The following is a 144179-nucleotide window of genomic DNA, read 5'->3' as shown; positions in this document are numbered from 1 at the left end:
TAGAGACCTCAATAGAAGCACATTATCGAAACATGAAATCGAAAAATAAAATCGATAACAAAAACGATAATTTAAAATCGATAGCCTCTTGTGTTTGGTTTTTCAAGATCTATATAAAGAACATGAACTAGTTATGATGCGGAAACAAATAACTAGTTATACCTTTCTTTGTAGCTAAAGACCTCTTGATCTTCTGTTGTATTCCTCTCCTCCTCTTGGACGTTGTGTGGGCAACGATCTACCAAGATGGAAGCCACTCGAACCACTTCTTTTCCTCCAAGACTCTCGAGCCACCAAGGGATGCCAAAATAGGAAATTACCTTCTCTTCTTCTCCTCCTCCAAGCAACCGAACACAAGCTTTCTTCCTCTCTTTGTTCCGTTGGCCTTAGCAAAGTAAGGATGAAATTGCCTCCAGCCAAAGGTGAGGAAGAGAGGTCCCTTGTATGTCCTCGGATCTAGATGAAGATGAACCTCTCTTGTGCCGCTGGCCCTTGATGGATGAGGGGATGAGAGGGTCGGCCACAAGTAAGGATAAGAAGAAAGGGAGCCGACCACTCCAAGGAAAAGAGAGGAGAGAATAGGGTTGTGTATCTCATGAGGCACCCCCTCCTTCTCTTTTATAATCCTTGGTCAAGGCAAAAGAGGAAAGTTTTAAACATAATTAAAACTTCCTTATTTGTGGTCTCCCATTTAAAAAAGGAAATTTTAACAACAATTAAAATCTCTCTTTTCTAAATTTCCTATTGTACATGATAATAAAGGAAAGTTTTAAAATTAATCTCTCTATTTTAAAACATGTAGACAACTACAAAAAAGGAAAGATTAATTAAAACTTCTCCTTTTAAATCATGATTACAAAAAGAGAATGTTTTATCAAAAATTAAAATTTCTCTTTTAAACATTATAGATAACTACAAATAAGGAAAGATTTTAACAAAATTAAAATATCTCTTTAATCTTTTGTAGATAGCTATAAAAGGAAAGATTTTAAAATTTTAAAACTCTCTTTTATAACCATGAGGATGACTATAAAAGGAAATTAAAATCTTTCTTTTAATCATTGTAGATAACTACAAAAAAGAAAGAATCTAACAAAATAAAATCTCTCTTTTAACCATTGTAGATAACTACAAATAAAGAAAGATTTAAACAAAATTTTGTTTTAAACAAAACTTCCTTTTTCCTTTACCTATGGTCAGCCCTATGCTTGGTCACCAAGCATGGCTTGGCCGACCACTATATGAGCTCCAAAATAATGCTTGGTCGGCCCTCTTGCTCTAAGCAAGGATGTGTCCGACCTATTACTTGAGTAAGAAGTGGACTTTGTGGATACAAGGCATTATAGAGGCTATAACAGGGACTGAGAGGAGAAATTAGTTTTGGTCTCCCGATGAGCTTGAGCTTCCTGTGTTCGTCCCGAACATCTAACTCAAGTTCATCAATAATAACTCATACCACTAAAGAGTTATTATTGAACTACCATACCAATCTCAAATTACATTATGGGCTCCTTCTTATCATGAGTGCATTAATCTCCTTGTGTTTAAGATATCGAATGCCCATTAATTAAATGAGTTACTGACAACTCACTTAATTAATATCTAGCTCCAAGAGTAGTACCACTCAACTTTATTGTCATGTCGGACTATGCCCACCTGCAGGGTTTACATGACAATCTTTATGAGCTCCTCAAGGGGACATTATCAACCTAGATTACTAGGATACAGTTTCCTTCTATAATCAACAACACACCATATAAATAATATTATTTCTCAACTTATCGGGCTTATTGATTTATCGAACTAAATCTCACCCATTGATAAATTAAAGAAATAAATACTAAGTATACGTGCTTGTTATTATATCGGGATTACGAGCATATACTTCCATAATAATAGAGGTCTTGTTTCTTTATTAAGTCAGTATAAAAAGAACTACCTCAAATGGTCCTGCTCAATACACACCTAGTGTACTAGTATAATTTTATAGTTAAGATAAACTAATATCAAATTACACTACAACCACTCCAATGGTTTGTCACATTCTATCTTGGTTGTGAGCTACTATTTATAATTTATAAGGAACTGATAACATGATCTTCTGTGTGGCACCTCACATCATGTTATCTACAATATAAATTAAATGGATAACTACATTTAACATAAATGCAGATATTTGACCAATGTGATTTCAAACTAAGTGTTTATACAAAAAGCTAGACTTTTAGTATATATTCTAACACTTAGGTGGATAATCAAATTAAGAATGACTAGATAGATTTGCATGATCACACAACACAAGGACAATTATTTTATATCTCACAAGAATTAATGATCAACTTGTATTGTGTAATGAGACACGTAAATATTTGTGAGATGTTAGATTGATGAGTTGAGTTCAAAATGTTGATATAGTGCATCTAGATTAACTAAGTATCATTGAATCACATAGATATAGTATATACCAATCATAAAAAAAATAATGTCTATAGAACATGCTTGAAAATTATTTTAAAAAATATTCTTAAAATTAGTTTTGAAAACCTTGGTGTATTGTATTTGCTACTAGAAGTCACTATTGATAGTATTGATATAAAGATAAGATAAAACATTGAACTTTTAACGATTTCCAACTTTATTTTAATTTTTAAAAATAATTAGTATTTTATTCGGAAAATATTTTTATGATAATATTTAACATGAATAATGCATATATTTATTATTATTATTTTAAAAATTATAAAATTACTTGTATATTTTTGAATTTTGAACTATTGCATTATTTAGACTATAGTTGACTAATCTAAAAATATTAGTGACTAACACAATATCATTCAATAATGGCCCATTAAGAGTATCAGTTGATTGCTTAGAAACATCAATTGACAGACACTTAGGATTTTAACTAAAACTTATCTTTTCAACTCTCTATGCTTACCCCTAGATAAGCATTCGATGGAGAATTTCTTGATGAAAATAAAAATGAAGTGTTAAAAAAAGAGAGGATGAGGAATTGTGGGTGGGTGGGTGGCCTAAACATTTATGGTTCGATTCCCAATTACGATGCACTGTAGGATATTTTCCTCCCGTTAGATGACAAACTCAGGATGTCGGGTTACTGAGCTGCTCATTGCGAGTATTTTCATATTTACTCTGATAGTTGATGAAAAATTTTAATGAGGCCAGATTAGATTAATCTGACTTGAGGGGCCAGATATTTGGTGCTAGCTAAAAAAAGGTCGAACTTTTAATCTCACAACATTGGAGTTAGAAATTCCTAAAGGTTTAGGAACTTCAAGATGTAGTAACTAAGGGGGAGGTCCCTAGTTCTTATATAAGTAGAAGATTTTCAAGACCAACAAATGAGAAGTATGCTTTAGGGAGGTTCGCCTTATGATATGTGTAATGACCCACAAAGAAAAGATGTATTTCCTTAAGGTGAGAGGGACATCCTAAATTAAGCAAAGAAGTTAAGAAGAGAAGGTTGGAACAAGGGGGAGGCATCCACCTTGTTGAAGTGTTAAGTTCTAGGTTTGAATGAATTGCCATAAAAGGGAGAATGGAAGGTAGAGAATCTCCACTTAGGTTTCACCATGGAATTCAGAGAGCCTTTTTTGATATATGCCTAAGGAGGAGAATAAAAGGTTTAAGTTAAAAAAAATCGTCATTTTTTTTTGGTATAAAATGTGGAAAGTTGGGCTAATAACATAAACATATTGTCAAATATCAAAAAGAAAAAAATATTGGTGCAATCTAGTTAAGGTTAACCAAGTTTAAATTAGATTTAATTTGATATTTGATAAATATTTTTAATGGTTGAGCGAGAGATCAAATAGTTCAAAGTTCGCTAAATACTTGACAAGACAAAGTCATAGTTGATTGGACACTTATAGTTGACATCCAAGATATTGGTGATGGAAGTCCTAACAGGTAAAGAGTTAGTAAATGTTAGACACATGAAGGAAAGTCCTGGCAAGTCTTGGAAGAGCAGATGTCGAGCATATGACAGAAGTATAATTAGGTTATGGATGACTAAATATTGGGCATGTGAGTGGATGTCTTAATAAGTCATGCATGACTGAATGTTAGACATGTAAAGGGAAGTCATGATAGGTCAAGAAGGACTAGATGTTGAGCATGTGAAGGGAAGTTCTGACAAGTCATAGAGAATCAAATTTTGGACATGTAACAGAAGTCCAAGTAAACTATGGAGGACTAGATGTTTGGCAAGAGATAAAGTTCTGAAAGATTAAGAGCGACAGAATGCTAGCAAAGGTTGAAAATTCTAGAGGCGTGGATTCTACATTATGGAAGTCTTGGCAGATTAAGGATAACTTAAGACTAGGTAATGGGTACAGTCCTAGAGATGAGGAGTTTCTGAGTGAGAGAAGTCCTAATAAAATGAGGTTAACTTAATAATAGGCAAAGCTAAAATCCTAATAAATCAAGGTCGACCTATACTAAACAAATGAAAAAGTTCTAAAGACAAAAATCTCTTAGCATGAGAGAATTTAGTGTAAATAATATTTTCAATAGCGTGAACAATATTTTTAACACTGTGAATAATACCAATTGATTGAACACTATAAGTCAACGAAATGAATAATATTAATCGACTAAATAAACAATATTAGTCAATTAAATAAATAGTATCAATCAACTAAATGAATAATATTTTTGATATGAATAGTATTTTTTTAAACTGAATAAAAAATTATTTAATCGATTAAGACAATCAACTGATGATTTTTTTTACTCAAACAAAAAGTTTAGAAGTTGAGTAAAACAATTAAGGATTGAATAGAAAAATTTTCAATCAACTGATGGAGTTGATTGATGTTTTATTAGAATGAACAAAAGGGTCAAAAATTGATTTAGAAAATTAACTTTATAAAGAATAGTTGATTGATGGTTAATTCATAAGTGATTAATGAAGATCCTGAATATGCAAACTTGTCATTTCTATGATATCGATCATATCAAGCACAATAGTCAATTGCAAACAATCGACTGATGATGAATGTAAAGGTTTGTGAGCTATCATCATAAAATAAAGAGATCTTTAGGAGATTCATTCAAGATGATTTCAGAGTGAGTGCTATTACATAGAGTTGCTAGAAAGCATTCCAAAGCAATTCTACAATGATTAGGCAATCAAGTTCTTATAATCTTTATTTACTACATCATTATTATTATATTTACTTGTATTTTTTTGTATTCTATTGACATGGAAAAAAATAGTGATGCTTATAGTAGGACTCCAAGCTGTTGAGTAGAAATTTTGAGGTTTCAAATCATGTAAAATTCAAGTGGTGTGTGTTTGTCTCTATTTGTATTTATTTCTATTTTCTATTTTTCGGGGTTCAACAAATGAAACTCAAGAGTGTAACAATATTATTAATTCGGAGAAAAATTTACAATCCAAAGTACAACAATACTTATTTAACATGAATCCAATACCTTTAAAATCAAACAATATTTTTGAGCAAAAGTGTTTAATGACTTAAAGCATATAAAATTGTGTTTAATATCTATATATCTATATTTATCTTTTTCTATTTCTATGGAGTCAACATATGCTGTTAAAATAACGCATTTATTTAGTTTTTAAAACACATAAAATTTAAAAGGAAAACAAATTAGAAAAGTCCAGTGTAACGATCCCATTCAACACGAATTCAAGGCCTCTAATGTTTGATTGTAAGTAATCGACTAAAATTATATCCAATCGACGGACTAATATCACCTTTAATTAGACAACGATTAATGACTTAACAGTTAGAAATCTAGATGGAAGGTCTTTAATAAATTTTAAAGTGTAGTGTGATATTTGAGTGTTTTAGAAATTTTAATGCGTCCTTTAATATCTTTTAAAATACATTAAAAAAATAAAAGAAAATACAATTTTAAAATATGTAGTATAAAATAAAATGGCAAGTAGATGGGCAAAATAAAATATTATCGGAAACGAGCAAGAAAATAAAGGCGGAACCGACTCGTATCGAGAAGACTAGAAAAGGGGAATGGGTATTCTCAGGGTCTTTGCCCTCCCTGCAGCGATTGCAGCGACAGCTATTATTTCTTCTTCTTCTTCTTCTTCTTCTCCGTTTCCCTTTCCAACCAAGTTGCCCTGCTCCGTCCCTTCTGCATTAGCGACCCGCTCCCTCCGCTTTGCTGCCCTCAGTATGGATTCTTCAGCCGTCCAGACTAAGACTAACTTCATCCAGGTGAGTTTCTTGCACCATCTCCTGCGGTTCTCGGTCTCCCCGTCTCTTCTCATGCTCTCTTGTGTTATTTGTTCTAATCCTTGGGATTTTGTTTTGCAGAAAGATACGATTTTGCCGGAACTCCTGGTAAGATGCACTTTTGCGCTATTGATTACAGTTATTTTTTCTCTTATCTTTTGTACTTTACCATGTATATGATCTTATCTTTTGGGATGCTATTTTTTTTTAAAATTTTTTTGTCGAGGACATTCTTGCAAATGGTTTTATTGACAAAAAAATACTAATGCTTGTGTTGCATATATAAAGACTTCATACTTGAATGTTTTCCCTGCGGGAGGTAATTGTTTAGGGTTCATATTCTTTTCTCGTGATCACATTAATTTACTTTTGGAAGATTTAAATGCTTGTTTCCAAGATTGAGGTCTGCTACAGTTAAGAAGGTAAGATGAAAAAACAAAGTAAGATGGAATTTTTTATTTTTTAGTAGTATAAGTTGATCAAACAACATGTGAAAGAAACGCATGCTTTCATTTTCTACAGAAGTAAAAGTAAAACCTTAAGATCCCTTTGTTCAGGTAACTAATTTACCATTATCTCTTGTCTAATTGCATCACAGCTAGATTTTTTTCTTATAGTTTGAAAGGTATAGATCAAATTTATTGAGATGCGAACTTTCAGCTAACTTTTTGTTTCACTTTTCTGGTCTAGTTATTCAGACCCGTTTCTTGTAACATGTAGTTTATTTCAAAAACTAAAACCAAAACCATCAACTTTTATCAAATTATTATCACTGCTGCAACAAGAAATTGAGTACTAAATAATTTGCATTTTCTTTTTCAGCTACTTACAACTTTTAATCAAGTAGAAAAAAGATATCCGTTTGTTTAATCATAAAAACAACACTGAATAAGTTATTTTTTACCCAACTATTTAGTTGATGTGCTCCATTTTCTCAATTGGGTGCAATCTACTTTGTAGTAGATAGGTGATCCTCGATTTGTTTTCCTGTACCATATTCCACAACTTGTTTCAGCTTGCATGGTTTCTCAGATTACACCTCTTCCATATTGTTTTATGTGATTTCAGACAGAGTTCATGGTGGATATGAAATGTGATGCATGTGTTTCAGCAGTGAGGAATAATCTTTTAAAACTTGATGGTAAGGCTCAATGACCCCTTGTCTAAACAATTATGTAGAGAAAATTTCATCTTATTTGTTATCAGGTTTTTGCTAGTTCACTGCTGGTGTGTTTCAGTTAATCACCCATTTTTTGTTTTTCTTTGTCAAACAAGGAATAAAAAATGTTGATGTAGATTTGAGCAATCAAGTAGTAAGGATTCTTGGCTCAGTTTCTGTGAAGTCAATGGAAGAGGCTCTTGCTCAGACAGGTCGCTCTGCTCGATTAATTGGACAAGGCAATCCTAATGGTTGGTTATTTTCTTTCCTTGCTGTAATCAAGACTTGAGTAAATCAAAGGAAAAACTTTGCCTTTTTGTTCTATTGGCAGCTTCATAATATAATTGATATATGTTCTCATATAGTCATATTTACAGGAGTGTATCAAGCAACTAATTTCCCTTTTTTGTTCTTGTAGCATGTATATCCTGTACAAATTAACAGCAACCATGTGTTGATTCTAGAAACAGGTCTAAATTATTCTACCAGCTGCTAAATTCTCTGTAGCTTTTTATAAATTATTTGATGAGCATGTCAAGTTTTTGCTGCATATTTTCCTGTTAAAATTGTGATTCACCTATATTAGAGTGAAAATATTTACACTGGTTTGGTATCATGTAAATGAGTCTTTGCTACCAAATGATTTAATTTTTTTTTTGTATACCTTTTAAAACATGAACTGCAGAATGCTGGTATGTCTTGGTAAGCATCCACACATGACACATCTAGGGGTGTCAAGTCGGGTGGGTTCGGGTTGGGTTGAAGCAAGGATTTTACAAAAAAAAAAAAATCTCGACCTGAACCTAGAAACCCTAAACCCGAACCTGGATAACCCAACCAACCCGATTAAAATAGACTTTTTTTTGTTAATCAATATAACTCTTCATTTTTATCTTTCATCATTATGATATTAACCTTGGTATTGATTAACATAAAATCATCTTAATTTTTAAAATAAAATTTGATTTAATGCCAAAAAATCTGTTAAACCCTAAATTTAAGTCAACCCGGGTTAACCGAACCCAACCTGACCCTAACACAACCCTAAAACCCCAACCTCAACCTGATCCGAACCCAAAAATCTCCAACCTGAACCCGATATTTTTTGGGTCGACTCGGGTTGGCGGGTCAGGTTCTTTTCTGACATCCCTACACATTCTCTAGTATGATCATCATGATATTTTGTTAATTTTATACCAAAATTATAATTGCGAACTTGAATATGGTTTTACAGTTATTGGAAGGCTAAAGATGGGAAACTGTCAATTTCTGGAATACTAATAGTCAAAATAACTTGCATTTTTCCAGATTTTTTAATTTCTGCTTCTGTTGCCGAGTTCAAAGGTCCAGTTATATATGGAGTTGTACGTTTGGCTCAAGTGAGCATGGAATTGGCAAAAATTGATGCTAGCTTTAGCGGGTTATCTCCTGGGAAGCATGCATGGACCATAAATGAGTTTGGAGATTTGACCGAGGAAGCAGCAAGTACTGGGAAAGTCTTTAACCCTCCGTATAATATTTCTGAAATGGTAATGAATCATACTTTTTTTTTTCATACCTTTTATAGATAAAAAACTAGTTCTCTCAAACTTTGCATGCCAATTTTTTTATTTCTTATGGTTGTTGCTCTTGTAGCCTTGAAACTACATGCCTTTATATACAATAATTTTTTCAAATATAACAAATTTGTTTCAATTGATTATTTAATTGTTATTGCCTTATTGTTACAAGTAAATAAAATATGTGAAGAGTATCCAAGGAATATAATACATCTATATTCATCTCGACATTGCTTTGATGCATGGCAAGGCCATGCTAATTGTGAGCACAAGACAATATAGTGCCAAAATCATACCATTCCAACTGGATACCGAAACTCTAACTTGGAAAAATCCTTTAAACTCAAGCATGTAGTTTTCTTTTATCTTCTTTTTCATTTCCTTTCTCCCTTCATTTTAATTGGCCATTTGTATTTAACATTGACACTTTGGCATGGTGCTAAAATTGTACTATTCTAGTCAAATATTGAAATGATAACATGCTCTGAGATTTAAAACCCTGGAGTGGTTGGCCTGATGAATAGTGTCATGTCGCCACAATTTTTTTTTCCATTAAGAACTCTTCCAATGAGCATAGAAATTTAAATAGGTCAAATGAGCATAGAAATTTTAATTTTTATCGTAGAATTCAAACTTCAGAAGTAAAACAAACTTTAAATGAGATGCACAATGAAAAAATCGTTGGACCAGATGATATTCTGATAGAGGTATGGAAATGTCTAGGGAAATAAGGTATTGAATGACTTATAAAAATTATTTAACATGATATTGAAAACGAAAAAATGTCTGATCAATGGATGATAAGTACTCTAGTTCCCTTATATAATAACAAGGGAGACGTACAAAATTATGTAAATTATAGGGGTATTAAACTAATAAGTCATATTATGAAACTTTGGGAAAACTAATAGAAAAAAGATTAAGGAAGGAGACCATAGTGACAGAAAATCAATTTGGGTTTATGCCTGGAAGGTCGACAATAGAAGCTGTACATCTTCTTAGACAATTAATTGAAAAATATCGGGAGCAAAAACAAGATCTACATATGATATTCATTGACTTAGAAAAAGGTTATGATAGAGTCCCAAGAGAAATTATATGGAGAATTCTAGAAAAAAGAGGTGTTAGCATGACATATATTGAACTAATTAAAGATATGTATGAGGATGTAACGACCAGAGTAAAGACTTCAGGCGGAGTAACTGAAGCATTTCCGATAAAGATAGGGTTACATCAAGATCGGCTCTAAGTCCCTATCTTTTTACACTAATTATGGACAAACTCACTGCGCACATTCAAGACACAGTACCGTGATACATGTTGTTTGCAGATGATATTATTTTGGTAGATGAAACACGTGAAGGAGTAAATGCTAAACTAAAATCTTGGCGGGAAACACTAGAAGGGAAAAGTTTTAAGCTTAGTAGATTAAAGACAGAATATATGGAATTTAAGTTTAGCAATATTAGAAGTAATGAGACAATTGTTAAGATAGGAGAGGACGAGTTGCCTGGAATCGAGAGATTTAAATATTTAGGATCATTTTTGCAAAATGATGGAGTGATTGAGAGAGATGTCTTACATAGAATACAAGTAGGATGGTTGAAATAGAAGAGAGCGTCGAGTGTTTTATGTGTCCGTAAAGTACCTCTTAAACTTAAAGGTAAGTTCTATAAAATCGTAGTTAGACCTGCTATGTTATATGGAGCTGAATGTTGGGCTATAGCTCGAGCACATGAGCAGAAGATAAGAGTTGCAGAGATGAGGATGGTAAGGTGGATGTGTGGACATACGAGATGGACAAAATAAGAAATGAGAGCGTTAGAGAGAAAGTCGGAGTTGCATCTATTGAGGAAAAACTCCGAGAGACACGTTTAAGATGGTACTGACATGTACTTAGACGACCAATAAATGCTCCGGTTAGGTAATGTGAAACTATGATAAACATGCATATCAAACGAGGAAGAGGAAGACAAAAAAGACTTGGTTAGCAACCATAAAACAAGATAAAATTTATTTAAATATAGATGATGATATAGTAGGAGATAGAGCTCAATGGTGTAAAAGGATTCATACAGCCGACCCTACCTAGTGGGAAAATGTTTGGTTGTTGTTGTATTAAGAACTCTTCCATCAATTACTAATTCATATTTTGTATAAACTATAAACAAATAAACAACATAAAACTTATGGCATATATAATAATAGGATACTTACTATCGGTGTCAGCAAGTTTCCATGATTTATTGTGTCTGATTTGGACTTGTGTGATAATTCCATTAGAAACCTTTTTAGGAGCTTGTTTAGGTATAATCATGACAAAGTTTGAAATCTCGTATCGTGTCGAGCAAAATGGCAATGTATTGTTTTGGTACTGAAATTTGATACCACTCGGCACCGAGATTTAAAACCTTGAATCGTATTGTAATTTTGATCTTTGACCAAAAAGGTACTATTCATGTCGACACTCTTATGTTTGGTGTTGGTGATAGTTTGGAGGTTGATGGAAGAAGGAGATGAAGCAAAGGATGTGTTGAGTGGTATCGAGTTTTGGTAATTTACCGAAATGAAATGCTTCCGTTGTTTCGCCTGACACGGTACAAGATTTAGAATCTGCGCTTAGTAGAAACTCCTTCCTATACTTCATCTTCTTTCTTCTTCAACTCTGATCCATTACTAGCACCATGCATCGAAACATCGTCATAATATCAAAATAGTATCGTTCCAATCAAAGACCGAAATGTTGATACGGCTCGAGATTTTGAATCTTGATCATAACCACTTAATACTTGAGATTGCCTTCATAAATTTTCAAATTGTTATGTAATTGTTTTAGTCTGCATAGTAACTTTGTTAGTGAGAAACCTCTGCTGTAGTCAGATAAACTAATTTCTTCATTGAGATTGATATTTGATAAAATTCTTCTAATTCTTCTACATGATTTATGATGGGCTCTAAAATTGAGTATCAACAAACAGGAGGTGGCTCATCTCTGTGGATTTCTACTGTTGAATGACAAGTATAAATTTTCTCAATTCTGGATGGTTTTATGTTGTTTGATGGAAAGTAGAGTTCCTCTCAATTTTTTTTTAGTTTTAAGGTGTTCGAATGACAAATAGAATTCCTCTCTATTGCATCACATGCATGGATGATAATATATGCTATCTACGAAGATGGGCTCCAGTGCCTTTAAACCCTTGCAAATTGTGATGATCTTTCATTACAACATGTAATGCCTATAGTAAAAACACTTGCCATTATATGTAAATGATTCTGAATATTTCATGCAATATTGCACCTCAGAAATTGCATACCATGTGTCGAATGCAATTTTACTAGGCCAATTTAATCATGATGTTAAGTTCTTACCTTATCATGAATGTTTTTGCCCATTATATATGCACATTGTTTCTTAGCCACTAGTTAACCTAATAGAGGCTTTAGCGTACTTTCTAGGGTGTTTGTCTATTTTGCTAGAATTTTTTTACACGTATAATCTTTAACTTCTTGAAGTTATATCTGAGAAATGAATATCAAATGAGTTCTGGCCTAAATTTCTGCATTATAGTGAATATAGTCCATGACACTCGTGAAAAAAGGAAGCATTATGGTCCAAAAAATTTACTACATTTTGCATGAATGGGTCCATATTGAGACTTTTTTAATTGCTACTCTAATTTCATTTCTATTCAAAAGGTTTACTAAAGAGCTATATAACTTTTTAAAAAGTTCCAATAAATTATAAAACTAATGAGTTAGACAACTTTTAGTAGGATTAAATTCTTGGCTGTGTTATTCTTCTCAATTGAAAAATAACTTAAATTCATCAAGTAAGAAGGTGGAATAGTTATGAAGTAGAGACGTCTTTTTAGCCAAATTGGGTAGTTGTTAGTTTATTTCTTCAATCATTTGCTTTTTTTTTATGTCAATGTGTTTTTTTACACATTATTCTGCCTTATTGAAGGGGAGCTTTGGCGCAATAGTAAGTGCACCGAGCTGTCCTTATTATTATTATTATTATTATTATTATTCTCCCCTATTAATCCCCCATCGAGGAGAACTCAATTCATGGTGAGTTGTCATCTTTTCTTCTTGGATCGTGTTTCCAAGCGTAATGAAAATTTGCTTAGTAACTCTGGCTAGTAGGTTGAGGAGCTTGTGTGCAAATTAACAACATATTCTTATATGCACTAGTATTATTTTTTTTTTATAATTTAAAAAGGGCTTGAAGAGGGGGCTTGAAATTTTTTAGAGGAGTTTTTAGAAAAATACTTAGGATGAATGTAGACAACTACATAGTCCCCTATTATATTCCTTAATCTACGATGTGTATTACTCTAAAATTTATAAACCTCATTACTCGGTGCAACTTTCCTCCTCACATCAATGTAGATCTCTCTATTGTGCTTAGTAACTCTTTTCTATTTAGATAAATAAGAAGTGGTAGGCAAGGATAGGAGGTTGACAATAATGGGCTTTCGACCCATATACAATTTTGGATGTACTATATCGCAGATTAGTTTATCTAGTTGTTGTGAGCGAATTCGCAAGTAGTAGGTTCAAGATTTAAAATCTCAACCCGTGTTGAGGTTTCGATCCCAGACTGGAACAATATGATTTTAATATCGTATCATGCCATACTGATAGATTTTCAATATTTTTTTATTTATATATAATAATTATTAGATAAATATGTTTATTGTGTATAATTTAAAAATAAGTTGTATATTGATTTTATATAATTTCTCAATTATTGAACAACTTAATATTGTTAGAAAAAATAATTAAATATAGTTTTATTTATAAACAATTTATATATCAATAATTCAAATTAAAATTGATACATCATAATTATATAAATAAATAAATTAATTATTTAATTAATTATTAATTTAAATAATATATATTTAAAATAGTAAAAATATATCAGAATATCAATTAAATGGTAAAAAAATACAAAATAATAAAAAATATTAGAATATAAATATGATTTTTGAATTTTTTAAGATTTTTTTTTAAGAATTTTTAAATAAAATTTAAAACAGTAAAAAAAAGAATTTTCATAATATCAATTAATAAAATTTATTATTTTTTTAATTTTAAATATATTTTATTGAGATAATTTAATTAGGGTTTATGAAAGTCTATTCTAGTTAGGAGTTGTTTGAATTAATTAAATCTTTTTTGGTAACAAGAACACAACATCACTCACGTCGGTCCCGCGAGGTGACTCTAGAAGTGCCCCGCGACGACAGAGGCATCCTGTGATGCTTTTGGCAGCACGGAGGCCTCTCGCGATTGACTCTCGCGCACGATTCTGTCGCGGTGATGCACGAATGATGCACATGCTGTGCTGGTTTCGCTCCCGTACCGGAACGGTAAATACCATTCGTTTCAAGCGGCACAGCATGGCACAACATTTCAAACACTGAATAGGTTAGACAATTGTGATCTTAGAGTCAATTCCTTATTATAATTGGTCATACACATGTAGGGGTCTATTAGGGGTGGCAATTCGATTCGGATTCGGGTTGATAGGTTCGGGTTGGCAGGTTGGCGGGTTGGCAAATGACAACCTGAACCCGACCTGATTATTAATTCGGGTCAAAATATTCAACCTGAACCTGATCTGTTTATTTGCACTTGACCCGAACCCGAACCCGACCCGAACCCGACCCGTTTGACCCGTTTAACCCGTTTGACCCATTTAACCCGTTTAACTCGTTCGACCCGTTTGACCCGTTTAACCTGTTTGACCCGTTTGACCCGAATATGACCTGAATTCATTAAATAAAATTTGTATATTTAATTAAAAATTAAAAATAACATTTATCTACACAAATTGAAAATTCATATCATAAATGATAAGGCATAACAACATTACAATCAATAGCATAACATATATCTATGTTTAGGGTTTTTAACTTTTTTAAATTTGTAATTTTAGTTTAAATTTATAATTATTTATAAACGGGTTCGCGGGTTGTAATTGGGTCATTTCAGGTTGACCCGAACCCGACCTGTTTATTAATTGGGTCAAATGGGTCGACCCGATTTCGACCCGAACCCGAAACTACCCAACCCTAACCTGATTTTTTCGTGTTCGGTTCGGGTCGTGTTTTCGTGTCGGGTCAAAAATTGCCACCCCTAGGGTCTATGTAGTAACTCTGTGCATTTAACATTCTCAACCTCCTTAAGGCCTGATTTTATATCACGGTCACTAATGGTACCATTTTTTTTTTTTCCAAATGTGCTTTGTGTGAGAAGATGGTGGGCTTGTCTTAAGAGTTGGGATCCTTTAGCGAGTTAGGTTTGGACTTTGGTTTGTTGGACTTGGCTAGATACATATTAAATGTTTTGCCATTGTGTTTGAAAGAGTAGGTATTTTTTTGTCTGTCATGAGTAATAGAGAGATTTTATAGCCAAAGTTGACTAAGGATGACATGGGCCACATTCATAGGAAGAATATCACACTATATATTATCATTATATAGGTCAATCTTTACTAGAGACAGATACTTTTGTGTGACACGAAGGGAGGTTTGATTTATCCATGCCACTTATAGGGGCTTAGATGTGGTTTCAAGTTGACTTCAACCATAGAGAGGGCCTGTGGAAACTATGCTCATGTATCTCCCTCTGTCGATTACAATTTTGCATGTGTGAGACATACTAGTCTGTTTCCACGTGCCATCTGATAGATATTGAAAGGATACAATAGACTACATTAGTTCCTTTGATTTGTTCCTTTAGTTTTCTCATTTTCATGGTGCTTGTCAAGAGGGTCAACTTCTTTGTTGTGTTCCCTAAGATTGTCGAGACATGTGGATGTTATATGACCTTTATCATGACAATTAAAACATTAAATATTAATTCAATATTAGAGTTTTTTTGTGCTTTTCTAATGACTTGTGTATTCATCTCTATTCGCTTTTTGACAAATTTAGGAGTGAGTCAGGCTAAGGGGCTTGCTAATTGCGGTGATGGTGTATAAGTAATATTGTTGTTTGTTAGGGGGCCTAATGGATGCATGTAAAGAGGTTTTATAAAGTGCTCAATATCTTCAGCTTTTGACAGAACTGTTCAATCAAGATTAGGACAAATAATTCTAGTTATCTTTTAATTTTAGGTTTTAATCCATAATAAAATTGATTAGATTTCACTAGGGTCTAATTTGGGCTTACAAGGCATTCATAAGTTTCAAATTTGCTTAGATATTTGTTTACTCTCATGTTTGATCGTTTAGATTGATCCACATATATTGCTATTGTCAAAGTATGTTGAAATACAATTTTTTACTTCGAATTTACTTCATGTGTACCCATTTTATGATTGGTTCATCCCCATTTGTGAATGTATTGATCTTGGATACTCTGCATGGATTTCTTTACAGACCTACAAGTTTGAATTTTGTAAATCGTACTCGTTTGATTTGGGTCTTACTATTAAAGTAATCCTTAATCTTGACAATCTAGTCAAGGAATGCATTTAGATTTAGTCAATCATCGAATTTAGGGATATCTAGTTTGACATGGTGGGTAGTATTTTTTGGGGTCTAATTCAAATTTAGGTCTACACCTAGGCCCTTCGCTAATGATTGATTAATAGTTTCAACATGAATGATGCTTAGGTGATTGTTGAACTGTGTGATATGTAGGCTTAGCACTTGTGTTCTTTACCAGCTTGTCAGTTACACCAACAAGATAAATTTTGAATCATCGAAGGCTTCCACTAGCTTGTTAGTTACACCAACAAGATAAATTTTGAATCATCTAAGGCTTCCACTCTAGATCAGAATCGTTTTCCATAAGTTTATACCTAGTATCTACCTCTCTGATAGTGAGATTTTTCATTATAACAATATGGAGGTTTGACAAGTAATGAGTATTATAAATTTAAGATACACAATAATTTAAGGAAAAAAGTAGGAAATGGAATGAATAATAATGAAACAAGTAGAAATTAAATGATCAAGAATTAATGTCAAAATAGATAGGTAATAAGAGAATGATAAAAAAAGGCAGACATGATGAGAAAAAATAGTTAATGCATAGGAAATAATTAACCTAGTCAATTAAAGAACAATAATTTTTAAAGAAGTAACAATATGACTATGTTGATGCAAGCCTTTTTGTTGAGAATTTGCACTTTGATGTTCACGGGCAAAAGCTTGATCTTGTAACACCCCACCCTCCTCTCTACTAGTCTGTGAAGGTGGGACGTTACTGTACTACTAGACTATTAACTTTACTTAACTAATGTTGCTCACATGTAATTATCAGTACTTAAAACTCTCAAAAATGAGAAATATGCAATTAGTAACAACTGAAACATAATTAACTCATCTTGTCATTCTACTCAAGCATATGTTCACAACTAAAATATATCAATCAGTATATGCATGCAACAGTGATAAAACTCAGATAGCGGAACTAATGTGCATAGCAAATAAAAGGAAGAATTCTAAAACATAAAATATTCAATAAGAAAATCCAACAACATGAAAGAATAGTTCCAACATTCTGAATACAAAATCTTAATGAATTTTTAAACTAAATCCCAAGGCTTCCATAGTCCAGACATCACACATCCATCTACACCTCCTTGTCGCCTTCCTTCGCTATAACTTTTCCTTTCCTTTATCTGCAGTAAGAGGAAAATGCAACTATAAGCAGAATGCTTAGTAAGCGTTATCTAACTCACAAAACTCGAATATGCATGTGAACAAGAAGGAATCTAAAAACTGAATGCTTAAAAGAAAATACTAATCATGCTCAACTAATAGCAAAAGAAACAAAACATACTAAAATGCTAAACATGTAAAACTGCTCATCTAATAGCAAATAACAATAAGAAAAATCTAAACAACATGCTAGCATAAAAGAAAACTAAACTTGCTGATTTCTAAACTTATGTGAAGCTTATTTCACTTGTTCAAAAACTTATACTTTTATACTTCAAAATAATAATAATCTCTTGGGCCCAGGCTTAGTACCATTTGCGCGCTCCCTAATAGAGACTGAGGTAGCGAGCCACCAGTTCTACAAGGGTAAAGACCTTGGTCTTACCAGGGCCAAGACCTCGGAATTGGTCACCTGGATTTGTTTAACGGTAACCTCGGAAGTCAGCTACTAGCCTCATACATTAAAGAACACAAGTAAAATACTTGTTCTTGTTAATACTTCTAATAAAAGAATGCCTCATACATTAAACAGTGAGCTAAAAAAAAAAAATAACTGTTCATATTCATTGCACAGCACAAACCGAAAACTGTACAGCAAGGATAAAGAAGGTTGTTCACTGCATATATATAGAAGAATCAAAACTAAATACTTGATCACATGCTGTTTGTGCTAATTGTAAAACATAAAGGGTCTAAACGGCACAAAACACTCTACTGCATACTCATTTAAAGGCTGTATCTACACATGGCAGCAAGGAAAACCCCACATTGCGATGTACATTCATTCAGGCCATTACTGTTAATAGCAGATATCACAAAACCAACCCCACATACTTGAAGTCCAACTCATTTCCTACTCGTTGCCTGCCAACATATAAAACCCGAATTGCTCAGCAAACCTAAAGGAAACTACTTGTGCCCCTTTCACAACACAAACCGAGTTGCACAGAATACTCCAAAGGAAATCAAAACTCTGCAATACCAAATAATAAGACCCTTTCCACTCAAACAACACCAGCCAAGAGAACAACCCCACACGGCTACATAAGGATATTCACATCTATTGACCGGAATTAAACAATTTGGGGCTGCAAACTAAAAGAGAAGAAAAACCATTCATACTAAGCAAATCAACAACAAGATTTAAAGCTGATGTAAAATTCATGGTTGTTCTTGTTCGGGTTTAACAGAAAACTTACGGCAGAAATGCTATACCCCATACTGAATTCCAAAACCGCATGTATAAGGAAACTAATAGCAAAAGATAACCACATGTCAAACCTAAACAATTCCCTTTTTCGTTTCCTTTATAAAACTCACGGCAGCAAGCTTCAAAACAATAATCTTTATAGCATGATTCAGAATCAAGAAGAAACAAGGTCCGAAAACTACTCCTACTGCAGGTGAGAAGCACTTACCTTCGTTCTTGGACTCACAACCGAGCAAAAAGACTTCTAGGGTTTCGGAGAAGCTTGAGATTTCGGCTCTTCTTCGTGCCCACGGGCTTTCCTCGACGAGAAGGTCTCAAATCATTGAAGAACCCACGAAAACTCCCCTTGACCGGCCGCCGGAGACGAAGCCCTAGCCTGGGCTTCGTTTCCGCCCGAACAGTGCCGTCGCACGCGAGAGGGAGAAGAGAAAGGGTTTAGGTCACGGAAAAATAATACCTAAGTTCCTCTCTTATCTCCCTTTAATACCTAAATATTTCTGTTATCAACTACTACTTAAATTATTTCCGCTCCTTCTTTGATCAGCACGACCCTGCTGGGTTCCTGGTCAGCCGAGACAACTTAAGGCTTTGCTTAACCGGAGGTCTCGGGTTTGAACCTCGGCTCAACCTCTTTATTTTTGCAACTTGTTTTCTTTTGGTAAAAATACCAAACGAACTCCGAAAATTGCATAAAAATATTCTAAAAATTTCTAAAATTCTATAGAATATTTCTAAAGCATTTCCAAATATTTTCAAGCACTATTAGAACTTGAAATAAGGAAATTTGGGTTGTTACAGATCTCTTCTACTTGTGACCTTTTATATCATAGGTGGTTGTTGTGAGCAAACAAAGATGGTAGTGGTGGTGATTGGGAGGTGATGATGTGCGATGATTGTGAGAGAAGGAAATCAATATAAAAAGCGGCGGTAGAGAGGATGGAGCAACTTTGCTTGATGATGAAGCTGTGGTGGGTAGATTAGTAGCAAAAACAAAGAATACTTATTTTGTGGAGAGGGAGTAAAACGTGGTGAACAAAAACAATGAATGAAAAATGATAGATGGGATGATCATAGTGGAGGGGAAAAATGGTGAGGAAAAACAATAACAAAAAAAGGATAGTTGTGAGGATCAATTTTTTTTTAAAAAAAAACTATATCTCTTTTAAAAGTTCCAACAAATTATAAAAATTAACGACTTAGATAATTTTAATAGGAATAAATTCTTAACTGTGTTGAATAACATTGATGTAAATCAATGTGATAGAAATATCTTTTTTGTATGCTTCTATAAACAATGTTATGTCTATAGCTCCTATTTTAAAACAACAGGAATCAAATATGAAAAAGTTACTCATACCAAGCTCTTAGGGCTTTAGACCATATAAAACATTTTTTAATTGGAAAATATGATTCGGATATTCTAGGTTTTCAATAGCAGGTGGTTTTGTTTTTATACAATTGACTCATTTAAAAATTCAGATTTGATATTCATTTGATATAATTTAAAATAGTGAAAATTTGACTCTTCATTTGATATAATTTAAAATAGTGAAAACTTGCAAAAGCAAGTAAAATCCAATGGACTTGACGTGTTATGGCTTCATACTTCATCATAGTTCAACTCTTAAACCTCTTTGTGCAAAGTAAGCCAACTTCTCTTACATAACCAACATCTAATTTGAATTGCCTAATGCTTTCTTAGTGTTGTTTGCCTTAGTTTAATTTGTGACATTACTACTATATTGTTATCAAAATGTTTAAAGAATGAGTCCTTGCATCTTGTGATGGATGTTCTACAATTGGATGATTGGAATCATATTTATATGTTGGAAGAAGGCTTCTTGGAGGATCATCTTGATCTTTTTATAATGTTTTTCCCTTGATGTGTGTCTTCTATCTCACTTGAGCTTTTCTCCATGCTTAGTTTGTTGGCATCTTTCTCTTCCAAGTCATCATCTATAAGTGAAGGACTAGGGTACGCATAAGTAGGTTCAATAACTTCTTAATTTTAACCAACCGCTTATTGTAAATACGATAAAGTTTGCTTGTAATGCCCCCACGGGCGGGATCAACTGGTTATGACATGGATTCTTGCAGCATGAGTCGAGAGGTCGAGGGTCTGCGGCAGCAAATGCGATAACATCAATATCTGTCCGTGCTAAACACCTGAGACCGCCATGTCATAGCTGGGCCCGTATTCACCGTGATTTACTCCCTCTCATACTTGTGGGGCCGGGTTGAGGGGGCCGCTGGGTTGGCGGTTCCAACCTTGCAGCAGGATAAAGTTTGCTTGTAAGGAGTACCCTACAAAAATACCCTCATCATCTATTATAAAAAAATTGCCAAAATAATCCTTGCTAAATATACACCTCACAACTAAATAATATTTCCATTGTAACTTTCTTCCCATACCAAAGCTCGTAGGACATCTTAAATGTTGATGGATGTAATAAACTTGATTTGAATGTAACACACTATGCTTATAGTTTTTGCTCAAAAGTATTTTGGCAATGAACACTCATTTACCATAACATGGGTGGCTTCTTGTAATGTATGTTTTTTTTTTCCATTCCACAATGTCATTTTGTTGAGGCATTCTTGCTGCAGAAAAATCATGAGAGGGTATTAATTGACTTTGTAAAAAAATTAAAGCAATCAAGAACCCCACTATGGATTCCAATATTTTTGACATTCTTTTCACTTTTAACTTTCGTACAGAAGTCAGTGAGTATCGCAAGCTTGTTGTGTTTTAAAAACAAGTTCAACAGAAGTGACTAAAACTAAAATCAATAGTGATGATTAGGATATATTTACTATCCCCCATGGAAATAATCCTATGAGAATCAAGTGAATGCAGATGCATTAGTTTTAAAGGTATAGAGGTATGTATATGCTTAACTTCTAGGCATGCATTGCACATTGTGTATGCCTGGAGAAACATCGTATCAATTGTCCTTAGGATAACCTCTCGAGTGAGATAGGCAAGCTTTTTCTTCCTTGTTCATGAAACACTTAATAGATAAGGTATACGTAAAGCAAGTTAATTGTGTATGCATCTTCATTTGGATGTCTTAACTATATGGTCTCGTTAGAATGGAATGTTTAATTAGGTACTTGATTGAGTAAAACTAACTTTGTAGCCTAAATCACACAATCAACTAATACTTAGCAAATTTAAGTGTATATCATCTCTTAAGAAAACAATTTTATTACAAAATTATTATGAATTCTAATGGTATCGTATCCAAGTATTTTACACTCATTGATGTGTCTAAACAAGACATACCCATGAGTATATGCTTGAGAGTTGAGAAGTTGCTAGAATGTATAGTTATATATTTCGGTCATTTGCTATTGAGATATTATTCATCACTAGCAAGCTCACTCTTCATACATATCTAATAAATATAAGAAACCAAAGATTTTGGTATTTGAAACTAATTGGGTCTGATAGGATTAAGCAAATATTGAACAAGAATAATAATTTTTAACTACTTTCTATGTTTAATGCCTTTAGTTGCATTTTGTGCATGAATGAACCATATGATCTATATTTATCATTTATAGGTACGAATGTAAATGGTGTATAGACCTCATCCTTTTGTTCAAATTACACTTTAAATTGACATTCCTATATGTCCCCCATTGACTTCCAAGCAATATTTCTAAATTCTTGGGTTCAATGGTGAATTTTTCTAATTTTATAGTTAATTTGTTATCTGTGATTTAACTCTTCATTGTCCTTAAATATTTTACATAGATTTGTAATTTTTTACCATAAAATTTAACTTTTAATTTTACTTTAGCTAAGAATCTAATAAGCTTGACTGTATACTTCAAATAACTCAACTAGATTAGTTACCTTTGTTTTATGTTTCTTCCCTTCGCTTTTAGAGCCTCTTAGTTCTTTTTGTTCCTCATTTATGATGACCATCAATGCTCTATTTTTGGAGAATTTTGGTGAAGCTGCTTCTTTTGACAAACTTGTATTGTCTAAGGTTGTAGTGTGAGTTTTCTTCTTTATTTACCTTCTTTGCTTTCTTGTGCTTTGCATACTTGTTTTGTTCTTATAGTGATCTTTTTCGTGATTTTGTAACCAATGATGTGAACCTTTGATTGCTCTTCTTGATTCTTCTTTTCTCTTAATTGTTCTCTTTTTCTATTACTTCTTTGATTTGGGAATCTCTTTTATTTGTTTTTCCTTATCATTCACTTCATTCACTAAGTGGGACATTTCTCGCCATCTATATCATCATCAAATGAATAATTGGAGTTGTTACACTAACATGGCTTATTGAGTTGTTGAGATGGTTTCTTCTTTGATGCTCTTAGTTTTTCTTGCTTCATTATGAATGTTAGCTTTCTTTGTCTTTTGTTAATCAGCATACTTAAGCTCGTGTAGGTTTATGGTAGTTAATCTCTTTGGTTCCTTTGATCTAAAGTAGACAATCACTATTGAAGACCATTTGGGTGGCCCTTGGAAAGTTCTTAGAACACAACGAACTTAATCACTATTATGATTCCCCAATAGCTACTATTCCATTTACGATCTCTGTGTTGTTCATGCATTTGCACCATTGTTTTATTGTCCATCTTGAATGTAGTCATGCGTTCTTAATAGGGCTTGCTTTATAAGTTTACATTTTGAAGACCCTTCATGCAATTCAACAAGATTAGTCTACAATCTTTTTAACACAACACTATTGTCATTACTTTGTTAAGTTCTTTGATGGGTAATCTGCATTAGAAGGTATACATACTTCCACATGTCTATTACTTTTTCCTTTGATCATGAAACCATTTGCCCTTGCCCATCTTGTTTTCAATTGCATTCTAGGGTTTGTTGGAGTCTTGCACGAGTGCAATCATTATCTCAAAATCGTGTTGGAAGGCATGCATTGACCGAAGCCAACTCTATCAAAGAAGGGTGGTCATGAGATAGAGATATTGTTGTAGTTGCCAACCATTCTTTTCAAGAATGTTAATACGAGTGTTAATGCCTTGCTTTGATAAAGATTGAAAGAGCAACGAGAGAGGGGGTGGCGGAGGGGGGAAAGGGGGTTGGGGATAAATAGGAGTATGTTAAATACTTATAGAGCTCCCAACTTAATCAAAAGTTAAATAGATTGTGTTTAATGTAATATAAACAAATTATAAATAAATTGCAGCATTAAAAAATAAAACCTTGTAATGATAAGATTGTAATTAATTTGTAATAATTAATTTGGACTTAAAATGCAATGACTAAAATATTGCATAATAAAATTGAATCTAATTGCATGAGAAACTATAATTTAAATTGTATAAAAAATACTTTAGATTTTAACGAGAAAACTATAATTCAAATTGAAAATCAAAATTTAAATTACAAATAAAATATTTAATTTTATAGTAAAGAAAATTACAATTTAATTGCAATGAAAGACCTATAATTTAATTGCGATGAGATAATTAGAGTATTTGCAATAAGAAAAACGCAATAAAATTTGCAATGCTAAAAACAGAATAAAAAATTTAATGTGGTTAATACAACAATTTCACGCCTCAGATCCAATCTAAATAGATAACGACCTCTAGATCAAAACTTCAATTCTGTTTCTATCTTTACAATGATATGAAATTTTGAGTATAGACGAGAGGAGATAACATGTAGAATATTTTATTTTATCTTCCTATTTTATCCCTAGCTTATCTTTCTATTTTATCTCCTATTTTATCTCTAGTTTATCTTCCTATTTTTTATCTCCTATTTTATCTCTAGCTTATCTTTATCTCTTATAAACATATAACTATAAATATATGTTCATGTAATTCATTAGATAATAGGATATATAGTTTAGTTCTGAGTTTCTTCCTTTTTTTTAGTGCTTTTATGGTATCAGACCAATAAAGTATTTTTTTGATGAAACTCATTTTTTAGGAGTGAGCAGGATAAACGATTTTGATGTGTCTGTCTTCAGACGTTGGTCAATCAAATCCCATAATTACTCCCACTACTTTTGATAATTCTTTACCCTTCCAAATCATCAACTTTAAGCTCTTTGGTCGGAATTATCTTCAATGGTCCAGATCCGTCCAACTTATCATTCGAGGGAAGGGCCATTTCAGCTATCTTGATGGTTCTATTCCCAAGCCATATTCAACCAACCCTTCCTTTGCTAATTGGGACATCCAGAACTCCATGGTAATGGCACGACTCCTACCCTCGATGGATGACACCATTGCTGAGATTTATCTCCTCTATCTGACGGCGAAAGCAATACGGAACGCAATCAATTTGGCCTATTCAGATTTGGAGGACTCTTCACAAATGTTCGATCTGCTATATCATTCCAAAATCTTCATCAAGATAATTGTACAGTCACTTAATATTTCAATTCTCTAACTAAACTCTACATGAACTTGATCTCTTTACTCAGCCGGCCTGAACTGACACTGCCAACAACGAGATCTATCACAAATTACTTGCAAAAGAACGGGTCTACGATTTTTTGACCGGACTCAATCCTATTCTCGATGATGTTCGTGGTCGCATCCTAAGCATTAAACCGTGCCCGAGTCTTGATGTTACTTTTTCAAAGGTCCGTCGTGAAGAACGATGCCGCCGCATTATGCTTGGTGGCTCCTCCATGCCCTCTACTTTGTCCATTAATTCTGATGCATCTGCCATGGCTCCTCAATATCCCAACTCTCGTGGCACTCGCAAACCTCTTTGGTGTGATCATTATAACCGCCCCCATCACACCAAAGAAACCTGCTGGAAGCTTCACAGTAGACCCACAGATTGGGTCCCACGCAACCAACACAAGAGTGACGGATCCAAGCTTTCGATTGAAGCCAAATCCGATGCAACATCCTCATCATCTTTGACCTTCACCCAGGCCCAACTTGATCAGATTGGTTAAATGTTCTCATCTTCTACATCCTTGATGACTCATGGTATTTCCTCTATTGTGAATGAGTCAGCCACATCGGGCGAGTCTTGGATTATTGATTCAGGTGCTTCTTAGCATATGTCGGGTACTGGTACTATTTTTCCTTCATGCAGTCGATATTCTGGTACTCGTACTATTACTTTGGAGGATGGATCTGTTTCACCAGTAGTGGGAATTGGAACTGTGACTCTTGGGAACAAATAAAACTTTATGCTGTCATATAACTTACTCTCAATTAGCAAACTAATTCGGGATTCAGATTGCGTGACTAATTTTTCCCAAAACTCGTATGTTTTTTTAGGATAGGAACTTGAGGACGACGATTGGGTGTGGTGCTGAGGTGACTGGATTAAACTACTTTCTATGTGTTAACTCTCAGGCTTGCTATTGTTAAGTTGTTCGTAGTTCAATCTCTTCTCACCGCCACCACCAAATAAAGCTACTCCATCATCGCCTTGGCCATCCTAGCTTCTCTTATATGTGTCGCTTATTTTCATTGTTGTTTCTTCCTTCAGATTACTTTGGGTGTGAAATCTGTCAATTAGCTAAAACACACTAAGGTTCCTTTTCCCTTGTTTATAGTGACCTATGGGGTCCTTCACGAATTTCTTCCATTTCAAATAAAAGATGGTTTATTTCCTTTATTGATGGTCATTCTCGGGTTTGTTGGATATTTCTTTTACGTGAAAAATTTGAAGTTGCGCATATATTTGAGCAATTTTATAATATAATTCTCACGCAATTTAACTCTCGTATCCAAGTTCTTCGAACTGATAATGGAACCGAATTTTTTAATTCCTCACTAAATGATTTTTCTTCAAAAAAGGGTATTTTTCATCAAAGCTCGTGTCGATACATCGTAATAAAATGGTGTATTTGAAAGGCAAAATCATCATCTTCTAGAAGTTGCTCACATACTACTTTTTACTAGCAATCTACATAAACATTTTTTAGGATGTTATTTTAACTGCTTGCTATTTGATAAATCGGTTACCATTTCAGGTGTTAAAATTTAAAATCCCAATTTTAACTCTTCAAGAATGTTTTCCAAAATCTCATCTTTTTTGATCTTCCTTTATGCATATTTGGATTCTTAGTTTTCGTTCATATTTATAATCATCTTAGATCTATATAGATCCTAGAAGTCACAAGTGCATTTTTGTTGGGTACTTTTCCACCAAAAAAAGGTTATAGATGTTATTCTCTTTCCAGGAGAAAATATTTTATCTCTAGTGACGTCACCTTTTTTGAACATCAATCCTTTTGTTTAAAGCCTTCTACCCAAGGGGGAGTCTCTGATTAAAAATTTGGCCCTACCGCATATTTCTCTAATTAATCGGGAATATTTTTGGGAAATAAATCCACCTCTTAATCGAGCAGGGGAGATCTAACTCCACGAAATCAGGAACCTATCTTACTTCCACAGGACCCAATAATTCAAAATTCAGAAATTCAAGATTACCCTCTTTTTGCAGATCCAATTTCAAGTCAGGAAAATCCACAATCAACTCAAATATCTTCCCGTATCACTCCAGTACCCAAAATTTGCAAACTCGTTGAATTTTTTCCATTGACTTACAATAGAAGAAAGCACGTAGAAACCAAGTCTAATCTAATATCTCTCGCACCTCACTCGTTTGGCTCAAGTTCTGGTTCTGATGATACTAAGTTGTCACAATTGGATATACCAATCGCACTTTGTAAAGGTACTCGACTGTGTACTCAACAGCCTATCTCAGATTTTTTAGGATACTCTCATCTATCTAGATATATGTATGCTTTGGTAACAAATCTCTTAGAAACAACAGTACCGGCCAATATTGACGAGGCTCTTAAACACAAACATTGGCATATAGTGGTCTATGAAGAGATCAAAGCCTTGGAAAACAACGAGCATGTAAGAACCCGGTTGGCTACATGTGGGTTTTCACGATTAAGTGCAAAAGCGATGGTTCGGTTGAAAGATATAAAGCCTGTCTCGTGGCCAAGGGGTACACTCAAACTTGCGGAATAGACTACCATACAATCTCAAACAATAATGCTGCTCAACTTTTGTAGCAACACATACGTATAAATGTACTTGTCATCATCTAGCACGTATGCTAGAGGAAACTCGCTGGTGATAGTGAATCATGCTTGCTCATAGTTGTGATCAACAACAATTGATGCATGGCTTAGGAAAGCATCATTGAAGATGGGAAGGACTTACATGACACTTAAATGATGGTTGACCAACATGACACTGGGGGACTGCTCGCACCAGGTGAGGTGAGGAAGGGTAAAGGAAGAGGGAAGAAATTGGCTAGGAGAGGGGGACAGCTTGCATCTCGTGAGGTGAGGAAGTTGCATGTGTTCGTCAAAGGTGTGATCTACTTGCATGTAGAGGGAGGTGTCTTCTGAAGGAACTAATCAATAAAACCTAGGGTTACCAAAGGAACTGAGATTGGGTCAGAGATGGAGCTTCACTCAAGTAAAAGCAAGTTCAGCCCTAATTTGGAGATTGGGCCCCAAGCTTAAATCACTATTAAGGTACTGAATTAGCTACCTATTAGACCTAAATAAGCTCACATTATCCTCAAATTAACCCCATATTAGACCACTTGACATTTTTCTCAAGCCTATTTAAATCCATTAAATAACAAAAGGATAGTCCATTTGTGATTTAGGTAATTACTTTTCTTATGGTATGTTTGTAATTGGTTCATATAAGGGTGAAAGTTTGGTTACAGGTGCTAGAAAGAAATTGCCATGGGTATACCACAATTAATGCAAGAAGATGATGCATGCTGGGTAGCATACACGTGCATTTGATTCTGGTCCTATTCTCAGCAAGCTTGGCCACAATGCTGAACAATGATAGTGTTCCATAAGCTGTACCGTCTAGCAGGGACACATCCTGTTTGTAGATTCTTTTGTTTCTTGGATCATTCCATATCAGATTGTCTTGCATTACTGTTAGAGCGAGTCCTTGGGCAACTCAATACAAACATCATATGGTCAACTATGGTTCTTCGTGGTCTTTTTGAAAGTTCATCCACTAACTTGATTGTTTTTTTTTTCATATCATGATTTCTAGAGATTTGAAAAGGTAACATGGCTATGATTTTTTATCTTTCGCAGCCCCTTGGTGACCTGGGAACACTAGAAGGTCTTGATACAGGCATATCTCATTTCTCAGGTTTTAAAGAAAGAATTAGAGTCTCCGACCTCATTGGTCGTTCAATTGTAGTTTATGCAACTGAAGATAAATCAGTCCCAGGCATTGCAGCTGCAGTTATAGCGAGAAGTGCAGGAGTTGGTGAAAATTATAAGAAGCTATGCACATGTGATGGTGTGACCATATGGGAGTCGAGCTAGATCTTGTGTTCTTTGCTTTTGGGTCTTGTTGTGTTTCTGTTGTAAAACTTCTGTACATCTTTAATACTCTGGAAGATTCGCTTGAGAGTGAGCAAGCCATGAGTAAAATCTGTGTATTTTATTGAATCTAAGCCTTCACTTGGGATCAAAATTTCATTGATATACAATGAAAGGTTTCTAGCCATTGTCAAAATTGAATTGCGACAAAGACATCCGACAGTCTTGGAGGATTCTTGGTTCATTCACAGTAGGTTTTTGTATTGAATTGTTGGGATAGATCTTTTTAATTAGAAAATTTTGATATTTAATATGTTCATCTTATTTTATTGCTGGCAAATTTATTGAAAAGATTGTTAGAATAGGTTGAGTACTCATTTGCAAATGGATCTGGATATGATTTTGCAGTATCTCATTTGCTATAGTAGTAGATTTGCTTTGAGGGGTGGTGAACAAGGGTGGTACACTTTTTTAAACATATATAATACTATTTACTGTATCAAAATTTTAGCATAAGAAAAATATATATTGATACTATACTAAAAATTTGGTTTATTGAATTTTTAGTATACCATTAATATCAGTATGTTCAGTATAGGTAGATATAGTATATATAATATATTAAAATTTTAGTATTTTTCCATCTGTGAAGCTAGATTACTAACTCCATCCTTTCTTTAAATGTTACTTGAAATGCAATATATACATGGTTATTTCATTATTATCATATATCATGTTTATTGAGTATAAGAACAACTCTCCAAAGGAAGTGGCAACCACAGCGACCTCAGCATGGCAAGTTCAGCGCACACACATTACTTGTCTTCCAACACCGGCTACACATTCTCCAACTCCAAGCGCTTGCTTAATGTGGGCATCTTGCTCGAAGGTGTACCGAGCAATCAGTGCCGGCTTAAGGCACAAGCTTTTAATGCCTGTGCCTAGGCTCCAATAAAATTGGGGTCCATTAATATTAATTTTTTAAAAATATATTTAATAATTAAAATTTAATTTTGTCAAATGGCAAAATCGTTACTTTTCAAATGTAACCATTCGATTTCCACAAATAAGTTCAGTTATCAATTCCAATGAAAACTTTAATTAATGATATCTTAATTATAATTATTATATTCATATACAATTCTATTAAATCTATCAGCCTTCCACATCCTAATTTCATTTTCTTTTCTTCACATAATCACATTCTTCTCGTATTCTCACTACTAATTCTCTCAAATTTCATTCTTTGAATTTTTTTCTCCCTCGTCGCTGCATCAGTGATTCTCTCAACTCTCAATCTCAAAAGACATCATTCGTTGCGTTTGATTAAATGATGGGAATGACTATGGGTATGAGTTTGATAGTAGGGTGGAATGGGAATAGGAATAAAAATGAAATCGATCAAGTTATATGAGTTTGGTTGATTCCCATAAATCTAGTAATCATTCCCAAAATATCATTCCCAAATCCATAATCCAAACACTATCTTTTACTATCATTTCATTCTCTCATTCCCAAACTCATCAACCAAACACCCCCTCTATCATCCGGTAATACTTTTTCCAATCTTTTCTTCTTTATCGAAATATTCTTTATTGTTTTACATAAATAATAAATTATAGATAGAATGAATCCAAATATCATTAGAAAAATAGATCATTAGCAATTAACCAATTGTATGAATTTTTTTCTCCATATTTTATTTTTCAATGCAAGCAAATTACTAGCATTACTATTTACTAACATGATTTATGCAATTAAAAAATCATAAAATATGATTCATAGATTTTTAATACTTTTTAACTACAATAATCTGATTTATTATATACTTGTTAGTTATTAAGTATAGTTTATTATATACTATTTAAATTGATTAATGCAAATTAAATTTAATATTTTTTATTTTCTTATTATATTTGTGCATGTAATAGTCGAAGTTTGAAATATCATTAAATTAAAACTACATTGCGTAAATAAGGTTTTATTATTAATTTAATTTTATGTAATTTTATTTTGATAAAATAGTAGAGACTTATATTTTATTTGTTATTATTATTTTAATATAAATATGTCTGTAAAAAAATATGATTCTGATATATGAAACGTATGAAAAAAAAAGAAAAATAGAATAATTTATCCAATCTCAAAAAAGTTCACTTGATAGATTTATTATTAATAATAAAAATCAAAATTCAGAAAATAATACAATTGAAAATTTAAATGAAAAATTAATTGAATTTTCACCGGAGGATAATACTTTAGACAAACAGAAATCTATTAAGAACTTTCTAATGATCATAAATCGAATTCATCAAATATTAATATAACGAAGAAAATAATTGTAATTCAGGAGAAGAAAAAGATGACTTAGAGGGTGTTTGACTGAGCTTATAAGTTTTTTAAAACAGCTTATAAGCTATTTTGGAGCTTATAAGCTCTTCAAATTTGTTTGGTAAAATTTTTTTCAAACAGCTTATAAGCTGTCAAAATAAGCTGTTTTTGAGCTTATAAGCTGTTTTTAAAAAAGTATGGAAGACCCTACTTTTTTAAAAAAGATCTTATTTTAATAATTTTTTTCTCTAAAATATCCTTATATAATTTCATAAATCCTCATCTTATCCTCCATAAATTTTTATAAGCCTAATATCTTTTTATCTCGGCCGACTTTTTCTTCCAACGCTGTGTCATCTTCTCGGCCAATGCCTCTTTCCAATTTTCTCTCCTTCGGTGCAAAAATTCACTCAAAACCCTCTATTAATAAAAATCTCAAAATTTTCTATTAATAGTATTATACCCTTTTTGGTAATTTTATTAATAAAAAGATCTTATAATACCAAACACATCAATACCTTTAAGTTGATTGTAATAAGTTCACCCAAACACTTTAACAACTTATTTTTAAAATAATATCTAACAACTTATAAGCTCCTAAAACAACTTATAAGTTGTACGAGCTTATAAGCTATTTTTAATAAGTTTAGCCAAACACTCTCTTAATAGACCATGAAGATAATTTTTTAAATAATATTGATGAAACTATTATTCAAAATATATATGATCCAGCACAATGGAAAAATATAAATACCAATTTAATACACTTATTAGTTGAAAGAGGTTCAATTAGAGAAATCAATATTTATTTTCCAAATGATGAAAATTCTAGACATTTTTCTATAATTCATTATATTCGAAAATTGCCAAATGGAGAAAAACATGATAGAAAATGGTTAATATATTCAAAAGAATTAGATAAAGTATTTTATTTTTGTTGTAAATTATTTAGTCAAAAATCAATTACAATTCAATTAGCAAATGAAGGATGTCGAGATTGGAAAAATCTTAGTGTCAAACTTAAAAGTCACGAAACAAGCAGTGAACATATTATAAATATGAATATTTGGTTTGATATTGAAATGAGATTTGTTAAAAATAAAATAATTATCAAAATTTACAAGAAAAAATAAATAAGAAAAAAGAACATTGGAATAATGTATTAATAAGAATTATTGCTATAGTTAAAAATCTTGCAAAAAATAATTTGGCATTTCGTGGTACAAATGAGAAAATTTATCAAGGTAACAATGGAAATTTTTTAGGTTTAATTGAAATGATTGCAGAATTTGATCCGATAATGCAAGAGCACCTTAAACGTATTCAAAATGGTAAAATTCATAATCATTATCTAGGGCATAATATACAAAATGAGTTAATAAATATATTAGGAAAAGAAGTAAACAATATTATAATTAAAAAATAAAAGAACCAAAATATTTTTCAGTTATACTTGATTGTACTCCTGATGTAAGTCATCAAGAACAAATGTCTCTTATATTAAGATGTGTAGATATTTCAACAAGTCCAATCAAAATAGAAGAATATTTTATAGAATTTTTAAAAGTAGATGATACATTAGGAAAAGGTCTTTTTGATACACTTATTAATATAATAAAGAAAATTGAACTAGATGTAAATGACATAAGAGGACAAGGATATGATAATGGGGCTAATATGAAAGGTAAACAACAAGACATACAAAAGAGATTGTTAGATATAAATTCTAGAGCTTTTTATACACCATGTGGTTGTCATAGTTTTAATTTAGTACTATGTGATATGACTAATTCTTGTCCTAGTGCTATAACATTTTTTGGTGTGATACAACGTATTTACTCATTATTTTCTTCTTCTACAAAAAGATGAAAAATTTTACAAGACCATGTTTCTAATTTAACTCTTTAACCATTATCACAAACACGTTGGGAAAGTCATTTTGAAAGTGTTAAAGCAATAAAATATCAAGCTCCACAAATAAGAGAAGCTTTATATAAACTTACAGAAACTAGTGATGATCCTAAAACAAAAAGTGAAGCAAATTCTTTAGCAACATATGAGTTTGAAAATTTTGAATTTTTATTAGGTATGGTTATTTGGTATGATATATTATTTGCAGTTAATACTATCAGTAAATCTTTACAGTATAAAGATATGAATATTGTTATTGCATTAGATCAGTTAAAATGTCTTGTTTCTTTTTTTAATGATTATAGAGAAAATGGATTCATATATGCTGATCCGGCGGTAAGGATGGGGGACCCATTTCCTGAAGGGTCTCAGCTTGAGGACCGATGAAGGGCTGACTAAGCGGTTAATGGCCACGCCGAGCAGCTGAGTAAGTCCGAGCGGAGCTAGACATAACCCATCCAAGGGTTTGGGTTTCCGACGCCAAGGCAGGAGGATCGAAGGGCCGAGCGGGATGCCGCTCGGCTGGAACCGAAGGGCCGAGCGGGTCGTCCATTCGGCCAAGATAAGGGCGAGGGTACAAAGGGGGCCGAGCGGCCTATGCGCTCGGCTCGGGATATGGGATATCAGCTAAAGCATGTCTGATGATTAGGCCGTACACAAGATCGCACGATGGAGGACCTTGCCGTCACATCATGGAAAGGTTGATACAGTAGCAGTATGGCCTCATGGACATCTTCCTGACATATCCATATCTGGGCATGGCCCTTCTGACAGACCCATACCTGGGCATGGTCAAAGGCAGGTGGTTACTTTGATTGGTGCGCCCAGGCTTCTTCGGGAGGTCTATATAAGGCCTCCATTTCTTCACCGGAGGTATGAGAAATCTTGATCTGGAGACCACCTTCTTGTTATTCCTCGCCTGACTTGAGCGTCGGAGGGCCGTCGCCGGGACCCCCTCCCGGCTCGGTTTTGCTGCAGGTTCACCGGAGCACTCGAGGACCCAGCAAGGAGCGCCTCATCCCCAGCGTTCGTTGACCCTTGGTTCGAACAGGATCAAATTGGCGCCGTCTGTGGGAACGCACCTGCATTCGAACAGGAACAATGGATGAGGCTGGACGACAACACACCGTGACGCTTTCAACAGAAGAATTCGATGCTCTAGTCGAGATGAGGGCCACCAAACTTATGGAGCAAAAACAAAAAGCATCAGCCGAACGGCCGGAGCAACAAGCAACATCTGCGTTTGGTGGCCGAGCGGAAGCACCTCAAGCCACCGTCGCATTCCATCGGGCCTTATTTCGCACCCCTGAAGCCGCACCAGCTCGAAGAGATAGAGGCTCTTCTTCAGACGAAATGCCAAGGCGGGATGACAGGAAGGGGAAAGCTCCCCGAGCGGACTCATCTCCCGAGCGGATCAATCGTCAATTCTCGGAGGTTATTCTACGAGACCCTCTACCCAAGCACTACGTGCCTCCGACGATCGGCGAGTACAACGGAACAACGGACCCGGATGATCATCTGGGTAAGTTTGATAACACGGCTACGCTCCATCAATATACAGATGGAGTAAAGTGCCGCGTCTTCCTTACAACTCTCTCGGGATCGGCTCAACGGTGGTTTCGGAGGCTGCTGGACGGATCCATCACTAGCTTCAAGGACTTCCGAACGGCCTTCCTCCACCACTTCGCTAGCAGTCGGCGTTATCAGAAGACAAGTGTCAGCTTGTTTGCCATCAAGCAAGAGTCGAGAGAATCGCTTCGAGCCTACATCCAGCGATTCAACCAAGTGGTGATGGATATCCCAACGGCCACATCGGAGACGATGATGAATGCCTTCACTCAGGGCCTTGTGGATGGGGACTTCTTCCGGTCGCTCATCCGAAAGCCGCCCCGAGATTATGATCATATGCTACATCGGGCCAACAAATACATAAACGTGGAAGAAGCACAAGCCGCCCGGAAAAAGGAAACTCCCACCGAGCGGGCACCTATTCATGCCGAGCGGAAACAACACGCCGCTCAGCAGCCACCTAGATGACCGAAAGCTGAAGCAATCCGATCCCCCCACGCCAGGTCGCACGTACAAGAAGTGGCTGCCGCTCGGCCCAAGCCAAAAAAGAGGTGGACCCCTATGTTCTGCTCCTTCCACCAGACGAATACGCACAACACGAAGGATTGTCGAAGTCTTCCCTTCGTGGCCAATCCTGTTCCCAGGAATGCCGAACGACAGTCTCCTCCCATCGACAGGAGACAAAGGACCCATGAAGCTGACCGGACCCGCACTGAAAGGCGACATCAACAGACACCCGATCAACACCGATCTCCGAGACAGGAGAATCGCCGGGCGTCCAGAGAACGGTCACGACCGTCCGCTCGGGAAGAGGAAAACAGAAGCAATACTTCCCGGGGCGAGATTAACGTTATTGCTGGCGGGCCGACCGGGGGAGACTCCAACCGAGCCAGAAAGGCGGGCGTCCGGCAGCTACAGATCCACGCAGTTGGTTGTAGCCAAGAGCGGGCAAGTGGACCGGAAATCACTTTCGGGCCCGGAGACTTAGAAGGAATAGACGTGCCCCACGACGACGCTCTGCTCATCAAAGCGGTAATAACAAATTATACTATTCATCGCGTATTTGTTGACACAGGGAGCTCGGTCAACATTATATTCAAGAAGGTGTTCGATCAGCTGCAAATTGATCGAGCCGAGTTGCTGCCCATGATAACGCCGCTCTACGGGTTCACGGGTAACGAAGTGCAGCCGGTCGGACAAATACGGCTGGCTATCTCATTGGGGGAAGAGCCGCTCAGGAGGACGCGAACAGCAAATTTCGTGGTGGTGGACTCTCCCTCATCATACAACGTCATTTTGGGACGACCGGCGCTCAGTGAGTTTCGGGCGGTCGTCTCCACCTTCCATTAGAAGATGAAGTTCCCCGTCGAAGACCAAGTGGGAGAAGTACGGGGTGATCAGTTAGCAGCTCGGCGATGCTATATCGAGATGGTCCGAGCAGAATCCAACTCTGCTCGGAAGGCACCCCGAATCGAGGTAAATGCCATCACTGAAAAGTCGCCCTCTTTAATTTATGAAGAAAAAGAGGAAGTACAGATTCACCCGACCCGATCGGAGGCTACAACTTTTATCGCCTCTGATCTGGAGGAGGAACAGAAGAAGGAACTGATCCAATGTCTCCAACGAAATCATGATATCTTCGTCTGGTCGACAGATGAGTTGCCCGGGGTTTCACCAAGCCTAGCGCAGCATGAATTGCATGTCCGACCGGATGCTCGGCCAGTGAAGCAGAGAAAAAGGGATTTCAGTGCCGAGCAGAATGCTATAATCCGGGCGGAAGTAGAAAAACTTCTGGAGGCCGGCCACATACGCGAGGTGCAGTTCCCGAGCTGGCTGGCCAACGTGGTATTGGTCTCCAAGCCGGGCGGCAAGTGGAGAGTCTGCATTGACTTTCGGGATTTGAACAAAGCATGCCCCAAGGACTTCTATCCTCTGCCCCGGATAGATCAGCTGGTGGACTCTACGGCCGGCTGCGAATTAATTTGCATGCTTGACGCCTATCAAGGATATCATCAAGTGCCGCTCGCCCGGGAAGATCAAGAAAAAGTAAGCTTCGTAACGGCCGACGGCACATATTGCTATAATGTGATGCCGTTCGGATTGAAAAATGCCGGGGCCACCTATCAACGCTTGATGAACAAGGTGTTCAAGGAGCAGATCGGGCGTAATCTGGAAGTCTATGTGGACGACATTCTTATCAAATCCGTCCGAGCGGCCGATCTCTTCGAGGACATGGAAGAAACCTTCCGAACGCTTCGCAAATATGGAGTCAAGCTAAATCCCCAAAAGTGCCTCTTCGGAGCAAAAGGAGGGCGTTTCTTGGGATATATAGTTACCGAGCGGGGAATTGAAGCCAACCCCAGCAAGGTGAAAGCTCTGCAAGACATGCTTCCTCCTAGAAACACAAGGGAAGTGCAGCGGTTGACCGGCCGGATAACTCTTTGTCCAGATTCATCTCCAAAACCACCGACCGGAGCCTTCCATTCTTCAAGATCCTGCGCAAGGCTACTAAATTCCAGTGGGATGAAGAATGTGACCGAGCTTTCGGAGAATTGAAGACATATCTTAATTCTCTGCCAGTGCTAGCCAAGCCGATCGGGGGTGAGTCACTGTATATTTATTTGTCGTCAACTGAGCATGCTGTAGGCTCAGCACTTGTGAGGGCAAGCGGCGAAGAGCAGCCGGTGTATTTTCTAAGCCACATTTTAAAAGATGCTGAATCTCGTTACACCGGGCTCGAGAAGTTGGCCTTTGCTTTAGTTCTAGCCGCTCGGCGCCTTCGACCGTATTTCTTGGCTCACACCATCATTGTCCGGACGAACAGTCCACTCGGAAGAGTACTGTTAAATCCAGAAGCGTCCGGACGGCTCATCAAGTGGACGACAGAATTAAGTGAATTTGACATCCAATATCAACCCCGCTCGGCGATCAAAGCCCAATCCCTGGCTGATTTTGTGACCGAAGTGCAAAGGCCAGAGCCGGAAGCTATGTGGAGAATATATGTGGATGGGTCCTCTACTCGGCTCGGAAGCGGGATTGGAATATTGCTGCTCTCACCTCAAGAAGAGAAGATGCACCTATCCGTCCGGCTGGATTACAAAGCTACCAACAACGAAGCAGAGTATGAGGCCCTCATAACCGGATTGCAGGCAGCCCGGCATGTGGGTGCCGGTCGGGTGACTCTCTATTCGGACTCACAGTTGGCCGCTCAACAACTTTCTGGCACCTTTGAAATCAACAGTGTTCGGCTTAAACTCTACGTTGAGGCCTTTGAAAAACTCAAAGCTACTTTCCGAGAGGTTCTTATACAGAAGATCCCCCGAACGGAGAACCAGGCAGCAGACGAGTTAGCCAAACTCGCAAGTTCAATAACACCAGTTGCCATTCAGCAACCAATTGAAAAAGTACTGCTGGTGGCACACGTCGATCGGATGCAAGGCCTCACGTTTCCAAGCGACTGGAGGACACCTATTATAGAATTCCTCCGTTCGGGCACCACACCCTCCGATGAATATGCAGCCCGACTCCTCAGGAGAAGAGCCGGTCGGTTTACACTCATTGGAGATCAGCTTTACAAGAAAGCTTTCTCGCGCCCATTGCTGAAATGTGTAAGCTCGGAGGACTCAGCTTACATCCTCCAGGAAGTACATCAAGGATCATGCGGGGGTCATCCGGGCGGGCGCTCATTGGTCAAGAAGATCCTCTTGGCCGGATACTTTTGGCCAACTTTACAAACAGACGCCGGACAGTATCTACCTGCCTTTCATGCCAGAAGTATCACAACTTCTCCCACCGACCGGCCGAAGAAATGAAGGCGTCAAGCGTTTCATGCCCGTTCGACCAATGGGGAATGGATATTGTCGGTCCATTTCCGATGGCGTCCGGACAAAGGAAATTTTTACTAGTGGCGGTCGACTATTTCTCCAAATGGGTGGAAGCCGAGCCGCTGGCAAAGATCACTGAACAAATGGTTAAAAAATTCATCTGGCAACACATCATTTGTCGTTTCGGCATCCCTCGTCGACTAGTGTCCGACAACGGGCGGCAGTTCACAGGGAAGATGTTAGAGGATTGGTGCAAGAGCTACGGCATTGAGCAACATTTCACATCCGTGGCCTATCCTCAGAGCAACGGTCAAGCTGAAGTGGCCAACCGGGAAATTCTCCGTATCCTGCGCGCTCGGCTCAACCACTTGGGAGGAAGTTGGCCAGATGAAGTGCCGAGCGTTTTATGGGCCATCCGAACAACTCCTAAGGAAGGAACGGGCGTTACACCTTTTCATCTGGTGTACGGAGGTGAAGCGGTCATTCCGGTTGAGGTCGGCGTTGAGTCCATCCGGGTCCAGTGTTATGATGAAGGCAACGCCGAGCGGAGGAATATGGAGCTGGATTTGGTCGACGAAGAGCGTGCCAAGGCATCCGTTCGGCTGATGGCGTACCGTCAACGGATGAAGCAAAACTACAACCGGCGCGTCATCCCCAGATCATTCCAGGTCGGCGACCTTGTCTGGAAGAAAGTCAAGCCGGTCGGCGACGTCGGCAAGCTTGAAGCTCCGTGGGCAGGTCCCTTCAAAATCATCGAAAAGCTCCGCTCGGGCGCGTATTATTTGGAGGATGAGGACGGTCGGCAGTTAGATAGGCCGTGGAGCGCGAACCACCTCCAGCCTTACCGGGCGGGGTGAAAGGTGTGCCAATGTAAATCATCCTATGTACTTTTTTCAACTAATACTGGAAATGCAGAAATGAAGAATCAAGAGAACAAATATAAGGCATTGGCAAGAAACGAAGGCCACGAGCCGCTTAGCCGGAGGTAAATGGGTCGAGCCAAGCGCTCGAGGATCAAAGACCCAGTACCTTCCGGATGGAGATAAATTATCCGAGCCAAAATGCTCGAAGCAGACCCTGAGCCGTTCGGCCAGGAGTACGTTCTCCAAGCTGGGTAAAAGGGGCATATGGATTATCCGAGCCAAGCACCCGAATAAGTGAAGGCCTCCCAGCCGATTAGGTTCGCAAGCAAATGACCCATGTCGTTCGGCCGAGCACAAAGACTGTTCAAGCGCGAGATAAGTTATGAAGGCCAAGGTCGCTCGACCTGGTAAGGAGTTAGCCTTGAAGGCCGTCTAGCCAAGACGTTAAACCGTAGAGCCGCGCCGACCGGCTATAAATAACCGCGCCGTCTAGCCCAGACGTTAAACCGTAGAGCCGCGCCGACCGGCTATAAATAACCGCGCCGACGAGCACCGTCGTTAAAAATCGAGAGCCGCGCCGACCGGCTATAAATAACCGCGCCGACGAGCACCGTCGTTAAAGATCGAGAGCCGCGCCGATCGGCTATAAACATCCGCGCCGACGAGCACCGTCGTTAAAAATCGAGAGCCGCGCCGACCGGCTATAAACATCCGCGCCGACGAGCACCGTCGTTAAAAATCGAGAGCCGCGCCGACGAGCACCGTCGTTAAAGATCGAGAGTCGCGCCGATCGGCTATAAACATCCGCGCCGACGAGCACCGTCGTTAAAAATCGAGAGCCGCGCCGATTATCCGAGCGAAAATCGGCGAGCACCATCGTTAAAATCGAGAGCCGCTCCGGCGACTATAAATAGTCGTCTAGCCCAGACGTTAAACCGCCGACCGGCTATAAATAACCGCGACGAGCACCGTCGTTAAAATCGAGAGCCGCCGACCGGCTATAAATAACCGCTCCGTCGAGAGCCGAGCCGACCGGCTATAAATAACCGACGAGCACCGCCGTTAAAAATCGAATCGGGTATAAACATCCGCGCCGACGAGCACCGTCGTTAAAAACGAGCCGACCGGCTATAAATTTCCGCGCCGACGAGCACCGTCGTTAAAAATCGAGAGCCGCGTCGACCGGCTATAAATAACCGCGCCGACGAGCACCGTCGTTAAAGATCGAGAGCCGCGATAGTAAACATCCCGCCGACGGACTCGCAAGCAAATAACCCGTGCCGCTCGGCCGGGCACAAAGACTGTCCAAACGCGAGATAAGTTATGAAGGCCAAGGTCGCTCGACCTGGTAAGGAGTTAGCCTTGAAGGCCGTCTAGCCCAGACGTTAAACCGTAGAGCCGCGCCGACCGGCTATAAACATCCGCGCCGACGAGCACCGTCGTTAAAAATCGAGAGCCGCGCCGACCGGCTATAAATAACCGCGCCGACGAGCACCGTCGTTAAAGATCGAGAGCCGCCGGCTATAAATCTCCGCGTTAAAAATCGAGAGCCGCGCGACCGGCTATAATAACCGCGCCGACGAGCACGTAAAGCCGCGCCGCCCGGCTATAAACATCCGCGCCGACGGCACCGCCGTTAAAAATCGAGCCGCGCCGACCGGCTATAAACATCCGCGCCGACGAGCACCGTCGTTAAAATCGAGAGCCGCTATAAATAACCGCGCCGACGAGCACCGCCGTTAAAATCGAGAGCCGCGCCGACCGCTATAAATACCCCTACGAGCACCGTCGTTAAAGATCGAGCCGCGCCGATCGGCTATAAACATCCGCGACGACGAGCACGAGCCGCGCCGACCGCCTATAAACATCCGCGCCGACCAAAAATCGAGAGCCGCACCGACCGGCTATAAATAACCGCCCGCCGACGAGCACCGTCGTTAAAATCGAGAGCCGCACCGACCGGCTATAAATAACCGCTACCGACGAGCACCGTCGTTAAAATCGAGGCGCGACCGGCTATAAATAACCGCGCCGACGAGCACCGTCGTTAAAAATCGAGAGCCGCACCGACCGGCTATAAATAACCGCGCCGACGAGCACCGTCGTTAAAAATCGAGAGCCGCGCCGACCGGCTATAAACATCCGCGCCGACGAGCACCGTCGTTAAAAATCGAGAGCCGCGCCGATCGGCTATAAACATCCGCGCCGACGAGCACCGTCGTTAAAGATCGAGAGCCGCGCCGATCGACTATAAACATCCACGCCGACGAGCTCATGATCGTTCACAAGTACCAGATTGATTAATGCCGGTCAGCCGTCGATTTGCCAATACTTCGCGTGCACTGAATGCAAGCAGTATGGTTAAGTGCTAAGTGCAAACAATATGGTTAAGCGCTAAGTGATTTTGAGGAAGCGAGTCAATTGATTAACCCGATCGGTCATTTAGTAGGAAACCCGGGGAGCCCAACAGATTATACGAATGAGCAGCAACGCATTAAAAAGGGGCAATGAAAGGCAAACAAAAAATACAAGGCGCATAAGGGAGCCGAACGGCACGTACAATAAAGTTTTTGCATCCGCCGAGCGGATGAAATACAAAAAGCACTTGAAAGAACTCACCTCACTCCGGGTCTTCAAAATTAAAAAAGGCGTCCGGGATGTCATCAATCATGGCCGCTAGGTCGGAGGCGGGAATATGCATTCCCTCGGGAAGGTGGCCACCCTTCTTCAGGTACGCCAGGGTGACCTTGACCGCTTCGGCGAATGTAGAAGAGACATTGTCGCCGAATTTCGCGCCGAACCGCTCCGAGTGGAGATATTCTTGGCGCGCCGCTGCTAAGCGACTCGGCTCTCCCTCCTTATACCTTTTAAGCACCGCCCGGGAGGCAATTAGGGAATCTTGGACTGCCTTCAAGTCCATCGCAGCTTTTGTGTGTTCGGCCGAACGGATCTCCCGCTCGGCATTCAGCTCGGCCTCTAGCTTTTTAGATTGCTCATCTAAGGACCGGACTTCAACTTTCATTTTATCCAGATCAGCAATCGCCCGCCTCTTCCGGCCACTGGCGCGTTTCACGTCCCCGTCCCGCTTCTTCACCAAGTCTTCGAGTCGGGCCACCTCTGCAGCCAGATCAGCAGTCTTCTTCTGTTCGGCCTCGAGAGTTTGTTTCTCCCGCTCGGCCGATGGACCCCCTGATACTTGGAGTTTTTCCAGGAGATCCTCCAGCTCGCCCAGCCGGTGGCTGGTGGCGATTTGCTTAGCCCAACGCTACAAGGAAATAATAAAATCAGGAGTCAAACAATAGCATGGCACATGAAGAAAGATGAATTTACCTGTGTGACCTGCTGCATATTGTTATCGCCGAGCTGCTTGGGCGTTATGAGGGCAACCTGAATCTGGGCGTCCTCAAAAAGCTTGGCGAGCAGACCCGTCAAGGTTATTTCGTGAACAGGGCTCGATGGTCGATCGGCAGACAGTAAATATTCCTCCAATGGGAATCGGAGGGTGGTCTTGATGGTCGGATGGCCGGACGGCGCTTCTTCAGTTGCAGCCGCTTGTTGCGAAGACTCCCCTATGGTGGAAGTTTCGCCCAACCGACGTAAACGGCGACGAGTCCGGGGAGGAGAGCCGGAAGGCTGTGCGGTAGGCGAGGCCCCTGGAGTCCCGATCTGTGATGGCGTGCGAGCAGGCGAAGTTACGCCGATCGGCACCTGTGGTGCTCCCTCTTGTGGTGGCGGAAGGCTGGAGTCCCTTCGACGCTTTCGCCGAACTTCCAGCGGTGGATCCCCGACTTGAGGGACCCCCAGCTCGGCGGGGGCTGAGGAAACAGGATCCGCCTCAACCTCCGTTGAAGCGGATGTGGCAGCATCTGTTTCAGGGGCGGACTGCGCCCCCCCCTCTCCCGCATCTGCCGGGCGGCTGGGGATGAGACCCCGCTCAGCGAGCTCCTTTTTGGTGGCCGCCTCAATTTCCACGGCCTTCAGTTTCAGATGAGCGGTAGCCTTGGAACGCCACATGACTTCAGCTGCAATAGAAGAAATTAAAATCAGTTAGATAAAAAAGGTGAAGGGAGTAAAGAGTCTCTTACCCATACGGTAGGGAAGATTGGCCCGAACGGGAGATAACCCAAAAATATACAACACCCCCTTGAGAAGCAACTGGTCTATCTTGTACCGCTGACCGGACAACCAGTTCGCCGCATGAAGATATGCCGGGTTGCTTCTGAATTTGCCGAGCTCCGGCTGAGTCGGCACGGCGGTTTGCCATTTGGTTCGAAAGGCTGGCCGCTCGGGAAGTCGGATTTAGAAGAAAAATTCTTTCCAATGCTTGTTGGAGGTCGACATATTATCAAAAAATTTAAAGCCTATTCTACTCTGGAAAATGAAAGTGCCCAACTCGGATTGTTTAGGGTAGAAAAAGAAGTGGAATATTTTAGGGTCAAGAGGGATACTGTGCAGTTTAAAGAGGACGACCACCCCGCTCAGCAATCTAAAGGAATTCGGCACAAGTTGGCCAAGCGGGATGCGAAAATAGTTGCAAACCTCTAAAATAAAGGGATGGGTAGGAAATCTAAGGCCGCCCTGGAATTGGTCTAGAAAAAAACAAATGGTGCCGATCGGGGGGTCATGGGGCCGATCAGTCGGGTTGGCTACAACTATTTCATAGTTATCGGGAATCCCATATGTCCGAACAAGGCACCGAGCACCCTCCTCATCAAACCGACTCTCCATGGTCAGGTACCAAGGGCCGTGAACACCAACAGCGGGTTCGGAGGAGCTTGCCATCTCGAAGGAGCAAAAAGACAGCGAGAAATCGAAGGAATGTGAACAAAGGAGGCAGAACAAGTTGGGAAGGCCTTGTAAGGGAAGGGAGAAGCTTACTGAGGGAAGGTAGACAGAAAGGATCACCAAAGAGCCGAAGACCACCAAGAGGCGAGAGCTGGGACGGCCGGAATGATGCAGCAGCAGCGGGCACCTTCGACGGAGAATACGCGATGAAACAGAAAATGCGGCGTAAAAGGCGAAGACGAGGGCTTTATACGAACGAGGCTGGTCAGCCTCGTCCGTCGGATGCAGGTCACGGAAGACGAAGTCATCATCTAGCCGTCCGTTTCAAAATGACCAGCGTCCCATCGTACGGATCATCACCGCCACGCGAGAAGAGCCACGTGGCGCTCTGTCGCCAGGCACAATTAATGCGCCCATACCGCGCATGCTTCGACTTAATGGAGAAGATTTGCGTGATTTTCGAGAAGATCTAGACAAGCAAACATCCATGTTGAGCGACAAGACAACCGGAATGAAGAGCCGAACGGCTGAATTTGACAGAAGGGCCGAACGGCCCCAGGGATATTATAAGCTACGGAAAGGCGGCGACCGCCCGCTCGGACACATATAGTCCAGTCAGTCGGACTCACTGCCTCCTTCGACTAGACTTGAAGGGAAGGCAAGTGATCCGGCGGTAAGAATGGGGGACCCATTTCCTGAAGGGTCTCAGCTTGAGGACCGATGAAGGGCTGACTAAGCGGTTAATGGCCACGCCGAGCAGCTGAGTAAGTCCGAGCGGAGCTAGACATAACCCATCCAAGGGTTTGGGTTTCCGACGCCAAGGCAGGAGGATCGAAGGGCCGAGCGGGATGCCGCTCGGCTGGAAACGAAGGGCCGAGCGGGTTGTCCGTTTGGCCAAGATAAGGGCGAGGGTACAAAGGGGCCGAGCGGCCTATGCGCTCGGCTCGGGATATGGGATATCAGCTAAAGCATGTCTGATGATTAGGCCGTACACAAGATCGCACGATGGAGGACCTTGCCGTCACATCATGGAAAGGTTGATACAGTAGCAGTATGGCCTCATGGACATCTTCCTGACATATCCATATCTGGGCATGGCCCTTCTGACAGACCCATACCTGGGCATGGTCAAAGGCAGGTGGTTACTTTGATTGGTGCGCCCAGGCTTCTTCGGGAGGTCTATATAAGGCCTCCATTTCTTCACCGGAGGTATGAGAAATCTTGATCTGGAGACCACCTTCTTGTTATTCCTCGCCTGACTTGAGCGTCGGAGGGCCGTCGCCGGGACCCCCTCTCGGCTCGGTTTTGCTGCAGGTTCACCGGAGCACTCGAGGACCCAGCAAGGAGCGCCTCATCCCCAGCGTTCGTTGACCCTTGGTTCGAACAGGATCATATGCTGTGATTTCTGCTAAAGAGATTGCGAATGAAATAAATATAGAACCAAAATTTCATTAAAAACGTGTAATTAGAAGAAATAAACGATTTGATGAGAATAAAATTAATGAGGTGAAGCTTTCACCTGAAGAATCTTTTAAAATTAATTATTTTAATTATATTATCGACCATGCTATTTCTTCACTTTAGATTTGAATAATTTAAAATATACGAAGATAATTTTATTTTTTTATATGACATAGAAAATTTAAAATTGCTCAATGATAATTTTTTAAAAATAAAATGTTTAAATCTTGAATTTTTTTTAACACATGACATGTTATCTGATATTGATGGTTTAGATTTATTTTTAGAATTAAAAGTTTTAAAAGAAATAATAAATCCAGAATTAAAAACCGCATTTGAGGTATTGAACCTTCTAAAAAAATTAAATTCTTTTCCTAATGTATGGATAGCTTATAGAATATTATTAACTATACCTGTTAGTGTAGCTTCGGCAGGAAGAAGTTTTTCAAAATTAAAATTAATAAAATCTTATTTACGTTCAACAATGTCTCAAGAAAGATTAAATAATCTAGCAATTTTATCAATTGAAAAAAATTTATTATCAAAACTTGAATATAAAATTTTAATTAATAATTTTGCATCTCAAAAAGCTAGAAAACTAAATTTTACATAAAAATTTACTTTTAAATTAATATTTATTTTTTTAAAAAAAAAATTAAACCCACCATTGTCGGTCCCAAGTCCGAATGAAAAAGGATGAGGGGGAATTTTTTTTTTTTTAAAATAAAATTATTTAAGACCTAAGTTTTTTGGCCTAGGGTCTCATGAAACCTTGAGACGACCCGGCGAGCAATACCCTACATATGCTTAAGAAAGGGTTACACTATTCCCACGGTGTTGCCGAGTTAATACTGGGATAGTAGAGCTATTTTATTAGGTAAGAACAGATTTCTGTGTAGTGTTTATTCTCCTAAGGGTTAAATATCCTCCCACCTAGGAGGCTATTGGTATGTGATTTATTTCCTTTTATCTCACTATGGGATTGGCGATGAAGAGTCATTGGATGAGCGAAATCACCTTTGCTTCGTTAAGAGAGGGTCACACTAATTAATGTAAAGCCTTGATAAAATTCTTCACAAGTTGAGAACATATAATCAAATGCTTCTTTCAATGCCAAAAGAGATGGATGATTCCATTGAAAGCCTCATTGGTACATGTATTATGAAATTTGGTAGTAACATCAGAAGGCATAGGCATGATCTTCTTTGTTATTAGATTCTCATATGTATCTAAATTTTCGGCAAAACTTTATCATAGGTTTCTTTTAATTAATGAATATCAAGAGTAAGTTTTTTTTTAATGTTTTTTAATTAGTTGTTAAGAAGATGTATAATTTTTATTATTGACCTTTCATACATAAATCTAAATTAATTTTTAGTCATTTTAATTTTTTTACCATTCTTTAACAAAGTTTATGACTTGTTAATTTAATACTTTTATAATTCACATAATTTTATATATCATTTTTATTTTTATACCAGCTTCTAAAATACTTACCTCCATTAATTATAATTTTTTTCTTTTTCAATACTAAATTTAATAACTAAGTCATTTAATACTATACTTTTCTAACACTATGCTTTTCTGAGCATTTCTATATTTCTATTAGATTATCATTTGATTCAATTATTTTTTTAATTTTTTATTTCATTTAATGTCTATTTTACTTTCAAAATTTAAATTGTCCAATATTAATTTAAATTTTTATACTACTTTGACTTATTTAATTTTCTAAGTTAAATTGGTCATTTAAATTTTTATTTCACTTTTTTATTTTTTTATTCTTCACTATAATATTATATTGGAATCATTTTTAATGTATTTTATTGGGTAAGATTTTTTTTTTTTTTTTCTCTCTCCCGCTTTAACTATTTTATAGATGTATCTTACTTCTTTTGTATCATATTATGGATAAAGCATTTGAAAATTTGAAAGCTTCATTCTTAATCTCACTCACTGTTTTCTTGCTTTTACTTCTAATTTCTCCTATATTTTTTCATTTCACCATCAAAATTTTTTATTTAATAGTGGTCATTCTCTTGACTCGCCAATTATGTTCTTGGCTACTATTTTTAACTTTGATGTTATCTTATCTCGTATATTCAATTTACCATATATTTCTTTTAATATTTGTACTTTTACATCTCCTTAAATAAAATTTATTTTTTATTCTTTAATTTTTACCACTTGATCCCAAGAGTTATATATATATATATATATATATATATATATTATATTTGAGGCGTGTATCTAACACTATTAATTTATATTGATTAGTTAAATTTTATTTAAGGACGACTTTACAATTCTGGTAAATTTCTCCCTCTCTATCTAATAATAAGAAAATTAATTTATAATTTATTATTCATACTTTTAAAAATAACTAAGTATTTTTTTATTCTTAAAAAAATATATTAACCATTATAAATTTATATACTATTACGATATCCAACATATTTCAAAATCATAGTCCATATTACTGATTTTGTACTTGGTTATATTCGATATACATAGTATGCCAAGTGGGTCCCTTGAGGTAATGCATAACTATGAGTTAAAATTTTTTAATGTAACATGAATCATACCTGCTTCATTGTTTGTTTTTTTTTTAAAATTTAAAAATATTTTAAAATTTTATTATTATCGCAAATTTATTTTTCTTAAAATTTTTTATAAATATTTTTTCACCTTTTGCTCTTGTGAAACAAAATAATTAGCTAAAGATATTTTATAATTATTTTTTTTTCTTTTTGAATATTTTATAATTAATTACATACATGATTTATTATTTTTTTTTGAAACAAGAATGATAACTTAGAAGGTGCTCGCTCAATAGTATAACTAGCAATAAGATATTTCAACGACAATTAATAGATTTTTTTTAGCATGTTATCAAATCTAAGAATATTTAATCGTTCCTAATGGATAAAGTGAACACTTTTTCATTTATGTCCTCTAGGGATGATCTACTAGTTAGCATATGAGATATTATTTTTATGAGATTTGGAATTCGAATATCGATAAAATCGAAGTAAATATTTTCCTTATATGTTGGTCACTATTCCAAAGATTAATAGCCCGTAATTTATCTTTTCCGTGTTGATCCTAAAATAGTCATTATTTTAAAAACTAGTGGTATGTGATTTATTGTTTCTATATTAATCCTAAGATGAATTGACGAAGACGTTAGGACGAATGTATTTATCTTTTGTCATTTTGAACCTTTTTTAATTTACCGGTTGGAACATAATCTATGAATTATGAATATAAATAATAAATAATGAATAGAGATGATAATATCGAATATGTAGATGCAAAATGGAATAATATTTCAGGGCTAGCGCAGTTCGCATCGTCATCATCCTTTTCTTTGACAATTGTGGCGGCAATGGCATCGGCCACGACAATACTTTCTCCTCGCCCCCTCTCTCTCGCCCTGCCGCCGTACTTTCACAACAAGACTCGTGGTTGCTGCAGCCATGCCTCCCGAACGATGCCGCACGATTCGGGCGCCAGAATGCGCTTCTCGCCACACTATCTTTCTTGCAATCAACGTCGGTCATCCGCCCGTGCAAAGAAGAATCCTGGTTCGTCGCCAGCAGCGACGGTGGAGCCACCCTTCAATGTTCTGGTGGCCATGAAGTCCTTGCACAATGACATCATGATCGTGGACTCCTCGACTACGAGGTTTTTGACCCTCGATTCCACCAGTAGGTGCTTCTGTATGTTACTTATGTTTCATGATCTATTGTTTGCTTGCAGAAGTATGCGTTTTGATGAAAAGCGTCAACGTATTTTCTACTAGTTAGGAAAAATCTCTCATTTGGTTTCCTCATGTGGAAGCTCACCGCAACCCTTACCTCCAAAATTCCCCACTAGAATATGATAACTTGCTGCCTAACAGACACGAGAAATCTCTGTAGTTGCTTCCTCTTGCCAAATGATACGCCATGGTCGCTGTGTACGCACGACTTGCAACGGGGGGCTGCTAAGAGGTGCCTCTCGTTGCTAGAAAGGTTGAAAGATGCTGTGGCCGTGTTGATCACTACTTCAGCGGCGAAGGGCACAGATTGTCCCAGCACGAGATATATATTGTTGCTCGTTTTAAAATGGAGGAGGAAGATTGCTCGTTTTAAAATCACAAGAAGATCCTGCGCCAGCAGAATAAGAAAAAGATATAGAGGGAGAGGGAGGCTCACCATGGACACCATCTTCTCTATGACTTCTGAAACACAGCCGACGGTATGTAAAAAGGATTCCAAATTGAATGAAGATTTCCAAATCAAGAGCTCACTCAAAATCTCCCAATTGAGGAGGAGATCTATCACTTGAGCTTTTTTGAATCTAGGAGATCTCTGAATCAGTAAACTTGATTCATGCTCCTAAATTCCAAATTTGTGACCATGTGGGAGGAGAATGGTGCTTGTTTGAGCGAGTGAAGGGGAGACTGCAGTCTTGTGCAAGAAAGGGAAGGTGAGGAATTAGAATAATATAGTCTAATTAATCCCAGTTATAATCTCACTGGTCCTGTTCACCATAACCAACAATTGATACAAATTTAATTGCGTCAATCCCAACTCAAACTTGTCAAGGCCAAAACACACCAAAGTCAGATTCTCTCCATGTTACATTCTAAATTGTGAAATTTATTGTATATTTTGATCAAAATTTAGATACAATATCAATTGATAATAAAATGAGTAAAAACCGTTTTGATAAATTTGAATATTAATAGTGATATTGTCTAGAGCTTCATGGAGGCACGCAGTGTAACACGATTTTGATGATGTTGATGATTCATTTGAATATTGTTGTTCTCGAGGAATGACAATGAATACTAAATTCCTACTACACCTTAATGAAATTCTTGTAGTTAATGCTATAAACCGGTCAATTTATTAATCTCCAACACAAAACTTTGATATTGCTTTTCCTTATTATCACTGTGACATATGCAATCTATCTATTGTTTTATAGATAACATTCATAGTATGCTAAACAAGGAGCAACCTTGGACTGGATCATATTGGGTATGTAGTGAATCAATTTTGTTATTTCATGACTACTTATTCTTTGAATTTTGATGTATGATTGACTTTCAGTATGTTTCTTAAGGCTAGTCAACTTGAATTTTGAATGCTTATAGAATCAAACAATAGTTTGAATAAGTAACAATACCATTCCTTGAAGTCATCATTCTACTCTGTTCACAGTTTCATCTATTATTTGAATATCCAAATCTTAGATAAGAATAAAACAGTGTGTCTCTAATATTGGGATTACTAGATTTTTGCCCCTCATCATTGTCCAAATTTTACTTGATTTTTTTAATTCCTATTCAATTTGAACTACATGAATTTGAAGGTTGTGTAAATGGAGATTTTTTTTTTCTTTTGATGAATGAGAGATTATCCAATCATAAAACAAAAGATAGGAAAAATGATTTGAAAGAGAATGAGTGAAAATGTTGCATTTAATCTGATGAAGGAGATGCCAAAAGAGAGAGAGATAAGTTCTAACACCTTGAAAGATACATCATTGGAAGTGAGAGACATTGGAAGTGAGAGAGAAACTATTCGATCTCTAATCTTGCTGTCCTTGGAGAGAGAATTGATGGTGTATAGAAGATGAGTTCTAAAACAAAATGTTTGTAAAATCTAGGTAAAGTGGGTGAAAAAGATGATGCTTATTAGTAGATCATGCCCAGGTTTTTGATTGTGTTTATTTTGGGATGAGAATCACATTTTAGGTAATTGGTTGGTTGCTGCAGCGTGGTTTTTTAAGGCATTCTTTAAACTTTAAATGATGCTCAGATGCACCTAAAGTTTATTTCTTAAAATTTTCTCAAGTGCAAATGATATGAAACCAAAATTTTCAGTCTTTGTTTCATCATAATATATGGATGGATTATTTCTTATTAACTCTTTTCTAGAATGAAAGAGATTTAACTCTCTCTCAGTGAGCCCAAACTAATTGTGCTTTTAGATGACACTGTACTTTAGCTGCTATTCTGGAAATCTTTGGGTAACATACTTTGCGTTTAGCCTCCGACTAGAGTTAGTTTATTATTATTAAAGTTAATTTATAATTGACTATCATCTCAACTATTTTTAGTTTTTTTTTTCACTTAAACACCATGTTTTTTGAATTAAATTCCACAAAAAGTATTTACTTAAACAAATAGATTCTTTTTGTTACATTAATATTCCCTCACAATAAGAATTGTATTGTGTATAAAATATCCATAAAAAATGTAAATAAAGCATATACTTTTTGCGATCAATTGGAATAATATAGGTCAATTATTAATTTAGAATCTTATACAATTTTTTTCATTACACTTGCTGAAACTATCTGAACATAAATCTCTCCATACAATTCCAATTGAAACATTAAAAAACATTGTGACATATTAACAATATGCTAAGTAGCAACATCCTAGCTAGGGCCATTGTAGAAACTATGTTTATGCTACTACCATTGTTTATATTGATTTTGTACTATTGGTACCTCATATTGCCAAAGCATTGAAGATACTGATGTGGTTCTATGTGATAATGGATGCGGATAATTGGAAATGCACCAAGTAAAGCTCCTTAGTTCTTTCCTCACCTTTATCAACTATGGGTTCATATAGGGTTTCAAACTTATCATTAATTCCCTAAGTTAGAAAATATAAAACACTTCGTAGGCTCCTGCTCAAGTTTTATCACTAAGACTGGATGTGAAAATTTTGATACGAAGTGTTCCTTACTATAAAAATTATAACATTGTACATTAGGGTCAGAATTGTGATTAGGTCTCTAGTATCATAAAGGTTTATACAACAACAATTAAGCATTATCCCACTAGGTACGGCTATATGGATCATTCTATTCCATTGGACTCTATTCCCTACTATATCATTATTTATATTTAAATAAATTTTAGCTTATTTTATTGCTGCTAACCAAACCTTTTTTGGTCTTCCTCTTTCTTATTTGATGTTCACATTTGTCATAGTTTCATATCGCCTAACCGAAACATTTATTGGTTGTTTAAGTATATGCTCGTACTATCTTAAAGTCTCTGGAGTTTTCCCTTAATAGGTGTAACCCGACTTTTTCTCTAGTATTTTTATTTCTTATCTTGTTCATCCTTGTATGTCCACATATCCATCTTAATATTCTTATCTCGACAACTCTCATCTACTATTCATGTGTTCAAGTCATAATAGTCAAACCGTCGTCTTGTAAAACTTTCCTTTAAGTCTCGGAGGTACTTTATGATCACAAAAACATTATCATAAAGGTTTATGAATTAACTTTTTCTTGTTGGATGAGATCTAGGATGAGTTGAGCTAGTGATTTTCCTTGATGGTGATGCCTTATTAGGTGGTGCACTTTCAGTTAAAGGGGTTTGCCTGGATGTAACTACCATTAGGATCATCAAAATTTTTGTAGCCTTGTGGTAGGCCTCTTATGAGTTAGGAGAAAACTTCACTTCTTCTTGAATTTCTCACCTAAGTTGATTAAGGAAAAAGATAAGGATCACTAGGTTCTTTTCTAGCTTTATAGTGTATATGGAGTTTTTTAAACTTTGTTTTTTGTCACACTTAAGGATCGCTACCTTAGATTCCATTTACTATATGGTTGAATCTTAAATCATTTTTAAATGTACTTTTTGGTCTGTCAATCTTTCATTTTATTTAATTTTGTGATTGATGCTTGTCTTATGTCATGATATACTAATCAAAATAGTATTAAATTTTTGCTGACCTATCATGAGATACATACAAATCTAACTAACCATCAAAACTAAGGCGTCTTCCTTAATGTGCCTACTGATACTTCCTAACTCTGCTATGCTTATGCCTATTGCTATTATTGTATTCAAGAAAGTACTTTACGTAAAATATGCAATATAATATTTTTTTAGATGATCTAATATTTATATTTTCTAGTTGTTTAGTAACATGTTTTTTTATATCCCTTTAAGTTGTCTACTCTTACTCTTACAATTTGAGATTGACTTCCATAGTATCATATCTTGAATCAAAATCATCAAACCTTGGATATGCGCCTTCTATAGTAGTATTTTCACTTATTATGCCAGCATAAGAGTCGACAAGTAATGAAAATTACAAAATAGGTGAATGCTTAAGATTGAGAAACTAGTAAGAAAGTCTGTAAATGATGATGGTAAATGATTTGTGAGAAAATTGAATAAATGCAAACAATTGACTAAGTTAAAAAAAAAATCTTAAAATGAGGGTGAGTTTATTGGATTGTTGCAAGTTTAATTTTGTCATTGTGTTTGTCTCAAAGAACTTGACCAAGTGGGCTCAACTTTATCTTGTTGCATACCTTAAATCAATTCAATTCACGAGAAAAATTTAAGAGGGGATGGGGCTCTAGTGTTGCTATAGCAACTTTATTTTTGGGGTACTGTAGGTCTGTAGCTACAATAACTTTTTAACTGTGATTGAGTTTGGATTGTGCGGTGCCACAGTTGCAACGTTTGTCAATAAGGTCCATCAAAGTTTAAAGTTGGTTACAATCGAGATTTAGTTTGGATTGTGTGGGGCCACATTGTATAATTGGTTAGGAAGCTCAGTTGGTTGGGTGAGGTGGTTCTCACATGAGCTTGCAGAGCACCAATCATCAGAGAGGAAGGCGATACCAATGAGAACTTTTAGAGCAAGAAGAATTCACAAGAAGGTGATGTGACTACCTTTGCTGCATTTTCGAAGGGTCAAATAACCACCATGCATGGAAACTTGGTAATGTTGAGGAAGAAAAGTCTCCTATTGCAAGTTGGAAGAGTATGCGATAGCTTGGTCAATGGCAGAGGTCAGCGATGAAATGAAGACATGAGTTGCAATAGAAAAGCTAGCTAAGGTGTTACGGTTGGAGTGATTGGATGGTGGGGAGGGGTCTTGGCAAGTGAAGTCGATCTTGTGTAGTAAGGTAGAGAGATGGAGAAATGGTGAGGTTTGGTAACTGATGGGAGACACAATAGGTAGGGAGGTATGAGTGTTGTAAGTGATGAGAGATTTAGAGGAGTGGCAATGCTAAGAGGATTGCATGGAAGTGTGTGGTGGTAACAAAGTTCTTGTATTGAAGAGGGGTCATGAAAGTTGGAACAAAAGTATCTAAATATATTGGCTTTTAAAGCATTTGATGCAATGTTAATGTGACCAAATCTTACATAGAGTAGAAAACTATGAACAAAAGTTTATCAAACCGAAAGATAATTTGCACTAGGGAGGAGGGGCGACATAGGGCCCTTTTTATGAAATATTCAAAGAGCCTAGCCTTCATAGTTAATTCTCTTAAAGCTAGATCTAATTTACCTAGCGAAGATACAATCTTTTTTAACATGAACAACTTTTAAAAATTTAAAACATGGAATTAAAACTTGTCCTAACTAAATCCTAAATTCATTTGCTGGATTATTTAAGCAATTAATTAGGTCACATAGGAAAGAAATTTAAATAATTAACTTGAATTATTCAATGCAAATATTAATTACTTTGATCATAGAAGTTACTCATAATTTATTTGCCATTTTACCCATAGGCCCAACTAAAGTATGACATTTACCAATAGACACATTTTATTTTGTAGTTTACAAAAGAGTGCACCTTCCCTTTTGGATATTCTAAAAATACCTTAGCTCTCACCTGAATGAAAACAATAATCAATGATGTTTTAGTGGTGAAAATTAAAAAGTAGATGAATTCTTTCTTCGGAACTACATGAATATAATGGGGGTCTTATGTTGCTATTTTGATCACGTCATTAAGATGTCTAAAAACACCTTAATGGCCAATTGTGCCAAGATTAATAAGAGCATAAATGCATTTTCAGGATCACTCTATTAAAGATCCTCTAATGGTTAAAATAAAAAAAATAAGAGTATAAATAAATTTCCAAGAGCACTAAATGCAATGATGGTTCCATATTGCCATTTTAACCGCTAAAAGGACATTAAAATTTCTAGGAGCACATTGAATGCAATGGTGGATTTTTAGTTGTCAATGGATTCCTAAAGAATACCATCAATGTAATAGTGGTTTATATATATATATATATATATGGAAGACCATCATTGTGTAATGCATGAATGTATTATTCTTGTATGAGAAGAGGGTTTTCTTATACTATTTTGGTAGTCTTCCATGCCCTTTTTGATTTTTGACCACTTAAAGATTATATATGTTTTTTTTCCTTGAAAACGTTAAGGTGTTTTCTTATAAGACCACTGTATTTGTGATGCTTCTAAAAATCAAGGTTTTAAAATTCGCTAGGCGTTAGTCGGGTGCCAGATCAGCGCCTAGCACCAAGGCCGCTTTGGCGGAGACTAGGCGCCGTTAGGCGAATTCTACGGTATCAATATAAATTACATAATAAATCACATTCTATAACTCCAACACAATACCATCAAATTTAAAATGAGTTTAAAATTACACAACTAATAAAATATCACAAATTTATTCTACTTATTCTCCATAATTTTCAATAACTTGTTCTTCATCGGACACAAACTCAATATCATCATTGTGATCCTGCTCTTCTTCTTTGGATGCAAAAATGTTCCTCGTGAAGTCCTCTTATTCTAGAGCTTCTTCAGAGTTGTCTGATGGCATGACGTTTCCAAAGGATGATGCTTTAGCCAACCTTCAATTCAATCGCTTCCAAATCGCTCAATTGTAAAAAGAACAGACAACAAATTTTTCTTCAAATCGATTTCTCCAGCCTTTAACTCTTTGATTTCTCATATATGTGAGCTTCTTCATTTGTTCTGATTTCTCCAGCTCTGGTTACTCAGTACGATAAAGATGAAGTTTGGTGCTAATCGCTAGGATAAGCCAACAAATCGATTTTCTTGTTGGACCAAAGGTTAGGGCTTATAAAACTTAAGGCCAATAATAAAAAAAAATGTTACATTTTTGTTTCTTTTTTAATTGGGCTTTAAATTAAAAAGTCCAAACTAAAAAAAAAATCATGAAAATAGTGCACTATTTTCACAGTGCCTAGATGATTTGACCGATTAGTCGGTGCTATGGACCGCCTAATCCCGCCTAGGCGGCAAGGCCGTCCAGTCGCCAAGGCCGCCCAGTTGCCAAGGCCGCCTAGGCTGGCCGACTAGTATATTTTCGGTGTAGCTGCTGGTGCCTAATGCCTAGACGGTTGCCTAGGCCAATTTTTAGAACATGGCTAAAAATCCATTCATACCTTTTTATTTTAATCATTGAATGACGATGTCTTGTAAAGATATGTTGATGATCTTCTAGTGGTCAAAATGATGATATATGACCACCATTTCATTTGTAATGCTTAAGAATTGATTTGCGCTCTTATTTTTTTCCCTTAATTTTGTCCATTAGAAGTTTTTCAATGTGTACTTAAATGTTTTAGGGATCGTTTGAGTGAGTGTCTGCGTTTTTTAGAATCTTTATTGTGGAAACTATGTCCTTTGCTAAATTTAATATCATGGTATGCTCTTTGATAAGTGCTAAACTTAATGTATGTTATTTGGTAAAATACCATAATTTATTCCTAAATAAATAAGGGAAACTTAGACAATCAACTTATCTATTATCTTAAATCTTTTAATATCCTCCTAAAATTAGGTTATATTACTTACATGATCATTGAATTGTGTCCTAATTGTTTTAGATTGATTACATAAATCCCATACCTTTATTAAGCTTCATGAAGGGACATATTATTAAAACCATTCAAATAATTTATATTACATTAATTTTCTTTGAATTTTCTCAAAGCCTTAAATCTTCTCCTCTATTTGATTCAACTCTTCTACCTCGAACCTAATCATTGCCTTTAAATCCTTCATTGCCATCTCTAGTTTTTTTTTCAATAATAATTATTTTTATTAATAGACAACAATTCATTTATCCTAGCTCCATATATATGTTTTTAGGGAATATATCTTCAATTAATCCTTATAAAGTGAAAGGTAGCTCTCTATCGTTGTAACTATAAGATATTAAAATTCTGATTAATATGATAATTAATTGAAATATATTGTTATAATCTTACTGGGTGGCACGCTAGGTTGCCAGCTAGTGTTGACTTTCAAGCAAATATTCAATAAATGAATCCATTAAACTATTGTACTAATGCTAGATTATTTCTCGGAAGGAACACATTGCAGACCCGACTATAGTCTCGGTAAGGACGACTACATCTCTATAGAATTTGGGTGTAGTGTTAAATATACAAAGGTTTTCATACTATAGATTGGATAAAAAAGGGCATCTCGGTGCACGAAACTCTTGCCAATGTGGGGTCAATGATCTATTGTACGTAGCCTTACCTTGCTTTGCAAGAGGCTGCTTTGAAGTTGGATAAAAATAAATATTATAGTAAAATTAATTGGCTAAGATTTGGAATATGGAATCTAGGAACGCACACAAGTAAAGTAATAAAGGTAGTAAATAAGATGATTAGGAGAAAAATTAATATTTTATGTGTATAACAAACAAAATGGGTAGGAGAGAAAACAAAGATGATAGAGAGTATGAGTTTTAAGTTATGGTACGCAGAAGGAATAAAACAAAAAATGGAGTAGGTATTGTTGTAGATAGTTCACTAAAAATTGAAGTAGTAGAGATACTTAAAAAGGAGATAGGATTATAGCTCTTAACATAGCGGCGGCGAAAGAAACCATGGTTGGACCCCGTGATAGTTTTGATGTGATCAACCAAGTTTAGGTTAGGTCCTGTTTGTCTGATCCCTGTGTCTAAGTGTGCAAGAACTTAGGAGCGTAGGAAGTCGAGCGGAAGACGCAGCTAGCGAGAAGGACGGCACGGGAAGGGAGCCGACGGGCTCGGTGCGTCCGAAGGACGAGAGAGCTGCGGAAGAGTACACCGGTGGGCGTGAAGAACGTGCGTGGTGTTCGAGGGACGTAAAGCCGGGACGGAAGACTGCTCGAGGAGAAGGCCAGGAACTGGATTCGAGTGAGCCCTATTCCGGTTAGCCGAAATCACCCAAAGAAGCCGAACTAGAGCAAGTCAACAGGAAGTTGACTTGTCAACGGTTCGGTCGACTGAACCCCATGATCGGTCGACCGAACCCCTTTTCATCAGAACCGTTGGTGACACATTAGAAGACACGTCAGCAGTCCGCTGGACTGATCGGTCGACCGAACACTCTGATCGGTCGACCGAATCGAAGATAATCCACAGACTCAGTCGAGCATTTTGATCGGGCCAACTCAATTGAAGACCGTTGGCCGATCGGTCGACTGAACGCAAGGATCGGTCGACCGAACCTAAGCTCGATCCAGCGAGACTGCACCTGGATGGAAAGACTGGGCAGGTTTAGCAGGTTCGGTCGACCGAACCTGGGGATCGGTCGACCGATCCCTCTCGAGTCAAAACCTGATCCCGAAGATCAGGTTAGTTGATAAGCTTTAGAACCCCTATATAAAGGGGGTCTCGGGTAGCTATTGAATACAACGAAATCAAACTACAACTCCTGTACTTACATTCTAGCAATAGTTCTGTGCTACCAAGTGTGTAAAAGGCTTCTTCGCCTTCAGAGAAGGAGATTGTTCATAGCGCTTTATTACTGCCTTGGATTAACAACCTTGTTGGTTGTAACCAAGTAAATAGCTGAGTCTTCTTTTTCTGTTCATAGTTTAGTTTTGTTTAAATTTATAATTATTGCATTTATTTGAGTTTAAAATTGGTTGAGGAGGGTATAGTTCTTATTTGTAGGCAATTCAGCCCCCTCTTGCCGGTCCCGCTGCACCAACAAATGGTATCAGAGCCCAATAGCCTCAGAAGGACTAACCGCCGTCTGAAGCACAAAGATCAGAACAATGACCGGCGCGGACATTCATCCCCCGAAGTTCGACGTAGATTTCGCTACATGGAAGCGAAAAATGGAGGTATTCTTTAAAACGGATTTTGACATTCTTATTACAATGAAATATGGTTTTGCAGCTCCAAAAGACAAAGAAGAAAACCAATGGACGAAGGAGCAGGCTGATTTCATCGCTAACGGAAAGGCTGAGTTTCACTTGCTCAGCGTTCTTCCGCCCAGGAGGTAAATCAGATCGGAAGCTACAACTCCGCAGAAGACCTCTGGGAAAAATTCCTGGAGCTCCACGAGGGTACCTCGGAAGCAAAGCTAGCGAGGCGCGACATCCTTCGGACATAACTAACGAACCTCCGGATGAACAATGGCGAGAAAGTAGCGCAACTCCAAGCAAGGATTAAGGAGCTAATAACTTAACTAATCAATCTTGGAGAAGAAGTAACGAACCGGGATTCCATTCGATACGCGCTCAATGCCTTCCCCAGAACTCCAGCCTGGGCGTCCTTAGTAGATGCATATTACATTTCTAAGGACTTTGAGGTAAGTAGTTTAGAAAACTTATTTTCTACTTTCGAACTTCACGAGTCTCGACTTTCAGAGAAACCAGAAGAGAAGTCGAACCTCAACATTGTCCTACAAGCCGAAAAGGACGATCTCGACTCCGAAGCATCGATCGACGAAACCGAAGCGGCACTATTGGTAAGACGTTTTAGTAAATTTCTTAAAACTAATAAATTTAAATCGCAGTTGAGGAAGCATCAATACAACAGAAGGACAGTCCGATGCTATAATTGCAATGAGGAAGGGCACATCAAGGATGACTGCCCCAAACTGAAGAAAAAGAACAAGGAGAAGTCTCAAAAACCGAAGTCCTCTACACGCCAGAGCCTGAAGGCTACATGGGACGATTCTTCATCCTCCGAATCAGAAGCCGAAGCTTTCTCGGGACTAGCACTGGTGGCCAACCATCTCCTTGAAGATGACTCAGACTCAGAGATGAGCATAGATGAAGGGGGAGGATCATCAGAAGAGGAAAGCTACGATGAAGGGGGAGCCTCACCAAGTAAGGTAAGTGAGGTACGTGCACTAAAACCTAAACAGTCATTTCAATTTATTATAGCTCTCTCTAAAGACTTAGCTAAATTAGAAAAAGAAAATACTGAATTGAAATTGAACTTAGCAAAAGCATGACCACTAGAAATGTATGATAGTTTAAAATTAGAACATGAAAAATTAAAAGTTGAAATTGAGAAATTGATAAATCATGATGCATGCTTAAATAAATTTCCAAAATCAAAATTAAGAATTTATGGAAAATTAAACTGGTATATTAGAAAACATCAGGGACAACTTAGGAAAGTTCCCAGAAATTATGTTCCCCCTAAATTTTTGAGTAATCCAGTAGGAAGGAATCTATACTGGATTCCAAAATCTTTACTAAATTAAAACTATATAAGTTAGAGCTTAACAGCGAGTAAATTAAACAATGAATTTCTTTATGAAGCTTTGTCTAAGGAAGTGGTTGTTGCTCCAATAACCAAGAAGGCCTAGTGTCTCGCCACGACCTGGAAGCCGAAATATCGAAATAAAATGTTTAATTAACTTTCTGATAAAATCATTAAAATTAGAATTAAATAATGCTTTGAAAAGTTTTTTAACATTTCGTTAGAAATTCTCCAAAAATTATTTTTTTTCTTAGAAAAATTCTCAGTCTTTGCTAAGTTAAAATCTCTTTTTAAACTTAGAAATTTTCAAAAGACTTTGACAATATTTTTGTACCCTGTTTTTGCTGTGATCAAAGGGGGAGGATAAGTGTAAGTTCAGTTAAGGGGGAGTTTAAAATTTTTTTTCAAACAATTAACTAACTAAATTTTGATGTTGCAATTACTTTAAATTGCAAATTTATTTCTAAAATGTTAGTTTAGTAATTTCTTTAAATTACTATGTGTTTGTTTTTACCCTAACCTGAACTTGGGTTGATGCACATCAAAAAGGAGGAGATTGTTGGACCCCGTGGTAGGTTAGGTCCTGTTTATCTGATCCCTGTGTCTAAGTGTGCAGGAACTTAGGAGCGCAGGAAGTCGAGCGGAAGACGCAGCTAGCGAGAAGGACGACACGGGAAGGGAGCCGACGGGCTCGGTGCGTCCGAAGGACGAGAGAGCTGCGGAAGAGTACACCGGTGGGCGTGAAGAACGTGCGCGGCGTTCGAGGGACGTAAAGCCGGGACGGAAGATTGCTCGAGGAGAAGGCCGGGAACTGGGTTCGGGTGAGCTCTATTCCGGTTGGCCGAAATCACCAAAAGAAGCCGAACCAGAGCAAGTCAACAGGAAGTTGACTTGTCAACGGTTCGGTCGACCGAACCCCATGATCGGTCGACCGAACCCCTTTTCATCAGAACCGTTGGTGACACATCAGAAGACACGTCAGCAGCCAGCCGGACTGATCGGTCGACCGAATCGAAGATAATCCACAGACTCAGTCGAGCATTTTGATCGGGCCAACTTAGCTTGAGACCGTTGGCCGATCGGTCGACTGAACGCAAGGATCGGTCGACCGAACCTAAGCTCGATCCAGCGAGACTGCACCTGGATGGAAAGACTGGGCAGGTTTAGCAGGTTCGGTCGACCGAACCTGGGGATCGGTCGACCGATCCCTCTCGAGTCAAAACCTGATCCCGAAGATCAGGTTAGCTGATAAGCTTTAGAATCCCTATATAAAGGGGGTCTCGGGTAGCTATTGAATACAACGAAATCAAACTACAACTCCTGTACTTACATTCTAGCAATAGTTCTGTGCTACCAAGTGTGTAAAAGGCTTCTCCGCCTTCAGAGAAGGAGATTGTTCATAGCGCTTTATTACTGCCTTGGATTAACAACCTTCTTGGTTGTAACCAAGTAAATAGCTGAGTCTTCCTTTTCTGTTCATAGTTTAGTTTTGTTTAAATTTATAACTATTGCATTTATTTGAGTTTAAAATTGGTTGAGGAGGGTATAGTTCTTATTTGCAGGCAATTCACCCTCCTCTTGTCGGTCCCGCTACACCAACAACCATTAATGTAATTAGCTTATATGCATTCCAAATAGGATTAGATGAAAACACCAAATATAGATTTTGGGATGATTGAGGTATTACATAACATTTTGTCAGCCGAAATGATTTTAAGAGCAGAAGATCTAAATTGGTATGTAAGAGTGAAAAATGAGGAATATGATAGGCTACATCGGCTTATGAGTTTGGAACAAGAAATAAAGAAGGAAAAACTATATTGAATTTTATGATAGCATATGATTTTATACTAGCTAATACATTTTTCAAGAAAAGAGAAATATACTTGATCATGTTCAAAAGTGAAAATAATAAGTCGCAAATTGACTTTCTTATAGTTAAAAAGAAGGAAAGAAAGATTTGTAAAGATTGTAAGGTCATCTCTAAAGAAAACTTAAATGCTAATATAAGTTATTACTGTTGGATATACACCTTAAGCATAATATCAATAGAAGGAAAATGTGTATGACTCTTAGGAATGGAAGTTAAAGGCATGGAAATAAAACTTATTTAAGGAGAGGATAAGAGTACAAGTATTAGGAGAAATATATGATGAATCGAATACAACATGAGATAAGATGATATTAAAGTTGAAAATAGTAATTAATAATGTACCACCAAATAAAAAATCATAGCGTTGGAATGAGAAGATACAGGTGAAATTAAAGAAAAATGAACAATCTATAAGGTATTATATATTTCTAAGAACAAAGAAAACTTAAAAAAATATCCAATGGCCAAGAAATAGGTCCAGAAAGCAATCAATGAAGCCAAGAATGAAACTTTTAAACACTTAGATCGATAATTGGATAAAAAAAATCGGAAAGAGACATTTACAGAATAGCTAAAGCGAGAGGGAGGAAGACAAAAGATCTTATTCAAATAAGATATATTAAAGATGAATGTAAATTAAATGATGAGGAAATAAAAGAGTAATGAAAGAAGTATTTTTATCAATTTTTTAATAAAGGTTTACATATCAACTTAACTTAGGTAATTTAAGTTGGTCAAATGAGGACATAAATTTAAATTTTTACCATAGGATTTAAACTTTAGAAGTAGAACAAACTTTAAATGAGATGTAAAATGAAAAAATAGTTAGACTATATGATATTCCGATAGAGATATGGAAGTGTTTAAGGAAGACAAAAGATCTTATTCAAATAAGATATATTAAAGATGAATGTAAATTAAATGATGAGGAAATAAAAGAGTAATGAAAGAAGTATTTTTATCAATTTTTTAATAAAGGTTTACATATCAACTTAGGTAATTTAAGTTGGTCAAATGAGGATAGAAATTTAAATTTTTACCATAGGATTTAAACTTCAGAAGTAGAACAAATTTTAAATGAGATGTAAAATGAAAAAATAGTTAGACTATATGATATTCCGATAGAGGTATGGAAGTGTTTAAGGAAATAAAGTATTGAATAACTTATAAAGTTATTCAACCTATATTGAAAACGAAAAAAATGCATATTCAGTGATGAGTTAGTATTTTAGTTCCCTTATATAAGAACAAAGAAGACATCCAAATTTATGCAAATTATATTGGTATTAACTTAATAAGTCATACTATGAAATTTTAGGAAAGAGTAATAAAAAAAAGACTAAGGAAAGAGACAACTATGATTGAAAATAAATTTGGATTTATGCCTAAGCTATACATCTTCTTAAGTAACTAATTGAAAAGTATCGGGAACAAAAGCAAGACTTACACATGATATTCGTTAACCTGGTAAAAACTTATGATGGACTCCCAAAGGAAATTATACGGAGGTGTTATCATAACGTATATTGAAATAACCTAGTAAAAGCTTATGATGTAATGATAAGAGTGATGACTTCAAGTGGATTAATCCAAGCGATTCCCATAAAGATAGGGTTATATCAAAAATCAGCTCTAAGTCCCTATCTTTTTACACTAATTATGGACGAACTCAATTGACACATATGAGATACGGTACCTTGTTGCATGTTGTTTGCAGATGATATTGATTTGTTAGATGATACACGTGAAGGGGAAATATGGGAAGTGAAAGGTTTTAGGCTTAGTAGAGTAAAAACAAAATATATACAATTTAAGTTTAGTAATATTAGATTTAATGAGACAATTGTTAAGATAGAAGATGACGAGTTATCTAGAAAAGAGAGCTTTAAGTATTTAAGATCTTTTTTGCAAAAGGATAAAAGGATTGAGAGAGATGTGTTATATCGAATACAAGCAGGATGGTTGAAATGAAGGAGAAAGTTAGATGTTCGTTGTGATCGTAAAATATCTATAAGACTTAAAGGAAAGTTTTACAAAACGGCGATGAGACCCACTATGTTATATGAGGTTGAATGTTGAAACTCGAGTACATGAGCAGAAGATGAGAGTTGCAAAAATGAAGATATTAAGGTGAATGTGTGGATATATGAGGATGGATAGAATAAGAAATGAAAATATTAGAGAGAAAGTCGAGTTGCATTTATTGAGGGAAAAGTTCGAGAGACACGTTAAGATAGTACAGATATGTACTTGGACGACCAATAAATGCTCTAGTTAGGCTATGTGAAAGCATGACAAATATGTACATCAAACGAGAAATAGGAAGATAAAAAAAAAGACTTGGTTAGTAACAATAAAACAAGATAAAGTTTATTTAAATATAGATGATATAATAGGGGATAAAATCTAATGACATAGAATGATTCATATAGCCAACCCCACCTAGTAGGATAATACTTGATTGTTGTTGTAGTTATAATCTTACTTTAAACTCATTGATGGGACAAGATATGTAGCAATTTTAAAAGTTAGGACAAATGGATGATGATAATGGTATTGATAATGATAGTTAACTATCATGTAATTATGTCTATTGATGTTGCATTATTAATTGATGATGGTAATGACAATGAATCTCTAACCACTTATTCCAAAAGCTTGAGTAAGAAAAAATCAATTTTATCTAATGGACCATCGTATTTGTTCATGGGAGAGCAATGAGTTTGGAGTCTCCGTGCTTGGACACACCTCATGCCCATTATGATTTAGAGGTAGTGACCTATTTTGACTTAAGTAGAGTTCCTAGACTTCTAGCTTTGATACCATGTTAAAGTTGATTAGTTAATCATTTATCCAAAAATACTTTGGTTAGGAAACAAATCAATTTTGTCTAATGGACAACCACACTTGTTCATATGAGACCAATAGGCACGGTGCCTCCTAACTTCTACACTTACAAAGGAAGGATTGTTGAATCTGACTTGCTTTTCATGTCTATATCACGTTCATTTGATGTTACACATTTTTAAGACTTAGTTGAGACAGAATTAAGTCTGATGAGAAGTTCTGAGATGAGACCTAATTTTCTTCACTGTTCAACTACAATGAATTTCTATCTATTCATGAGAGTTATCTGCTAAATTTTGAATTCTTGGGTATGTGCATCATGACATGAAAACTGCCATTTTATCTCTTTAGAATTAATATTCTGTTTTAACACTTAAACTTGCTAATACTAGTTTTTTGAGACAAAATGTTTAGTTTCTTGTTTGTTTGATTTGTTTTTTAGGATGAGTTTGCCAGTCTTCCTGCTATTGTTCCTGAAGGTCCAATTGCAATCTTAGGTTTGGTAATTCACTTGATCCTGAAAAGCCTCAGCTAATGAAATGAACTGCAAAATGTCTCAGTACTCACAATTCACAGAATGTATTCTCCAGGGTGGCGGAACAGCTGCACATACAATGCTTAAAGCATTGCCAAACCTGCACCTTCAAGGTTGGGAGATTGATGAGACAGTAAGAAAATTTCTCAAGATTATTTTTTTCTTAATAAATATCCTTCTAGTTGAATGGTACCTGTGCCAAATTGGTGCATCCAGCTCGTAAGGGAATCAACTTGCTTGGCTGTAGTTTTGAGTTGCAGCATTTCAACTTTGTAACTTTGAAGGATCGCCACAAGAGAGGGAGGTGAATTGTTTGTCCAAATTAAAAAAAAATTAAGTCTAGATATTAAGCAAAAACTTAAGTCTATGATGAGAACACTCAACCTAATCAAAACATCTATTTGCAACTAAGATAAATATAAGCAATTCAAATTCATATATAACGGATCAAAGCATTGTTAATTAATTAACAACTACTGTCAGCGTTTAGGTTGGTTTATATAAGAGACTATGTGATAGATGAATATTGTTGATGTATATAATAATATAACTAGTTTAATTGCTAGATTGATCGTAACACTTCATGAATGTATATAGACAATATACAAGTGTTTTCCAAAATGTATTGACATGTAGGTATGAAATCTCGAGTTGGGCCACTTGGTACTGTCCAAGATGTAATGACTAAAAGTTGATACATAAGATAGGCAAAAAAAAAAAAAAAAAAAAAAATTTGTGTTGCACATGCTTGACAGTGTTGTATGTGTCGTCTGTTTCGCTTGTTTCACGAAAAAAAAACTTGTGTTGCACGGAATGACAAATTTCGCTTGTTTCCCAATTTTCCTAGGCACAATACGAAATTTTATACCATGAGGAGTAGATTAGAATAAAGAAAGGGGGGGGGGGGGGGCTACATATCTTGGTGAAATGAAAGGTTCATGGGATGCCCATTGAGATCACCCTTCAAAAGAAGAAATAGTTTTCTTATGTTTAAATGGGGAGAAATAGAATGATGACAATGAATGCCAAAAGATGACATTGGGTTTAATAGAACACCACCTGGGTATCCCCCAGCAGTTGGATGTTGTCATTCAATTTTTGTTTAGCTTATTACCATTAGTATTCTAATTTTAGCAACTTATATTGATGATATACTTATATCATGAAGTGTAACATGTAGGATATAATAGATGTCCAAAACCATCTTAAAAGTCTTGGAGTAGGAGTTGCTTACAACTCTTGTGGAACATCCATGTCTTGATGAAAATATGCAATGCATCTCTTAAGTTGGTATTATTGGATATAAACCTGAAGAAACTCTAATTACCCACAATCATAATTTGCAGTAAGAAGATAAATGACTTTGAACACCATTTTGTTATTTAAGACTAGTAAAAAAACTCATATATCTTGTAGTTACTAGGTTAGATTTATCTTATGCAGTTGAGTTGTGAATCTGTTCATGCAATAATCCAAGTGTCATCATAATTTTTTAGCATATTAAAGGGTATACAAGGAAAAGTGGATAGAAAGTTTTTGAAGATTGACTTTAAAATTACAAAACCAATAGATATACATTGTGTTATAGACACTTATGTACGTCGCAAACAATCCATTGTTCCACGAGCACATGAAACACATTAAAGTAAGCCAGACTGTCACTTTATTCACGATCCCATAGTGTGTAAGATTAGTACACTGTTCGCTTGTTTACTAGAACAAGCAATTGATATTTTTTAGTTAGCCAATTTTTACTAAGCTATGCTCTAGTACTTGATTTGTTTGTTTGTAACAAGCTGAATATGATAGTCCAGCGTGAGGAGTGCTAGGAGGAATAAGCTTTTTCAATATTATGTAGTCTATCTTGAGACTTTTTCCATTTCTGAATTTACCTATTTGTATATTTTTAGCTAGTTCTTAGGTATTTTTTTTATGGTTATAAAATACAAAATTTCTATTATCTTTGAATAAAATAATTAGAATTTCTCCTCTAGCTCATACTTTATTATTCATTTTTATTCTTTTCTTGAGCAATCCGATTAATGCTTAAAACAATCAATACTATTTAAAAGAATCTTATAATCATGGTTTGGATTTTCATTTTAGGTTGAAAGACAATTGAATCATATCAGTATATTAAATTATGAAAATTCAATATTGAAACGATATGTCAATAAATATCATTTTGTGTTGACACTTGACACATCTTGCTAACTTATATTACAAGGCAAGGTTTAAAATTTCGACCTGTGTCGAGGTTTCGGTTTTGGACCGGAATGATACGATTTCGGTATTGTATCGTGCCATGCCGATATAGTTTCAGTATTTTCTAAATAAAAAATATATTAGTTAAAAAATAAAATATTTAAAAAATAAACAATATAAAAAATAATCTTAAAAAAAAAGAAAAGATATGAAAATAGATAAATAAATAAATAAAAATTTTATTATAATTTTTAAATTAAAATAAATGAAATATAAAATTAATTAGATAATTTTATTAGGGTTTAATAAAACATTTTTGATTATCTCCATCATAACTAGGAGTTTATTAAAATAATTAACCTAAATTTAATTAAAAAAATTTGAAATTCGACACTAACGAGCTCATGCGACTTTGGCGCTGCCCCAGGGTTACACTACCCCTCAACCATGGCCGCGGGGATTGCGTGACTCCTCTGGCACGATCGTGGTGGTCCATTTGCAACGATCGCAGGGTCACACAATGCCTTCGCGGAGGCAGCTGAAGGGTTACTGCTGTTGTGGGGTCGAGCAACCTCTCCGTTGCGACCACAGGGTCGCGCAACATGTCACAACTATTGCAAGTTTGGTGCCGAGGTTGTGCTGGTGTCGGTCGCCGAGCGGAACGAGATGTTTTGTCTATTTCGACCGTCTCGACACGACACTTTAAACCATGGCACAGGGCAATATAAATTCACGTATTATTTTTTTAAAGCTTGCCATTCGAAAAGAGAAATTATGGTGTACAAGATGAACATAAATTTACATTTCCAAATTTCAAATTCTAACCCTTTTGAAATTTTAACCTCACAATACTCAAAGTTCATGAAGATACTTCATTGATAAGCTATTACTCTAAGTAAACATAAGCCTTTTTGGACAACAACTATAAATTAAATTAAACTAGCTAATCTTATCTTTCATTTATAATCTGTACAATATTGCTAAGAACATTTTCAAAAATTGAGGATCATGTTTTTTTTTTTTTATGGAAATTCTGGTGAGATTGACAAATATCATAGTTGTTAGGAGGCTTTGCAAATTTGGTAGGATAAACAAGAATATGAAACCATAAAGGCTCAATGTTCAAATTTTTTTTAAACAACTTTCAGGGTATATGGGGATTAATATTATAGGGCTGAAAGTGGATTAATCACAAGATAATTATGGGAATGTTTAAATTGTACATGCAAAACAAAGGTCAGTATGGTCACACTAATGCTTGACCCGTATCCTGTGTTGATATAGTCTACATCAACCGAGAATTGTACCAAGACCAAGACTTTAACCTTAATTACTTGCGTAGGGATTTTTTGAAATTTTGAATAGTAAAAATATGTCTAGTTCTTTACCAAAGGCAATGCCAAATAAGAGGAAGTTGACCATCGTTAAAGGTTGGCATTGCCTTCAATCAATCTGGTAAAAAAGACAAGACCCTTTCATATCAATTTTAGTGCGACTAGCACTGAGACATAGCTTTTGTTGACCAACATTCTGTGTCATTACAAGGTGACGCCAGCTGTGATCGAGGAGAAAGTGGCAATGACAAGTGCATATCTTGCCTAAATTTTCCTTTGTTATTATGTACTTTCGAACCTAGTTCTCCACTGAAGATTTCATTTTGCACACCCTTTTGAATATCAAGTTCAATAGTATATTTTCCTCCATACTCATTCATTAAATTCCATGAAGGCCTATGTACGCTTACTTATGAAAAGGCACAACTGACACTGGTTGTTGTCCAGCACAGTAGTTGATCATTAATATGATTTTTTTTTTTAAATTTCTTTTGTTTTATTAAATAAAATTGTATTGTGTTTCAAAATAATGCATAACTTATAAATTTATTGGCAAACTTGTTTGCAATTCTTTTACATGCTACTGATTATGTCAGACTATTATCAATTTTAGTAAAATTGTTCTTGCTAGGTATCCTTCTTTTATTGGTTGTGGTACATTAATACAATATTACCTCTTCCTCATTAAATTTTCTGTAAATGTTTTAGCATTTGTCTTGTTCACGTTTATGCCAGCTGATTGATTTGGCAAGGGAATATTTTGGTCTATCTGATCTAGAGAAGTGCACATCAGCTGGTGGTTTTCTTTCGGTTCACATTGGTGATGCACTTTCTGAATCTGTGACAACTGGAGGTGGCTTTGCTGGTAATTACTTTTAATTTTCCAAGGACTTAAATTCTTTCCTGCAAAATTGCTTTGAATTTCCTTCATGAAGATGCTTTTTCTTTTTATTCTGTTTACATTCTAAAAATTTTGAAGTTAGGGAAATTAATATGCTCCAATGTAAAATCCTAATCCTAAAACATCAATATGGAAATAAATCTATAACCCTTTGCTTACTTCTAAGGATGGATAGAGGAAGGATGGAGGATTATTGGGGAAAAAAATCCACCGTGGAAAAGAAAGGAAAAGAAAGAGGAAAAGAGAGGAATAGTTGTGAGGAAAGGAAGAATTAGGGAAGGAGGAAGAAGCTTGGAAGGGGAAGAGGTGTGAATTGTCCATGTTCCGCGACTCATGGCCAGGCCAAGGCTGCGACTCATGGCTAGGCCAAGGCCGCGACTCACGGCTAAGCCAAGGTTACAGCTCATGTCCAGAATAAGGCCACAGTTGTGACTCGCAACCACGAGGTCGCGTGGTGGCAACTCATAGCCACGTGGCTTGGCTGTGAGTCGCATGGCCACTTGTAGCTGCAAGGCCACCATTTGCAGTTGCAAGGTCACCACTTGCAGTTGTGAGGCTGCCACTCTTGGTCGTGAGGCTACCACGCACAGTCACAAGGTTGCTACACACAACTAGGTTGTGACTCTTGACTATTAGCTCAGTGAGCTTCTTGGTCTAGACTGACGAGGCACATGGGATTTTTTTTTTCTTTGCTCAAAGGAAAGAAATTTTTGCTTGATTTCAGGTAGATTAACAAAGGAAATTATCTTGACTCTCATGTAATTCTTTCTTTTTCTTACCCTAATCTGTCCTTCAAGATAATTTTCCTTCAAAGGAAAATAGAGTATTGGACTTAGTTTCTTATAGAAAAGGGAAATAGCTAGGGACACTAATGTGGTAGAAAAATTTGGAGGAGAGAAATAGGGAAAGATTTCCCTAGTTTATGACTTAATAAAAAGGAAAAGTTTTTGATTATTTGAAAGGAAAGAAAGAGGTTAAGAAAGGTTTAAATTTATAAATTAATTGTTAAAAATATAAACAATGATTATAGTAATAGTTTCTAAAAAAATATCTTATTTGGAGTCAGAGTTCTTTTGCCCAATATTGGAGAAAACATGTGAAAAAGTTTAGGAAGTATCTAGGTACTTGGGGAAGCTTTACCCCAGGAGCCTTTCCTACATTTCCTTGTCATAGGAGGCTATGCTTTTTGATAATTCTAATACCTTTAGCACTCTAGAAAGTGCAGACTAGCACATGATCATGATGAAGAGATGTTATACTCCAAAGTATATTTACACTTCAATAGATATAATTAGGATATAGAGGGGTTGATTGAGGATAATTAGATATATCTTAAATGCTTTTAATGTTGAATTAATTGTTTTACAACTGAGGCAGGTTGTGTTGGGATTTGATGATTTTTTCAATTAGATTTGGGGTTCATTTAGGGTTACATTTGATGTTTAAGAATGGGATTAGGTTGTGGCGTGCATCAATTTAATTTTGTCTTGGGCTTAAATTGGAGCTTTTATGATTAAACATGATATGAATGAATTAGCTTGAACCAATCTGGATGGGCTCAATTGGGTCAAGGTTATTATTAAAATTCCTCTACCTTCACTTAATGTAAGCATGCTATAAGCTTGTCTCGTCTCCTAAACTTAAGGTCATGTCTTCTGCAAGTGTCTCTGCATGCCCACTAGTTTGCGCTGATCAAACTACACCACTAGCCATCTCTGTGAACACTTGTATTTATTGCTGTGCCCACATTTACCTAGGAGTCAAAATGACACTATTAGCTTTCTTTGTGAGCGCCTGCATTCAAATTATGGAGATGATCTCATTTAGAAGCTATAGGGATCGAAGATTTTATGATTTTTTTTTCTAATGCATAATAATCATTTTGGAATTAGTAATCAATAATTAGTTTGAGATACTTATTTTATTTTTCTAGTGACTATACTTTCCTAGTGATAACCTTCCTTCAAGATCTAGTGACTTATATTGGCAATGAAATTTGACTTATCAGTGCAAAGCAATTAAGATATTCACAATAGTTTGCAACAAAAGCACTTAAATTATATTGGCATACTATAATATTCTGAATACATAACACGAGAATATAATCATGACTTTATATGGTTGAGACTTATGACATTAGATTATATATGTTCCATGCACTTGAACATTCATTTATAACTTACTATAGAAAGTAAGGACAGAATGTTGAGTCTTGTTGGGCTCTACAAGTGGAATTTACCATATGACTTGTCAGCCAACTGATAGCGAGACCAGTTTGGCATAGCAGCACATGACAAGAAATAAAGAGGGAAGAAGAGAGACCGAGGGAGGGAAAAGAGGAGAGGGGAGAAGGAGAGGAGTATTAAAGGGATGAGCAACAAGAGAGAAGAGAAGCCATGGGAGAGAAAAGAGGAGAGGGAGAAGGAGAGGAGTATTAGAGGGACAAGCAATAAACAAGTGATGATGTGTGAGGTTTCGGGTAGAAAGAAAAGTGTATTGAGAGATAAGAGAGAAATTAAAAATTCCTAACTGTTTGAAAGTATCACTAATCTATTAAATATGATTAAACAGGACTATCCAACATATATAAACTTTACTATTTTTTAATCTAGTCAAAGGTTGAAATATCTGACCGTGTTGGTCGCCATGGGCAACATTTACCATTTTGCTAGTTGACTAACAACAAGGCTTCTTTGGCAATGACCACGCATAATGTGAAATAGAGAGGGACAGAAGAGGGACTCAGGGAGAGACAGAAGAGGGGAGGAGAGTATTAGAGAGACGAGCAATAGGTGAGCGATGACAAGTATGCATGTGGAAAGAGAAGGGCATGGAGAGATAAGAGAGAAATTAAAAAAATTCTAACATACCACAAACCTAATTAAGTATGATTGAACTAGATTATCCAACATATATAAACTTAATTCATTTTTAAACTATTCAAAATAAATTCAAATTGAGACTTGTTCAAATTCACTTGACGAATCACCATTCCTACTCAATGAGCTCTTCTTATCACTAAACTGACCTACACTCAACCCTTAAAACTTCAAATATTAATTCAATTTAGCTTAATCAAAATCTAAAATGTTTTAAAAATAAGTTAAAATGTAAATAAGAAAATTTAGTATCTAATATTAGTCAAGATTTACTATTTTTTTATTTAGTATCATTAAGCTTTTCCCCCTCTTATAAATCTTCTCTTAGCTCTTCGGTTTGAGTATTAAGGATTTGTTAGAGTTCAACATAACACTATAATTAAATTAAATTGATTTGATTAAGTTAAGAAAATAAGTTTTTATTTATTTATTTTTAATTCACTTCATCTAGATATCATTAAAGATACATAAGGATTATAATAGATATTTTAAAAACCTTTATCCAATTCAATTTGAAGGTATAAACTTTTTTTAATTTTGAATTTCTTTTTATCAAAAAAATCTTGAATATGAAAATTTTAAATTTACATGAGTCGAATTTCAATTTTTAGAAATTTACACTTATAATATTAAATAAATTTAATTATCATATTAAAAAAATCTAATTTATATAATATTTTTACATTCTAAAATTTGAAAAATCTTATATCTATATTTTTTTATCCACTTTAATAATTGTAGACCAGTGACAAGCAGATGTAAGACCGTTAGGCGCGCCTGAGGCGTTTTTTCATCACCTTCTTTTCTTTTCTCAGTTATATCTGCTTCCTCTGTTTTCTTATTTTTTTCCCTTCTTGTTGACAGCAAAACTGCAACTTCTCTCTGTTATATCTTCTTCCTCTGTTTTCTTTTTTTTTCCCTTTTTGTTGACAACAAAACTGTTGTTGCTGTGATGATGTCCCGTTTTTTTTCCTGTTTTTCTTTTTTTTTTTTTGTTTTCTGTTGTTGGTACTGTAAAAAACTGGATAGCTTCGTTTTTTTCCCTTTCCTGTTTTGTTTTCCAGTTTTTTATTTTGTTGTTGGTCCTGCTTTTTTCCTTTTTCCCCCTGTTTTCCTTTTTCTTTTCCTATTTTTCTATTGTTGGTAGTGGTACCAGTGGTACAGTACTTTTCTATTATTGTTGATGCGAGGTACAGTAGTTTACCATTCCATTAATTCATTAAAATATTTTTTTATTTTGTTTTTAATTTTTTAGGTTATTTTCTTGTTCAATTATAATGGAAGGTAGTAGTGATACTCCAACATATATATCAAAAGATCTGGCATGGAATTATTTTCAAAGAGTTAATCTGAATAACAAAAATGATTTGATTTGTAACTTTTGTCAAAAAGTTACAAAAGGAGGTATCTATCGTGCAAAACAACATCTTGTTGGGGGGTTTCGAAATACTACGACTTGCAAAAAATGTCCGTCTCATGTACGTGAAGAAATAAAAAATTTCATGGAAAAAAAGGCAGAGAAAGGCAATCTTTCTAAACTTGCGACATTAGACTTTGAGGATGTAGATCCTCTTGGTGATGATATTGATATGGATGATATTGGAGCTAAAGCTGTACCGCCTATAAGTACAAGTACAAGTACAAGTTTTAGATCAGTGAATATGCAAAAAAGGCCAAGACAAATAGGTCCAATGGATACGTATTTTGCTCCTAATGTGCAAAAAAATATTGAAAGTAGAAAGGGTAAAGAGAGGCAAACTACGATAAATGAGGCATACAAGAAAGAATTGAGGGAAAAAACTTGTATGACTATAACTGAGTGGATGTATGATGCGGCAATTCCTTTTAATGCCGTTAACTATTCAAGCTTCAAATGGATGTTGAACTTGGTTGACCAATATGGTGTAGGTCTAAAAGGACCTAGTTATCATGAGGTGCGGGTTCCTTTTCTAAAAAAGATTGTTGATAGTGTGACTAATAATTACATTAAGTTGTGTGAAACAGAATGAGTAAAGTATGATTGTAGTTTGATGGCAGATGGGTGGACAGACAAAAGACAGAGGACATTGATTAATTTTTTAGTGAATTCTCCTAAAAGTTCAGTTTTCATTGAATCGGTTGATGCTTCTGATTATGCAAAAACTGGAGAGAAAATATTTCAGTTGCTTGATCGATTTGTGGAGCGTGTAGGAGAAGTTAATGTTATTCAAGTTGTTACGGATAGTGCAAATAACAATGTGCTTGCTAGTAAGAATTTATTTAATTTTTTCTTATCATTATGCTTTTTCTTATATATGTTAAAATTATCTAGTTTTATAACTTCTTTTATAGGAAAATTATTAGAAGCAAAAAGGCCACACTTGTATTGGACTCCTTGTGCTGCTCACTGTGTTGACTTGATCTTAGAAGATATTGGGAAATTACCTGATTTTAAAGTAAATCGCAAAAGGCAATGAGTGTGAATGCTTACATTTACGTTCGCCCCGGTATGATAAATATGTTGAGACAATTCACAAGACAAAAAGAGCTTTGTCGGGCGGGTGCCACAAGATTTGCTACTGCTTTTCTCACTCTTGAAAGGATGCACCTACAGAAGCAAAATTTAAGAAAAATCTTCATTTCAAAGGATTGGACAGAGAGTAAATGGGCAAAAGAAGCGGCGGGGAAGAAAGTAGCTAAAATCATCATAACACTTAGATTTTGGAGCAGTATTGTGCATATTTTAAAGATATATGGCCCTTTAGTTCGTGTTCTGAGACTGGTTGATGGTGAAAGAAAACCTGCAATGGGCTATATTTATGAGGCTATGGATAGGGCAAAAGAAACAATTATGAAGACCTTTAAGGAGAAAGAAGAGAAATACAAAGAAGTGTTTGAGATCATTGATAAGATATGGGAATGCCAACTTCATCGGCCTCTGCATGCTGTAGAACATTATTTGAATCCAGAATATTTTTATTCATACACAGATTCAAATATCTGCGGAGAAGTGGTGAATGATTTGTTTGAAACTATAGAGAGATTGGTTTCAAACACTGCCGAGCAAAGATAAAATCACTGCCCAGCTCTCTATATATCGAAAGGCAGAAGGACTATTTGGGAGGAATGTGGCAATTAGACAATAGAAGAGCATTATCTCCAACAGAATGATGGGAATGCTACGGAGCAAATACCTCAGAATTGCAAAAGTTTGCTATTAAAGTGCTTAGCCTCACTTGTAGTGCTTTTGGTTGTGAGCGCAATTGGAGTGTATTCGAGCAGGTATGTAATAAATATAAATGTTTAATACTATTAGTATGTTACTTTTATAAGTAGAAAATATTCTTTGTTATTTTATTATACTTATTGTGATTTTTGATATTTTGTAGATTCACAGCAAAAAAAGGAATAGGCTAGCTCAGCAACACTTAAATGATTTGATATTTGTGAAATACAATCGTGCCTTAAAACTTCGGTATGACGCACGTGATAAGATTGACCTTGACAGATATTGATGATAGTAATGAATGGTTGATGGGTAGAATGGATGGAGAAAGAGATAATGAAGAAGATGAGTTGGTTTTTGAAGGTGATGACTTGACATGGGATGTCGTTGTTAGGGCTAGTGGAGCTGAAGAGCCTGAATATTGTACTAGAGGAAAAAATATTGCATCCATGACCTCTAGTTCACATGCTAGACCTAAACAAGTTGAGAAGGGAAATACATCTTCCTCTATGAGACACTCATCTCTAAGACTTTAGATGAAGAAGAAGAAGAAGAAGAAGAAAAAGAAGAAATTGAATTTGAAGAAGATGAAGATAAAGAAGAAGAAGAATACAATGAGGATGATCTTGAGCTTGATGATTAATTTGACTTAATACGCTTGTTTTGATGAACTTTGTTAGTTTAAATTAGAAAATTGAAACTTGAAAGTTTAAAACTTTTATTAATTTTATCATGGTGCTGTTTTGCTTGTCGTATTTGATATTGATGTGTGTGGAATATTAATAGTTATCATATTTGACATATTATATGAGTGTGTGAATAGTTTAGTAGTCATCAACCTCATGTTCAAGAGGCGCGCGCCTCAGGCGCGCCTCGCGCCTTGGGCTCTATGAGCCCTTTGCGCCTTGGTGCGCCTCGCGCCTCTAACAACATAGGATATAGGCTTGACACTAAATAGTGGAAGACGAAGGGTTTTCGGAATGAGATGAGGTTTTGCGTTGCACGAAAGTTGCGTGTAGGTTTAGGGGACAAATAAAATTAAGGGAAAAAATTTAAGGAAATTAAAAATAGGAAAAGAAAGAAAATTGGTATAAATAAAATTAATGAAAAAAGTTTAACGAAAATAAAAATAGGAAAAAGAAAGAAAATTGGTATAAATAAAATTAAAGAAAAAACTTAACGAAAATAAAAATAGAAAAAGAAAGAAAACTGATATAAATCAAATTAAGGTTTCATAATATAATTAGTGGCTAAAAATTAATTTATTTATTATAATAATTATCTACTAAATTTTTATCGATAATCTTATTAAACTTTATCATAAAACTTTAAAAAATAAAATTTCAAGTAGTCAAAATTTTATAAAAAATATTTCATCAAAATAAATTTTAAATGATATTTTTAAATTTTTTATTGGTAAAAGTAAATATAAATATTGATCATTATGAATGAAATATAAATTTTCATTTATTATAATTACTGATCAATTATTTTTGTTAACAATTTTGTCAAATCTTATGATATTTTTTATTTTTAAAAAATTAACACAGTGACAAAATTAATTTAGGCGAAAATTAATTAACACAATTATTTTCATTCATTATGATATTTTTAAATTTTTAGAATCCAAAATTAATATAATTTTTTATTATATTTTAGGCGAAAAGAAAGGGAATGAAAGGGTTGTAGGCGAAGAAGTGAAAAAATTACAGCAAATATTAATTCATTTAAACTTTTACTTGGTAAAATTTAATATAATCATCCATAAAATATTGTTAATGATATTTAATTTTATTTATTAAAATTATCAATTAAATTTTTATGGTATTTTTATCAAATTTTATTAATAAAATTTTAAAAATAAAAAAAATTCTACTCGACTTTCAAGCATAATTTGTTTAAAAATAATATATTTGGTTAATAAATATTTTTAGTTAACTAAATAAAGTTAAAATTAGCTAGTAAACGGTAAAAAAATATTAGTTAAGTTTGATAATTAGTGATAAATTATTAATACTAGTTAATATACACTTTAACAGTTTTTTTTAAAATTTTTATTTATCAATTTTAACTTCGATAAATTATCAATTAAATTTATTTGATCAAAAATATTTGGCTAAAGCACGACAATAACAGTATAAAAATGACGATGAAGGAGAAGAAAGATGGAGAAAGAATAAAATTCAAAGATAAACAATCCAATGTAATTTTGAATATATTTTATTATACATAAAAATCTCTCTCATGTCTAAATTTTGAAAGTATAAATAAAAATTAATTACTAGTAAGTATGACCTATAAATATTTTTAATTACTAGGCAAAATCAAATTTTGATCTATAAAAAATTTAAAATTATTGGACAAATTTAAAACAATGAAATAAGGTGATTCGTAATTATTTACTTGCTGAAATTTATTTTGGCTGATAATTCTAAATGTTTACTGGTCAAACTCATTTTGGATGGAAAAAATTCGTTGGCAATCTCGTCTTTTTTTAGTGTATCAGGAACCGAAGTAAGACTTACAATGGTATTCATCAACCTTAAAAAAATATAGTACCAAAGAAAATTATAAGAAGAATTTCATGAAAGTTCGACAATAGAAATTATATATCTTATCTAGCAACTAATTGAAAAGTATCGGAAATAGAAGTAAGATTTACACATGGTATTCGTTGACCTAGAAAAATCCTATGATAGAGTCCCATGAGAAATTATATGAAAAATTCCATGGAAGGTCAGACAACTATTTAAGAATTATCAGGAACAGAAGCAAGACTTACATAGTATTCGTCAACATAGAAAAAATTTTAAGATAGAGCCCCAAGGAAAATTTTATAAAAAATTCTAGAAAAGAAAGGTATTAGCATAATGTATATTGAATTAATTAAAATATATATGAGGATGTAATGAGAACATTGAAGACTCCATGTGGATTAATCTAAGTGTTTCCCATAAAAATAGGGTTGCATTATGGATTAACTCTAAGTCCCTATATTTTTATACTAATCATGGACAAACTGGACATATAAAAGATATAGTACCGTGATGTATGTTGTTTGTAGATAATATTATTTTGGTAGATGAGACATGTGAAGAGTAAATACTAAATTCGAATCTTAGTGGAAAATGCTAAAAGTGAAAAGTTTTAGATTTAGTAAAAGATAAAATATATGAAATTTAAATTTAGCAATGTTAGACATAATGAGACAATTGTTAATTTAGAAGATGATGAGTTATTTGTTATTGAGAGCTTTAAGTATTTATGATCATTTTTGAAAAAGGATTGAGGGATTATAAGGAGAGCGTCAGATGTTCTTTATGATTGTAAAGTACCTTTAATACTTAAACAACAGTTTTACAAAATGACGGTTATGTCTGCTACGTTATATGGAATTGAATGCAAGACTATTACTCGAGCATATGAGTAGAAGATGAAAGTTGCATAGATGTGGATGTTAAGGTGGATGTGCGGACATACAAGGATGAAAAGGATAAAAAAATAAAAAATATTAGAGAGAGTTGGGATTGTTCCTATTGAGAAAAAACAACAGGAGATACATTTAAGATGATATAAACATGTACTTAGATGATCAATAAATGCTCTAGTTAGGTGATGTGGAATTATGATAAATGTGCATATCAAACGAGGAAGAGAAAGACAAAAAATACTTGGTTAACAATGATAAAATAAGATAAAATTTAATTAAATATAAATGATGATATAGTAAGGGATAACTCCGCCCATGATGACCGGTCATGGCCGGTCCCAAGCCCGGATAAAGGAGGAAGGTTGCGTTAGGTTGCCAGCCAGCGTCAAACTATGACAAATATTTCATGAATGAATCCATTAAACTATTGTGCTAATGCTAGGTTGTTCCCTGGAAGGAACGCGTTGCAGGGTCCGACTGTAACATCTCGGCAAGGACCGCTACATCTCCAGAACTCGGGTGTAGTGATAAATATGCAAGAGTTCGCGTTACAGGGTCCGACTGTAACGTCTCAGCAAGGACCGCTACATCTCCATGAGAACTTGGGTGTAGTGTTAAATAGGCAAGAGTTCTCACACCATAGGTTAGATAAAAACAAATATGATAGGAAAACTAATAATCTAAGATTTGGAACATGGAACATAGGAACTCTCACTGGTAAATCAATGGAGGTAGTAGATATGATGATTAGGAGAAAAATTAATATTTTGTGTGTACAAGAGACAAAATGGACAGGTGAGAAGGCAAAGATGATAGAGAACTCGGGTTTTAAGTTATGGTACACTGGAAAGAGTAAAACAAGAAATAGAGTGGGTATTATTGTAGATAGTTTGTTAAAGGATGAAGTTGTAGGAGTAGTTAGAAAAGGGGATAGAATTATAGCCCTTAAGATAATAGTGGCGAAAGAAACTATGAACATAATTAGCGTATATGCACCACAAGTAGGATTAGATGAAGTTACCAAATTAAGGTTTTGGGAGGACTTAGATGAAATATTACAAAATATTTCACCAAATGAAAGGATTTTAATAGGAGGTGATCTAAATGGGCATGTCGGAGTGAAAAATGAGGAATATGAGAGAGTACATGGGAGCTATGGGTTTGGAACGAGGAATGAGGAAGGGAAAACTATATTAGATTTTGCGATAGCATATGACCTTATTATTCACATTCAAAAATGGGAATAATAAATCGCAAATTAACTTTCTTATGGTTAGGAAGAAGGATAGAAAGATTTGTAAAGATTGCAAAGTCATCCCTGGAGAAAGCTTAACTACCCAACATAGGGTAGTAGTGTTGGATATACGCCTTAAACATAGTATCAATAGAAAGAAAATATATACAATTCATAGAATTAAGTGGTGGAAGTTAAAGGAAGGAAAATAAAGTATATTAAGGAGAAGATAGGAGCACAAGCATTTAGTGAAATATATACGACTCTAATACGACATGGGATAAGATGACATTAAATTTAAAAATGGTGGCTAAGAGAGAACTTGGTGATTCAAAATAACTCTCACCACCAAGTAGAGAATCTCAGTGGTGCAACGAGAAAGTACAGGAGAAGGAGAAGGTGAAGGAAAAATAAACTGTGTATAAGGAATTATATATTTGTAAGAATGAGGAAAACTTTAAAAAATATACAATAGCCAAGAAAGAAGCTAAGAAAGTGGTGAAGCAAAAATGAAACTTTTGAACGCTTATATCGAAAATTGGATACAAAAGAAGGGGAAAGAGACATTTATAAAATAACTAAAGCGAGAGATAGGAAGACAAGAAATCTTACTCAAATCAAATGTATTAAAGATGAATGCAATGTGATACTAGTGATTGATGATGAAATAAAAGAGAGATAGAAGAGGTATTGTCATCAACTTTTTAATGAAGGTTAGGAGACCACTTTGGGTAATTTAATTAGGTCAAATGAGCATAAATTTTAATTTTTATCGTAGAATTCAAACTTCAGAAATAAAACAAACTTTAAATGGGATGCGTAATGAAAAAGCGTTGGACCGATTGATATTCCGATAGAGTTGGAAGTGCTTAGGAAGGCAGTGTATTGAATGACTTACAAAATTATTTAATATGATATTGAAAGCGAAAAAAAAAAAAAAATCAGTGGAGGATAAGTACTCTAGTTCCCTTATAAGAATAAAGGAGACGTCTAAAATTGTGCAAACTATAGGGTCATTAAACTAATGAGTCATACTATGAAACTTTGGGAAAAAGTAATAGAAAAAGATTAAGGAGATGTTCTTTGTGATAGAGAGAGTGTTAGATGTTTTTTGTGATCGTAAACTATCATCTTCTTAGACAATTAATTAAAAATATCGGGCAAAAACAAGATCTACACATGGTATTCATTGACTTAGAAAAAGCGTATGATAGAGTCCCAAGAGAAATTATATGGCAATTTTAGAAAAGAGAGGTGTTAGCGTAATATATATTGAACTAATTAAGGATATGTACGAGGATGTTCAGGCGAAGTAATTGAAGCATTTCCAATAAAGATAGGGTTACATCAAGGATCAGCTCTAAGTCCCTATCTTTTTACACTAATTATGGATGAACTCACTGCGCACATTCAAGACACAGTACCGTGGTGTATGTTGTTTGCAGATAATATTATTTTGGTAGATGAAACACGTGAAGGAGTAAATGCTAAGCTAGAATCTTGGAGGGGAACACTAGAAGAGAAAGGTTTTAAGCTTAGTAGATTAAAGACAGAATATATGGAATTTAAGTTCAGCAATATTAGAAGTAATGAAACAATTGTTAATATAGGAGAGGACGAGTTGTCCGGAATCGAGAGATTTAAATATTTAGGATCATTTTTATAAAATGATGGAGGGATTGAGAAAGATGTCTTACATAGAATACAAGCAGGATGGGTGAAATGGAGGGGAGCGTCGAGTGTTTTATGTGACCGTAAAGTACCTCTTAAACTTCAAGGTAAGTTCTATAAAACCGCAGTTAGAGCTGCTATGTTATATGGAGCTGAATGTTGGGCTATGACTCGAGCACACGAGTAGAAGATGAGAGTTGCAGAGATGAGGATGTTAAGGTGGATGTGTGGACATACAAAGATGGACAAAATAAGAAATGAGAGCATTAGAGAGAAAGTCGGAGTTGCATCTATTGAGGGAAAACTCCGAGAGACACGTTTAAGATGGTACGGACATGTACTTAGACGACCAATAAATGCTCCAGTTAGGCGATGTGAAACTATGATAAATATGCATATCAAACGAGGAAGAGGAAGACCAAAAAAGACTTGATTAGCAACAATAAAACAAGATAAAATATATTTAAATATAGATGATGATATAATAGGAGATAGAGCTCAATGGCGTAAAAGGATTCATACAGCCGACCCCACCTAGTGGGAAAAGGCTTGGTTGTTGTTGTTGTTGTTGATGATATAGTAAGGGATAGAGCCCAATGACGTAGAAGGATCGATATAGCCAACCCTACTTAGTGGGATAAAGCTTAGTTGTTATCCAAAACTTGTCTTTAGGCTTTAGCAAACAAAATACAAGCATTAAAGGGATACATAATGCTCAAATTTCTTATCAATTAGTTATGTTCATTTCAAATAAAATTACATCTTCAATAGTAAAAGTTTTTCGTGTTTTTAAATTTAAAAGTGCTCTAATGTTGCATAATTCAAAAGCAAAATATATCATAGTTATAGATGACCTAGAAATGCCTTTGTTTTTTTTTTTTTGCTCATTTGAGTGTTTTATTTGTAAAAATTGATTAGATTATAAGTGTAAATCATTATAAAATGAAAGAATTATATAATTTATGAATAACTAAAAAACAAAGTTAATAGATTATAACATTTTTTACTCTAAAAACTGAGTTGAATTAATGAATCAAATAAACACCTATCAACAATCTAAATAATTATTAAATTAACAATTAATTATATAAAAAATTAATCAAAAAGTACAACTTATACTAAAAATTAATCATCTCATTAAATATTATTCAATTAATTAAGAATCAAAGCATATGACAACATGATACATGATACAGAGCAAAACTATATTGTTTCTTATAAGACCAAAACTCTAGCAAGGTTTGAGATGCAAAGATAAACAAATATGAATCATCAGTATCATTTTCTTAACAAAAGAAAATAACCATTTAGGAAATGCGTAGACCAGATTTTATGATCTTAGAACCTCTTGCAGTATGGTATTATATATAAAAAGTTTCAACTGTTTTCTAATACATTAATCTCGTAATATATCATCCATATCTGATATTCTAGTGCATACCTCATTCAATAACTGTAATGTATGCCTCAACAAAAATGAGGTCATGCATTTGGTCCAGAATCCAACGAAGCTAATAATTTCATAAGTATTTCATTTTTATAATAAAAAATAAAAGTATGACTTAAGTCATTCTGGAATGAATTACATGTTATTTAAATTAGTTGCTAAATCAACAAAGACTTAAATCTTGTGATTAAAACTAATCGTTATGTGGAATTTAATGGATCAATTCTGGAACACTCAAATCAATATTGCAACATAATGTAATGGTCATGATTAAACAGAAGTCTGCATTAGTCTTTGTCATATTAAAGTTAGTTAAGTCCAAATGATGATATCCAAATACCATATTCAGAACTATAGCAAGTGTATGCTTTTGCAACTTTTTAACATGCATGTATTGCTTGTTAATAATTGTAATCCTATTGTTTCATGTTGCCATATAGGAATTATTGTGGATTTATTTTCTGGTGGAGAAATCCTTCCTCAGTTGAAGAAGGTTTGTGCTCTTTTTCTATGGAATATTCCACTTCCATCTTTGCTTATATCTGTATTACGAAATACTTTCCATGTGAGATTTTCTTTTGTGACTTATTTATGTGTTGACTTGATGGTGCATATCATACACCAGAGTTCTAGAACTTTTCTTGTGAGAGACAATTCATCCCATGCCAATTTCAGACCCACATTTATGGGAGTTCATGCACTGGGATAATAAATTCTGGTAGCTTTGTGGATCGCTACTTATTTTACACCATGAGAAAATTTTTAGTTCTTCTTTTCGTGCCATGTATTTTATTACATTACATATTTCCTACATGTTGAATTGATTTACTTAATTCTATCGAGAAGGTATTTCAATTATATTACCAACTCAACATATTCTTAGTTTCTTGAAATGCTAAAAAGTTTAGTTCAATCATCTTCTACATGATTGTTTATTTGCTAAAATTAGCCTAATAAATCCTTCTAAAGATATGAAATAAAGGAAACGATTCCATGAAGAATCCGAAGAGAAGCAAATAAATGGCCCTTGTCATTTATACTTGTGCATGTATATAACAACAACCAAGCCTTTATCCAACTAAGTGAGATTGACTAAATGAATCATCCTATAGTATTGGGCTCGATCCCCTACTCTATCCTTATTTATATTTAAATGAATTTTATCATATTTATGGTTACTAAGTTTTTTTTGTCTTCCTCTTCATCAATTAATGTGCATATCTGTCAAGGTTTCACGTTGCCTAATTGGGGTATTATTGGTCGCCTAAGTCCATATTCATATTATCTTAAATGCATCTCTTGGTGTTTTTTCTCAATAGACACAATTTTGGTTTTTTTTCTCTAATGTTCTTATTTCTTATTTTATCTATCTTCGTGTATCTACACATCTACCTTGCACATTTACCTAACATCCTATCTTTGTGGCTCATCTACTCGTGTGTGATCATTTGAATCAGAGAAGCAAATAAATTTCCATCCACCTATAGTCATGCATGTATGGTGAAATAAATTTCCATGAAAATTTTTAAGAAAAGCAAATAAATAGTCCTTGTCACTTATACTCATGCATGTATTGGGAAGTAAATTTCAAACATTATGTTTAGATCCACTAATAATGATTTTTTTTTGGATTATTTGAATAAGGTGATAGACTAAACACTGTAATATGCTGGCATTTGTAGTGATAGTGTTGTTTTAGAAGTCCATAAAATTGCAGATAGTAATGTATGACCAAGAAAAATATTGCCAACATGTTGGAATTAAAATTGTTGAAAATTGTTGCACGATAGTAAAAATGTTACATCCTATAACCGCCAAAACCTGTACTTTCACTAGTAATACATTACATCCAATGGTGTTGAAATGGACCATCTTTGATAGCTATTATTGCTGCAATGCCTATGTAAATAGGTTACCTAAAGAAAAATAAAATATTTGAAATAATCTCATATAATCATACATATCTTGAAATTTTATAATCACTTACCTAGTCATATATATATTCATAAACATGTAGTTTGTTATAATGATCAAGTTGTTAGGGCTGTCTATATGAATTATATCTTCCAACGAGCTCTATGCAAGGTTATATCACTAATAACAATCATGACTTTTGCTCGTAAACTCTTTATGCAAGGATTAGAATTGTATCATAACATCCCCACTTGGTAATTTTCTCATCACTTTGTTGCTCTCTACCACACCCTTGCTTGATCCCCTTCATAAGGAGGGATGATTCTATACTCTTCTTTGTTGAGTAACTCTTCCCATGCATTTTTATGATGCATGACACCCTCTCCATCACCATCGTCTCTAGGAGATTTGCACGCCGTGAAAATTCATGACCATACTTCATCGCTTTCATGCAATGATTAGGAAGATCTCGAGGGTCGGCACCTTTGGAATTCCCTATCGCTCAACAACTTGATGATTGGCAGGAGGCTCACACCTACACTTCCTACCACCTCTCAACCTAGTCCACCGTTCTTCCAACGCCATTTGATCCTCCATGCATGCGCTATCAAACCTCTAACATCCCCACCTGAAGCTAATTTTCTCATCTCACCTTGTTACTTTCCTCTAGCACACCCTTATCCTTGCTCAATCCCCTTCATAAGGAGTGATGGATCTTTACTCAAGTCACCTAAGAAAGTTGGCATGCAAGGTAGCTATAACCTTCATATAGATCTAAATCACAAGATGAGGTTGAAAATGAAATGATCATAGATAGAGAAATGTATTAGAAATTACTTGGTTAACTAATCTACCTATCTAGGGCACCTTTTGACATCTCTTATGTCGTAAATGTTGTGAGCTAGTTCATGCATAACCCTAATGCACATTTTTAAGTAATCTACAGGATATTTTTAGCAACTCCAGGGAAAGGGATTTTGTTCAAGAAGCATAGCTTGATTACACTTCAACTGTCTATTGCACCTTTATTGGAGAGAACTTAGTTACCTAGACGAAGCAAACCCGATGAGAATAATGTCTCATGAACCCACAATAAATTGAAGATAAAAACTAGGAAAAGTCTGAATTTAGCAAAGCACAAATTTAAGGTCTATGAGATAGAAGAGAACACAATTTAAAGGATTTGGGCTGGTAAGTTAGATAAACGTCACAAGTATTGTCTTGATAAGTTGTAGTCTAATAAAAAACCAATAAGTGAGAGCCTCACTATGCTTTTGTATTGAAAACAAACATTCTATATATGTGTGGTTGCTGCCCCTTCCCCCTCTATTTATAACTATAAGGTGTCATGAAAATCCTAAAAGACATAAAATAAGCCCATTTAGAAGAGTCCTAGATAGACTACTTGTGCCGTCCGGTACAGACGGTTTTTATCGTTCCACCGCTGGAGCGAAACTGGTATAGGAGGCGGGATAATTTTGTGTCACGCGTCACACGACAGAAGGAGTCGCATCGCGTCGTGCGACAGAAGGAATCGCGCGCCGTGAGATGGAAGGAAATATGCTATATAACATAGGAGGCAGCTGCGGCAAGCGATCATTAGTAGTGGGGAGGCAGCGGCAAGGCATCAGCGAGGCGACAACAAGGGCAGCGACCATTCTCGGGACATGTATGATTTCAATTTGACCTAAACGAGCAGAGGTGGTGTATCAGAGGTGTAAGAGATGTTGTGGGACTCCTCCTGTGCCGCTGGAAGTGTCGTCGAAAGCCTCTGGCGGTGCTGGGCGCCTCGTCGAATGCCTCTTGCATTATCGGACGCCTCACAAGACGTTGTCGAATGCCTCACAGAATGTCGTCGGATGCCTCGCTAGACCCCTCCGGTGTGGCTGAATGCGTCGCGGGATGCCTACGGCGCTGCCGAATATCTCGTAGGACGTCGCCGGATGCCTCGTAAGACGGCATCGGATGCCTCGTTAGACGTCTCCAGTGTCGCCGGACTCGTCGTGGGATGCCTTCGGCGCTGCGTGTACGCAAGGCGTTTTTGTTCATCGAAAGTTAAACCAAAGATTTAATTAATTGAAACATTTCCCAACTTAGGTGTGATATTTCGAAAAGACTTTTATAAACCCTAATTAAATTATCCCCCAAAATATATAAAAAATATATTTAAAATTAAATAAATTTTATTAATTAATATTCTGTTTTTTTTTACTATTTTATATATTTTTAAAAATTCTAAAAAAATCTAATAAAAAATCTAATAAATCCTTTATATTCTGATATATTTAGTTTTTATTTTTTTACTATTTAATTGATATTTTGATTTTTTTTTACCATTTTAAATTTATATTATTTAAATTAATAATTAATTAAATGAATAAATAGTTAATTTATATAATTGGGCATTGATGGACATGTGAAGAAATCAATATCAATATTGCATGTCATGCGATGATTATTTAATCTGGGTGTTGCAGAACTATAGAGTTGACCTAAGCAGACTGTTATAAGCACCAATACTTCCATCTAGTTCACGCCACTACTTTTGGTATTAGTAAGGTAACATATTATGATACATCAATTTTAATCCAAGTTATTGATAGATTAATTTTATTTAAAAAAACTATATTTAATTATTTTTTCTAGTCATATTAAGTTGTCTAATAATTGAGAATTTATATAAAATCAATGTACAACTTATTTTTAAATTATACATAATAAACATATTTATCTAATAAATAAAAAATACCGAAATCGTATCGGCACATCACGATACGATATCAAAACCATATTGTTCCAGTCTAGGACCAAAAACTTGGCACGGGTTGAGATTTTAAACCTTAGACTACTTAGCTAGTTTAGGTTTAATCCATCATTAAAAAATTTCCCATTACCTACAAATGAGACTTAACTTACTAATTAGCTCATCTAAGACTTAAATTAGGTTGACTTCGCTACATGACGCTCTTGTCCAAATCAGCTTCAAGTGCAACCTTAGTCATGACATCTTCAATTAACTCATTAAGCATTTCTTTTTATGTTTTTAGCTCTACCCTTTATAATTGAGCCTTCATTAAAGTGTAATGGGTCATTAAAAAGTTCTAGAATAGGATGCTTCTTCCTTTCCATTGTCTCGTCTTGATTCCCATCCTTAGCTTGCTTTGTCGCAATTTGGTCTCCATCTTTGTCTCCATCATTCCCCCTCTCTTCTCAAAAGGATTTGTCCTCAAATTTTCATCACCTATATTAAAGGGAGAAAGAACATTAAATGTAGCACTCACATTATACTTACCAAGAAAATCAAACTTGTATGAATTATCATTTATTAGAGCAATAATTTGAAATAGTTCATCTCCTCAAGCATGCATCTTAGTACGACATTTAGCTAGAAACGTATCCTTATATGAACCCAAACTCAATCCCTACTTCAAAGATCACTTTCTTTCATTCTTTGTTGGCTTGTGTAGCATATTGTTCAATCCTCTTTTCAATTTACAACTATATTTTCTTATGCATTTTGTCTCACTAACTCTACCTTTCCTGTACCATCTAAACTAACATGCTCAGAGATAGGTAAAGGTAATAAATCCAAAGGAGTTAAAGGGTTGAAGCTATATACTATAAAAGGTGAAAAGTTAGTAGTAGAATGCACAAACTTTTATAATCAAATTCGACATATGAAAAACAATCTTCCAAACCTTTCAAATATTTTGAATAATAGCTCATAATAAACGACAAAGTTTGATTTACTACCTTGGTTTATGCATCAATTTGTCATTTGTAAGTTATAGAAAACAAAAACTTTGAACCCAACTTATGCTATAATGTGTTTCAAAGGTAGCTCCGAACTTAGAATTATGGTTTAAAACTAATCAACACTCCATGAAGTTACATGGTATCTCTAACGAATAAATCAACACTAAGGAACTTAGCATTGTTCATTTACCTTCGAGACAAAGCATCCACAATCTTATTTTTCATACCTCATTTATACTTGATCACATTAGAAAATTATTCAATGAATTCTATCCATTTTGTATGACATATGTTCAACTTACTTTGGTGGCCTTTCAAATGCTTCAAGGACTCATGATCAATGTGAATGTTGAACTCATTGATCCCTAAATAATGTTCTCAAGTTTCCAAAGTCCTTACCAAAGCATATATCTTCTTGTTAAGTTGGATAGTTTAAAGCTACTCCGATGAGCTTCTCATAAAATAAGCAAGGAGTCAATCTTTTTACATTAGCACAACCTCAATACCTATTCTTAAAGTAACACTCAACTTCAAAAGTTTTTGCAAAGTTAGGCTTCCTAATACAAGTAATGGTGTAGAACTTAGCCTATTCTTAAGTAAGTCGAAAGTTGAATCTAGTTCACTATCTCAATAAAACATAATATTCTTTTTAATAACTTTCAGTCAAAGATGCAACTAATGTACCTCAGTTCTTAGCAAATCTTCTATAGAAACTAGCTAACCTATGAAAGTTATGTACCTTAGTTATTTTTTTGGTGTTGGTCATTCACGAATCCTTCTTTTTATCAATCTTGATTCCCTTAGCACAATATAACTAAGAAACACAATCTAAATAGTGTAAAAAAAATATTTATGAAGGTTATCATACAATATCTCATTTAACAAAACAAACAATTAAAATGCTCATTTAAGTTTTTGTTATAAATCAAGATATTATTAAAATATACTACAATAATTTTCTCCATATAGGCATGAAAGATCTAGTTCATTAATCTCATGAAAATTTTAAGTGCATTAGTTCCGAATGACATAACTAACCATTCATATTTGGTTTTGAAATCAATCTTCCATTCGTCACCTCCATATGTGAATTTGATGATAACCAAACTTCAAATCAATTTAAAAAAAATGCAAGAACCATATAAGTCATCTAGCATATCAATTTTGTTGTAATCTTATTGACACTTGTGCAATCGACGCAAATTCTCCAAATTTTATCCTTGTTAGGCATTAGCAAAATAGGAACTACACAAGGAATCACACTTTCTCGAGCATACACTTTTTTTATTAACTCTTCAACCTGTCTTTCGACCTCTTTTGTCTCCTTGGGATTGCTTCTATAGGCTGACCAACTAGGAATTGTTGATTTTGGATGAAATCGACTTATAGCTCTATTTCCCTAAGTGGTGACAATCCATTAAGAATCTCATCAAGAAATATATTAGTGAAATTCCTAAAAAAAAGACTTACCAACACTAGAAAATTAGGGTTAAAATTCTTAACACTGAAATAAACCTTTTTTAAGATTGTTAACAACACTAAATAAGCCTCTTTTTATAAAAGTATAAGCATTGGCCATTGGGAATAAAAAAACTTTCTTAACCTCTCTTCTTTTATATAAAAGATCCATTTTGTCTTCTCTGGCTATTGATTTTTTTTTTCTTTTTATTTCTTATTCTTTTTATTGGTTTTCTCATCCTCTTTCTTTTCTCATGCTCCTTTTCTTTTCCATCTCTTTTTTCTTTTCTCATTGCCGCTTTACTTTTCTCTCACAATCATTTCTTTTGCCACTCATTTTAATCCTTAATCTTCATATACTACCTAAGATTTAATGTTACAAGAGTTACAATTTTTTTTATGCATCATTAAAGAATACTTTTAGAACCTATAATGCATGCATAACGTTCCATCAAACTTCTATAGTTTGCCCAAAAGTAAATGACCTGCATGTATTGATACCAAGGTTTAAAATATCGACCCGTGTTGAGATTTCGGTCCCAGACCATAATGATACAATTTTGGTATCGTATTGTGTCGTGTCGATATAATTTTGATTTTTTTATTTATATATAGTAATTATTAGATAAATATGTTTATTGTGTATAATTTTAAAATAAATTATATATTGATTTTATATAAGTTCTCTATTAATAAACAACTTAATATTGTTAGAAAAAATAATTAAATATAATTTTCTTTAAAGAAAATTGATTTATCAATAACTCTAATTAAAATTGAGACACTATAATATGTTTCCTTACTAATACTAAAAGGAGTGACGTGAATCAGATAAAAACATTAGTTCTTGTAACATTTTACTTAGATCAACTTTATAGTTCTCCAATGCCCATATTAAATAATCATAATTATATAAATTAATACAAAGATACTATTTTATATATAATAATTATATAAATGAACTATTTATTCATTTAATTAATTATTAATTTAAATAATATGTATTTAAAATAGTAAAAAAAATATTAGAATATCAATTAAACATTAAAATTGTAAAAAAATACAAAATAATTAAAAAAAATATCAGAATATAAATTTGATTTATTCTAATTTTTTAGACTTTTATAATTTTTTTAAAATTTTTTAGAATTTTTAAATAAAATTTAAAACAGTAAAAATAATTTCAAAATATCAATTAATAAAATTTATTATTATTTTTTAAAATTTTAAATATATTTTTTTATATTTTATTGAGATAATTTAATTAGAATTTATAAAAGCTTCTTCAAAATATCACACTTAAGTGGGAATTGTTTGAATTATTTAAATCGTAATATTAATTTTGAATAGTAAACTTGGCGTTGCCTCTGCGGGCGAGGTATCCGATTGCATAGGAAGAGTCCGACGACGCTTTCGGCTCTACTGAAGCATCCGTGATGCTTCTGGCGCAGCTAGAAGTGTTCTGCGACGCTTCTGGTGCCTCCAGAAGTGTCCTGCGACACTTATGGCGCCTCAAGAAGTGTCCTACGACGCTTCTGGTGCCTCCAGAAGCATCCGATGACGCATTCAGATTCACTTGTTGCTCACGACATACGCGCGTGACACGATAACGTGCTCGAAATGGCCGCGCGAACGGTGCTGATTTCACTTTCCCGACAGAACTGTAAAAACTCGTTTGTGCCGCTCGGCACGGAATGACATCTCAATCACTAATTGATACTACATTACAAAGTACTAATAATCATACCTACTAATGAAAAATGAAACTAACACTTGTTTGTTGACCTTAACTTCCCCACTCCCATTCAACTATTGTAACTTATACGTAAGCAAGCTTAACTTTTTAACTAAAAAAGTGCTAGCTACATTATTGTAATTTCACCATCTATAATCATATTACATACCTTTTGTTAATATGATAGTGAGTGTAAAAGATGTTGTCTCATTGTTCTCCATCCTTCTTCACAGACACATTCAAAGGACACCTAATGACAAGGGCTCCACCTTCAACTAGATATTTTTCTCCATCTTGATATCTCCTAAGATTCTATCAACATGAATTTTCAACTTCCTTTTTGTTTACAATCTCTAGCATGTCTAAATCTACCATTAGAAGTTCTATTATCAAAGTCTCTGTAACTACTATCCTCATCAACATGCTCATTATGGTTTTGTTGCTTAGCTGACCTTTGCACATTAGGAACCCTACAAGCTCGACTCCTTTGCAATCCAATAATGATGACATCTTGTCTCTCTAATTTATCTAAGACCTAACCAAATCTAATTTTCATTCGTGTTATCTCAAAGCATGTTATACAAGTCATTCTTCCATCCTTACTATTAGTGCAATCAACCCATGGTAGATTAATCAAGTTTTTTTTTAAAAAAAAAAAATTGGGGCAATATGTTTATAGATTATGTCAAGTAGGTTAAAGTTGATTGGATGGAAGAAGATCAAATGGGTCGAGGTCAATCAAATATTTAACAATTAAGAAAATCCAATAGGTGTTGGTAGATGAAAAAAGTCCAACCAATGCTGATTTTGATAGAAGTTCAACAATTTGATGATTTTGATAGAAGTTCAATAGGTGTTGATAGATGTAAAAGTCCAAGAGGCGCTCGTGTTAGAAAATTGACAATTGTTTTAGGATAGTTTTGAATTTTGCAATTATTATGAAAAAGGAAAATTAGTTTTGGAATAATGCTGATTTTGATAGAAGTTCAACAATTTGATGATTTTGATAGAAGTTCAATAGGTGTTGATAGATGTGAAAGTCCAAGAGGCACTTTCAAAGACATAGATATTTTTTAAAAACAATGTTCAAAAATATTTTTCTAATGTAATTTTTAAAATATCCATTTTGAAAGTAATTTCTCCCTTTCAAAATAACAAAAGTATTTCTAAATTTTCAAAGATATAGATATTTTTCAAAATATTTTCAAAGAGGTATTTTTCAAATAGTTTCAAAATACCTTTCAAATAATATTTTTAAGAAAATATTTTTAAACAATTTGAAACTATTTTCAAGGAATTTTCTAAAATAAAATTTCAAATTGAATTTGAAAATTGCCCCTTAAATAATTTTACCTCTTTTAAGAGGTTGAGCTTTCCCTAACTCTCATACTTTCTAAGGACAATCTTGTTAAAGACAAGGAAGAAATACTAAGGTGTCTAGGAGTTTCACTAGTCAATACTTTAATTTCACAAATATAACTAGTTTTGAAAATTTTATAAATATTTACCAACCGAACAATCATGAAATATCATTACTATATTAATGACAATTTTGAAAATATTTTTTTTAAAAATAAGTCTTTGAATTTTTTGAAAATCCTTTCAAAATAATTCTCATTTAATTAATTATCTTAGCATATGGTTTTCAAAAGAATTCACATTTTGTCACGCCCCAAAAGAGTCCCTGCCAGACAAAAATCCGGCAGAGTCTCCCCTGTACCAGTGACAATATGAAGCATCACTACAAGCACAATACATCAGCCACATGCGGCTGGAATATTTATATACACAACCACGCAGTTATAATAACAGCCCACACGGCTGGAATGAAACAATCACAACCACGCAGATTATAAACCAACACAGCGGAAAAATGAAAACGGAAAGCCCACACAAGACAAATAGATACAACGCATGCCGGCACGGCTTAAACACAAATACATCACCAAAACCATAGGATAGCCACATGGCTATACACAAATACAATGCCAAAAATAAGAAAAGAATATACAAAAGAAAACAATCACGATCTTCGGATGTGACGTAGGACCCGACAGGATACTCCGAGCGACACCAACCATCTACAGGCTACGAAAACATAAATGTATCGTGCGGTGGTGAGTATAGGTAACTCGGTGGGTAATAGAAAAGATAGTCGTGGTCCATAAACAACATGGAGATCACAAGATCTCGGTTGGGAATAAAGAACATGATCATACTATCATAATCAATGCAACTAAACATATCCGCATAATCACGGCGACATATAAACATAAACCACAACTAACGATAGCGGATCATACTCGATGCGGAATCGACGCAAGGTCAAAGATCGAACTCATGGATCTGCAAGCGGATATACCCGTGACACATGCGAATATATGGTTGCGTATACATGTAAAATAAATGGCGTGTATGCAGCGTGACAACCATATGCAACAATCATATCGCAAACAAATGCAACGTACCACAAACACATGCAACTAGTATCTAGTAGGCATGTATGCAAATATAACCCCCGATGCACCGTGCATGCATGCTCCATGGTCACCCCGCCACCTCTCCGAACACCACGACCCCTGTATGGCCGAGAGGCTACTGTACTACCCTCCAGCCACTATATAGTGGTCGAGGCGGACAATCCGCTAATAACTATCTAGCTAAATAGCATCGGGGTCCTGCTCACAACGCCGGATCTCACTAAACCTCGGGTGGCACGACAGGACTAGCAACAACACGCTCCACCTACCACTACCCATGAGTGGCGGAGTGTGCGGTCTTTTCCAACGACCTCTAACGACTCTCTACCAAGGGAGACAGTGGTCATGCAATGAATGATGAACATGATATATATATAGATAATCATCATCCATGCAACAACCCCAAACCTCATAAACACCTCCAACATGAGTATAATCGTCATGATACCTCCACGTATCCCACCAAACATATGTACCCACTACACATGTATAATCAACCAAAACTCCAATAATCCCACCAGACACAGGTACACAAAAATATAAGTACAATCAACATGTATCCTCCAATAAAAACACAACGGACATGTGTACATACTCCGAACATACAATCAACACAACTCCTCCAAAAGTACATGACAAATACGTATGTACACACCTCATGTAAATGCACGGTCAACAAGATGACTCCTATAACACATACCCACCTATGTACAGTCCACATCATATACCCAATCAGCATGGTAATACCAATAACCCGACAAACCCTACAAGACATACTCTACACGTGTAATCACAACAGAGTAGATATCAAGAGTGGAGACTGTATATGAATTAAATAGATCATCACAAGGGTCAAGCATAAGTATCATGCAGGAAAACAGCAACCGATCATGATATAAGATAAAACAGCCTAAACCATCACATAATAGTCATGCACTAAGATCAAGAAAAACTAAGTAGAGGCCAAGGAAGAAATACCCGCCTTTATCTGTCGACCGTGTCAAACAATCCAATCCCACGTCGAGACGCTCGCCTCGAAATAAAGTCCTGCGAGCACAAAGCAATATATACATATTTTATTTAGCTAAATTCACATGAATTAAAATAGCTAAATAAAATCCTTACTCAACTAGGATAACTCCACTGAAATCTGATCTCAGACTAATCTCCCAACTCAACACATCCTTTAATCCAATAACAAATCCATCTCTCTAATATCATTTTATCTCATAATGACAACAACCCATAATAACCTATCACGAAATCAAATCTCCATCATGTATCCACATCAACCTAACATCATCATCAACAAACCTCATCTGATAATCCAATCCATCAATCAACCCAATGATCCTATGAATGATCACATAACAATCCACAACCATCAATTAATCCAATCAAAACTCCTCATGAATTTATCCAATTCAATTAGTTAACTCTTCTTGTTAACATGCTTCAATTATCCAACCCATAACTCATCCAATCCAAAAATCCATAATCTAATATCAATCCAAAACTCATTAATCAACACATCTTAAATCCAACTCACATAATTCATCATCAATCAAACACTAATCCAAACTCATCATAAATCCTTCAAATCCTAAACTAAACACCCCACATCTAATAATCAATCTAATGATCCCAATGACAAATATGAAATCATGATATTCATCCACCCTACATAATCCATCAACAACTAATCAACCAAAACACAACAACTTACAACTAGAAGTAAAACCCTAAGCCTTCTTTCAACCTTCCATGATCACCCAAAACAAAGCAAACCTAATAAGAACCTAGTGGCAAACACTTACCTTGAGGCATAACCACCAATCAAGAGCTCACAACCCCTACTCCCACTGTCTAAAATCTACAAAAATGCCTACACACCAATTCCTTCCAAAATCAATCCACAACCTAGCTGTAGAGAAATTAGTTTGCTAAAACCCCAAAATACAGAGTCTTACTCACCTCAAACAGGCCTTTATCTTGGGAGGTAGCAGCTGATCAACACTCAACACCCACCAGAACCCTGCCAATAGCTGCCAAAGAAGCATTCATACATTAATCCTTCCAAAAATTTGTCCAAGAAGCAATCCTACATCAATGCATCTGATGAATCCTACAACCAGAACCACACTCACGCCAATTGATCCCTTACCTCTTCATCCGAGAGCTACCAAAGACCCCAGCCACAAGAAGTGTAGAAGGCTGTGATTGGCTCAAGAGAAGCAACAGGTTTGAAGAGGATGAATGAGGAGATTAACCGGCTGGGGACGACGTGAATCAGAGCCCTCGCTGTGCCCTAGCCCCACCGAGTTGTTGTCGTGTGCACCAGCACAGCCGAAGAGATGGTCGCTCTGTCAAAGAAGGTCGGAGTCGTCGAGATCCGGCAACGCTTACCCTCCAGTGACACAATAGAGACGAGATCGCCTATGGAAGAAGCTTCTCCGCCGGTGTCGGGTGTCCACGCGCGAGGGAGAATAGAAAGAAGCGTCAGGGAGAAGCGGACCACAGCGGCGTGAGAAAGAGACGAAGAGGAGGAACGCTCAGCCGAGGCATGCTGGAGGAGGGGATCGTTGCCGGCGGTGAGTCCATGGCGACCGGCGATCGTGCGAGAAGAAATCGTGAGAGAGGGCTCGGGAGAGGAGATCGGGAAAAGGGGAAGAGTTCGGGCGAATTCGGGGAGGAGAAAAGGAAAAGAAATAATAAAAAATAAAATAAAATAAAACCTAGGTTTGATTAATTAAAGCCTAAGTCCATTCCCAAGTCAACTCCCACTTAAATGGGTATTCCAAACAGGCTTTCACTGTACCCCAAATCCATCCCCTCAAAACGGATCATACGGACTCCGTTTAAATCCCGAAAAATTTCTAAAAATCCGAAAAAATCCAATAAGATTTTTCGTTCAATAATAATTATTATTTAATTTTATGGTATTTTACACATTTAATTATTTAGCTTAGCATCTCATCTGCTCTATATGCCTTAGTACACATCATGCACGATAATCTTATAATTTTTGTGTGATGAGTATTTCAATTGTTAGTGATTAATTTAAATTTAGGATTTTTTTTTAAGGTAGTTTAATATTGTGTTAAATTCAAACTTAACTTTGGGTCTGTCAAACATGTATGCTTACAATAAGTTTCTAGGCTGTGACGAGACTCAGGGGCATTTCTTAAAGTAGCCACGTGCCTTAGACAACTTTTCTAAAATAAGTCTATGGAACTTAATATTAAATCTTGGTTTAACTAGCCCAAATGAGATTCTCAGTCAATTGCACTAGGTAGAATTATTCGGCTTAGACATGCATCAATAGAGCTTCCTTAGCCTACTATCATCTCAACCATTTCTAATACCCACTTGTCATCATCAAACCCTTTTTGCCTATACCATCCTTTGTAAAATAAAAACCTAATAACATGATTACTGAATATTGTATGTTTTGTCAAAGTATAACAAGTAACAATTAGTTATAAGCATGGATAAAATATGGTAAGCATAACATGTATCAACCATCGCAACCATAACAATTATATCAAGCAGATCATAATTTAGTAGTTGGTTTCTAATACTGTGTTTAATACACAACATGACACTTTATGTGCTCATCCCTCGAATATGCTATTCCACTTTTGACACTTTTAATTATTATTATTATTTCCTTGGATATAATTTTATTAATTTGTTCCATAATAAAAAAAAGTATTTGATTATAAATTAGTTTATATGTCTTGAACTTATTTTCTAACTTAGACTAGTGATCCAATTCTAGGTTTTGAATTTTAAAAAACATTTTAATAATTTAAAAAAAATTGACTTTAGTTTTCAAAATATTATTGTTCTTTGTCAAACTTTATCTTATTGCATGCAATCTTAGGGAATCTGGCATGCTCGTGGATCCTTTTTTGCATTGACATCTCTTTCAACAATCTTTGCATCCAATTGCATGATGCATATAGAACACATTTTGTGCATTTTACTGCTATTTGTAGGCATACAGATCATGTGGCGTATTTCCTTTGTTAGCTTGGTCCACATCTGAATTGAATTTTTTTTTCTTGGTTTTGTTTATTCTATAATTGTACATGGTTTTTATTTGATATGATGTTTCACTAGCAGAGGCTATTCAGTTCTTATGCCATTTTTCTTGTGTGCAAAACAGGTTTCTACATGGTTAGACATTGAGAAGAAGTTGATTTCAAAGGGTCGCATCATGGTAAATTGTGGTGGAGCTTATGCTGAAATATATGGAAGTGGAAAACAAACTGTGAATGCTAATGTTTTATCAACTGGTTCCTGGATTAAGAACTCTACTATTAAGGCACTTTGCCAGGCATTCCCTGGAAAGGTATTGCTGCTGCTTCTTTGTAGTTCTTAACAATTGTCACAATCAATGCCCGCCTGTATACAATTGCATTCAAGTTGGTACATTTCAGCCGACATTTCTGATTTGGAAGGTGTATTTCCTGGCAGCTAAGCTGGAAAAGAATGGAAGAGAAAGATAGCGATAACTATCTTGCCCTTACAGGTCCATTGCCAGATTTAGATGCCTGGTCTGCTGCTGTTCCTGCTGAATTGAGCATGAATGTGAAAGAATGGAGAATGTGTGAACTTTCTTCATGAAATTTGTCACCCAGCCTGTCAGATTCTTCTGTTGGAAATTGATTAATTTCACATTTGCATTACCTGACAACAAGAAAATGAATCTTGCACAGCCAGGTGCTTGGCGCTGACGCTGGCTCGAGGGGAGAGAAACTTACAAAGTCCATCTAGGCATTACTTTAGATCGTTTGCAAAAGCCAATCGTATAAACATTCATGTAACTCGTTGAATTTTGTGGAGTGACCAATGCAATCATTTTGTAGCTCTCATTAGCGGTGGCAAGTCTGGGACGGGTTGACGGGGACATTGGGAGTAGGCGTATTCGTCGTTTTTTTTTTTTTTTTTTTTTTTTTTTGCCACCGTCATTAGCAGTGGCAAGTAGGCTAACTTGGTCTGGAATGGGTTCTGCTCGACAAGGCTTGAAAAGGGTTGAGCTGTGTTGTGTTGAGCTTTGCCTGGTCCACTGGTCGAAATGGTTGAGGTGGGTGGGGTGGATCAGCTTGTGGTTTGAACCAAGCATTGACCCAAGAAAGGTCATGCCAAACCTAGCATGGAATTGGGCTGAGCATGGAACTAAGCCAGCTCAATTTAATCCCGGGCAAAATAAACATTTAGAATCGAAGAAAATGACAAACTATTTATAAAAAAGTATTTTTTAGTTGTTTTTTTTTATTTTTATTTTTTTTTATCAAACTGGCCTTGAAAAAAATATTCACTTTTAAAAATTTTCTTTTAAATACTCTCAATTTACCTCTCTTTGGACTTCAAATAATTTATTCTCGTCACTTGCGTACTCTTAACTCACTTTTCTCATCTTTCTCTAGACTTGCATTCACTCTAATTTCTTACCAATCTTTATAAATTTATTATTTATTTTATAATATAAATCTCTTCTTAGTCTTTATAGATTTTTATAGGGGCCTCGGCATCATAACTATACCATTACTTCGATAATCCAACTTTGAAATTATTTTTTCAATATAATTGTTATTAACATTGTTTTTTATTATTAGATTATTATTAATATTTTTAAATTATTTAATAAGATGTACAATAATAATTAAGTATTATCTCATTAGGTGGGATTGGTTATATGGATCATTATTGAATTCTAATCCTTATTAAATTATTATTTATACTTAAATAAATTTTATCTTATTTTATTATTTCTAATTAAGTTTTTTTTTATCTTTGTTTATTGTGTGTATTTGTCATAGTTTCACATCACCTAAGTAGAGCATTTATTGGCAGTCTAAAGTACATATTTGTACCATTTTAAACATATCTCTCAGAGTTTTCTCTTAATAAATGTAACTTTAGCTTTCTCTCTAATATTTTTATTTCTTATTTTATCCTCCTTGTATATCTACATATTCAGCTTAACATCCTCATTTCTACATTTTTCATTTTTTTCTCATTTGCTTGAGTCATAGCCACACATTCAGTGTTTTATAACATAACAAGTCTAATTGTTATTTTATATATTTTTTTAAGTTTTAAAAGTACTTTATGATTATATAAAACACCTGACATTCTCTTATATTTAAACAATCCTCTTTGTATTTTATGCAAAATGTCTCTCTCGATTTCTCCATTGTTTTGTAAAAATGGTCATAAATACTTAAAACTCTCAATTCTAGATAATTTGTCATATTCTATTTTAATAATTGTTTCATTATGTCTAATATTATTAATTTATTCTATCTTTACTTTATTAAGTTTAAAACCTTTTACTTTTTGTGTTTTCCATCAAAATTCTAGTTTAGCATTTACTCATTCACATGTCTTATCTACCAAAACAATATTATATATAAATAACATATACCAGAGTATTGTGCTTTGAATGTGTCTAGTAAGTTCGTACATGATTAGTATAAAAAGATAGAGACTTAGAGTTAATCTTTGATGTAAACCCTATCTTGATTAGAAATGTTTCAGTTAATTCACCTGAAGTTTTCACTCTGGTCGTTACATCCTCATACATATCTTAATTAATTTAATATATGTTGCACTAACATTATTTTTTTAGAATTCTTTATAAATTTCTCTTGAAGCACTATCATAAGTTTTTTTTAAGTCAATGAATACCATGTATAGATCTTGCTTTTGCTTTTAATACTTTTTAATTAGTTGCCTGAGAAGATGTATAATTTTTATTATTTATCTTCTAAGCATGAATCCAAATTGATTTTTAGTCACTGTTGTCTCCTTAATCTATTTTCTATTTTTTCCTTCAAAGTTTCCTGGTATAACTCATAAGTTTAAATCTCTTATACTTTGCACAATTTTGTACGTCTTCCTTATTCTTATATAAGGGAACTAGAATATTTATCGTCCATTGATCATACATTTTTTTTATTTTCAATATCATGTTAAATAATTATTTAAGTTATTTAATACCTTCTTTTCCTAAGCATTTCCACACCTCTATTGGAATATCATCTAATCCAATGACCGTTTCATTTTGCATCCCATTTAAAACTTTTTATATTTCTAAAATTTGAATTCTACGATAAAATTAAATTTCTATACTTATTTTAGCTACTTAAATTATCTAAGTTAAGTTGGTCACCTAAATTTTCATTAAAAAGTTGATGAAAATAGCTCTTCCACTGCGCTTTGTTTCTCCATTATTTACTAGTACCCTATTGTATTTTATCTTTAATACATTTTATTTGGATAAGATCTCTTATTTTTCTCCCTCTCATTTTAGCTATTCTATAAATGTCTTTTTCTTCTTATTTTGTATCCAATTTTTTATATAATCATTTAAAAGTTCATTCTTGGCTTCATTTGTTACTTTCTTAGCCTCTTTCTTGGTTATTATATTTTTTAAAGTTTTATTCATTTTTACAAATATATAATTTCTTATTGGTTGTTCATTTTTTCCTTCACTTTCTCATATACTTTCTCATTCTACCACCAAGATTCCTTACTTGATGGTGCATGCTCTTGTGACTTACCGACACTCTTAGCTACTATTTTCAACTTTGATATCATCTTATTCCATGCCATATTATAGAGGCACTGTATATTTCACATAATATTTGTACTCCTACCTTCTCCTTAAATATGTTATGTTTCCCATCCTTTAACTTCCACCACTTAATTCTAGAAGTCGTGTACCTTTTCTTTCTATTGATATTATGATTGAGATGTATATCCAACACTGCTAACCTATATTGGGCAGTTAAGTTTTCTCCTAGAATAACTTATAATCTACACTGTAATCTCCCTCCAGCCAAACTCTCTTTGACAGAACTTTATTCTACTTTTCATCCAACTACAAAGTCATTTCTTGGGACAATATCGAAGTTTCAAGCTTCCAACTTACCATAATCTCCAAAGTTAATGTTTTTTTAGGTTATTTGTTACACATTTTTTCATTGTAATTCCCTTATTGTTCCAGCATTAATGAAAAAAATTTAGTTTAACTTAGTTTACAAAACATATTTGATTGAATTTTATAAATCTTGATTGTTGTTTTGTTTAGGATAGGAAATTAAAAAAATTACATCTACTTTTGCAAGAGAGATCTAATTAGCAACTCTAGAGGAAAAGTTTATTGGATGAACATTTTATAAATTTTTTTTTATGAAACTTTCACAAAGGGAAAGGTAAGGGAGAGGGTCATTCATATGAAACTTCCACGAAGGGAAAGGGAAAGGGAAAGGGAAAGGGAAATGGTCATTTAAGAATTCATCTTCATGAAAAACACATTTGTACTATAAGTAGTAGCCCCTTTATGTCATTACTTAGCATATCATAAATTAGACAACTTAGGAGATTATTTGTCATCATAATTTAGAATTGAGATTCAAAAACAAAGATATTTAAATTCTCCAATGTGGCTATGTCTTCGTAACAAAAGACATAGTATTATTGCATGAAATCCCAGATAGATGCATATATGTCCAGATAGATTCCAATGTTACTTCTGGTATATTATTTAAAAAAAAAAATGCAAATAAAGAACTAAATCAATCTAGATTGGAAAACCTGCTGAGGAAATATTATCTTTCCATGGATTCAGATACAGATAGTTTGATATTTTATAAATTTTATATTTTGTATCTTTTTTCTTTTATTTTGTTTGCTTCTAGTACATATAAGCTACTTTTCTGGATTATAGATATTGCTCCTATGGAGTTATATTTGGGTTTAGGCAATATAATTATTTGACTCATCAACTCTTAATATTTGGGAATGTTTTTGCATCAAAGACCCCTAGCTCAATCCTTTCTCTACCTTATATGAAGGGATTTGTTGATCTACTTATTGTAAGTTTTGATTAACTAGTTAATTTCTTTAATAAATAGGTAATAGTATCTAATTATTGAATTATGACATAGGTTTGGTTTCTTGAGCATGTTCTTATTCAACAGCCAACAACATCATAGTGCCGAGAATAAGTAAGTGTGGAGGCCTACTTATTCTCATATAAATAAAGTAAGAGTTAAATTAGAAGGAATCTCACCTTCCAAAGTAACCATTATGTGTATTTCAAATAATGTTAAATTCATGTTATATAGTTAAAGGTTTTTAATTAATTATATATTATTATTAATTTTGTAGATTATTGTTGATATTCTCCCTACCCTGACGAAGTTCATTTACTTGGGACCCTCTCCTTATTGACTTTGAGTCACTACAACGAGGTGACACATTGGCTGCATAATTTCATATAGATTTACAGGAAGTAGTTGGAGGTTCAAATTACATTGAAAAGAGAAAACAAATCCAAATCCTTACCAACCAGAATTAAAATTTAGCTATATTAGATGAAGAAATATTTGGAAAGTGAAGATTTTTCTTATCCTAACTACCCTTAGAAGATCCTCATCTTGAAGATGTTTCAACCAATGTGATGAGGAGATGACGTGATAGAAGTTAGTATATGTAGGACCCTTAGCGGTCGACTAGAAGGGAGATGAATATCCTTACAAAGGAAAATGAACCTTCCTCGAACTTTATAGCTTTAATTTATAAGAATCAACACTCGCATAAAAGAAATAAGAGAGTAAATAAAGAAAGGAAGAAGCACAAAAGGCTTACTTGGTTACAACCGAGGAGGCTGTTAATCCCAGAAAGATGAAAAGCTCACTATTATTTCTTTCAGGCGGAGAAGCCTCTTACAACAGTTAAAGAAATGCAAAGCTAAACTCAAATGGAATCAATTACAAGGGTTGTTCTGAACTATTGGGACCATGATTGTATTTATAGCTCTGGTCGGGGCACCTGGAAGGGTTCTAGGCGCCTGGAGAGGAATAAACTTTTATCCCCATCGCAATGGAACACGCCACATCGCATTTCAGATAAAATTATGCTTTGGGCATCCTGGACTAGGTTCAGACGCCCCGGACTAGGTCCTGGTCTTCCGCTCCAGTTCCAATCACATTGGTCCGGGTCTTCGGCTCCGACGCCGCTCCCTTGGGTGATCTCGACCATCCGAAATAGGGCTCACCCCAACCCAACTTCTGACCTTCTCGAGCGAACTTCCATTCCAGCTTCTCGTCCCTCGGAAACACCGCGAGCCTCCTTCTCGTCCGCTCGTGTACTCTTCCGCAACACCTCGTACCTCAGACGCATTGAGCCCGTCAGCTCTCTCCCATGTCGTCCTTCTCGTTAGTTGCATCTTTCGCTCGACTTCCTATGCTCCTAAGTTCCTACACACTTAGACACAGGAGTTAAATACCAACAGGACCTAACCTGACTTGGTTGATCACATCAAAATTACCTTATGGTACTAACAATCTCCCCCTTTTTGATGTGAGTAAACCCAAGTTAAGTTAGGATAAACTTCAAAAATAATAATTATAAATTTTGCAAGTAAATAAGCAAGTACAAAAATTAAATTGTGGTACCCTACCAAGTACAAAAATTAAATTGTACTACCCTCCCCTAGATATCTTCACTACTCTCCCTTTTGATGACATTAAAAATGGGGTACTTTAAAAATACTATTTGAAAAAAAATAAAAGTCTAAGGGAAAATTTCAGAAAAAATATTAAAGTTTAAGCTTCGAAAAATCTGGATTTAAAAAATTTAACATATATAAGGCAGAGGAAAAAATTCATATGAAGTTGAAATTATTTTTAAGTAGAAATAAAGTCTTTTTCACATTAAAAAAATATTAATAATTTAAAAAATTAATATTTATAAAAAATTAAAAATTTTCTTACAGATAAGTGATAAACTTATCTTTCTCGAAAAAAATTAACTTCTAATTAATTTCTAACAAATTTTTTGACAAACAATTGAATGTATTTTTATAACAACTAAATGCTTAACAGTTAGTCAATTAAATAATTATTTCAATAATTGGTTTCTTGGCTGTGGTGAGACACTAGACCTTCTTGGATATTGGAACAACAACCACTTCTAGACAAAGCCTTTTAATAAAAGTAAATATTTAATTTTCTCTCTGAAAGCCTAAAAAATAATTAATCTAAATATGATTTTAGAACCGAAAATAGATTCCTTCCTACAGGATTAATAAAAAATTTCTTTGGAATATATTTTCTGTGATATTTTCCTAATTTGACCCTTATGGTATTTAAAATATCAATTCAAACCATTATATCTTCTAATATTTTGAACATGTGAGCATGCACGTTCCTTCAAATATTCTATTTATGTTTTCAATTTTTCATATTTTATTTTTATTTTGTCAAGATCTTCTAATTGATAAGATATAACTAAGGTTGATTTTAACTTTTTATTTTCTTTTTCTAACTTACATTAATTTTTTGATAACATTTTTATGAACTGAAATAACTTATCAGGAGGAAGAGACCATACCTGACTTATCTTGTCAATCCCGTAATTTAAACCTCCCCCTGAAGTGCTGCTTTCTTTCGATGTTGCTCCCCTTCATCGATGGTCTCGATGCTCATTTCAAACGAGCTTGCTTCTTCTTCGTCTTCTTGGTGACTTGCCACTAGCGCAAGTCCGATGAGGGCTTCTATCTCCGATTTGGACGACGTTTTATCCCACGTCGCTTTTAGATTATACTTGGTATGGGTTGACTTCTCATTCTTTTCTTTGTCCTTATTTTTATCCTTGATCTTCAATTTAGGGTAGTTGTCTTTCATATGCCCTTCTTCATTATAGTAGTAGCATCTTATCTTTCTTTTCCATCTATTACCCTGCACTTGATTAAATTTATTAGTTTTAAATAATTTTTTAAATTTTCTTACCATGAGTGTCGTTTTGTCATCGTCGAGAGAAGATTTAGAGTCTCGTTCATCCATTTTTGCCTTTAAGGCAATGTTGTGCCTTGGCTCCTTCTTCGGATCTGCACATCTTGTTTCATGGACTTCAAATGTTGAAAATAATTCTTCTAACGTACTTAATTCTAGATCCTTCGATATATAATAAGCATCTACTAATGATGCTCATTCAGTAGTCCTAGAAAATTCATTAAACGCGTACCTTAGCGAATCTCGATTGCTTATCTTTTCTCCGAGATTCGTGAGTCCAGTGATGAATTCTTTTATTCTTAAGTGAAGGTGTGCAATGGTTTCGCCTTCTTTTAACTTGATGTTGCTGATTTGGTTCCTGAGCAAATCCCGTCTCGCGAGTTTACCTCCGAGGTCTCTTTGTATAATTTCAAGAATTTCTCCCAGAGCTTCTTGGCTAACTTGTAGGCTTCGATCTGGTTGACTTCTTGAGGTGGTAAAATGCTAAGCAGGTGAAACTCTGCTTTGCCGTTTTCCATGAAGTCGGCTTGCTCCTTTTTCGTCCATTAGTATTCTTCTTTACCCTCAGGTGCTACAAAATTGATTTTCATTATTAAAAGTAAATCGAAATATATCTTAAAGAATACCTCCATCTTTTTCTTCCAACTCGCGAATTCTCCCTCAAACTTTGGTGGATAGATGCTCGGTCCACCATCTTGTGTGCTTCGTTTGGCAGTTAGTCCTCCTGAAGCAAACCTGCTCTGATACCAATTATAGGACCCTTGGCGGCTGGCTAGAAGGGAGGTGAATAGCCCTACAAAGGAAAACGAACCTTCCTCGAACTTTATAGCTTTATAAGAATCAATTGCATAAAAGAAATAAGAGACTAAATAAAGAAAGGAAGAGATACAAAAGATTTACTTGGTGACAACCAGGGAGGTTGTTAATCCAAGAAAAATGAAAAGCTCACTAATGTCTCCTTCAGGTAGAGAAGCCTCTTACAACAGTTAAAGAAATGCAAAGGTAAACTCAAATGAAATTAATTACAAGTGTTGTTTTGAACCATTGGGACCAGAGATATATTTATAACCTTAGTCGGGCACCTGGAGTGGTTTTAAGCGCCTGGAGGGGGATAAACTTTTATCCTCGTCACAACGGAACGTGCCACAGTATTCTGGATAAAATTCTGCTCTAGGCGCCCTGACCCAAAAAGTCAATATTTTATTGACTTTTTGGTCCGAGTCTTCCTCTCCGGTTCCTATCGCATTGGTCCGGGTCTTCCGCTCCAGCTCCGCTCACTTGGATGATCTCGACCATCCAGAATAGGGCTCACCTGAACCTAACTTCCGGCCTTCTCGAGCGAACTTCCACTCCGGCTTCTTGTCCCTCGAAAACGCCACGCGCCTCATTCTCATCCGTCTGCATACTCTTCCGCAGCACCTCGTACCTTGGATGCACCGAGCCTGTCGGCTCTCTCCCGTGTCATCCTTCTCGCTGGCTGTGTGTTTCACTCGACTCCCTATGCTCCTAAGTTCTTGGACATTTAGACGCAGGGGTTAAATACCAACAGGACCTAACCTGATTTGGTTGATCATATCAAAACTACCTTAGGGTAGGGTATTACACTATAATCTCAAGATCATTCCTAAAGATACACCTAAATAGCTAGCAATGGTCCCAGGTAGGAAGAGAACCAAGAGATTAATAGAGGAGGTTGAGGGGAGGGGGGGGGGGGGTAACTTGGAGGTAATTGCTGGATTTTGAAATAAAAGATATTGGAGGTAATGATTTTGATATGCAAGAAAAGGATAAGACTATATCAGTCATCAATGAGATTGATGAAGAAGAGGCCTATAAAATACAAGGGACAAGGGAATTAATACTATGAGATTGAACACTATTAAAGTAAGTAATATTTAAGTTTGATATTAATTATATTTTCATTGATTTCACTTTTTTTTATTAAATACATTGAGTTATGTTTATTTGCAGTATCTCAAAGAAAAAATGAGATTGAGATGTGACCTTCTTGATATCAGTGCTTGAAAATTTAAGATAGCATACTTTTGAGTTTGTGTAGGAGGAAGGCTATTGTGAATTGACAATAAATGTCTTCCTCTCATGTTTCTTTGGCAACCTATTTACCGACAAGAAAGTAATCAACGTTTACATTTCATTACTCTTTAAAGAAACATCCTCGTCTATTAGGCAATATAATAAATCGATATATTGCTCAACCAAATTCATGGTAAAAATTTAACTTCTTATTATAACTTTTTATTATGTTTGTGATATTATTACACTAATTTATGATTATATCGTGAAGGTGCATATTATCATTTAATGGTCATAGATACCAACACAACAAAGCCTCTACCGTTTTAATTCGTTTTTCAATAACTCCAAATATGATAAATATTGTACCAAGCTGGTTAGTATTAATTTTTTAAAATTTACATTCTAGCACTATGACATATTATTATATCTTTTTATTAATTATTTTTGTTCATCCAATGCTCACATGTATCTAGATGGAAAATATTTCCCAATGATAAACTAAAGGAAATGCACGATGGATTACAATATTACTAGCATTTAGATGAATAAGTCTCTACTAAAGTATATTATCCCCAACAAATGCCATCATACATAATTTACTACATTATTAGTAAATTTCAATGGTACATTGTGATTATATTTTAGTTACTATTTTAATTTTGTGATAATGACTATGACTTCTTTGTTATGTAATATATTAGACACCTATTGTACAATATTAATATGTAATTCATGTAAAAAAAGACATTCATAAATTTAAAGTAGAGGTTGCAATATCAATCAGTAGAGACAAATTTTGTAAATTCAAATTAGAATGAATCATCAATCTTGTTGTTCACATTATGTAATATGTTTGTACTTCTTGTATATCAAATGATATAGTATGTTTGTTTATTGTAAATTGATACTTGTTTGGAATAGAAATTCTTTTGTCAAAATTCTTGTTATTATTGATTATTATTGTTATTATTGTAAACTGATAATTGTTGTATTGTTCTTGTATTTTGCTTTGCAATTTTTTTTGTCTAAATTCTTGTTGTTATCGGATTGTTGTTGTTATTAAAATTTTTTAATATTTTTGTTGTAAATTTATGTTTTTATAGTATTATAGAACTTGTTCTTTGGCTTGGAAATTAATGTTCTTGTACATATGTTGTTGTTAAAATTTATAATATGCTCTTTGTTTTAAATTGATATTTGTTGTGTTGTTATTGTATTTTGGTTTGAAAATTATTTTATCTTGCATGACATAACCGGACTCAGTAGCCCTTATTATTGTGACTGAAGTTGGAATTTTCTATTTCCTCTATCCTTGGGGGTTCACCATTTACGTTAAGAGGATCTATTATACCAGCTGCAACGACATGTTTGATTTGATACATACTGAAGAAAACTACTCTTGTTGTTGTTGTAATTTTATAGTATGATAGTTGTAAATTGATGCTCTTTAAAGTGCGACAGTTGTAATTTTATTTGATTATTGTTGTTGTTGAAAAATTATAGTTTGTCTATTGTAAATTGATATTTAGTATGTTATAAAATGATCTTGTTCTTTTATTTGGAAAATATTTTATCTTAATCCATGTTGGTGTTAAATTCTTGTTGAGATTTTATCAGAGAGTATGGTTGTAAAATGGTCTTGGTTTTCACATATTAAGGAACTCATTTATGGTGTTAATTTTGAAAAAAAAAAAACATTGCTTTCAATATGGTGTTTGAGGGCAACAATCTTTTCAACTTGATTTGAGCATGAAAAATGATGTAGAAAACTTAATATAAATGCTACAATGATGATACTCACTTACCGACACTAATTTCAGATACTTGGACTCCCCTATTTCTAAGGATATAAATTTTGATTTTTTGAATGGCTAAGGTCCATCAGCCAATTTCATCTATTTAAAAGTAACTGATAGACTTAGAGAACTCGATCAGAATAACATGGAACACAGACCTATGTACTCGGCTAGTGCTCTGGAATGTACTCATGCCCTCAAACACCAATGCAATATATCATATTGAGTGCAATAATTTTTTTAACTTGATTTGGGCTTGAGAAATGAGATCAAAAACTTAATATAAATGCTACGATGAGGATATATATTGACCGACACCACATTTATGATTCTTGGACTCCCCTATTTATGAGGATATAAAAAAGTTTTATTTTTTGAATGGTTAAAGATTCATCAACGAGTTTCGTCCAAAGGTGATTGATGGAGCCAAAGAACTTACAATGACATGGGACAAAGATATATGTGCTCAACTAGTGCTGTTGAATGTACTCATGCCCTCAAACACCAATATGATACACCATATTGACAGCAACAATTTTTTTCAACTCGATTCGGACATGAGATGTAAAATACCGAAAATAGGCAAATATTGATAAGGGAATTTTCTGGAATTTTTAGAAAATTTTCGAGAATTTTTCGGAGCTTGTACGGATGAGTTAACGGGGATAAAAACGGGGCCTGGAAAAGCCTGTTTAGGCTACCCCATTTAAGCGAGGAAATGTTTATTTTTTTTATTAATTCCTTTTTCCTTTCCTTTTCATTTATTTTCTTTTCTCCCCGTGCCTAAACTTCCTTCTCACCCAACCCTTCTCGTGCCGACGCCTCCCCCTCGCGCTCGACTGTGCCCTAACCGCCGGCCCCGACGGTTTCTTCCTTGCCGAAACCTGAAATCCCTCGGCCACTTCTCCTCTCCTCTGCCTCCCGAATCTTTTCTCCCTCTCCACAGCCGAGTGACCCCGAGCCCGCAGTCGCCACTCCTCGGCCCGTCTCCGAGCCGGTGTCGACGCCTCGGCCTCCCCATGCGCGCCATCGCGGTCATCTTCCTCTTCTTCTTTCTGAGGCACTGCCGAACCACCTCTGCTGGCCACCGGTCCGATCTAGCGTCGGCCAAACTCCTCTGCCCTAGTTTGTATTTGGCGCCACTGCCGTCTCTCGACCTGAACCAGCACTGTTGTCGCCTATGCCCTAGCGCCCGCGGCCGAGTTCGTCTGTGCCCTAGAACTGATCTGCCCATCTCCGGCTACTCAGGTAAGTGACTCCACCTGAGTTTTATTTTTAGCAACTTCATGGGCTGTGAGGCTACAAATGAGTGTTCGGGTTTGGTTTCGGACAGGAGCAAGTAGTGCCGAGTTCTTCCTCTGTTCCAGCCTGAAGAAAAGGGTCGATTGGGGGTAAGTGGTTGGTATAGTGATTATGCATTAGTAACTAGATCTAATGTTTAGCTATTGATGTATCGATGTTCTTTAGGGTATATTGTTTTGGAAATCCACAGCTCCAACCTCGCTCCAGTCAGGGCTACTGGCAGCAAGTGGTCTCCTACTGTGGATCACTGGCAGACCATCCGGATTTGGGTGAGTCTTGATGTTATTTCATTTTTATAAAGGATGATCATGTGTAGATTTGAATTAGGGTTATGTTTGAATTAAATTTAAAATGGAATATGTGATTCATCATGTTTTAGATGCATGGGTAATTGGACTTAGGTTTTGGATTTTTAATCAAATGGTGGATTGAGGATTATGTAACTAACTCTAATTGATCGTCAAATTTGTTTAGACAGGATGATGGTCATATGATTTGGGTTTTTCCCTAATTTAGGGTTAGAGATTTTTATTTAGCTATTTATGAGAATTGTAGCTAAATAAAATATATTACATTGGTGGCACAGGACTTTGACGTGAGATGAGTATCTCGGAGTCAGATTTGGACCATTTTATCGGAGGCGGGTACTTTGACTTATGTTTTTTGATATGCATAATAATGTGTTTAACATATAGCAATGATTGTGTTTTCAATTTATTTCGGTTGGTCACTATATGATCTGATACATGTTTGCTTGTTTACTTATTATGCACTGCATGTTATTATTTACCTGATCATACATGCTCTAGAGGTAGTGACACAACCATTTTATACATTATGTTCAGGACCTAGGGTTTATTTGATGCCCTATCCGATTTGTGTACCTTCTATTGGATACATCGTCCTGTGGTACACACTTTGTATTTATTCATATGGTTATTGCTATGTTGTTCATGACACTACAAGAAAAAAGCCTAACAACAACGGTTTTTCACCGTTGTCGTACCCATTTTGAACTGTTGTTAAAGGTCGTGTTGTTAAAAGGGGTGCCCAAAGACAACAGTTTTTAACCGTTGTCTTTGAAGGCAAAGACAACATTTTTACAACAGTGAAAAACTGTTATCTTTTCCTTCAAAGACAACAGTTTTTCACCGTTGTCTTTGAGCGTCTACCTTTAATAACAGGGTCTTCAACAACAGTTTTAAACTATCTACGACAACGGTGAAAAACCGTTGTCTTTTTTAGAGAAAAAATAAAAAAAATTAATACACAATTTTCCAATATTATAAATCATTCAAAATACTAAATTTCAAAATAAAATTTAATATATAATTTTCTAACATTCAAAAATAATATCTATAACATTCTGAAGAAATTTCATAAGCAACAAACAAAATGATAACACTATTAAAACAAAGGTAGAACAATATAACACAAGATTTTCTACTTAGATGTCGGTGAAGAGGAGGGATTGCAGCTCCTAGTGCTCCTTAATTTGTTAAAGTCTCTTCATTTTTTTAGCTTGTCGGCATTCTTCCCAATACTCTTGCCCAATACTCTTGAGGACACCTAAAAAGAGCAGAATGAAATTATACAATCCTGTGCACAAGAACTATGTAATTCTAAGTGGTGGATCATGTCTGTCACAAGTTCGCCACTAATTTTTTTGACCATTATGCACAGATTGTAGACAAGCATGAAAATAAGCAGAACCATAAATATAAGCGAATAAAGGATACCTTTCAATCTTCTAAATCTTCTTTTCTGGTTGGTCCGTCTCCTTTTCCTCTCTTCTTTTGTTAACTCTGCCTCTTCTTTGATGTTTCCTTTTCCATGAAAAATATCCTTAGGGGCAAGCATAGCCGCATCTGAGACGACCAATGGAGCAACCTGCAAAGCCATTGTATTTCAGTGACTCGAAACTATTTTTACCATAAACTAAAAGACAACTCCAAAAGATATTTTTACCTCTTCCATTGCTACAGCAGGTACATTGACTTGTATAGACATGTCCTCAATAACCTACATCATAACTTATGGTCAATCAAAAAATAAATACTAAAAGAATTAAACACTTGATAAGCTTTATTGCTAACCAGCTTTGGAGCAAAATGGAAGTGAGACAGTGCATCCAACTTTAAGGAAATCTTTTTGAATAGCATTGTTGCCTGCAGGCATAAAAGAAAAAGTGTATGAGAAAAGTTGAGAAGCTACACAAGCAGCCAGATGTTATCGCAGATAAATACAATAGATCTAGTGGATCTGTATTATTAACAAATTCAGATTGCAGATATCCCAATGTCAGTTTTTTTGGCTATAAAGTAAAGTCATTATATGCATAAGTAAGAAAGACATCTATCGATAATATAATCTTCCATCATGACTTTTGAGAAAGTTTCCCAGGCAAACAAACAGAAAGGAGGGAAAACCCAAAGAGCTTGAGAGGTTTCAATATAATTTCTCAATAGTGAGAATACAACAGTTGTAAGGAGCTTAAAGAAAATGCGTCGATGAAGACTTATAAACTGACATCTAAGACATACAAATTCTCATTCTCATCAGCCATCAATCACTAAACTATGATTACTATCCTACCAGCAGCTGAAATTAGAAATTGAAAAAAATACAGATAATTTTGGTAAAAATAGCTACTAATTGCCAGGGTTCAGTTTGAATTTTTATGACAAAATTTACCACATAGGAATAGTAAATAAGTGGACAAGTAAAATACCTCAATCTTAAGTTTATCAGAAGTAGAAACTTGCTTTCAGAAATACCGCATCATCTTCCGCACCCAAAGGCAGAATCACAGCACTATATGAGATAGAAAACATAACCACCTGCCCCTCACGATAAGTTTACAAAAATTTGGATATGCAATGATCATGAAAAAACAATGCATGGTATACCAGAATACAGAACCAAGCCAACAAAAATATGCATCCAAATCAAACCTTGGTCCGGTGGTTAAAAAAAAAAGAACCTTCATCAGTGAACCAAAATAAAATAACAGGTCGAGAATCCATTATTACAAATTCACTCATGGCACCAAATCAAATGATTTCACGATAGGGGCAAAAGATAATGAACGAGAAAACACAAGCACATCATCTTCCAAGAGAAGCCAATCCAAATAGAAACAAGCATCAGAGTACCTGACCACGATGGAACGTCTAAATCCCCAAAAGGGATAGGATCGAACACCCCTCGCCGGCATTAAATCACAAATTTAAACAGTAAAGAGGAAAACTTTACATGCTTCCAGGTCAGCGACGGTCTTCTAGAGATCGTAAAGCTATTATAGGCTTTTATCGGGGAGCTATGCCCATCCCACCTCGTCCGGCGTGGCGACCATCACAAGGACGACTCCCCTACTCCTATTTCGTCGTTAGAACAAGGCGATCAGGAGACGAAGCAAGGCAATCGCAATCGGTATCTCCGTCGGGGCTTCAGCGGACAACGACCTCCATTGGATCTGATTGGCCGAGGATTTCAGCGAGGTGGAGGCTGAGAGAAGAGAGAAGAGTCGAGCGGAGGAAGGAAGACGTGAGAGACGAGAAAAGAAAGAGGAGAGAGAGGAGAGAGGGGCAAAACTGTAACGACCACCCTTCCTACTACTACTCTCTAAGGATGACCGTTACTTAACTACTAACTCTACTTAACCGGTATGATTAAAAATCACATGGAAACCCTACCAAAAAATTTCGGCAGAGTCTCCCCTGTACCAATACATACAATATATACTCAGCCACAAGCGGCTGGAACACATATCAATCAACCACGCAGTATAATAAATCCAAAATAAAGAAAACAACACAAGAAATCATCACACAAGATTACAATTCTTCTACTACGTCCTAATCATATCAAAATACAACAAAAAGTAAACTAAAATTTCTTTCCTAGTCCCAAGGCTTCCATAGTCCTGGCATCACACATCCATCCGCACCTCCTTGTCACATTCCTTTCTATATCTTTTCCTTTCCTGTATCTGCAGTAAGAGGAAGTGTAGTCTATAAGCAAAATTTGCTTAGTAAGCGCTATCTAACTCACAAAATCTCGATATGCATGTATATAAATAAAAACATGCTAAAACTGAATGCTAACATGTAAAGCTACTCATGCTCATACATAGCAAAGGAATCATACTAACTGAAATACTAAACATGTATAGCTAATCATGCTCATAAATAGCAAAGAACAGTAAACTAACTCATGCTCTTCTATTAGTAAAGAAACATACTGAAAGGCTAAACACGTAAGGCAAGCCTATACCATCATGCTTGCATAAAGAACTAAGCTTACTGAATTCTAAACACCTTCTGAATCTTATTTCACTTGTTTAAAGACTTATTCTTTAAATACTTTATACTTATGTAAAACTTGCTTTACTTGTTCAAAACTTATACTTATAATACTTCAAAATAATAATCAACTTCTTCTTATGCGCGCATCCCTAACTAGACCCGAGATAGCTGGTCCCGAATCTAGTAGGATTTGCTAGGTTATCTAAACCTAGGGACCGACTATGGGAGCCCAGCCCAAGGACTACTGAGAGTCCTGCATACTAGGTTATCTAAACCTAGGGACCGACTATGGGAGCCCAGCCCAAGGACTACTGAGAGTCCTGCATACTAGGTTATTTAAACCTAGGGACCGACTATGGGAGCCCAGCCCAAGGACTACTGAAAGTCCAGTACAGTGCTACTGATAAAAGTAAAATACTTGTTATCTTTTAATACTTCTAATATATAATGCCTCGGCATTTTCTTAAGCACCTTGTGTGCCAAAATCCATAAAGTCTTGACTTTGGGATCTACTTAAGGCCTCGGCCTTTTTCTTTCTTTTCTTTATCTTTCTTATACTTTTCTTAAACCCAAAATACTGTTAGGGGTATCTTTCGTATGCATCTATGAATGAAACTAACTATGTAACACCTAATCATGCATAGAATACAAAAGAAATCTGCACATACAATAGTTATCAAAAATCTGCACTAATTCTTAATGGAAATCTGCATACTAGCTTAATAAAAAAAATCTGCATAATAGCTTAACAGAAATCTGCATACCAGCTTAACAAAAATCTGCGCTTGCTTAACAAAAATCTGGTCTACTACGAATTGAAAAATCTACACTGCTACATGAATATGATACAAGCCTACTGCTAATACAAAGCTTAACTAAGAATCTACATAACATGCTACTCGGAATTCTGCATTCTTAGCTGATAAATTTCTACACTATAATCTCTAAGGCAAATCAAAATTCACAGAACCGGATTGTTCATCCCTATAAGTCCTTTAGACAAAAGACTAATAAGCACAAACTACCTTACTGCATTATTCATTAAAAACTCATTCTTATACATGGCGGTGAGATAAAATACTAATACTACAAAGTTAACAGCATGCAATTCACAGAATCAGCAACATAAATTGAAACCATTAAATCTGGACTGCAACAAGCTCCAAGGGGGGCTATTCTTGTTCATCATAAAGCACAAGAGGATTAGGTTGTTCTAAGCTTCAAATGAGGCTGTTCCTATCTCCTACCTAGCACAAACAAAAGCCAAAACTTGCTGGAACTTACAAGAAACCAAAATGCTAGACCTAGCCATTAAAAACCGAAACATGAGTCGAATGTGCCCATCACGGCTATACCTCATTCTTCGGAAAAACCAAAATCTAACAAGAAACAAAAACAACTCCACAGCTACTATAAACTTCGGAAACAAGGAGAGGAGTACGGAATATACTTCGGAGCTATCCTACTGCAGGTGAGTAGCAACTTACCTTGGGTTTCTTGGACTTACAACCGAGAAGGAGGCATCTAGGGCTTTCGGCGAGCTCGAAATCCCGACTCTTCTTCGTGCTCCCGACTCCTCCTCGTCGAGAAGAGCTTAAGGAGATGGAGGAACCCCTCGGAGAACCTTGGCCGGCCGTCGGAAGAAGCCCTAGCTTTCTGCCGTTCTGCCCGGATTCTGCTGTCGCGAGCGAGAAGGAGAAAAGAGGGAAAACTAGGTTACGGCCAATCCAACATTAACTCATCCCTTTTTTATAATCCAATATTCTGTTCTCTTCCTTAAGAAATTTTCCTACCTTTTCTAAACAAAACCGACCGCTGGATCAGCTGGTCAGCCGCTCCGCTTAAATCCCGGGTTGAGCCGGAGATCGCCGTATCGAGCCTCGGCTCGGCCACTTTTCGAAACCTTTTTATTATCAAATATACCTTAAATATATTTCTCTGCATATTTGCTCAGCACCGACCGCTAGCCCACTTGGTCAGCCGGCTTTTAACCGAAACCAAGGTCCGGGCTTCGATTCCTCAGCCGCGCCCCTTTTATTTAATTTATTTTAAATGTTCCCAACTATTCTTTAAATACCATTTGTTCAATATATTTAACAAAACTTGCTTAGCTCAGTTGGTTGGCTGACTTATGTTAAGACTCGGGTCAAGCCCGAGGTCTTGGGTTCAAAACCCAACTTCAACATTTTTCTTTCTTCCTTTTTTTTTTTTAAACTTCTTCCTCTTGGTAAAAATACCAAACGAACTCCAAAAATTACATAAAAATACTCTATAAATTCCTAAAAATCTCTAGAATTTTTCTAAAACATTTCAAGATTTTAATAAGATCTTTTAGAACTCTAAATCATGAAATTTGGGGTGTTACAAAAACCGACACGAGCATGGAAGTGAAGACCTTCTCCACCGTGAGGAGGAGGTGAAGATGGCTGAAAGTAGAGGCCGTGAGGAGGAGGTGGCGAGGCCGAAAGTTGAGGCGACGAAGAGGGCGGCGAGGAAGGAGGCAGCGAAGAGGGCGGTGAGGAGGGAGGCGGCGAAGAGGGTGGTGAGGAAGGAGGCGACGAAGAGGGCGGTGAGGAAGAGGCGGCGAAGAGTAGGGTTTTGGGAAAGAGACAGAAAAAAACAAGGCGTAAAACAGACAAATGACGAAGGAGAAAAAGTGGCGTAAGAAAAAACAATCGTATTCAACAACACTTAATAGACAACGGTTTTTAAAAACCGTTGTCGTAATCCCAAAAAAGCGCACATAGACAACAGTTTTAAAAAACTGTTGTCGTACCCTTTAAAAACCATTGTTGTATCCACAAAAAAACATAAATAGACAACGGTTTTTAAAAACCGTTGTCATAGGCCAAAAAAATTACTAAAAGACAACATTTTTTGTTAAAACCGTTGTTAAAAGGCAAAAAGACAACGGTTTAGTACAAAACCCAACTTCAACATTTTTCTTTCTTCCTTTTTTTTTTTTTAAACTTCTTCCTCTTGGTAAAAATACCAAACGAACTCCAAAAATTACATAAAAATACTCTATAAATTCCTAAAAATCTCTAGAATTTTTCTAAAACATTTCAAGATTTTAATAAGATCTTTTAGAACTCTAAATCATGAAATTTGGGGTGTTACAAAAACCGACACGAGCATGGAAGTGAAGACCTTCTCCACCGTGAGGAGGAGGTGAAGATGGCTGAAAGTAGAGGCCGTGAGGAGGAGGTGGCGAGGCCGAAAGTTGAGGCGACGAAGAGGGCGGCGAGGAAGGAGGCAGCGAAGAGGGAAGCGGCGAAGAGGGCGGTGAGGAGGGAGGCGGCGAAGAAGGCGGCGAAGAGGGTGGTGAGGAAGGAGGCGACGAAGAGGGCGGTGAGGAAGAGGCGGCGAAGAGTAGGGTTTTGGGAAAGAGACAGAAAAAAACAAGGCGTAAAACAGACAAATGACGAAGGAGAAAAAGTGGCGTAAGAAAAAACAATCGTATTCAACAACACTTAATAGACAACGGTTTTTAAAAACCGTTGTCGTAATCCCAAAAAAGCGCACATAGACAACAGTTTTAAAAAACTGTTGTCGTACCCTTTAAAAACCGTTGTTGTATCCACAAAAAAACATAAATAGACAACGGTTTTTAAAAACCGTTGTCATAGGCCAAAAAAATTACTAAAAGACAACATTTTTTGTTAAAACCGTTGTTAAAAGGCAAAAAGACAACGGTTTAGTATAAAATCGTTGTCGTTTGAGTGTTGTTGAATGACATTTTTCTTGTAGTGTGAGATTGCCATGTTTAGTGTCATGCATCATCTTGCATGATTGCATGCTGTGCGATTGTCTACTCCATTATTGTCAAGCACATCGCTAGTTACATGTTGTTGGTGCGGGTAGCACTAACGGTCTAACCCAGGTTTTGATGAATGACAAATAGGTTAAGTTAGGTGTGTTGTTGTCTGACACTTTGATCAAGTGTGCAGGAAAAGTCCAGCTAGGTCGACGGGCTGACCGGATAGCTGGCGAGAAGTCCAAGCGGGTCGACGGGCTGACCGGACGCTTGGCGAGAAGTCCAGCTAGGTCGACGGGCTAACTGGATAGCTGGCGAGAAGTCCAAGCGGGTCGACGGGCTGACCGGACGTCTGGCAGGTAAGTGAGGTAAGTCACTGGAGGGGAGTGACTGTGAGGACGCGTTCCCGGGAAGGGGACATTAGGCGTCGATCCGGCTTAGATCCATTTCGGATGTCTAAGTCGAGATCGTGACTAGATTCCGGTCTCGGAAAGACGGAATCTAAGTCATACTCTCTTTATCTATCTGTTGAACTTTAACTGTGCTAACCATTTGTTTTACAGGATATATATTTGCCTCGGACTAACCTTGTTTTGCAGGAAAAAGGAGTCTTTCTGGAACAAGGTGGTCCGGGCGCCCGGAGTCGGCGGCCGATTGTATCAAACACTCGTCGCTACGTGGAGCATCTTGATTTGAGCGATTCGTCATACTCGAGCGCCGGAAGGGATCCAGCGCCAAACAAGATATAAAAGAAGCCCGGGCAGGGCTTGAGAATCAACTTTGTTGAGAACTCTTACGCGATCTTGCCGCCGACGCGTTCAAGTGCGGCGTCAACGACGCTCCGACAAAAGTGCTCTTCCGGTTTTGTTTAATTTTTCTTTGTCGATATTGCTTTATTATTACTAGCATCTCCTGTACTTTTCCTGTAATCATATTTCGATCTGCTAGTGATTGCCCAACGAAGTGGTCAAGGACCACGGGCCTTCGAGTAGGAGCGTCACAGGCTTCGAACGAAGTAAAAATATTTGTGTCTACTTTATCTTTTTCCGCTGCGCTACTCTTGTGTTTCGAATCGATATTCACCCCTCTATCGAATCTAACGGTCCTACAAGTGGTATCGAGCAGGTACCGCTCTGATTTGGTACAACCACCAATTAGACAGGGGTGAATTTTTTAATTAATTTTAAAACTGGTGTTTCGATAACTTAATATTTAACTAATCAATTTAAATTAGTGCAACACGAATCTAGTTTTTTTTATCTTTTTTCCCCAGACTACTAATCCAAGACCAAGTCTTGGGATATTTTCTTGGTTATTTATGCACAGAATGTCCCAACAAGAAGGATTCAACATACGACCTCCACTCTTCAACGGGGATGACTTCCCTTCTTGGAAGAAGCGCATGGAGGTCTACCTCAAAACAGACTTCGACGTGGATGAGCATTACGAAACCTTACAAAATTCCGGTGGACAACGGGGAATCTAGTGGATCTGAAGGACTGGACAGCAGATCTCAAGAAAAAGCATCAGCAGAAAATAAAGCGATCAACACTCTACAGTGCGGATTGACAAGAGAAGAACCAGAGTCGGTCCACACAAAAACGCTAAAGAACTATGGGACAAGCTGATCGAACTGCACGAGGGAACAAGCGACGCTAAGGTAACAAAACGAGACCTGCTTCTAAATAAAATTTTTAATATAAAAATGCAGGAAGGAGAAACAGCGAATCAACTACACGCGAGGATCAAGGACATCCTCAACGGGCTTCATGCAATAGGCCATCAAATGGAGAACAGAGACTTAATAAGGTACGCTCTAAATGCTTTTCCACGTAATAGTTTGTGGGCATCAATAGTGGATGCCTACAAAATTTCTAAGAATCTCTCTAACTTAAAATTAGATGAGCTGTTTTGTGAATTAGAATTACACGAACAAACTAATGCTGGAGCCGAGAAAGGTATAGCACTATTTGCAGGTTCCTCCAAAGAAAAGAAAGGCAAGCCTGAACTTGAAGAAGACTCCGACCAAGACTCCGAAAACGAAGAACACCTGGTGAACTTGGTAAGAAAAATGTTCACCAGGAAAAGAGGAGCTAAAGGATCTTCAAAAGATCAGCTCTCCTTCAGAACAAAAGAACGTGACTTGCTACGGTTGCAACAAAAAGGGACATTACAAGAACGAATGTCCAAAACTAAAGTTCGACAAACCAAAGCCAACCAAAAAGAAGGCACTCAAAGCAACGTGGGACGACTCCTCGGATGAATCGGAGGAAGAAGAGCAGAAACATCAAAGCCACCTCGCATTGATGGCCCGCGAAGCCGAAACAGATAACGAGTCGGAAGATGACAACGGGTCTGAACCCGAAACAAGCCACGAGTCCGTACTCGTTTCCGAAGGCCCGAATGAGGTATACTTAAATTTAAACAAAATTTTTTTTAGAATTATTTCCTGTCTAAATAATAAATTAACTAAATTAGAAAATGAAAACAAATCGCTTCTTGAGGAAAATCAAAACCTCAAGGAACAATTGAAGAATTCAAATCCAACTCAAAATCTAACACTTGAGAAGGAGAATTTATCATTAAAAAATGAAATAAACAACTTAAAAGAGATGTTAGAAAAATTTACAACAAGATCAAAAAATTTAGATTTAATCCTAAATAATCAAAAAGCATGTTATAATAAAACCGGACTAGGATATAAGTTGAATTCAAATAAAACCTTCAAATCATTAATAACCCAATACAAGTCAACCAATCTAGCTTGGGTCCCGAAAGCGTGTCTGACCACGCAAGTAGGACTTAATCAATATTATATACCTAAAGAAAAAATACATTATATAAAATTAAATAAACCAAACCAAAATCCAAAATACAAACCTAAATCAAATTCAAAATCTAAACAGAATTATCACCAAGTTAACTATAACTATAAAAAGATCGACACAAGCCTAAAATCAAAACTTAAATTAATGGCCAATAATTCAGGGGGAGGCTCCAGAATAGCTGACACTTCCAAAACTAACTTACCCGATAGGGTAACCCAAAATTTATCAACCCGGCAGGGTAATTAGGATTAGTTAAAAAGAGACCAAGTTTAACTTGAAACATGGTACTGGTGAAATTTTTGGATGATAGTACGTTAGGGAAACTTGGGCATCGCATGTCTAGAAAGATATGGTTTCGATCTGGTGCATTTGGCCAAGTGGAACTGACCGAAGCTACCCTTAAACGAATCCTAACCAGTTAGACCAAGATGTAGTACTAAGTTCCGTGGATAGGACTATTCGGAAAACCTCGAAAGGTTGGTTACTTCTAATGATGTCCTTGTGACTCACCAAGCTTAGAAGTTTATTCGAAGAATGCCTATTTGTGGAAACCAAAGCTAAGTCTGAATCTAACACAAGTTAAACCAAAACTCTGTAATCAAACCAATTTCATCTCACAAAATCATAGGATTCCTTGATTGATAATATAGATCGGGTGAGATGAATAAGGCTTAAAAATTAATTTCAAAATTTTAATTTTAAAACTTAAATTAATTTCAAAATTTTAATTTTAAAACCTAAAAATTAATTTCAAAATTTCAATTTTAAAACTTAAATTAATTTCAAAATTTTAATTTTAAAACTTAAAAATTAATTTCAAAATTTCAATTTTAAACTTAAAAATTAATTTCAAAATTTTAATTTTAAAACTTAAATTAATTTCAAAATTTTAATTTTTAAAACTTAAATTAATTTCAAAATTTTAATTTTAAAACTTAAATTAATTTCAAAATTTCAATTTTAAACTTAAAAATTAATTTCAAATTTTAATTTTAAAACTTAAATTAATTTCAAAATTTCAATTTTAAACTTAAAAATTAATTTCAAAATTTCAATTTTAAAACTTAAATTAATTTCAAAATTTTAATTTTAAAACTTAAATTAATTTCAAAATTTTAATTTTTAAAACTTAAATTAATTTCAAAATTTTAATTTTAAAACTTAAATTAATTTCAAAATTTCAATTTTAAACTTAAAAATTAATTTCAAAATTTTAATTTTAAAACTTAAATTAATTTCAAAATTTCAATTTTAAAACTTAAATTAATTTCAAAATTTCAATTTTAAACTTAAAAATTAATTTCAAAATTTTAATTTTAAAACTTAAAAATTAATTTCAAAATTTAAACTATTTTCAAAATTTTAATTTTAAACTTAAAAATTATTTTCAAAATTTTAATTCTAAACTTAAAAATTAATTTCAAAATTTTAATTTTAAACTTAAAAATTAATTTCAAAATTTTAATTTTAAACTTAAAAATTATTTTCAAAACTTTAATTCTAAACTTAAAAATTATTTTCACTTTTAAACTTAAAAATTAATTTCAAAATTTTAATTTTAAACTTAAAAATTATTTTCAAAATTTTAATTTTAAAACTTAAAAATTATTTTCAAAATTTTAATTCTAAACTTAAAAATTAATTTCAAAATTTTAATGTTAAACTTAAAAATTAATTTCAAAATTTTAATTTTAAATTTAAAAATTATTTTCAAAAGTTTAATTCTAAACTTAAAAATTATTTTCAATTTTAAACTTAAAAATTAATTTCAAAATTTTTATTTTAAACTTAAAAATTATTTTCAAAATTCTAATTTTAAACTTAAAAATTATTTTCAAAATTTTTTTTCAAAATTTTAATTTTAAAACTTAACTCCAAAACCTTAAAAAAAAAAAAAAATGCAATCAAAAACCAGGGGCGGGCGCCCCTGGTATTCCCCTCCGGGGCGCCCGGAGGGGATCCGGGCGCCCCGCCCTAAATCAACCCCGGAGCTCCCTATAAATAAGGGGCAGCAGGCGCCCCCAATTTTTGCACCACTCACTCTCACTTTTGCCAAGGTTCACTTCGAACCTCAGCGCGAAAGTACTTTTAACTAAAATTTTCTTACGGTGAAGACGCTGTCGCGATTCAACCGAGGTCGTCAGATCTATATTTATCGATGGCTCCTCGGTAAAACCTCTTCCCCTATCTGAAATTTTATTTGAAATTATCTTTGCAAACTCTCTTAGAATATTTTTTAAACAGTAAGAAACGAACAAATACTGGTGCTGGACCCTCCAATGCTAGTACAGACCCTAGGTTTCCCACAGACGAACTTAGGATTAAGTTTGAGTCCACCATTTATAAGGCCATAAGGACTACCTGCATAGATAGATCGTTCTTTCTAAGGTCATGTCCCTCTGCTTTAGAGGTTATAGGCTACTATAACTTAACGAACCTTGTCAAATGTACCAGTCCAATAAACATAAGTCTGTGCGCCGAATTTTGCAATAACCTAGTAAAAGTAGACGATTTCACCTATACCACTAGGGCAGCGAGTACTGATATCCCCTACGACTATCCGAGAGTTTTAGAGTTGCGTCCATCTACTTGCTCCTTTTGTGCTATCCTCCGAGGGATCTACTGTTCAAGATCCCTACTCACATATTACTCGATCGATTTATTCATATTTTTCGGGGAGAGAGATCCTTGTGACACGTTTAGGTCGATAGAACTTGAGTCCGGACTACGCTCTTTATAGGGTTGTAGTCCTTGCATTTACCATGACTACTCGGGACATCGTTGTGATCGCCCATTCCATTCGTTCTTACTTTATGCCCGATTCATAGGTTAGACATTGACATTAGCCTACACATCTTCTCCACCATCATCTATTCAATTGGATTTGTGACTGACAATCGAGTCCATATACCATTTGGTCACATTCTAACCTATATGTCCTCGTTGCACATTGATGTCACTAGGGAGGCGTTGCCCATATGACCGAGTTCGATGTTATAGCCGCTCGAAACTTTTCCCTAGCCGGTATCCACATAGATAGAGATGACGGGATTATGTCTTGGCGGAGGGGGGGCCCAACACCGCACAGGGGGACGAGTTCATGCTCGCACTATTTCGAGGAAGCCGCAGCTCCACCACCACCCCAGCTCGAGCACCACGACACGCTCCCGCACTCTAGCCGACCGTATGACCGGACTAGAGAGCTATGGCGAGTCTCCAGGAGAACTCGATTTTCATCGGGACATGCGGCGAGAGGTTGCCGAGTTACTAGCTGAGTCCCGACACCCTGAGCTGATGGCACTTCTTGATCCTTGGGATCTGGACCACCCCCTTCATCATCTCAGTAGCCTTAGTGATGACCTACTTCTGTAGCTACACTACTTGTAAAATATTTTGGATTTATCTAGTGGCATTTCAAACTTACATTGAATATGTTCTATCTTAATAGGCTAGGATCTTTCAAAAATACTTTCAAAAATGATTTTACCAACTGATAGGCTAGACTTGTTTGTTTTCAAACTTTCCATTTTTAGATTTTCAAAAACAGTTTTGGCCTTAGACTAGTTTTGAATCCTTAGAAAGCATGTACCCATAGGACTAGTTTTTGAGCATCTCACCAACACTCTAGGTTTACCTTGCTTGTGTTTGACAAACATAGAAAGGGGTGAGATGCATAGGCCAACTGTCTGGACTTAAGATGCTTATTTTAGTGCATCAACATAAGTCTGGACGTTAAATACAATTCAGATATTAATCAGATTAAAGTTTATCAGTCAAGTCAAATATAAACTGATTGCTTGTAATCAACTTAATCTGACTAACCATGTGAAAGCTACTATCTTCTGATAGCTAGTGAGTACCTAATTGGTTAGACAGCTGGTTAAAGTCAAATATCAAGTTCAGGGGGAGAATTAACTCAAATTTTGTGTGTTTGAAAAATGCCTTTTAAAACCTAACATATGTTTGAACATTGATTTACAAAATTTAAATTTAACTAAGTATTTAAAAAATGTGAAAGTTTATTCCCACCCAATTTTCAAACCTAATTTGAAAAATTAACTATTCCCAAATTTAGCCTTTATCAAATCAGCCTTAAAAAAAAAATAATTTTGGCAAAAATTTTATTTCTTGAAAAAATTATTTAATTTTTGCTTTGTTTTTGAAAATCGAAATTGAAAAATTTACCTAGTAGATGTTATTTAAACATAAAAAGTAAATTTGAAAAACCTATTTTGAAAATTTCCACACGCTTGAGAGTTAAACTTCAAAACTCAACCTGTCTTACCCAAGTGAACTTGACTATTTTTCTGACTTGGTGTTAAAAATTGAAATTTTATCTTTCAAAATTTGATTACCTGTTATTCAGTAACTCTACACTATGATTGTTTACCCTTGTTTTTTTTTATGATGAATGCCAAAGGGGGAGGAGGGTTAGGTGGTTAAGTTAGCTAAACTAATTTGAAAACACAAACTGACTTTAAAACCACACAAATGCATGTTGTTTCGTACATATGCTTTCACTAACTTAACCAGGTTGTCATTCCATCAAAAAGGGGGAGATTGTTGGTGCGGGTAGCACTAACGGTCTAACCCAGGTTTTGATGAATGACAAATAGGTTAAGTTAGGTGTGTTGTTGTCTGACACTTTGATCAAGTGTGCAAGAAAAGTCCAGCTAGGTCGAAGGGCTGACCGGATAGCTGGCGAGAAGTCCAAGCGGGTCGACGGGCTGACCGGACGCTTGGCGAGAAGTCCAGCTAGGTCGACGGGCTGACCGGATAGCTGGCGAGAAGTCCAAGCGGGTCGACGGGCTGGCCGGACGCTTGGCGAGAAGTCCAGACGGGTCGACGGGCTGACCTAAGTGAGGTAAGTCACTGGAGGGGAGTGACTGTGAGGACGCGTTCCCGGGAAGGGGACATTAGGCGTCGATCCGGCTTAGATCCATTTCGGATGTCTAAGTCGAGATCGTGACTAGATTCCGGTCTCGGAAAGACGGAATCTAAGTCATACTCTCTTTATCTATCTGTTGAACTTTAACTGTGCTAACCATTTGTTTTACAGGATTTATATTTGCCTCGGACTAACCTTGTTTTGCAGGAAAAAGGAGCAGGTGTTCTCGGAGGAACAGGCGCCCAAGGCGTAATTTATCCAGACACCCTCGCCACGTGGAGCATCTTGATTTGAGCGATTACGTCACACTCCGCGCCCGGAGCGACATATAAAAGAAGCCCCGGGAGCTTCGAATCAACTTTGATGAGAACTCTTCTGCGATCTTGCCGCCGACGCTTCAAGTGCGGCGTCAACGACGCTCCGACAAAAGTGCTCTTCCGGTTTTTGTTTAATTTTTTCTTTGTCGGTATTGCTTTATTATTACTAGCATCTCCTGTACTTTTTCTGTAATCATATTTCGATCTGCTAGTGATTGCCCAACGAAAGTGGTCAAGGACCACGGGCCTTCGAGTAGGAGTCGTCACAGGCTCCGAACGAAGTAAAAATATTTGTGTCTACTTTATCTTTTTCCGCTGCGCTTAAACTCTTGTGTTTTCGAATCGATATTCACCCCCCCCCTCTATCGAATCTAACGATCCTACACATGTATCTGTACACATCACCACTCATGGGTTAGTGGTATATCAGACAGGTGTGTGGCAGTTCTGTTGTTAGGCTCCGCTGGTCTGGTGACTCAGCGTGGTAGCCGGCAGACGGTTCTGCTCTGTTTGGCTCCGCTGGTTTATGCATCCGCGTGGTAGCCGGCAGGCAGTTGGACTTTGTTTGGCTCCGTTGGTCCGCTCATAGGTAGTGTGACTCAGCATGGTAGCTGGCAGAGAGTCCTCCCCGTCATCGTGTACCGGGAGATGAGAGCATTGCGCTCCCCCATTTATTATTTCGGGGTAGGAGTATGTGTGTACTCCGACAACATCCCGTCCACTCGGTCACTCATCAGGGGCAGTGATGTCAGAGTGCACGGTTGTCACAGCTCTACCCACTCGGACTCACCATTGTGTGTGAGATGGCTGACTGGCGTTAGGGGTGACCATGTCATTGGCATCATATGCATGATGCATTTATTGCTTGTGTTGCTGCATTTACTTGCTGTATTTATATGGATGCATATGATTGACATGCATACAGGATTATGACACTCTCGGTCTGACGACCCAGTTATCTTTATACCTTGGTCCTGGTTAGTACAGTTTCTCCTATTTTTGTTTTAGTTGCATTTATTCTTCTCATATTCAGGAGACTGTACGCATGATTAGTGTTGTCTGTTATTTACTTTATTATGCATATCAGTTGTACCTGCTGAGTGTTGGACTCACACCCTCCTCCGTTGATATTTTCAGGTTGAGGCTGTCCGGAGCAGTTCCAGTCGCTAGTCCCCATTGCACGTAGTGCTAGTCCTCTGCTGATCTCGAGTTGTTATTTTTTTTTATCTCTATCAGACTATGTCTTAGTCTTGTACTGGTTTTACTTATGGATCTTGTATGGATTCTTATCGTTGATGGATTTTGGTATGATTTGGATATGTTTTACTCCATTCCTGCCTGGACGGCAGAAGAGGTGAGTTTGTCAGATTTGTGTTTTATGAGTGTAGTGCAGTAGGAAAAATTGGATTTGAGCTTTACGAGTGTAGTTGAGTAGGGTTATTTTCGAGTCATCATATTACTGTTCTATTTGTTTACTATTAAACTGTGTGGTTGTGTCAGCCAGAAGCTGAAATTGATATTAACTGCGTGGTGATTGTTTTATTATTGTTATTATTCCAGCCACATGTGGCTGAGGTATATCGTGATTGTAGAAAGTTTCAGATTGTCCGCCGTACAGGGGAGATGCTGCTGAAATTTCTTCGGACAGGGACTCCTCCAGGGCGTGACAATTTATTTGGTATCAGAGTTTAAGTTTTACGATCGTTGTTTTCGTATTTTGGATATTTGGGATAACCTGATACCAATTTATATGGTATCAGAGCGCCAAGGATTGGCGATACTTGTTTGGTTTCCGTGTGTTGGATTTTTGAGATTTATTTGATACCAATTTATTGGTATCAGAGCAAGGTGTGATACCTGCTTTTAGTATTCTGGATATATTGTGCTAGCCCAAGTTTACGAGTCAAACTGGGTAGTTATTTTGGTTGCACGGATTTTCCATTACGTATATATTTTGGACTTTCGTTTCGGATTAATATGGATTTCCGGTGATTTTCTTGTACGGAATTCCGAGGTCAATTTGGGGACTAGACAGCGACGGAACATCTCCAGACAACAATTAGGTATGATGTTATTTTAGTAATTGGTTATACTGGTAGTAATATCTGTATTATAATTTAACAGATATGAGGCGATCTACGCGTATTACTGCGAGACGTGGTGCTGGACGACTACGTACGTGGACCGCGGGATCTCTGGATATGCCAGAGATGCCTTCTGTTGATGAGCCTGTCAGCCAAGTACAGACTCAGCATGCTACAGGCGCGTCGGGCTCTCAGACCCCGATGGCTCCCTTAGAGGTACCTACCTCAATTGCACCGACAGTATCCACTCCTACTGTATTTCCGGTACCACCAGGGGTACCATTGGCATACCCGACACCAGCTCCAGCCCAGCCTATGGCGTACTCGGCACCACCACCACCTGGGCCTACAGTGTACCCGACACCAGCGGCACCTGTGCTCCCAGTACATACGGTGTACCCAGCATCACCTGCATTAGGGATACCGGCTGCTCCACATCCGGTACCATTACCTACTGTACCTCCAGTCGCGGCTACCTATATTCACCCTACAGTGCCACCGACGGCTTATGCTCCCGTTTACCCAGCAGTACCGGTAGTACCCCCTCCAGTTTATTCAGCGGTACCACCTGTAGCATCAGCTCCAGTGGTTCCGCTAGTTCCGACAGCCATTCCGACACACCTCACTGACTTTGTCGTGGCACGAGCCAGGATTCCAGTGTTGGCAGAGTCAATGAAGAGTCGATTCACACTCTTCCGAGGAGACCGAGATCCGAGTGTGGCCTTGTCTTGGATTGAGACTATGGAGCGGACCTTCTTCTATATGGCTTGCTCTGAGTGGGAGAAAGCAGAGTTGGCTGCTTTTCATTTACGGGACGCGGCCGACACTTGGTGGCTTACCCAGCGTTCCATCATCGGTGAGCAGAATATCACTTGGGACAGATTTAGAGAGGCTTTCGAGAGCCGTTTCTTTCCACGAGCTTATCAGATGGCTCGCCGGCAGGATTTCCTGAGTCTGCGACAGAACAATCAGACAGTGACTGAGTATAATGCAGAGTTTGATAGATTGGCCAGATTTTGTCCAGAGCTTGTTGCTGAGGACAGTTCGCGTATGCAGCAGTTCATTCAGGGGTTGGATGGACATTTGCAAGTAAGACTTGCCGGTCTTGGTACCACATCCTATCTGGAGACTTTAGACAGAGCCCTAATGATTGAGTCAGCGCAGCAGAGAGCGTTTCTAGACAGGAAAAGGAAACAACCGGGTCAGACATCTGGGCAGATCTAGCAGCCTCAGGCTACACCACAGCAGAGCAGGCGTAGTCAGTCAGATCAGGGTACATCTGGGGTATCACGTAAACCTCATAAATCAGGGTAGTCTTCTTCAGGATGTTTCTGATCTCCCTAACAGAACCGGAAACAACCCGCCAGCGACATTCGCTGTTTCAGATGTGGGTCCAGAGATCATATCACCTCAGCCTACTCTCTGGGACAGTCAGTTTGCTTTCATTGCAAACTGCCTGGGCACCAGAGCCGAGATTGTCCGCAGAAGACTCAGCATATGACTTCTGGAGGGTCTGATCATGGAGGGCAGTCCAGTCAGTCTGGAACTTATCGAGGAGGGCGAAGAGCCCAACCTTCGCTTCACCTGCAGCAGCGGCATTTGGCATGCTTAGACAGGAGTACTCCAGTGCTTCCATAGCACCCCAGAGTTCTGTTCCGGGACTTTATTATCCGACGCAGGGGCAGTATCAGATGCAGCCTCAACCTTTAGGCCAGTACCAGACTCAGTCCCAGCCAGCTGCACAGTATCAGTCACCGTCCTCTCAGTCTTCTCTGGCACATTATCCAGCACCGTCTCAATGGCAGGCTTCTGCCCAGCCGCAGCAGCCGCTGGCAGCGTTACCCCGTCCTCCTCCGCCAAAGATTGGTCGTATACATGTGATTACCAGAGAGGATGCGCAGCGAGCCGACGGATCCGTTTTCCGCGGTATGATTTCCATTTATGCATTTTCGCTGATATATTGATTGATACTGGTAGTTCGCATTCTTTTATATCCCGTACCTTTATGCGGGAGATTGGTAGATTACCTACTTTTAGACTGCAGCGATTGACCGTCTCCCTACCGTCCGGTGATACTTTAGACGTCACCTAGGAGGTCAGAGGTTGCCCGTTAGACTTTGGCAACATGATACTTACGGTAGATCTTTTAGTATTGGAGATGGTCCAGTTTGATATCATACTTGGCATGGATTGACTGTCAGTATATCATGCTACCGTTGATTGCCAGATGAGGGTGGTCACCTTCCGGCCTCCGAACCAACCCTCGTGGGATTTCACTGGCATCAGAGATGACGGTATATCGATCATTTCGGCGATTCTGGCTCAGAAGCTGCTGTCACATGGCTGTCAGGGTTTTCTGTTATCTTTGATTAGTACTGAAGACAGCAGTAGTTCGCAGCTCTCCGACGTTCCTGTAGTCCAGGAGTACCCAGATGTATTTTCAGAGGAGCTGCCAGGTTTGCCTCTCAGAAGGCAAGTGGAGTTCGCTATTGAGCTGATTCCGGGGACCGCACCGACATCGAAAGCTCCTTATCGTATGTCACCAAAAGAGTTGAACGAGCTGAAGGTTCAACTCCAGGAGCTTTTGGATAGGGGATTTATTCGCCCTAGTGTTTCTCCATGAGGTTCTCCGGTATTATTTGTCAAGAAAAAGGACGACACCATGAGGTTATGTATTGACTACAGACAGCTGAATGCAGTGACCATCAGAAATAAATATCCTTTACCGCGGATCGAGGATTTATTTGATCAGCTCAGAGGTACATCAGTGTATTCTAAGATTGATCTGCGATCCGGATATCATTAGCTGAGAGTCAGAGATTCTGATATCCAAAAGACAGCTTTCCGTACCAGATACGGTCATTATGAGTTTTTGGTAATGCCATTTGGGCTTACCAATGCTCTAGCGGTCTTTATGGACTTGATGAACCACATCTTTCTGGAGTATTTGGATCAGTTTGTTATCATCTTCATTGATGACATATTGGTCTACTCGCGTTCCGAGGAGGAGCATGCACAGCATCTTCGCACAGTTTTGGAGATTCTTCGACGACATCAGCTGTACGCGAAGTTCAGCAAGTGTGCATTCTGGCTATCCTCAGTCGGTTTTCTGGGACACGTGGTCTCTAGCAGAGGTATTTCAGTAGACCCTCAGAAGATCGGGGCTGTCACCAGTTGGGAGCAGCCGAAGTCAATTCAGGAGATTCGCAGTTTTCTGGGATTGGCCGGATATTACCGACGTTTTGTCGAGGGTTTCTCACGTATTGCTATGCCACTGACACGCCTTACCAGGAAGGGCGTGAAGTTTACATGGACAGAGGATTGCGAGACCAGTTTTCAGGAGCTGAAGCGGAGATTAGTGTCGACTCCAGTTTTGGTTTTACCTTCTGGAGAGGATGGATTTGTACTCTACACCGACGCTTCTCTACAGGGTTTGGGTGCTGTTCTGATGCAGTACGGCAGAGTAGTCTCTTATGCTTCCCGTCAGCTGAAGGAGCATGAGAAGAACTTGTAACGCCCGAAAATTCTCAAAGTTATTTTAGAAACATTCTATGATTTTTCTGGAATTTTAGAATATTTTTATGGAATTTTTAGAGTAGCGGAAGTAGCAAAAATAAATAGGACCGTAAAATAGCCTACGCGGGAATTGAACCCGAGACCTATGGGTATTACGACTTATGGTGAACCATGGTAACCAAGTGAACCCAGCAGGGCCGTGCTGAAAGGAAAGGGAAACAATTAAATTTATATTCAAGTTGGGCCGAAATTACCACTTAATATAAATAGGGAATTATTAAGTGGGGGTTTATTTTTAATCGGGATTTCTTCTCCTCAAACCCTCACCGACGCCACCCATCCCTTCCTCTTCTTCTCTTGGTGCCAACCACAAGCACACCTAGGGTTCCGTCCCTAGGGCCATAGGAGTACTTTCCGGCGACGACTCCGACACGAGGACGCTCCCCTCCGCGAGAGGAACGTATAGACGCGAGTAGATCGTCGAAGAGATCGTCTCCTCAGGAAATCTAGCGATTAGAATCGTAAGGAAATCCGAATAGGAGGTAAGAAACCCCTCACCTGCAGTATAAGTAGCTTCCGTGTGAATTCCATGTTTTAGTGAGTAGTATATAGCTTTTCGACACAAAGAATGCGAATTAATGCATACCAAGTGTTCGATTAAATTACTAGCACAGTTAAAATGCAACTTAGGTATTTTAATAGCTTAGTTAAATGCAATAGGAGCAGTTCACAGCTCATATAGTCTTGCTACAGCTTTTACAGGACTAGATGTCCAATGGGTGGGCTCCCACAGTCGCCTCTAGGTTTAGATAACCTAGTTCTGGGTTTAGACAACCTAGTAAAAGCAAGACAGGAATTTATTAGCTTATGTTCAGTATTTTACTTTCTCATTGGCACTGTACTGGATTAGATATCCATTGGGTTGGGCTCCCACAGTCGTCCCTAGGTTCAGATAACCTAGTAACCCTACTAAATTCGGGACTTGCAAACCCGGGTCTAGTTAGGGATGCGCGCACAGCACGTCACTGGATCGATCCAACCTACGTCCCGGATACAGTAGCCCTCTGAATCGATCTCCGGATCGATTCGACCATTCCAATCGATCCGTGGACCGATTGGGAGGCCTGATATTAGCTAGAAACCTTTAGTTAAGTTCCTTGACCATAAGGGGAGTAATAATGACATGAATAGCTTAGATTACACCCCTTACCACATGTAGAACCAAGAAATGATAATAGTTTAGCAAAAATTTTAATTAGTACAGCTTCCGCACCTAGATTTGATGATGGTCTTGGAATAGTTAGCACAGCATAATGTGACGATCGGCTTTACAGCTTAGTTAGTAGAAGGCGGGTCGTTACAGAGTGGTATCAGAGCCAAGTTCCCATACTTCCTACACACACATCAGCATTGAACCTGCAGCTTCCAAGTAATAACGTCTCTCACTTTCTCTATGTTTCTTGTTTCCATGTTCAGATATAACTAAAGCATGCTTGTTTATGATAGTAGTTAATATGATAACAGTAGTTACTCTATTAAGATTGTATTAGTCATATATGCCTCTATGTCTCTAGAATGGCACGAGGACGCCCAGCTAGAAGGGCACCAGCTACTGAGCCCCAGCATGAGGCAGGCAGTTCAGTGCCTACCCCAGACCTTACAGCATTAGTGGCTCAGTTACAGCAGTAGCTAGCTGAACAGCAACAGGAAATAGCCACCTTAAAGGCTAATCAGCAGAATACTCCCACAGTTACCCCGGAACCAAACTTAGCAACACCGGTAGTCTTAGAGGTTCCACCAATCCAGCCTACGACACCAGTAGCTCCAGCAGCAGGAACGCAGAGAGAAGCCTATCTGATCCAGTGGCAGAGAGTCAAGCCAGAGAATTTCTCAGGCACCAACGAACCATGGGATGCTCAAGCCTGGTTCAAAACACTGGAAAGTACGATGGAGCTCCTGGAATGGCCAGAGTGTGAAAAGGTGAAGTGCGCCTCTTTCTGCTTGACAGGGGATGCACGCATGTGGTGGGAGAGAATTAGAGCGAAGCGCCCAGTTAACCAGATGACATGGGCAGACTTCGAGAAGGAGTTCTTTGAGGAATTCTTTCACATGCGGGTCACAAACCGCCACTACGACGAGTTCATCGAGTTTCGTCAAGGCAACCTATCAGTGGAGGAAGCCGTGAAGAAATTTAACAAGTTGGCTCGTTTATGCCCTGAACTAGCCAGTACAGAAAAGGAACGAGTTCGGTTGATGCTCAAGATGCTGAGGCCGGAAATAGCAATGAACGTGGCTGGCGGCATTCTTAGGCCGCAAACCACTGAAGAACTACTTAGCAGCGCCCTGACCACTGAGCATTACCAGAATAGCATCAAGCAGCAGAAGCAAGTCCTCTCAGAGTCCAAAGGGCAAGGAGGCTCAAGCACTTAGAAATAGCAGGGCCACAGCTCTAACTGGAAAGGGAACTCCGGCAATAAACGCAAACCAGGGAGTTACCCAAAGGGAGGACCAGCCAGCAAACAACCTAGTTATCCCAAATGTGCTACTTGTGGGAAATTTCACCCAGGAGTTTGTCGCAAGGGCACACGAGGATGCTTTGAATGTGGGCAGGAAGGACATATGGCTAAGCAGTGCCCAAACAAGACTAGTCTTCCTCAACCACAGCCGATTCAGTATGGGGGCCAGCCAACTCAGTTACATCAGATGCAGGCCACTTTAGATGGTCCACGGATCAGCCAGGGCAGATTAGAAGCCCCTCCAGCTACGACCAATGCGAGGATCTATTCACTGACCAGAGAGGACGTAGCAAATGCCTCGACAGTTGTTACAGGTCAGATTAGTATTTTACAGCAAAGTACAACTGTCTTATTCGATACTGGGGCAACCCATTCATATATATCCAGGGCATTTGCAAAGAAATTAGCGATACCCCCAGAGGTACTCAGTAGTCAGTTTCTGACGACGCTACCTTCAGGAGAAATTATGGCATCCACGCACTGGCTCAGAGCAGTGCCAGTCATTATAGCAGACAGAGAACTCTTTTGTGATCTGTTAGTGCTAAATATGACGGACTACGATGTCATCTTCGGAATGGACTTCTTGATCAGATACGGTGCCTCCATCGAGTGCCGTAAGCAGAAAGTCGTATTCCAACCTGAAGTAGAAGCACAATTTGAGTTCTTCGGAGAACCCAAGAGAAAGGCTAAGAAGTTTCTCTCAGCTATGAAGGCACAGAAATTAATGGATTCAGGATGTACGGGATTCTTAGCACACGTAGTCAGTACCAGTCAGGACAAGGGCCGACAGCTAGCAGAGGTCCGAGTCGTATGTGACTACCCAGCAGTCTTCCCTGAAGAGTTACCAGGCTTAGCACTCGACAAAGAGATAGAATTTGAGATAGAGCTCATTCCCGGTACAAATCCTATTTCCAAAGCGCCTTATCGCATGGCTCCAGCAGAACTGAAAGAACTTCATGAGCAATTACAGGAGCTGCTTGACAAAGGCTTCATACGCCCTAGTCACTCACCATGGGGAGCGCCTGTATTGTTCGTGAAGAAGAAGGACGGGAGCATGCGCCTATGCATAGATTACAGAGCACTAAACCAAGTCACCGTTAAGAATAGGTATCCTCTTCCCAGAATAGATGACCTGTTCGATCAGCTAAAGGGAGCAGCAGTGTTCTCTAAGATAGACCTCAGATCAGGTTATCATCAGGTGAAAGTTAAAGAAGGGGATATACCCAAGACAGCGTTCAGGACTAGATACGGACACTACGAGTTCGTAGTCATGCCCTTTGGCGTGACAAATGCTCCAGCTACTTTCATGGACCTCATGAACAGAGTATTCAGGGATTACCTAGATAAATTTGTTATTGTTTTCATCGATGACATTCTTATCTATTCAGGAACTCAGGAGGAACACGCAGAGCACCTGAAAATAGTACTGCAGACCCTTCAGCAGAACCAGTTGTACGCCAAGTTCACAAAATGTGAATTTTGGTTAGATCAGGTGTCCTTCCTGGGTCACATCATCTCAAAGGATGGTATCATGGTAGACCCCAGTAAGATAGAAGCTGTGAGTAACTGGAAAAGACCCAAGAACGCTAGTGAGATCAGAAGTTTTCTGGGATTAGCAGGTTATTACCGAAAATTCGTAGAGGACTTCTCCAGGATAGCCTCCCCACTGACAGCTCTCGCCAGGAAGAACAGGAAATATTAGTGGACAGAGGACTGCGAGAACAGCTTCAGGGAGCTAAAAAGAAGATTGACCAGTGCACCTATTCTAGCTCTACCCGAGAACACATATAGTTTTGACATTTATAGTGATGCCTCTAAGTTGGGATTAGGAGCAGTGCTGATGCAAGAAGGTAAGGTGATCGCCTATGCCTCTAGACAACTCAAGGATTATGAGAAGAACTATCCTACTCATGACCTTGAGCTTGCAGCAGTCGTGTTCGCCCTCAAAATTTGGAGACATTACTTGTATGGAGCTCAGTGCAGAGTGTATACAGATCATCAGAGTCTGAAGTACTTCTTCACTCAGAAGGATCTGAATATGCGACAGCGCAGGTGGCTAGAGCTGGTCAAAGACTATGATATAGACATCCTCTACCACTCAGGGAAAGCCAATAGGGTAGCAGACGCACTTAGCAGAAAGTCCAGTGCTACCCTATTATCTTTAGCAGCCATGTCACCGCCCCTACAGAAAGAGATCACAGATTTCGATCTCGAACTCATAGTTGGACAGCTCTCTACTATGACATTAGAGTCTACCTTGCTTGGTGACATTCAGACAGCTCAGGAACAGGATCCTGAAATTCAGAAAATCAAGCAAGGGATAGCAGAATCAGAAGGTGGAGAGTTCAGAATATCAAATAACGGGGTATTATATTTTGGTGACAAATTATGTGTTCCAGATCAGGGGGAACTACGAAGAAAGATTTTAGATGAGGCTCACAAGACTCCCTATGCGATGCATCCTGGCTCCACCAAAATGTATCAGGACTTGAAGAAACGTTTTTGGTGGCCTGGGATGAAGAGAGACATTGCTCGATATGTCAGCACCTGCCTAACCTGTCAGAGGGTTAAGGCAGAACATCAGAGACCAGGAGGAGTTTTACAGCCCATTCAAATTCCAGAATGGAAGTGGGAAGATATTTCTATGGATTTCATAGTGGGACTACTCAGAACCACGAATGGTTTTGATACCATCTGGGTAATAGTCGACAGGTTGACTAAATCAGCCCACTTCTTAGCTATCAGGATATCCTACTCCATGGAACAGCTAGCACAGTTGTATCTCAAGGAGATCGTTAGACTACATGGAGTCCCACGAACCATTATTTCAGACAGAGACAGTAGGTTCACATCACACTTCTGGGAGTGTGTACAGTCAGCTTTGGGCACGAAGCTAAAGTTCAGCACAACCTTCCATTCTCAGACAGATGGACAGACGGAGCTAGTAAATCAGGTACTCGAAGATATGCTCCGAGCATGTGCCCTAGATTTCAAAGGAAGTTGGTGCAAATATCTGAGCTTAGCAGAGTTCGCATACAACAATAGCTATCAGGCCACTATCGGTATGGCACCTTATGAGGCTCTCTATGGGCGGAGGTGTAGATCTTCAATCTGCTGGTATGAGAGTGGTGAACAGAAAGAACTAGAACTTCAGACAGATCTAGTGGCAGATACCACAGCTGTAACACCCCAGATCCACGATTTTGAGTCCTAAAAGCTATGCTGATATACGGCGCAGACCCTTAGAGTTTTCAGTTGGGGATTCAGTGTTCCTCAGAGTAGCTCCCATGAAGGGAGTAATGCGTTTTGGGAAGAAGGGCAAGCTAAGTCCCAGATATGTGGGACCATACCTTATCAGCAGAAGAGTGGGCAAGGTAGCATATGAGCTAGAGCTACCCCAGGAAATGTCAGCTGTCCATAATGTATTTCATGTCTCTATGCTGAAGAAGCATATCCCAGATGCCACCCAGGTGATTGAGCCCCAGTCGGTACAGATCCGCGAAGACCTCAGCTATGACAGTCGGCCTATTCAGATAATAGACCGAGCAGTTAAGAAATTGTGGAACAAGGAAGTACCATTAGTCAAGGTCATTTGGCAAAATCACACAGCAGAAGAGGCAACTTGGGAGACAGAAGCTAGTATGAGACAGAAGTACCCAGAGTTATTCTAAGTTCGAGGATGAACTTTTTATAAGGTATGGGGGATTATAACGCCCGAAAATTCTCAAATTTATTTTAGAAACATTCTATGATTTTTCTAGAATTTTAGAATATTTTTATGGAAATTTTAAAGTAGCGGAAGTAGCAAAAATAAATAGGACCGTAAAATAGCCTACGCGGGAATTGAACCCGAGACCTATGGGTATTACGACTTATGGTGAACCATGGTAACCAAGTGAACCCAGCAGGACCGTGCTGAAAGGAAAGGGAAACAATTAAATTTATATTCAAGTTGGGCTGAAATTACCACTTAATATAAATAGGGAATTATTAAGTGGGGGTTTATTTTTAATCGGGATTTCTTCTCCTCAAACCCTCACCGACGCCACCCATCCCTTCCTCTTCTTCTCTCGGCGCAAACCACAAGCACACCTAGGGTTCCGTCCCTAGGGCCATAGGAGTACTTTCCGGCGACGACTCCGACACGAGGACGCTCCCCTCCGCGAGAGGAACACATAGACGTGAGTAGATCATCGAAGAGATCGTCTCCTCAGGAAATCTAGCGATTAGAATCGTAAGGAAATCCGAATAGGAGGTAAGAAACCCCTCACCTGCAGTATAAGCAACTTCCGTGTGAATTCCATGTTTTAGTGAGTAGTATATAGCTTTTCGGCACAAAGAATGCGAATTAGCGCATACCAAGTGTTCGATTAAATTACTAGCACAGTTAAAATGCAACTTAGGCATTTTAATAGCTTAGTTAAATGCAATAGGAGCAGTTCACAGCTCATATAGTCTTGCTACAGCTTTTACAGGACTAGATGTCCAATGGGTGGGCTCCCACAGTTGCCTCTATGTTTAGATAACCTAGTTCTGGGTTTAGACAACCTAGTAAAAGCAAGACAGGAATTTATTAGCTTATGTTCAGTATTTTACTTTCTCAGTGGCACTGTACTGGATTAGATATTCATTGGGTTGGGCTCCCATAGTCATCCCTAGGTTCAGATAACCTAGTAACCCTACTAAATTCGGGACTTGCAAACCCGGGTCTAGTTAGGGATGCACGCACAGCACGTACAGTTGCTAGGCCCAAACAGCAACATGATTAGTATTTTCATCTATTATATATGTAGTTTTAAACTCTCACAAAATAGTTAGGTGAAATCAGTATAGCTTTAGAATTTGCTAGAATTAGCTCAGTTATGCTTCAGTTCAGCTCACTCTTATGATTATGTATGATAGCTCTATGTTCAGCTTTTGTTACACATGCTTTAGATGATAGTATGCCATGACTAGCTTTTGGTTCCATGTATTGTATGATAGCATGCCATGTTTTAGTTTAGTCAGTACACATTTCAAATAGCATGTTTTAAAATCATAAATCGCATTGTATGCATGTTTTAGTGAGGTAGATGGTTTCTTACTAAGCGAAAGCTTACAGATACTTTTCCTTATACTACAGATAAAGGTAAAGGAAAGATGGACTAGCGGAGGCTGGAGGGCAATGCGATGAAGATATGTGTGGATGGAACTTGGAATAAAGATCTTAGGGAATTTCAGCAAGCTTGTTTAAGCATTAGAACTTTTAGCGTTTTGGTTATTTTGCACCTTAGTAAGTTAAATGTTATAAACTAGTTAATCATGCATTCTATCATGTTAGAACACTATTTTATGATGTTAGAATGTTTTGTGTTTGGTTTAGAATAGTTATAAGTAACTGTGGCACGAACAAGTGCTGAAATCAGGCCTTTGGCACGAAATCAGAAACTCGAATCGATCAGCTGATCGATTCGAGAGTTTCCAATCGATCGAAGGATCGACTGGGCAATTGGACTCGCGGACAGTAGGCCTCTGGATCGATCAACTGATCGATCCAGCAAGTTTTGTCGCGAACAGAAGGCTCTGGGATCTATCACTGGATCGATTGGCCAGTCTGGATCGATCAGCCGATCGATCCAGAATGTTGCCCCGAGCACAGTAGCGTGCTGGATCGATCACTGGATCGATCCAACCCAAGTCCCGGATACAGTAGCCCTCTGAATCGATCTCCGGATCGATTTGACCATTCCAATCGATCCGTGGACCGATTGGGAGGCCTGATATTAGCTAGAAACCTTTAGTTAAGTTCCTTAACCATAAGGGGAGGTAATAATGACATGAATAGCTTAGATTACACCCCTTATCACATGTAGAACCAAGAAATGATAATAGTTTAGCAAAAATTTTAATTAGTACAGCTTCCGCACCTAGATTTGATGATGGTCTTGGAATAGTTAGCACAGCATAATGTGACGATCGGCCTTACAGTTTAGTTAGTAGAAGGCGGGTCATTACAGAACTACCCAGTTCATGACCTGGAGTTAGCCGCCATCATATATGCTTTGAAGATTTGGCGTCATCATCTGTACGACATTACATTTGAGATTCTCACTGATCATAAGAGTCTCAAATACATTTTTACCCAGAAGGAGCTTAATCTCCGACAGAGGAGATGGATGGAGTTCCTGAAGGATTACGATTGTACCATTAGCTACCACCCGGGGAAAGCTAATGTGGTTGCCGATGCACTCAGCAGGAAGTCCAGAGGGACTTTGGCTTGCCACCGAGTTTCAATTACAGACTTGGTTCAGGGTTTCTCCGAGTTAGACCTTGAGGAGCAAGGGCCTACAGAGTAGGGTATTCTTGTTACCATGGTTGCTCAGTTGTCGATCAGGACGAGGATCCGAGAGGCCCAGGCTGGTGATTAGCATTTGCAGTTCATTAGCAGTCAGATAGCTTCTGGGCAGCAGACCGAGTTTACACGAGACGAGGAGGGTATTATATACTTCCGAGGCAGATTGTGTGTACCTCAGTCTCATCCGGTCTTACAGGAGTTACTTCAGGAGGCTCATCACTCTCGATTTGCCATCCATCCAGGCGGGACTCGCATGTATAGGGATTTGAGGCGTTCCTACTGGTGGAACGGTATGAAGAAAGACATCGCGGATTTTATAGTTAGATGTCTTGTCTGTCAGCAGGTGAAGGCTGAGCATCAGAGACCTGCCGGGTTACTTCAGCGAATTCCTATTCCTGAGTGGAAATGGGAACATATCATTATGGACTTTGTGGTGGGTTTGCCTAGGACACGACGAGGTCATGACGCGATTTGGGTAATCATTGATCGATTAACCAAATCTACGCACTTCTTAGCGATCCGGAGGACTGATTCCCTAGACCGATTGGCAGATCTGTATTGCCGAGAGATCATCAGATTACATGGTGTTCCGTTGAGTATCATTTCGGATAGAG

The 144179-nt window shown here is 36.6% G+C and overlaps 2 protein-coding genes and 2 long non-coding RNA genes across 6 annotated transcripts; 2 read left to right on the top strand and 2 right to left on the bottom strand.

Moving 5' to 3' along the window:
* The first annotated feature begins 5963 nt into the window (after positions 1–5963).
* Positions 5964–29332, top strand: LOC121981443 (copper chaperone for superoxide dismutase, chloroplastic-like). 2 transcript variants are annotated; one of them, XM_042533965.1, is made up of 7 exons: positions 5964–6227; positions 6327–6353; positions 7314–7386; positions 7521–7655; positions 8713–8933; positions 11942–11982; positions 28912–29080. In XM_042533965.1, the coding sequence occupies exons 1-7, from the start codon at positions 6024–6026 to the stop codon at positions 28934–28936; spliced, it is 726 nt and encodes a 241-aa protein (XP_042389899.1). In that variant the 5' UTR covers positions 5964–6023; the 3' UTR covers positions 28937–29080. The 2 variants fall into 2 exon arrangements, with proteins under 2 accessions (XP_042389899.1, XP_042389898.1); XM_042533964.1 differs by lacking the exon at positions 11942–11982 and having other exon boundaries at positions 28912–29332.
* Positions 29333–49208: 19876 nt separating this feature from the next.
* On the top strand, positions 49209–100960 carry LOC121981442. Of its 2 annotated transcripts, XM_042533963.1 has the most exons (9): positions 49438–49576; positions 49652–50362; positions 50867–50919; positions 66329–66388; positions 66477–66554; positions 70696–70825; positions 85168–85220; positions 100242–100427; positions 100553–100959. In XM_042533963.1, the coding sequence occupies exons 3-9, from the start codon at positions 50881–50883 to the stop codon at positions 100700–100702; spliced, it is 696 nt and encodes a 231-aa protein (XP_042389897.1). In that variant the 5' UTR covers positions 49438–49576; positions 49652–50362; positions 50867–50880; the 3' UTR covers positions 100703–100959. The 2 variants fall into 2 exon arrangements, with proteins under 2 accessions (XP_042389896.1, XP_042389897.1); XM_042533962.1 differs by lacking the exon at positions 49652–50362 and having other exon boundaries at positions 49209–49599; positions 100553–100960.
* Positions 100961–114984: 14024 nt separating this feature from the next.
* Positions 114985–116628, bottom strand: LOC121983165. Its single transcript, XR_006112408.1, has 3 exons — positions 115750–116628; positions 115115–115186; positions 114985–115040 (listed from the first exon to the last, which is right to left on the bottom strand). It is a non-coding gene; the product is annotated as an uncharacterized LOC121983165 (long non-coding RNA).
* Positions 116629–116786: 158 nt separating this feature from the next.
* On the bottom strand, positions 116787–118848 carry LOC121983164. Its single transcript, XR_006112407.1, has 2 exons — positions 118813–118848; positions 116787–117009 (listed from the first exon to the last, which is right to left on the bottom strand). It is a non-coding gene; the product is annotated as an uncharacterized LOC121983164 (long non-coding RNA).
* Between the last annotated feature and the right edge of the window lie 25331 nt (positions 118849–144179).

The sequence above is a fragment of the Zingiber officinale genome, chromosome 5A (assembly GCF_018446385.1).
Source record: "Zingiber officinale cultivar Zhangliang chromosome 5A, Zo_v1.1, whole genome shotgun sequence".
In the NCBI taxonomy this organism is placed as follows: Eukaryota; Viridiplantae; Streptophyta; class Magnoliopsida; order Zingiberales; family Zingiberaceae; genus Zingiber; species Zingiber officinale.
Note: the sequence above shows the minus strand (reverse complement) of the source record. Positions and strands in the feature narration are given on the sequence as shown.

Excerpts from the sequence above, each read along its gene's own strand:
- LOC121981443 (XM_042533964.1), top strand. The coding sequence starts at position 6,024 with ATGGGTATTCTCAGGGTCTTTGCCCTCCCTGCAGCGATTGCAGCGACA. Across the intron at positions 6,354-7,313 it reads CGATTTTGCCGGAACTCCTG|ACAGAGTTCATGGTGGATAT; the intron begins GTAAGATGCACT and ends ATGTGATTTCAG. Across the intron at positions 7,387-7,520 it reads TAATCTTTTAAAACTTGATG|GAATAAAAAATGTTGATGTA; the intron begins GTAAGGCTCAAT and ends TTGTCAAACAAG.
- LOC121981442 (XM_042533962.1), top strand. The coding sequence starts at position 49,278 with ATGGCATCGGCCACGACAATACTTTCTCCTCGCCCCCTCTCTCTCGCC. Across the intron at positions 66,555-70,695 it reads GTTGGGAGATTGATGAGACA|CTGATTGATTTGGCAAGGGA; the intron begins GTAAGAAAATTT and ends CGTTTATGCCAG. Across the intron at positions 100,428-100,552 it reads GCCAGGCATTCCCTGGAAAG|CTAAGCTGGAAAAGAATGGA; the intron begins GTATTGCTGCTG and ends ATTTCCTGGCAG.